Here is a 144,179-nt window from a genome sequence, read left to right as displayed (position 1 = left end):
AGAGTTGTATATTTCAGAATACCACAAATAAGTTGCTCCGTAGTATAAGCCACATCTTATTTTGCATCTTTGCACTCAACCCAAATACTTACATGTACACCCAACGCTGGCGTAGCGAAGATTTCATAAATGGTTCAATGTTCCCTGGGGCTGCGGTCAACTGATGGTTGAGTAAGCGTCAGTGGCATACAGGCTTCAGTAAAATCAGAGTTTTTTTGCAGATTCAGAGAACAAGGCAATTTTTTTTCGCAAGCAATTAATTTATAGCCTTTCAATTCTCCTTCATGAACTGAGAGCTTGTTATGGAAAACACTCTTCCTTGTTTTTTAGTCTGTTTCTACTGTTTACTTCTTTACAAGTTTATTTTTTTACTTGCAAACCTCTTTTAAATAAGTGAGCATATCGTGATGGCATTAGGAACTTTATGTTTTATCACTTCAACACAAATCACTGAACTAGGCGCAGATTTTATTCTTTGAGGTTTGCAAACCGACCTACGCACCGCACCGGAAAATTATCCGCAGCGACATTTTGGGTTCTTAAAATCAGGATGCAAGCCGCTGCATTATTTCCCCAAAATATGGTAATCCGAACATATAATTGGGTTGGTAATTTGTTTTCTCTGTGTTTCTTTGTGTTCGGTTGTAGATTGGCAGAGTGACCAAGATAATCACATCCGTACAACAGTTCTACATGAACAATAGTTAACAATGATAAGCAAAAACAGATCGCAATTTGTTTGTGTAATTATTTATTGATGTGGCTCCGCCAACACAAATACTTCCACTACTGTGACTGGACCGTTGCCAAGCAACACATAAACATTATCTTGCACACAAGCTTTGTATTTGGTCAAGGTCTACATGTTACCGGGGGCAAGCTACTTTGGACCATGTACATCATGTTTCCATTTATTGCACAGCGTGTGAAATCATAGGCTGTCTACCATTGCTTTGGTGGCATGTGTATTTCTGATGAGTGAACAGTTTTTGATTTTTAATGTAGGCTAATTAACGGTTATTAGGAACACCTGTAAAGTAAAGGCGAGTGATGCATGAATAAAAGTCCCAGTTCTTTTATACTGTGTCAGCACTCATGGAATGCCCCCAGAACCCCCCCCCCAGACAATTTAACTGTCATCTGAAAATGGTGTTGCTATAACTATGGCAACCACTCCAGCCACTAGAGGTTGCTAATGAGTAAACTACCATAGTGCAGGTTTAAAACCACATTATGTGGGACAACGGCTAGGGGGCAGAGGAAAGCTACTACAACAATTACGTTTCTAGACCGGTACACACAAGTTTTAATAAAAAGAGAGGGAAAAATATTGTAGGTATTCATTATCAACTTTATTCACACCATATTTGTGTTAACTTCTTTCTGCTTATTATATTTGCTGTGTAATCTGAATACGAGAATTGTATATATATACTATATATATATTATTTATATTTTAACCCAATCAATGTTTGCATTGTCTGCATTAATATATTGAATCAAACCAATAAAATGCCCTTGCAAAGAATTTCCCTTAAAATATATATTACTACTTGTATACCTTCATGCTTAGCTCGGTGTATCTCTCATCTCATTACAAGCACACCAAAAAGCATGCATAACACACTTCACAGATATCACCGAATTAAACGCTTTGAAAACACATCTTTTGTGCGGCGTCTATATGAAGCATGTCGAGGGGCCCAATCTCAATTTGCAATTACCTGCTTAGCCATTCCTCAGTGACACAACACCATTTAAAATTAATCCATCCAGCCCCCTTCTGCCACCCTCACCCCCATCCAGCTGTACAGCCTCCTCTCTTTAATTAGTATTCAATGGGTTTTCATCACACGCCTAATAAGTAGTTATTATGTCTGGGCGACGTGCATCGGGTCTGGCCCGGTATAGCATGCGACACCTGTTCCAGGATTGCGTTTTCTCTCACGCATGGAAGAAGAGAAGGAAGTGCTTCTCTTGGGGGATCTGGGACAGGTTTTCCTTTTATGAGTGCGTTTGATATTCGGGACATGCCTCGGCCTTAAGAGCTCCATGATTCATTGCAGGAGTCGACATTGCCTGTAGCAGAGATCCACAGCAGCGACTAATAATAGTCTAGCCTGACTTAGTATCCCGCGTGGCTCGCCTAATGCAACACCTCACATCAGAAACGAGTCAAAGTTGGTTTAGGGGATAAAACACGGCACTCAATCCTTCCTCCCGAGTCTTTTAAAAGACAAATATGAACCGCGTCCCCCAACCGGTGTTATTGTTTAATTGCCTGAAAGGACCCTTTTGTGTTTTTATGAATCGTAACAGGGGCTCTGTTCCAACAAGCGAAAGGCAAGTATGCACCCAGAAAGTGCAGGACACCAGCCGGCCTATGACGTTTATTTTCATCCTGTATTGATTTATCTCTTTCCCGGTATCGGTGATGTCCCTCCTTTTTAATTAAAGTTCAAACAGCCAATACTGAGCCAGACAGCCGACTCTAACCCTCTGTGCCTTTTAGTCATATTTATGTCCTCGTCTCTCTCGCAGTCTGTCGCTTTCTCTCTGATCTGTCCCTTTCTGTCTCTATCACTCTTTCTATCTATCCATCTATCGATCGGTCTGCATCTTTTGACCTATATATCTATATCTATAAATCAACCTATATCTCTCGACCTATCTAATCATCTATTGATCGATCTGTCTATCTTTGGATCTATATCTCCCTATCGATATCCCTCAAGCTGTCTCTATTGATGATCTGGATTGTTCTATCCACCTATCTCTATGCTTATCGATCGATCCATCTCCCTATCTCCCTATCTATATCTCACAATAATTCTCTAAATCTGACGATCCATCCATCTATCTACCTCTATCCATCTCTATCTTGATCTATGTATGTTAATCTATCCGTCTTGAGCTTTCTCTCTGTCTCTCTGCCTTTCTCCTTCTTTCTCTATTTCTCAATGTCTCTTATCCATTGATCTGCTCTAAATGGTAGTGCTGATGGCTCCTGATGACTGCTCTTTATTAATGTTCCTTTACATAGCAACCACTTCACACCTTATCCGTCCCTTCCATTACGTATTCATACATTTATGTTTTTCACAGCGTAGGGGGTATTACTGTCACACGGGGGCACTGTTAAGCTGTGAATTAACAGCAGGGTCATAGTGGCTAATGTCATCACCAAACGCTTGCTACGCATTTAACAATAAATTATATTAGATTTGCAAATTCATGTAAAAAAATAAATATATATTTTTTCTACAGACCAATGACTTTTAAATATGGCCTGCTCGGTGAGGGCTCGTTAGGAGTCTGTGTGTAGACGTTTCCCTTCATTAAACCGTTGCTCTGCGTTACGCCTTACGTGCAGTGGGCCTGTCATCAAGCAGGGCCGACTCCGCGGGGGTGGATGCACGTGTAATCAAACGTATGTTTCATCTCAACACAGAGACATAACATGGGGACTTAATAGAGGTCTCTCTCTCTCTCTCTCTCTCTCTCTCTCTCTCTCTCTCTCTGTAGGCCTACGGTATGTCGGTGCTGCCTCTGAATCTGATCAAGGGAACCAGGAGTGTGGCCTACGAACTCCTCGAGAACACAGACGAGATCGAAGACGTCGAGCAGCAGATTGAGAAACTCAAAGCCAAGGTTTGTTGTTTTTTTACTGAAAATCCTATAAAGCACATCACAAGAGTTAACATGTGCCCCCTATGAGTATATTATAACCGGGTTGCATCGACCATGGCCACAAAAAGACAGGAACAGCCACCTACACTCATTCAGCTCAGCGCATCTCCTTTATGATCGTCTTACAGCATATGGATCCATGGCTCCACTTAGCCATCAAGAACGAGAGCAAAAACATGAATAAATGGGGTATAATTATAGTAATCCATTAGTTGCCAGTGGCAACTTCTCAAGCGCTAGTGCTGTGAAATCTCACCTAGTCCCTAAATCAGCAAATGGACGAGGTGAAACCAGGTAACGCAAGACTTTGTGTCTCTCTTTCCTAACAAAGAGGGAAATTGTAGGTTGGTTTCATCACTACACACCGACATAGTCCAGTGTACACAAATTAGACAATTCCTTAGGCATTGAAGCTGCTACACCATATGATCCTTTACTAAGTGATGATAAGTGATGCTAGTGCCTGTTACGAAAGAACCATCATTTAAATATCTGTGTATGTATTGTATTCATTGGATACATAATAACCTACAAAGGACAAATGTGACGTGAAGATTGTGAACAGCAGCCTTCTGTAGCATTCACTCGAGTTGTTCTACATTGTAAAGAACTGCGTACGTGATATCAGCAACAACAACCGCCACACACAATTTGTCTTTGAAACATCCTACTCGTACTTTCTACACGTCCACCCTTGAAAAGGTGAAAAGCACCCCTCATTGTGGTGCCGCCTCGCGGAACATCCTATCCACAATGATCTATTAAAACCCCTTTCTAACCATGATATGTTTTCACCCGTGGCCAGTGTAAGGACGGACGGCCCCTCTCGTCCAGGGACAGACGGAGCCTGCAGACACTCGAGGGCAAACTGCAGGTTCTCCAGAGGCGGGGCCGCCATCTGGAGATAGCCGAGAGAAACTGCTGTACCAAAGTGGGGAGTGCGCTCAGACCTTTTAAGGTGAGCATGGATTAAGGAATAAGTACCTCCGCCACACGCCTCTATACTTAGACCTGGTTCTCTGTTCCTTGGCCTTTTCTTCTCACATCAGCCGTTTCTGGTCCACAGCGGGGGGCAGTGGTTAAGTATCCCGCTGGTGTTTTTGGAACAGCTTGATACCTTTTGCAGAACGTTTTGAATGTACATGTTAATAATTGAGCTTTTTTTTTTTTACGTGATTTGGGCATTATGGATTCACCTTGTTCCACAATCTGCACTTCTAATATGCTAAAATAGTAGGTGATGGACCGCAGAAGTGGTTAAAGGACTGAGTGGTTTAGAAAGCTTTATAGTGGATGCATATTCACCTTTTACTTGTTTTAAACCTACTTTTAACTGATCGCATTTATTTTTTAACTTAATTTTATCAATTTTTTTAAGACAGATCATATATAAGTGATGCAGTATTTTACCTGATTTTCTTTAACAAACCCAACGCCATCCCATTTCAGATCTTAACCCCCCCCCCTCCGCGACCCTGGAAGACCAAATATACATGCCCCACACGCAATGTAAATGGCTCAAGGAGAAACCAAACAAAATAATAAAAACTATATGTGTAAGAAATTTAAAATATATATCATTGAAATAAAATACTGTTAATAATTCCAATGCCAGCATAAAATAGAAACGTTGACGGCCTTCAAAATTTGGGTTAGATATTATTCAATATTATATACTTTATGTGTTCAGGTGCATGGGCTTTCAAACTGGGCGTGATCTTTCTCGCAGGCAGCTGCCCATTTGTCAAATAGGGGTTGCCATGTTTTCAGGAAGATGATTCCTCTGTGGTAGACTTATAGCAAAGTCTTTCCATGTGGAGCAACTTCCCCAGGCTCTAAGCCACTGCTGGAATCGTGGGCGCCGACTTCCACAGTTGTAAGAAGAGGCGTCTGGCCAACAGTGTACGGGGGGAGGGAGATGGCTTGCCCTTCATATTTATTAAGGGAAGGATTAACCACCACTGATCCAAAAATACCAAGTAATGGGCCTGGATCAATCGTTTTATTCAACGCCTTTTGATATGTCAACATATGAGTGCAAGAAGAATTTAGCTTCGGGCAAGACCCGACTGGGTGGGTGAGAGTTCCATACTCTTGTTTATACTTGTCACACATGGGGGAGACATGGCTTGAAGCCTGGACTTTGAATAATGGAGGCTGTGAACTACCTTGAATTGTACCAAGCAGTGTCTGGCATTTCTAGAGCGATGGTGTGTTCTATCAAGAATTGCCTCCCAGGCATCTTCAGAGATTTCTGTGTTGAGTTCCTGTTCCCCGTCAGTTTTGTTGAACGTCCGAGATTACTGCGCTGGTCTGTAGAGTATCATGCAGAAACGAGACGGATCCCTTTATGCCAGGTGCATGACGAAGGATGCCGTCTAGTGTGGGGCTTATGTTCGACACGTGGAATATGAATCGCTTCCTAACTGAAAGTACCTATAGAAATGTGCTGTGGGTAGATCAAAGGTCAGTTTCCGTTGTTGGAAAGAAGCATGGAAGCGGTTGTGAAGAGTGAGAAGTGAAGAGTACTTGGTGGTTTATATGGGTTAGAATCTTTGTATTGACTGGGTTATAAAGTAGTGCAGTAAGTAACTGATGGCTTTTAACTAACTATCTGGTATAACAGAGATAGACAGTTGCAACAGTGGGGTAGGCTGTTAGACTGATCTTTTATGCACACATCTACATGGACATTACCATTTGTGATGTCACTAAGTCATAGGGAAAGGGAGATTTCGAAACTGCTTTCAATGGCTATTCCCACTCCAAATGGTGGTAAAGTTGGTGCCCTTTAATGCTGTTTTAAATTCATCTAAACTATTTAAACTCCGGTACTTGTTCTTTGACCAAACTTGCCAGAGCATCCCTGAAACTAAAAGTGTGCCCACTGCAGACGCACAGGGGATTCTAATAGGAACCTGAATTCTGAAAAAGTAAGGAACAACGCAGTGAAAGGACGACAGGTTTTGAAGGCCATTTGAATGAGAGCAGATGTAAAGGCATGCTTGCCTTCCTCCCTGTCACCTAATTTGCTCTGTCTGAACTGTGCCTTTGCTTCCTACTGTCACCCTGAGCAGTGGCGCCAGACTGCACTGTGCCAAGCCAAATGGTCTCGCCTTAACAACATGTCCCAAATATGAGTTATGCAGGTCCACTTTAGAAGCCTGCTGTCCTATTATGGAGTGAACTCAGAGAGCAAGGAATTGTCCCTTCTATTTATTGATATTCCTCATTTCACCCAGTGTTTCTTTGTGCTTATTTTCTCCTCGTTCTCCTGCTGCAGATAATGTTGGGTGTTTTCTTCATCATCGTCGCTCTGGTGTTCATCGTCTCGTTGTTTATTTCCAAGTAAGTGGAGCACGGTACAAGTTACAGTACGCTGGTTGAATCCAAAACGAGTCAAATCTAATTCATCTCAACATGCAGTGTCTTCTCATTGAAACTGAAATTCTTTCTCTCTGTGTGTGTGTGTGTGTGTGTGCGTGTGCGTGCGTGTGTCCGTGCGCGTGTGTCAGTTTGGACAAAGCGCTGCACTCCGCTGGCATCAGCTCTGGATTCATCATCTTTGGCACCAATCTCACCAATCCCCTGAATGAGCTGCTTCTGGTTCTCCAGCCCGTGAGTAAACATCCTCCGCTCTGACCTTCAGGACCCAGTGACATCCACCTGCCTCCCGCCTGTCATACCTCCGCCATCTGCAATCCAAACAAACAGGATATTAAGGCGTGATCACCCGATCGGGCAGGGAAGAAGTTTGTTGAATTTTATTTGCCATAGCAACGCGGCACTTTGATGCCCCAAGGCCGGCATTGGTATTATGTGTGGCTCGAATGATACGCACGCCCACACAGACCTTTATGTCACCGTCACAAAACCCTGTCAGTTTCTTTTGTTGACGCAGTGAGCTGTCAACGTACAACGCAATTCCCTTTCATGCTATCTTGGAATTTTACCTTGGTAGGCCAGCACTGCGCTCACGTTGCACATCTATGTATCACATTTTCGAAAAAATAAATGCTTTGGATTTTATGTTGACAAATGACACATTCTATTTTAATATATGGTCGCTTTTTTGTTACCAAATCCAAGTGGATGGGCCTTACATTCCCACCAAACCTAACACTTGTTGTGACTTCCACATTGGCATATGAATCCTGACCTTTCACTAATTAAATGCCAAATGATACAATGGAATACTTAAGTCTTTAAGTACATCGTGACCTCTGTGTGCTGTCGTTTTAGCTCTATTCTTATTTATACAACAAACGGTGGGCAGCCGAAACCCGATGAATAAGCGTCATCCTTTTAATTGACTTGTCAGAGTAGTTAAAGTTGTAGGTATGACTTAATCATGACGGTGAGCCATCTGTTATTCAGCTGTCAGAAGTGCATATTTTAACCTTGCAGTATACTACTGGGGTAACAATGTTTAATACCCACTTCAAATCAACACCGAAATGGCGTTCTAATGTTTAAAATAACGGGTGAATTCCCGACACTATAGGGTACCATAAATCATTGATGTGCAGTGTAGGGGACGGATATAATCATCTTCATCCTATAATGCATATATTTATTTGCATCATCAACATCATGAATATGGTACTTGCACTCGTCTACATACTGCTATTAATCCGAAGAAGCACTTAGTTTCCACGTTTAGAACTGCAGCATTCGCCACTACTACAATTACCAATAAAAAGTAAAACAGTGACTGTTATCGATCGATTTAACGCCAGTGCTTTTAAGTCGCCCTGCAGTCGTGGTCTAGGTCACAGTCGCATGTCTAGGAGCTGAACATAACAACTACTGTTGAAGCCTTCATTCCACACAAGCATACAGACAGTGGAATGACAGACAGAATGAACAATTTGGGCACTCTTCAGGCTGGATAGTGGAATTGATTACATGTCTGAGGCCAATATTTAGAAATATGAACCTCAGCCATTAGTGTGCTCATCGACGATATATTCTCATTGTAGATATAGATTTATTTAACGGTGCGATGTGTGTAGTATAGTTTCATCCAGAGGCACTGACCTGGTAGAAATAAATTATAATATGCCTAAGTATATTTAAATTTTTGTGTAATCCCATCACAATATAAATTGCTATGATTTTGTTGCCTTAAAATAGGATTTTTTTGTCCCGAATATAGCCCGGAATGAAAAGGACGCGTTTATATAGAATTTTTTTTACTTGTAGGCCATGACCCATAGGGCCCTATTTTAACGGTCTGAAACGCAAGTGGGAAAGCGCAAAGCGCAAGTAGCTTTGTGGGCGGTTCTACGGCGCTATCGCTATTTTACAGGCGGATAAATGACGCTTGCGCCGCGGCGCAAGTGTCAAAAGGGTTGGTCTGAAGCAGCCTAATTACCCGTAGGTGTGGTTTGGGCGTAACGTGCAACAAACCAATGAGAGTGCCAGCTCCCATCCCCTTTAAGAGCCATGAGCGCATTTGAATCGGACGAGTTGATATTTTGACAGCGCGTCTGCAGTCTCCGAGAATTTCAAACTGCAAATGGCTTAGTTTATTGCCAAATAATATGGCCTAATTCACACATGGAATATACTGAGTCCTCAAATAAATTTCGGCAAAGAAAACGTATGATAGGCTATAACATATGATATGCGGTAACTGTGGTTCTATTTAATGATATACGCAATACATTATAAACATTGTTTCTTATCAGTATTGTATGCTATCCTAATATGCATGTGTCCCCGCGGTAATAGACATTGCCATTGATTGTATTATGCGTTACGTGTTTAGTTTGCCCAAGTGAAGGAGTTCAAGTACCTCGGGGTCTTGTTCGCGAGTGAGGGTACTATGGAGCGTGAGATTGGCCGGAGAATCGGAGCAGCGGGGGCGGTATTGCGTTCGCTTTACCGCACCGTTTTTACGAAAAGAGAGCTGAGCCGCAAGGCAAAGCTCTCGATCTACCGGTCGATCTTCGTTCCTATCCTCACCTATGGTCATGAGGGTTGGGTGATGACCGATAGGACGAGATCGCGGGTACAAGCGGCCGAGATGAGTTTTCTCAGAAGGGTGGCTGGCGTCTCCCTTAGGGATAGGGTGAGAAGCTCAGCCATCCGTGAGGAACTCGGATTAGAGCCGCTGCTCCTTTACTTAGAAAGGAGTCAGCTGAGGTGGTTCGGGCATCTGGTAAGGATAACAAATACGATGCAAATTAAATTTAAATGAAGTGAAATTTCGAGGTTGGAAACTGGGCGCCTTACAGAGATCACACGCGCGCCCGCATTCATTCATTTATTCTTTTTATTCTTTTCTCACTCGCGGTAAAACAATGTTTTCACGATCAAATAGGCCTACTCATCAATCCTAAAAGTTATGGGCATGTAGGCCTAAACGATGTCTGTGTCAAGAAAATATGTGTTTGCTGTACGGTGTTTGCAGATGCATTGATTTAAAAGTAGCCTACAACTTATTACCGCTGCATCAGCTGTTCTTTCCCAAATAATTTACCAAGAATGTGCGGCTAGGTAGATGAGAGAAGCAAAGTGTATGCGCGAGGTGCACAAGCAATCCGTATGCATCGCATGCGCATGTATGCATGCGCCCTTAAAATACCGTCTGAACAACGCGCCACTGACTTTAAACCAGGTATTTCCTGGTCAGTAGCGCAATGGTTTTCAGAAACGTCAAAATACCGTTTGCGCCAGAACACGCCTCCTCCTTCCGCCGAACCGCCCCTTGGGGCGCAAGATCATTCCCTAATTTACCGGCGAGTGGCGCAGGTGGCAAAAGAGCGCTCTGCGCCAGTTGTAAACTAGCAACGACACATGCGCCAGTGACTAAGTCACTTGCGCCGGATGCAAGATAGGGCCCATAGTGTTACAGACTAAATAACAAAATACTAGTTATAAATATTTTAAGGAACCTCAACGCATGATTACTTGATGCTGTCGTAGACAATGACATTTACAATTTAAGGGATTTTGTTGACGCTTTTATCCAAAGCGACTTACAACCATTCATTCACTCACACATTCACACACCCAGAGCAGAGTAAACCATGCTGGGCGACAGCCAGCTTGTCGACAGCAGTCAGGGTGAGGGGTCTTGCTCAGACATACCTCGACACAACTTGAAGCCTTGCAGCTGTATCTCAGGAGGTAGTCAACTGAGATACAGCTTCTCTACTTCTTGAATAACATAATTTAAGAAGTACCTACTGGCACCTTACAGGCCAGTACAGGACACCGTAGCTTCTGCTAAGTCATTGGAAGGGGAGAGGTGATTGGTTGTTTTCAGTTGGTTGTGATCTGTAACTACACCACTAGATGGCGCTTATCCTACATACTGTAGCTTTAACAGGCTTACTTTGTTTAAAAAAGAAATGCATTCAGTATATTATGGAGTTTAGTTTAGTTTAGTTTATTTAGATCCCCATTAGCTTTTGCCACGCAGCAGCTATTCTTCCTGGGGTCATTTCATCATAATAAATGACAAATACAAACCATTAACACACCACACATTAATACATAAAACAGAAAATACATACAGAAAACACATACTCAATGCAACAACATCCAAGACAAACACTTAACATATGTTACCCGCTCCTACATTGAATCACTACACAACAAGGATACCAGGACCCAATTTACAAATAGGCTACTAATGGTCAAAATTGCGATCAAAATAATAATCTCTTAATTTCATTTTAAAACTAACCATGTTTCTTTGTTGTATGACATAATTGGGAAGGGCATTCCACTCCTTCATAGCTCGATATAACACTGTACCTTGAGAGAGTGCCCTGGGTATGCCCTGGCCCATGTCGAGTTGAATAATTATGTATGTTTGAACTAAAAGACAATTTTCTATACAAAATGTATGGCATTTTAGTTATTATATTTTTAAGAAAAACCATTAACAGGTATGACAATCTGTGCTTAACATCCAGCCAGAGTTGTAGGCCTAATATACTGAGGTATCAGATGGTTTGGATCAAGGGGCCTAATCCCCTTGTATCTACCTTCTGCTAGTAAACAACTTAATTATTTAAGTGATATCTAACTAGCAACTACGATTAGCAACCATCGTACTTTTTAGAGCTAGGTTGACAGGGTCGATAGTCCTCTGTGGCCTATCCATCTAGTTCGTCAATTATAAATCAAGGCATTTGATGGGCTATCTCTGGACATTTGTTTGTAAGACTCCCAACACCAAGAAGATGCTGACTTGTATGTAGCCTCGGACCGCAACACTGATCTCCTCTCTGGACTAATTGACCTGGACAGATTTTGCGCTGTGGTCTTAATAATTGTTCATTCTCTCACACACACACACACACACACACACACACACACACACACACACACACACACACACACACACACACAGACACACACACACACAGACACACACACACCAGAAAGAGGTGTAGAAAGTCGGCGGGTTCGCCGTTATCTTCATGGGTTCGTCTGCCCCCCAGGATGTAATTATAACCTTGTATCTGATGACTAAGCCTCGGAGAGAGTCGGAGCTCAACCTTCTCCTTTGCCCCCCCCCCTCAGGTTTTCCCTCTGGACTACATCCTGATCACCGTCATCACTGTCTACTTTGTGCTCACCTCGATGGCGGGCATCCGCAATATGGGCATCTGGTTCTTCTGGATACGGGTATGAAGTGACGGCACACACCAGCACATAGCTATTAGGATTGTTTTTTTTTGTATTATAATTTTGTGAAGGCTCGTTGGCCGGCCAGGGTGTTTGACTTTCATCGAAAAGGGACTGGGTTCGATCTCCAATGTTTGCAACCTACATAGCAGTCTACCTACCTACCCGCCTACCTAACCTCTACCTGCTACTTAATGACATTTTTCCGAAGTCAGTCTGGATACTAGAAGTTGAAAGTAAATATAGTCAATGAGCACAATTAATCAATTATTACATAGTCATAAAGGCAATTTTTAGCTTTCTATGAGTCGCCTTTCAGTTTAGTTTTTCTTTCCATTATTTCATCTACCTCTTTTTCTTCTTTACTACTTTGTCGTCGTCGTCGTCTTCTTCTTCTTCATATGCGTCTTCTTCTGATTCTTCTTCTTCTACTTCTTCTTCTTCTTCTCCTCCTCTATCTTCCTCTTCTTCCTCCTCTATCTTCTCTCTCTTTTTCTTCTTCTTCTTCTTCTCCATCTTCCCTCTTCTCTTCTTCTTTTACTTCTCCTTCTTCCCTCTCTTTTTTCTTACTACTTCTTCTTCTTCTTCTTCTTCTTCTTCTTCTTCTTCTTCTTCTTCTTCTTCTTCTTCTTCTTCTTCTTCTTCTTCTTCTTCTTCTTCTTCTTCTTCTCCATCTTCTCCATCTTCCCTCTCTTTTTCTTCTCCTCCTTCTCCAGCTGTACAAGATCCGGCCCAAGAAGACGCGTCCCCAGGCGCTGCTCTTCCTGTGCATGATCCTGCTGCTGATCGTCCTCCACACCAGCTACGTGATCTACAGCCTGGCGCCGCAGTACGTCATGTACGGCAGTCAGAAGTACCTGGCCGAGGTACGACCACCACTGGAACCGCCCTGATTAATGCTCTGTTTACATTCACCCTGAGGGGAAGTGTCTGGAAGACTCACTTTCTCTGGTTTGCTGAATCACTCAATTGGTGGTCAATCGAATGTGTTAAGAGCGGTGTTGCATCAAAAGCGTGCGTGTCTGCGGTGTGTTTGGAACAGAGCCATACGCCCCAACAAGGAGAGACCACGGGGAACTTTACCACCAGGGTCTGTGATGCTGACGCCCCCCAAGGTAAGGTTGTCTCCTCCCAAGTAAGACATGCTTGCACACGTTATCGCCGAGAATCCCCCCCAAAACCAGAGAAATTATTAAAGGGTGAAAATGGTGGGCTCGTCCCGTTCGTGTCCGTGGAAGAACTCACACTGTGAGTTTGTTTCAGTAATTTATATGATCATTTAATATTTAACAGTTGAATTAATACCAAGGGTAAATATTTACTAATGCATTCGGCCGCCTCTTGCTACCCCATCGGCAACAAACATTATGCTTAATATACCATGAAGACACAAATGTCCATGCATCGCGCCTATTCCATTCATCAGAAAGTAAATGACGCAAGTCCTGCAAAGGCTTATCTTGGAAATTACTTATTAGTTAGAAATGCTTACGCAATCGCATCATTTGTGTGCGTCATTCCCTGGCATAAAGTTGACGTGTTATATCTATCACATATCTAACCCTGTCTCTGTCATGTGGTTATGTTCAGAGATGAGTGAGCCACATAACAAACTGGCTTTTGAAATATATAAAAGAATAGAAAGACTTGAATCGGCATCAAAAGCTGGCGTTTCTTTCTAAACAAATTCCCAGCCTTGCTCCTGCATCGACTTCTTTTACTATTTGTTCCTTTGGCAGACACTTTTATCTGACGCAACTGGAGGGGTTAGGGCATTGTGCTCAAGGAGGCGCGTAGGTATTCTGTGGGCCATGGGCATCAAACCCGGAGCCCTTCAGCAGGGAATGGAGCACCCTCACCTCGACACTATTCGCCCTTAAGGTGGCTGCTTTGCAGAATTTGCGCCTTTTGTGATAACGACAGTTATTTGCTTCTATAGCTGGGACTCTGAGCGGAGCCTTGCGGTATGGAGCGCATTTTGTGTCACCAAACAGGGGAGAGAGATCATACAGTCAGTGGGGAGGATCACATTAGATCAGGCCGCTCGCTGGTGGCTCAGTGCCGCGTGAGGATAGGACGCCATGGCATACTGAGCCTTTCTGAAAGCAAAAGGCTCTGTAAAGGTGGGACATTGTTGATTAGCGCAGTCTTTACCAGTCTCTCTTTTTCTGATTCCCTCTCTCTCTCTGTCTCCGTCTTTCTCCCTCTGATTCTCTCTCCCTCTTTGTCCCTGTCTCTCTCTGTCTCTCTCTCTCTCTCTCTGTCTGTCTCTCTCTGTCTCAGTCTTTCTGTCTTTGTCTCGCTCTCTCTCTCTCTCTCTCTCTCTCTCTCTCTCTCTCTCTCTCTCTCTCTCTCTCTCTCTCTCTCTCTCTCTCTCTCTCTCTCTCTCTCTCTTCTGTCCTTCTCTCTGTCTCTCTGTCTCTCTCTCTCTCTCTCTGTCCATCTCTGTGTCTCTCTCCCTATCAATCTGCCTCTATCCCTTCCTCTCTCTCTCGATCTCTACCCCTCCCTCTCCCCTTTCACTCTATCAATTTTGGTGTCAATATAAAAATAAATAATATCGTCTTCATAATAATCTTCTTTTTTTTTTCATGGACATTCTTGCCAGCTGTCTAATTATTAAATAATTAGGCAATTCATCGATCATTAGGGAACAAGGCGGCCCGATTCTTTACGAAAGGTAGTCTGAATCCGGCTATTTTAACACAGTTCTGAAGACGGTTATTATACAGAAGCTATTAGACACTTGTTGCCGGATCACAAAGGCTCATGGAACTGGGTCATTGAGGATGATAATTGCAGACGGTATTTAAACGAAGCAAAGCTCCTAGAGGTCAACAAGCGTCACACTTTCTTCTGTGTCCTCATGTGAACGTTGGCGAGAGTCCATGTTATTTTTCCTGCCTTGCAATATTAAATACAGCTGTATATATCACAAGCTCTGAATCTCCCTATTGAAAGTAACGTTTAATGCTACAGCTGCACTTTGACTCTAATCAACTAGAAAAGTGCAGCAAAGAATGGATATTTTTAGGTCGATAAATAATCCAACTTATACTATAATGCTGCATATTACAACACCTGCTCTGAAGCCAGATAACATCACTGTGAGGTTAAAAACCACACAGTGGATTTTTTCTTCACTTATCTTTTCTTTTTTTTTTAATTATATCGACGTGGTTATATTTAGATAAGACAAAATAAATGCTTTTCCTTTTGGTCTCGTGGAAATGCCATCTTGGGGTCAGGGTGTAAACCTCCAACTGGCGGACGTTGAATTAGATAATTACGAGATTGAACGAGGACCGGTGCTCTAATGTGGGTTCTAAAGTGGGTTCAAGAGTCAAGCATTGCAACAAATAACGGTTTTGCCATTAGCAAGGGAGTAGAGGTGCTCACTTCTCTGTTTGCGCTAAAGATGCTCACCCTTTTATAAGTGATTTTCGTCTTGTCTCGTACACGATGGCGTAATGAGTCATTAACATGCTTTGGCCAAGTAAGTCGTTTTTAGAAGCGATAGAGTTGGAGTGTAAAAACAAAAGACGTTCATAGATTAGTTTTGAATATTGGTGTCATTTATTTAGTAATGTTGATGTTGATGGACCGGTCTTAGTCTTATTCTCTGACACTTTTAATATAATGACCCGCATTGGGGCCGTTGCATAGACATCATTACTCGTTATACTGTCATACACAACGACGGTACAAACTTTAAAAACAAGGGTTGAAAGGTTGTGTGTTGTGGGCCGTAACCATGGTGATAACACATTCCCCCCTCATTCCTCGAACAATCAGGCCAAAACACATTTTTCTAAGTCTTATTCTCTCCAAACCCAGGGAAATGGGGGTTCACTTACACTTTCATACCATGCTGAGACAGTTTTTCCGTCTGCTGTTTTTAGTCCTATTTCTCTGAAAAAGGAGCCGGCTTTGCCGACCCCTTTATATTCCTAGAACTGATCTCAGGGTAATTTAGACCATCAAAAGGTGTGTTTTTTCCCGATAATGGCTTGATGAGTGGTTTTTACTGGTGTTGCTCTGTGGTACTGCATGTGGTTTCTTTATTCTTGCAATGGACAAAAATCATAACAGACAAAAAAATTTAGATCATTGAAAATTTATATATTATAAATAATTGTCCGTAAATAAAGCATTATAGCTTGTTATTATTACAAAAATAGTGCCGCTTTGTGTTTTCTACCCTTTCGTGGTTCACCGTTTTCCATTGTAATGTGTTCCATTGATGTTTTGTGTTCATTTGTGTTTGCATAATAAACACAGCTGGGAAGCCTCGGTGGCTCAGCCTCTCCTTCCCAGCGTCTCCCAGTGGCCATGGTCCCCTTGTAATATGAACCGCGTATAAAGGGGGTGCTGGCACTCTTTGCTCAGCCACTGTGAGTGTTTACTTATCCTTTACCGTTCACATACGAGGTGCGCGAAAGATCTCGACGACAAAGACAATGTCGTGGTACAACCGACCTCAAAGGGACGGAACACACTGATCTAGATGTCTGGCGATGGGGAAGGAAGAAAAACAAGAAAAACAATGGTGTGTGTTACCATGGCTGCCACACAGCCTGCACTCCAAGCCTCTCCATGCTTGTCCTGTTTAAACCTGTCTTGATAACACAACACCAGGCAGTTTAAAAACTCAAGTCTCAACCCTCACATAGAGGAGGGCAGCGTCCCTAGAAGAACAGGCGGGATCCATAGATATGATATGATGTGAAAACTTTACTTCAGACTCCAGGTCCACATAGAGCACAAGACAAATACAATACAAATATACAAAAAAACCTGTTTATATACAAACATGTCCGCCAGTGCATCCTCAGGCTTGAGGTATAGCGAGCACAGCTCAGAGTGGGCTTTACCACAATGGTGCCATTCCGAGATTCCTCCAATCATAGACAGTCAGGGGGCAATCGGTGGGGACCGATTGGTCAGTGCTACCGAGGTGCGTCTGCGCTCGCGTCTTGGTGAGCAGGTGCTCTGTGCCAAGCTCCCCATTATCTGTGCGGAGGTCATTATCCATCCATTAGTCACTTACTCAACATAATGGAGATGAATCCGCTGGAATGCGTTGCCATGGTCCCTCCTCCCCAAACACACACATATGCACGCACACACACAAAAATGCACGCACACACACACACACACACACCACACACACACACACACACACACACACACACACACACACACACACACACACACACACACACACGCGCGCGCCAAATTACTTTTAAGTTGTCTGTTGCCAGGGACTGCAGAGACGAGGTGTACGGAAAAGGTTTTCTGATGAAGAAACATGTAGATAGTTTGAGACTGGCTGCTCTATGCTTTCCCCTTTGAGGAGCAACAGGTAGTTCTGTCTACGGTAGGCGGTGTGTGCCCCTTCTCATGAGATTCTTTCGGTAATTTGTTAATAAATCTACACACACAGCCGTCCAGCCGTCCATTGAGTGGCTGTTATACAACTTGTGAAAGCCAACGGTGTGTGGCCGATGGCGTATGACGCGTGGTTTAGTGTGTTTGGTTTAGTAGGTCACATTGTTATAATCCGCCAGCACGCATTTAAAGGATTTTAATAGTTTAGTTTGTTTGGCCTTCACAGTGCTGCTGATTTGTATGGATTTCTTCAAGCAAACGCAAATCAAAAGCGAGTTGGCCCACTCGTTTCCCTCGCAGCAAAAACATATATAAACACACACACACACACACACACACACACACACACACACACACACACACACACACACACACACACACAATTATTTTTTCTTTTTTTTTCCGGCATGACTTCTTTAGTTTTGGTTCTGTATTAAATTAAATGTTTGACTTTCCTCCCTGTGTCAACAGACTCACTGGTCGGACTTTACTTACTCGTGTCGTGTTGTAAACATAAAGCCTTGTTTTATACATGGGTGTGTGACACTATTTTGTCCTCTAATGTCGTGGCGGGAAAAAAATGTTGTAAATATGGGAATGTTTTGACACCACGGACTGCAGCCAGTCACCGTCAGTTTCCTAGCAACGGGCTCTTCTTTGAAATACATAGAGAGACGAGATAGTTGTGATTTCCTTGGCTGCCACTGAGGGGGGGAGAGAGACACAATTTACAACAGCAGACGGTATCAATACAAACTGGAGTTAATTGTCCTTTTCCCACCACGGGTGCAGTGTTTGGACCGTTTTTCAATAAATCTCCTTTCTTCCGATGTTGATGGAAGCATCGTGTCGCCTGTAGTTTATCGTTGATTCAGAGTAGAGTGTTGTGATATCGTGTATCTGTAAGCCTGAGCACACTCACGGTTTCTGACGTTATGACAGGTTGTAGCCGACAGCTAGTGGATAGTCTTCTCCTCGTCGTCTTGAGAATGTCCTTATCAACAGGGAGATTTAGGCCTACGTTTTCCTCTCTTGTGGTATAATTATGCACAACATAGCAGTCGTATTTCTTATTGTGGCATATTCTCATCTTCAAATGCTCCAACCCACAGTCGGTGGATATTATTTTTGCGTTACAGTGGCTTCTGGCATCGTGCCATCTCTCCCCAGCTCCATAATACACCCACTCAAATTATTAGGCTTTTCATTTTTATGCTGCACCCGGCTGAAATCCCTTTTTTTTTTTTGTGAATAAGAGAAATGCGTCTTATATACTCCTGGCTGGAAATAACCAATATTTTTTCTGCTTAACCGTGCAGCTTGTCACCGCATCCACAGAGTACAAGGTGATTATGTTGACAAAAGCAATTGGTCACTCAAACCTTGCAATGACATTCCGCCATTATAAAGCCTGTGTATTCGCAACAAATTAAATATTAAATAATGACAATCGCAGAGCTCCATTGAGGTCATTTTCTGTTCTGTGACTAAAGGTAGCCCGTAAGCACACCCTCAAAATGTTTTGTGGGCTTACTCGTGCGGGTCTCGTTGGGGCTCGAAGCAAATCGCATCCATCTCAAATCCAACAGCTTTGGACAGAAGGAAAATCAAAGCCTCCTGGCTGTGTTTTAGATTGAGAGGTATTGAAAAGGAGGGAGGGGGAAGAAAGGATCTCCGGAGTGCTCTGATGAAAAGTTGTCCGTAAATGTGGCACGCTTCGGGCAAAAGGGCATCCTTCTTAGTCCAGCATCATAACCCAAGGTGAGATTACCTCCACACTCCTGAGCCGCCCTCCTCGCAGCGGGCGGGGCGGGGTGCGAGTGTGGGTTTCAAGGTGAAGCGGGGTCACTGGTGTGTACATGGTAATATGTTTAGGCAGGCCACTGTTGCGAACCATCTGTGGGTCCCGTCCTGAGCCCTGTAATTCAGGGGAGCAGCTGGAGCGCTACAGATGGCTGAGGTGCCGGAGGAGGATACGTCGGGATGCCGGGTAGGAGGGGGGGTTGGAGAAGGCCGAGACGGGGGTTCCTTCTTTTAATGCCTGATGGTCTTTCAGAAGATGACCTTTTGGCTGGGCTTTAGAGCTCATCTGGTACCCTGCTTAATTAACCTTCTCACAAAGAACCCCTCCTTAACCCAGAGCCCCATTTTCCTCTCTTTCAACATCCAAACTACAAGAATCGGGGAAATGGAGTAAAACTGAAGATGAAAAAAACATAAACGTGTGTACTATTGAGTCCACCATAAGCTCTGTGTTGGTGGTTTTGGATGGGCTTAGTCTGCCTAGAGACCGGGACCAATAAGAGGGTCAATGTGGTCAGAGCGGAGAGCTGTGTGTGAAACAGTGTGATAGGAGCAACACAGCAGGGATAGTCCTAATACTCCAGATGGCTCCCTCACATCGCCAGACAAACCCAGGACATCCTCTCTCCTTCATGCCTCTCCTCACGTTTACGCACTGGGGTCGGCTTTATTTCAATCGCATCGGGTTCATCGTTCCAGTTACGCCTTGGTTAAAACCATTAGCATATAATACGTTGAATACACTGCAATGTATTCATACATATTCAGAAAAAACATTTTTTAACAAGCAATTCTGACCTTACCGACCAGCATAGCAACGGTGAGGTGACCTTACAACGAGAATGCACGCGTGGCGACGGCCACGGTGTATTTTTGGGGGCATATTCATGCAACGAATCCCAGGGAAAGTCAACATATGCCGGTGCCAGTTTGGAACGAAATATGTCCGCCGCGGTGCCAGCGTTGGCTGAGGCCAGTATCCCAAGGACAGGCCTTGGCAAGGGGAAGATAACACGCTGTACAGTCTTGGAGACGGTCTATTGGCCCTCAGTCCACAGCCATAGGGAGAGGGCTGAGCGTAGCCAAGACCTCAACCAGCTCCGGTGCCTTTTCGTGTGTTTACAGTGACACTTATGCATTGGCACACCGTTTCTGAGCCAACTTTTATAAAAGGCTTGTAGTAGAACAACAGGGGAAGGCACAACATCTCGCACTATGCCGTGGAAGCTACTCGCGTCTAGCTGTTTGACTCGGTATCCTGGGCTAAAAATGGATGCATCCCTTTTTGAAACGGTTTGATACGCACACATAAAAGGGTTGAAGTAGTATGGGAAATCAATAAACGTATTTTAAGAGTGACCAGGACACACATGACTAGATCATTGAAATAGTTTAGTTACAGCACACAAAAAGTAAAAAAAAACATTCATTAACCAAGCCTTAGAACGTGAAATTGTCGCTGCTCAGGTTCTACTTCCTGATCAAGGACTATCCCGCCAGGTCCGGCGCGCCGGTGACTAACGCCCCCACTTGAAGAACGTTTCTAAGGACGACTGTCTGGCAGTGCAGCGCTCGAATGGTAATCGTATTCAGGGACGAGGCACATTGCATCACGCCACGACACATTCAGTTTATGCAAATTCAAAAGATGTGTCTCTTCATTTGGAGACAAACATTAAGGAAGAAACATTAACAAGTGGCAACTATTCATCCGACAACATGATGAAATAGTTTGTTTTAATTTATCAAGGATTCTTTTTTTAAAGACACGATATCATGCACTGGTTTTGGGAACTCGAGTACTTCACAGTCAAGGCCCCAAGTGGATTTCTGTACTTAAACGCCAATGGTGGGTTGCTATCAGTCTTTCTTAGCTGATATGTGCAAACGTTACGCTGGTAGAACTCTGAAGAGAGACTGACTGCAGTATCGGAGGCGTACGATGTTGAGTTAATAAGTTATGGCTGTGTGACTGCATTCATTTGAGGAGTGAGATGGTATTTCATTAGCCTGGAAACCAGAAGAATCGTCAAGCTCATGTATAGTTGCCCTGGCTCCCTCTGGTTCCAGCAGACCTGTTCCGATCACGATCCTCTAATAGGGGGCGGGTTGAATTTGATGGAACAGAGGAGCGGCCTATGGGAGTGCCTTATAGGAATTCTTGTCGACAACCAAGGTGGCTGCCGCTGATGTGTCCCAGTGTTCCGTTGCTCTGATTGGTTGTAGGTCTGTCAAAGTGCGTCGTTTTATTGCAGCGGACATTCATCGCGCTGACAGATTGGACAAACTTTGAGCATAAGCAATGCAAATCATATAGTAAATATATATTTAACTAAAAAGATATAGTGAGTGTGGAAAAAAGGCCCATCTGAATGACGTATTTATAGTAAAGTCCATTCCTAACTACTCCGGGTGGGAATATACCTTCTCAAGCCAGTCTTTTATAAGCCTGGTCCCAATACTTGTTCTTTGATGGCGATGACGAGATGAAGAGCATGTGCAACCTTCATGTGTCGTTTACTAACACGTTGCTATGCCCTGTATGTAGGGCTAATACATCACAATGCATCATGGTGTTCTTCATTGCCGACCCTCCGCCATATTGAGAGGGTCTCTTCTCCAGAGAGCTGCAGTACTGTAAAGTCGTTAACCAACATGCATATACCGTGAACTTGGCTTATGGCTTATGTTTTGCAATGTCTCACATGAAAAAAAACTGTGGCATTTTCACACACAATTATGATTATTCTGTTTGATTTTTAAATATTACGTCATATCATTTTATGATTAATCACTAAACAATTACCCAAAAAACATGACTACCAAAACAATAATTACCATTCATTGCGAGCTGATTGCACGATGTACAAGCGCTATGGGGAAGTAGAATTCTGAATGTTAAGAGGTGGGCGGGACTACGGGAGAGGTGAACCACAGTAGAAAATGCCGTTAGACTAAATTACTCCGGAGGAGGGTCATCTGATTGGCCTTAGTTGATTAGTAAATAATGGCACAGCTGAATCTAAATGGTTGCTGGAAATCAAGGCGCAATGGCACGGCACCACATGACAGCTAGTGCTCAGAAGGACTTGGTCACGTTGCAATACGTAACATGGCAACTAGCTCGTAGCTTAAAATGACCTGGACATACCGGTGGTCAAAGCTGATCAATCGGGAATTCACTGATGTCATCCATTAATTGACATCCTATAACTGATATATTCTAGACATAAAACGCCCTCCCACAGACGTCGGACAGATCTCTGTTACTGAGTATACTGAAAGTATACCGGTTACTATCTGGGAGGGGATAAATCTCACACATTGCAACTTTAACTTTGATTCTGATAATAAAGATGTTATTTACATTTTGGCAGCATTGCACAGATTAGTTGTGAAGAACGGGCTGAGCTTATCATTGAAGGAAGGGATTCAAATGAACCATGAGAATACGAAGTACAACATATAGCTGGATTTAGAAATGCCTGTAGTAGTGCATGTTCTCCATATATCAAACCCCTGGCGGCAAGGAGTTGATCCAGATGGATATTTAAATGTGCCACTATTTCTTTGTTCATCTCCAAATAGTCAACGGTATTTAGATATTTTAGCACTTGACTAATGCGCCGCCATCTCGCTTCCAAAACGGTGGTTAAGCTTTGAAAAAGATGATAATCTTTTGAGGAAAACCCCTCCCAGCTTCCCCATCTCCCTGCACTGGGTTTGCAGACAACAACAGTTTTGTAGCATTAGGTGTGTTTCTGGGTTCGTCAGCAGCCTCCACCTCTTAGACTCGTTGCACAGCTGCAGTTGCCTGTGCTCTGCGACGCGTCGTTTCATCCGATCCTCTGGGCGGCCGGGAGAGGGTACTCGTGCTAATTACACAGCGCGGTGAATACCCATTGTGTGCTGTTGATAAAGGGAAAATGTATCTCGGAGATGCAAAAATGTAATTGGCTAATTATTTTTTCACGCGTGGAGGAATGTGTAAGAAGAAATGGCGCGACTGATTTCTAGACTGATGTCTAAAAAAGAAAACAAAAAATCATCATTAAGTAAAAACTTATAAGGGTGTGATGGAGTGCCTGATTTTCTTGATGACAGTCCAACATTTGTAGCAGCCTTGGTGGAACCTCAATTAAACCCATCTGGAACGCTGTTAATAATCATTTGAATTACTGTGAGTGAATGATGTTTCCAAAGGCAAATTGCAACAGAGGATACAAATCAGCGTCACACTCACATCATAGACGCAGACTTTATGCTACCTTGGACTTTCTGCTCCCAGAGCTCGTCGAAGCAGACAGCATGTTTGGTAAATCAGCCGCACCTCTGCAAAGTGTCGTATACAAGAGTCCTTTCATCGTCCTTTTATCCTATTGAAAAACATCCAAATTGATTTCCCTAAAGAAATCTAAAGGTGTAGGGGGAAACTTATCTAGCTGAGTGCTCTTTAATTATCCAAGCTCCGAAGGGTGTTGAATAATCACTGACATCATAAACTCGGGCTTCCCATCTCGTTTTCCGACGTGGGCTTTCTTGTTCTGCAAGAGCGAGAAGGTGTGCCTTTACCCGATGCTTCGACAACAGCTTGTTTTGAAGCTGTTAAGCAAGGGGCCAAACTATCACACACATATCCATGCTGTAGGCTGCACATGGCTTTCATGTAGCTGTTGTTCCCATTTGACTGTGACTGCAGTTAGGTCTAATATTTCTCCATAGAAAACGATTCCATTGAGCGATACATCTACACATTATGTTACGTGTGTGTGCGTGTGCGTGTGCGTGTGCGTGTCTGTGTTTACCTGTGTTCATCTATGGTTTTTCAATAGCATTCTGTTCACAAAGCATAACCCAGCCTTGCTCTGTGCAACCTAAGTAACGTATCGAACACCTTGTTCGACCTCTGAATGTAGCAGTATACCATCTTTACCGGCTGTGTGCTTTCTCCCCCTGTGTGTTCCAGACCAGTGTGTGGTGACGCGCTCCTATCTGTTCCTGCACAAGTTCTGGTTCTTCAGCACCATCTACTACTTTGGAAACTGGGTATTCATCGGGGTAAGTGATGCGAGCGCTGCGGTGTGTTGGAAGCCATGGCACGTGCACACTGACCTTAGGATCGATTGCTCCCTTTAGGATTGAGTGAGGGAGTGAAAGTCATTGAAAGTCATCGGTCTGAACCCGGTCCATACATGCTGTGAGCTGGTGCTGACACAAATCCGTTGCTTCGTCGATCTAGGTTAAATATGACAGGAGCAAGCTAATGCACAAACATTGGCTTTTTGTGTAAATAGTAAAGCTTGAGGAAAAACGCTTGTCGTGCTTTCCTCTGTTTACCGAGGAGATTTCACTCCATAACTTTTGTCAGTTTGGTAGGCGTTGTAAGCCAATGGAGATGCATAGACTAAATATAGATTCAGAAGTATTCATGTGAATGACGTTAATTATGTGATGGTTTGTGAATCCCATGCCGGCGGCATAACCCGTGTGTGTGTGTGTGTGTGTGTGTGTGTGTGTGTGTGTGTGTGTGTGTGTGTGTGTGTGTGTGTGTGTGTGTGTGTGTGTGTGTGTGTGTGTGTGTGTGTCGGACCTCAGGTGTTCCTCGTTGGCCTGGTGGTCTCCTGCTGCAGAGGGAAGAAGTCTGTGATCGAGGGAGAGGTGGAGGCTGATGACTCAGACATGAGCGACGACGAATACGTGCATTAAAATGACCCTTGTCTGTCTCTCGGCCTGTCTGCCTGCCTCCCTGTCTGTCGGTTTGTCTCTGTCTGTCTGTCTGTCTGTCTGTCTGTCTGTCTCCCTCTCTTTCTGTCTGTCTCTCTTTCTGTCTGTCTGTCTCTCTGTCTGTCTGTCTGTCTCTCTCTGTCTCCCTCTCTGTCTGTCTGTCTGCCTCTCTGTTTGTCTCTGTCTCTCTGTCAGCCTATCTGTCCCTCTGTCCCCCTGCCGTCTTTCCGTCCGTCTGTCTGTCTGTCTGTCATGTTCTGTTGTCCTGGAGCGGCGGGTATTCCCGCCACGTCTCTCTACTCCGGGGCGTTCCGACCGGCTGTGGTCACACGCAGACCTCTGAATACGCCGTTGAACTCGGGACTCAGATCAGTCACTGTTTCTGTTGTTGTTCTTTAGACGCCATCGCAGCAGCGTCTCGCCCACTTTAGCCCAGCGCTTTTAGGCGACATGTCCCCTGGGATCTTTATGCAAGGACTCCCATTGATTGCCGCGTCTCCCCCGGCCCCGTATTCTAGATGGCTTTGGGATACTGGGAGCTGACAGCCATTGAATATATGACTCCATGTCACACGGATCCAAACGCTGCGCAGCAGAGCCAGAGCTGTTACTGCGGCTGCTGAGTCACTGGTGAAAGACGAGTCACTGGCCAAAAGAGTGTGATCATATATAACTTATGATTATGGTACATTCTTTATTATTGTGCAATACTGCTATTCCATTATTTAAAAGAAATTCCCACACACATTTTTGATAATACAGCTTTTTTGTTTTCGATTCGGTACGATGCTGGGGATAAAGATACCAGGATTGCAAACACGGCAGTATGATTAGTTTAATTTAAATTTGACACACTGAGCAATGATACACTGGACTCTAAAGGTTGCACACAGTTGGACAAGGGGACTGCTTATATTAAACTAGGAGGTATGCTAGTTTTCAAAATGATTTTTTTTTTTGTGTAAATAGCCTCTTTAAATGGTTGAAATGGTCTTCTGGACAGTATATACGTGTGTGAGCACATTTGGGAGAATAATTTAGAATGAAAACAGTTGACACTGTTCAATTGTGTATTTATGAAAAAGATATTGTATGAAATATGCTAATCAGTAATGCACATCCGACTGGATAAGCATATATCCAAGGTTGCTATTTCTGTCATTTAATAACGGTGAGAGTTGAAGATTCATTTTTTCACACCTTTCTCTGGTAAGCAATATTCATTTTTAATATGATTTCCTCAGACTAAACCCTTTCTTGTTCATGATTGATCTCATGTAGGATTTTGGTTCTTTGTTTAATATGAAAGAATGTGTTATTTTAATGGAGAGTAACCTTTACATTGATTTGTATTCTATTTTATTGATGTTCTAGCAGTTTCAGGGTGTTTTTTATCAACCATGTTGAGCATAAGATGGCATTACTCCAGAGTGAAACATGTGGAAGTTATAATATATTTAAATTTATCCTCATTTGGAATTGTAAAATGTCCGCCCCAATAAAAAGAAAAGTTACTACCAACTTTATCAACACTTTTATTTACCATTGATTTTCTAATAAGTTACAAGTAATTGGTCATTATAACTAACTTAATAACTGACTTAACTGAACGTCCTGTTTCTACTGTAAAGGACACTCACCCTAACACAAACACAATAGAAGCACTCGGGTGATCATTAATCCACCAGTTCATGAACTATTTGACCAATAATGAAATCCCATACTTGTGTTAGTCTGTATTGTGTTACTTAGGGGGACAGTCCCCAGTAATCATCCTCAAGATAGAGCAGCCTCTGAAACTAGAGACGGTGAATCAATGGCAGTTAGCGGAGAGCCACAGTTCCCCCCCCCCCCCCCACACACACACACACACACACACACACACACACACACACACACACACACCCGCTAGCAGGTTAACCTCCACACACTGTGGGGGCCCAAGGGACCCATCGCAGTCGTCGTCCTCCAGCCCCCAACCTAACTCCAATGACAAGCTTTTTGGCCGTGTCCACTTGTCAACATGTCCCAGTTCAGTTTCCCAACCACCGAGATGGGGCCAGGAGTGATAACAAGAGACACTCTGGAGCTGGGTAACACAGCCATGTCCATGGAGGAACCAAACTACATTGACAGAAAGACGCTCATGACCGTACGTTACAAAAATATAAAGGGATCGGTTAGGCTTTACTTTAGTGTCCTGTAGCTGGGGTAGGTGCATAATTAATGTAACAGGATGCACTTAATGTGTAATGAAGTTATGGAACAGCACGTAACACACTGTGGTTATGGAAAGGGGTAAGGGTAGGGTTAAGGTTAGGGCTAGGCTGTTCCATGATTTAATATCAAGTACATGCTGTACATGCTTATTACATGTGTATATAAGTACACTGGGACAAGGTTCCAGTGTACTGTAGGTATCTATTGGAAAATGTAGTAAAAAGAGCAAAAGGCCAAGCACAGAAAAATAAAAATGTAAGGCTAATATACATAAAAATTAGTTCAAATACAAATACAAAAAAAAAAGAAAGTTTGCTCCCTCCCAGTTAATATATACGCAAGTTTCGTCTGAAACTTGGAATAATTCATATCTGAGTTGGGTCGTTCCCCCTCAAAGAGCCCAGCAAAACACATTAGGGGAGTGTCAGCAAGGTGTCACGCAGGGCAGGGGAATGTTCTTCAAACCCTCCAGTAATGTATAGGAGGACCACGCTCCATGTACATTCACCCCGCTGTGAAGAGGAACAGGCAAACAAGCCCTTGGGACAGCGGCCGGAGCCTCGTTCCCTCCGTGACCCTCTGATTTCATACTTCACTGAAGTTAGGCAGGCGAAAAATTGAATTTGCCTTCAGTCGTCCCGTCGAGTAAGCCTTGTTCCAAAGTGAAGCAGATACAAGGAATCCATTGATACCGCTCAATTATATTAGACAAAGGTCAAGCATCTCTTTCACATTTGCATATCCGGAGATCATGATTGCTTTTTTGTTTAAACACTTATTCAGAAATACTTTGTGATTTTTCTAACTCAATGGATTCAGGGACAGTTGAAAGTGAGTCACCCGAGATTAGGCTGTTACCGTGCTGATGGCCGTCGGATGACTTATCTCGCGGTATCGTGACAGCGGTTAATAGGGAATTCACCACGTTCCATCAACTCTCGCGAGGCCTAGGAGCATACTAATTCCAAATGGAGGAGAATATTATCGGAACCAATCCGGTTTTGCCCATTAAAAAGAAACACAATTGATGTCTAGTGTTCATGGACGAAGAACTCATTCTCACTTCTGTAATGAGATGTCAAGAGTTTGTGTAATTTGCAAGATATTAAAAATACATTTTGTTGTCCCCCAGTGAAACGATTGCTGTTTCCATTTGGGCATTAGTAAGCAATCTTTATATGAGAGAACTCATTCAATGGTATGACGCATGATGCCAAAAACAATAAATGAGTAGCTGAGATGCCTTTTAAACAAGTTTTACACGCTTGACCGACTCATAATTTGTCTTTAGATTCTGATGAAGATGTAGCTGAAAGCGTTAAAATGGAGTTTGTTTCTGTCAAAGGCTTTAGGCAATAGCTTGAATTTGGTATTCAGGCTATTCAATCATAAACTGTATGGAGCCAAATTTACCACAGCTTAAGTCTCAAATGGTCAATAACACTGTTCATAGGCCTAGAAATTAAGACAGAAGGGATTAAACCGTTTTTAAATGCATTTGTTTTTATTTAAAGGCCTGGTGGAAACATTTCTTTGGTATGTTGAACATGCTGAATTACATTGTTAACTTTAAAGTGCTTTTAAGAGCCTAATGCGATTTTAATAAGACTATAAACTGCATTTCCGTACTCTATTTATGCCACCCTTGCGTGTATCATTGCACATTAAATATAATAAGCCCCGTTTGGTGAGCACCCATACTGTAATATCGACAGATTGTTGCTTTAAAGAGTGCTTACACCAGACAGTGTTTTTCTGGCTCTTTGCCACAGTATATATTTGCTGTTTGGTAGACTTCCTTAAAGGGCCCCTATCTATGGTGTGAGCTTCATTAGCCATTTCAAGCCGTTTGAAAGACTGCCTTTTGCTGTGCCTTAGTGACAACACCAGTGGGAGTTTCCACCTAGAAGTAAGATTTATTATATATGATGACTGTAGCCAACATTAGCTACAATCCACTGGAGATATTGGTAGACGGATTTATCAAGCATACATCTAGGTGGACACGCCCACTTGTGATGTCACGAAGGCACAGTGAGGGCCAGTTATTTAAACGGCTTGGAATGGCTAAGCACACTCACAGCTGGGGGTAAAATAGGGGACTTTAACCAAAGCGGCTTACAATAACATGAATGACTGCATAAGTGAATGCATGCATATTGAACTAATCCTGCTCCAAACCTACTCATAACCTGATCTTGAGTATTGGTTGAATGTGTGTTACCTGTGTTTAGTCTTACTGTTCACGTGTGGTCCATGTATTGAAATTCCCTAGTTCCTGCCCCAGTTTGTCGGTTTCTGGTTGGTTGTTAAGTTTCTGGCTGTCACATGTTTCCATGAAGTAAAACTTCCTTTCACACCTTCTCCGTCTCTGATCTCAGCATCTGCTTTCCCCATTCCCTGCACACACGGTGACACAAGTGCTGGAATGCTGGAGCGTCCCAGATGATGTCACACTTCCAATAATCAATAACCGAATTAATGCGACCAACAATACATTTTCACGTTCATGGTTTATCTATCGTGATCTTATACTGAGATGATAAGGAAACAATCAAAGGCAGCGGAGCAGCAGTTTGTCAAACGAAGTCCCCCATGTGCTTTCTGCAAAAAACGCTGCTAGGACAAAGCTCTTTACGAGGCAGTCAGCCATAATTCATTTAATTACGACTGGCTGTCGGCATTGTTATGCTCTGTCAATTGTCCCTGCGTCTGCCCGTACATCGGCAGCTCAAGATGTACATTATAATATGATAGTCTCCCGCCGTCCCTCCCACTACACACACACACACACACAGACAGACACACACACACACACCCGCGCCTGTGATACCATGGCGACCGCGCCGCAGCCGACATCATGTGGGCTGCGGGGAGAGGAGAAAGGAGAGTCATGCACAATTTCTGGCTGGCAGCCACGCCTCTTAACTGGCCGCTTTAAGCTGATGCAGTCACACCGCTCCCTCTATCTCCCTATCACTCTCTCTCGCTCTACGGACCTGGGACCGGCGTCCCCTCATCCTGAGGGCCGCGCATTGTGGTGCTCACACACACTACACACACACACACACACACACACACACACACACACACACACACACACACACACACACACACACACACACACACACAGAAACACAGACACACACACAGACAGACACACCTCCACTGCTATCTCCTGCCGCTCCCAAATCTTGACTGATCTTATCCAGTCAAACTTTTGCAGAAACACACACACACACACACAGATGCACAGACACACACACACACACACACACACACACACACAGATGCACAGACACACACACACACAGACACACCAAAAGCTCGAAAACCCATTAGAGAGCGAAAGTTCTTCCCCAGCAAAGTATAGAAATCTGATATGGAGGTTGGTGTGTGTTTGTGTGTGTGTGTGTCCGTGTGTGTGTGTGTGTGGGGTGTAGATGTGTGAAAGGGAGTCTGGCAGTGCACTAGCTTTCAGAGTTCAGCTTTGCCTTAAATGATAGCAGAGATGGCTCCTTCTTCACCTGAAGCTGACATTTATCAGAGCCCAGGGGTGGTTGTTGAGGTGCTGGATAAATGGAACCAACTATTCTCTCTCCGTCTCTCATAATTGACTTAAAACAGTCCAGCGCATTTTATACCAAGAAGACCGAGGGACATTTCTGGGCAGCTATCTCCGAGATAGGGCAGTTACTTCAGAGTGGCAGGAGTTGAAGTGAAGTGCAAGTAATTTGAAAAATAGATTCCTGGAAGGGTCATATGATGAGATGGAATTGATTTTGTAGGTGAGAAAAAAGTGAACCGGAACCACATAAACTTGACACAACCGCTGAAGCAGTACGAACATATTTCCTCTTTTATTTACATTCCTTTTCAAATGTTAACATTTTTCGCTAGAACTCTGATCAGGTTGGCATTTTTCTTTTCTCATTAAAATAAATTGGCACGAGTAAAACATATGTAGACAAAATTTTATTTACACCATACAACGTTTTGTTTTTAAATATTTTATACAGCTGCAGATGAGTGAGCCTGCCTGGGGGTCCTTGAAGCAGATTCTGCAGTATTAAAGTTGTGAAATATATTATTTATATAAAAGTGAGTATTATCTTTATTGCATTTAAAGCAATGAAGAATGTAGCTTGACAAACATTCATTTTTAATATGACGAAGAAAAAATCCCTCTTTGCCGTCCATGTTTTTTATATTATAAAGTAAAAAGTGTAGTAATGGCCAAACAGACTGTTATAAACTCTTTAAAAACCTGCATAAATATATACATTGTGCTTCCGGGTCGAGCGTTTTCGGAAATCAAAGCTGGACCCGACGAAGCTGGGACGACATGGCATGTCAGTTACTTTTTCGAGGTTGTTTCGTCGAACGCGAGATTTACCTTTTTTTTTTTTTTTGTTCCTTTTTTTTTGTTGCCAATTTTTTTCCTCAACAGATATTTTTGAAACACGTGATGGTAAATATTGTACACCAGGCTTCCCCCCACACTAAGTACACTAGTGAGAATACAAAAAGTAACACTGATGGAGTTCCCCCCCCCACATTCCCCCACCGTCTCCCATGTTGTTGTTCTTCGCTTCCTCGTCTCCTTCCTCCTCCTCCTCCTCCTCTTCCTCTCCACCGGTATTGGCACATAATGTCTCCGCCGCGCTCCTTATAATCCAGATATGTACGCCAAGGCTGTTTTCAAAAAGTCAGTTGCTTTTTTTTCAGTGCAAAATACATCCTCTCCCTGCCACCCCTCCCCCCCTCCCCCCCTCTCCCCCCCTCTCTCTCCCTGCCCCCCCCCCATCTCCCTCTCCCTCCACTAGACCTCCGTCTGGAAGTCCCCCTCTTGGACCTCCAGGGGCAGGTTCACACACTTCTCCCACTAGACCTCCGTCTGGAAGTCCCCCTCTTGGACCTCCAGGGGCAGGTTCACACACTTCTCCCACTCGGCCGCAGTCATCTCCAGGGAGGCCTTGGCGCCGGGCTCCAGGACACTCATGGTGGCGTAGTTCTGGTACTCGCAGGCCGGGTTGTAGCTCTCCCACGGGTTCTTGTTTGGCATTGTCTTGGTGTCCTGTAGACGAGACGGGGCGACGGGGACGGGGGACGGGGACGGGGACGGGGACGGGGGACGGGGGGGGTTAAGGGGGAGGTTAGTTGCGCTGCGTCTTGTGGAGCCTCCCTGGTGCCCAACATGAGTCCGGACATCGGGTACTATGTTAACATCCACGCCGGCGGCTGGGTGTGTGTGTGTTTGTGTGTGTGTGTGTGTGGGTGCGTATGTGTGGGTGGGGGCGGGGCAGGGATGTGTGTGTGTGTGCGTGAGGGGGGGATGTGTGTGTGTGTGGGTGGGGGGGAGGGATGTGTGTGTGTGTGTGTGTGTGTGTGTGTGTGTGTGTGTGTGTGTGTGTACTTCATGATGTGGGAAGCTTTCAGCACCATTTGCAAGAAAAGAGCTCATAGAAATGTATCGATGTGTTCTCTGTGAAAATGTACTTTACTGTATTGATTCTTACTATATGAGGCTCTTTTGCCAATAGTCACCACATTATATATATATATATATATATATATATATATATATATATATATATATATACACTGTATGATAGATCAAATGATGTATGGATACATGGCTCACATTAAACAGTTGGCCCTCGATCCCAGTCAAAGACACGGTGGGAAACAAAACAGATGATTGATACAGGAATCGAGAAACCCCAGGGGAAGGAATATAAAATAGTTACCATCGTCTGCAGTGGCCTCTGCAGTGGCGAACCGGTCGGGGAAGAAAGGAAAACGGGTGAGTGAGGATCTAGCTTTTCTAACCCTTTTTCTTTTTTTTTTGTGATAAAGAAAAAGAAAAAGTCCTGCCGGTGGTAACTAAGCAACAAGCAACAAATTACACTGTGCTGTGGGGGTGATTGAAATGTGAGCAAAGGCTTGGTGCGTTGTGTCAAAAGGGGTCGATGGGGGGTGGTGGTGGTGGTGGTGGTGGTGTACTGGTAATACTAGTATACTGGTCTCGTACTGGTCCTGGAGGGCTTCGGCTAACAACGGGGGGGTTACGCGTCAAACAGAGAGAAAACGCTTCTATCTATGACAGCCCCCCCAACGGGACAGCTGGTACAGCCCCCCCCCCCCCCCCCCCCACCAACGCTCTCGCTCGCCTACCGCAGATCAGTGAAACAGACCCAAAACCCCCCAAAAGAATAGAAGAACAAATGACATCAACATCCAACTTTCAACCTTTTTAGTCTCGTCCACTGAAGACCCCCCCCCCCCCCCCCCTGGGCGTGTTTGTGCGGAGGTGGGTCGATTTGGAGAATCGTTTCGCCATGCATTCGTGGATTAATGACGGGGAAGCTGGGGGAGAAGGGGGATAAGCATGGAAATAAAAGTGCATTCATGGCCTTGCGTTGAGGGGGGGGGGGGGGGGGGTTTGGGGGGGAATGGATGCACTGGCAAGTGGATGGCCGAGAGACAGCCGCAGCCTTCTCTCTCGCTCCCTGACACCGGCCCTTGTGGAGAGGGAGGCGGGCGGGTGGGGGTGGGGGTGGGGGTGGGGTTAGGCCTGTCCCCAAAGTCCCTCCTGCCAGCTGCTGGCAAGGCCGCTAGATATAGGAGTCTTCTCTTCCACATGAATACATTAGCCGACTAACTGCTCATTTGCACAATCACACACTTGTGTCCCTGCGCCCCGGATATATATCTAAAAACAGGCTACTCGGTGATGCCGATCCGGGCTAATTGGCAGACAGCCGACCCGCCTTGGTTTCCTGTTACTCACCATGCTGCCCATATTTGGTATGTCTCGAAATCGGTCCAGGGTTTGAAATTTCTGATTCAGTTCCTGGAACAGCTCCATGTGTCTTTTCCTGGTGTGCATGACTTTCTGCAATAGCAGAAAGGGTGGGGGGTTTGTTTTGTATTGAAAGCCAATAATTTTTTACAAAACACAGTCACACACCAAACTCAATTTACTCGTGTGTTCAGTATGCTGGCGGGGCCGGTGAAAACAAATAAATATGCGCTGGCCTCTGCATATCTATAATCAAGTGGCGGTGTAAAGGAAAGCCCTCGCGTGGCCCTGTGCAAATACTGTAGGACAGCTCGCACAAGCGCTCTATCTCTGAAGGACACTACCTTATGAAGCAGCCCATCACAGGGGCTTTTACCAGAGAGGAATAAAACGCTGACAGTGGGGGGCGGCGTGCTCTGAGGAGGAGCAGGAGGGATGCATTCTGCGCTGCCAAGGAGGCGGCGCAATCACCCTCTGTCTGTTCCCTTTGGATTGCAAGTGTGCACGTTATTCTATATGCGGGAGATGTTGATTGGGGGGGGGTTTGCATCAGGAAGAAAACGCCGGAAACCTTCTCTCGGATTTTGGTTCCCGTTTATTTTTTTTATTTTTTATAGCGTTGACTTGATGTGGCAAACCGTTACAATCGAGGAAGAAATCAGTGGTAAAAAAATTAGAAGTGAAAAGTGCAAATGAATTGTTAAAGCATTCATTTTTTTTTTCTTTCAAAATAAAAAGTCCAGCGAATGCATGTATCAGATGGGAGAAAGTGTGGATGAGGGCTGCAAGACCTTTTTGGTCACTTTACAGCGTTTGCCTTTCCTTTTTAACTACTCAGCACGTCGGTAAATCTGTCTGCGTTGGTGCAATGCGACTCTAATAAGCTTAAGTGCAACGAAAAAGTAATGGTAAATCAAACGGCAAACATAAAGGCAACACCAGGGCTCCCTACTGTGTGAACAGGGTGAACGCTTGGACACAAAGCCCTCGACCACCTACCTCAAAGTCCAGGTCCGAGTACCGAGACTTCCTTCTCTGTAAAGGAATAGGTACAGGAACATGATGCTAGTTGGATTCTGACTGGCTGATGCATGCACCAACACTCACACTCAAACAATGCACACTAAAGTGTGTATTGTAAATAACATGGTCCAAAAAGACAATATATCAACAATGAACCATCACACTTCTAAAAGTAGGCCTATAGACTAATGAAATAATTCATGCCCAACAGTAGGACTATAGTCCTACATTCATTCATTCACGTCTATCATTAAAGGCACCCAGTGCAACTTTCGAGGCTTAAAAATAAACATTCAATTTCTAGTCTCTTTTACACGTAGTAAGTTTCAATAACTCCATACCATTGCATACCGACATTCAAGCAGCAAAGATGAGACGTCGTTGTGTGGTGAGAACTGATAGAAAATCGATAACAACAACAATGCCGCCATTTTCTTTATTTTTTGTAACCTACAATAAATAAAGCAGGCTTCCAGTCAATGGAAAAATGGCTTCTCCCCACCGGCGATTGTTGTTGTTTACGATTTTCTATCAGTTCTCACCACACAGCGACGTCTCATCTTTGCTCCTTGAATGTCGATATGTAATGGTATGGAGTTATTGAAACTTACTACGTGTAAAAAAGACTAGAAATTGAATGTTTAATTTTCATTGAATGTTTACATAAAGTTGCACCGGGTGCCTTTAAGCTTATCGGCCTATATCCATTCATTCACATGCCTGTGTTATTGCATATCTTCCTATATTCATTCATTCAATAGCCGATGTAACAGAAAGCATATCGTACTAAGCATGTCGTGGTCAATTTTCGTCACGGTCAGCAAACAGTACTAACTCATAAGTCCAAGTCTAACACTGATCATACTGTTCTAAATGCAGGCATTCAAACAGACTCAAACAGTCACCGTACACTGCTAAATCCACTCACTCACATCTGCAACCCCTCAGCCCTAAATTCATCCACTCACAAACGCCAATCACCAGATCCCCCCCCCCCCCCCCCCCCCGCGTCCCCCTCACCTCCAGGGAGCTCATGGAGATGGTGGAGCCCGTCTCGCTGCGCGACAGCCCGCCGCTCTCCTCCATCTCCGCCAGGAAGTTCTTGACGGCGGTGCGCGGCTCGAAGGGCAGGGTCTGCATGTGCTCCGGGGGTCCGGGGTACTGCTGCTGCTGCTGCTGCTGCTCCAGCCCGAGGCCCAGGTGCTCCATGGCCGCCGCGCTCATGCCGCCAAAGTCGGGGCTCATCTTGTAGTGCATGAGCCGGTCGTGGGACAGTGTCTCCATGCCCATGCCCATCTTACAGTCGTCCTTCAGCAGCGTGGGCACGTTGCCCACCGAGGCTCCGCCCCCGCCCCCGCCGCCGCCGCCGCCGCCCCCCGCCCGCGGCATCACGATATAGTCCGTCTCCATCATCTGGCCGTCCATGTCGCGGCCGCTCATGTCCTGCTCGCCGTGGCGCATGGCGTCGTCCGTGCACAGGTAGACCGCGCGACGCATGTCTCCGCCAAGGCCGCCGCCGCCGTCGCCCAGCTCGCCGCCGGCCATGCCCACGCCCATGGGCATGTGCAGCGCCGAGGGCTGGATGATGACCTTGGACATGATGTTGCCCGGCAGCGTGGAGTAGTTGAGGCCCTCGGAGGCCTTCTGCTGCTGCTCCTCCTCCTCCTCGTCGTTCAGGGAGATGCGGGACAGCGTGCCTGTGATGGTGGCCGCGCGGCACGAGCCCATGTCTTTGTGGAGCGCTGTGAGGGGGGTGGGGGTGGGGGGGGGGGGTTAGAGGGGTGTTCTTGTACCCACAGTGGGGGTGCCCTGGTCGGGTCGAGCCGCGACGTGCGGGATCCGAACGGAGCCGGAATAGTTCCACGTTAAACTTGGGTTTGACTTTGCGCTTGTTTTTCCGGGTTTCTGTCTGGTTTCTTTAGTATTTTGTTATATTTTTATGGATTTGACAGTATAAATTATAAATATGCCCGGTGTGTGACTTTCCATGCTGCCCGGAAGGGACTCATTCTTTGTGACTTAAAGTTGCCGGGAACTGACACAGGTCACTTTGGGTGAACACGCAATACATTTCCCTGGGCTCATTACATCGCTCTCTCTCTCTCCCTCCCTCCCTCCCTCTCTCTCCCTCTCTCTCGCTCCCTCTCTCCCTCCCCCTCTGCCCAATAGTGACACCCTTATCTCGTAATGTGGTTATGGTCACCTTGCCACCGCCAACCAAAGAAAAATCCCATTAGAAAAAAAACCTTTTACCACAAGTAGGGACTGTACCCTACGTCCGTCCCTCTTAATGTCCACCTCCCGAGTTTGGAATGAAGGGATCTATCTGCTGACAAAAAGGTCAGCGTGTAATTAGAAAAGCGCCCAAATGTAATGTTAAGATAGTTATATCCTGCTGCGTGGCCACAGCCTGGTACAGTTAGCACAGCCTGGTCAGCGGCAGCGGGAACCAGCTACCGGCTCCGTTCTCTCCTCCGTAGGGCTGAACGATTTGGGGAAATAATCCAATTGCGATTATTTCAACCAATATTGCCATTGCGATTTATCACGCTATTATTTTTTACCTCATCGTTATCAATCATTCTGTAGTATAACCAACACAACTTTGGAAGCAGTCAACATATAAACGGCTCTTTCCTTTAGGCCAGGCCGATGTGTTGAGATGAATTGATGCATGAACTGATATTATAACATCTTTATTTAACTATTGATTTGTAAAAGGAAAATAGATGCAAATCTTACTGATCTCCAGTCAGTAACAGTAACAGTTAAAAAAAAGATATATATATATATTTTTTTATTTATTTTAATCGCACCCTTTGCGATCTGCATAACGCGTTCTATCACATGGTGGTGGTGTCGGTTTGAATTCGGTGAATCGTCCAGCCCTGTGTGTTCCCAGGCTGACGGGGCCTGCTGTAACACCCTCTGAAGAGGCTCCACAACACGCGCTCTCAAGTGTGTGACTGAGCACGCAAGCCTCTCTGAGCGGCGCAATCACATCACTGCAAAGTAAGTACTCCGTGATCACAGCCTCTTCCTATTAGGATGATTCCACCAAAACGATAACCGTCCGTCCGTCCGTCTGTCCGTCCTTTCGGTGGCCTCTCCATCTCCTTGCGCTGCAACTATCCTCACACACACACCCGGCTTCACGTCCACCACGGGGGGGGGGGGGGGGGCTATACCTGCGGGCCCTGGGGCCTTACCCGGGCTGTGGTTCTCAGACCTGAGAGCGAGTAATGAACGAGCCTGTTCAGCTCCTTGCCGGCCCCTGGCTTAAATAGGCCCTCGCAGCCCCTCGCTGGGGCCCTTACTTAAAAAAAAATAAAAAATCATATAAACGTCTCCACATCCTTAGCGTTAATTAAAACATGCGCTCGTTAATAAGTAATTGATGTGGCCCGAAGGGATGGAAGCCTAGGCGTCGCAGGGACCACCCAACGAAATACCTTCCTGCCGCTGAATAATTGAAGGAATACCAGAGAAAAATAAAAGATTGCTTCAAGTATTCTGCCCGCTTGGGTCACTCAGAAATGTATGTTTTAATAATAAAAAAAAAAAAGAAGAAAAATCACGATTCAAAAAGCGTCGCTGTTATACGGTGTGAAAAAAAAGACAAGGAAGCTATTTCTATTCAGACGTCCTCTGCTCGGCGTCCACAGGGCAGGTGAACCCCAGGCCCCGGCAGTCAATTCAATTTGCCGTTTCCAATTCCGCCCGGGCGCCACAGTGCGCGAGTTAAGTGCACACGCTAGCGCTGCTAGTGTACCCCGCTCGCTTTTTGGGAAAAACAAGAAAAAGTCTGTGGCTCTGACAACGGAGCAAAACCCAGCGGTGGTTACGCAACGGCTCCCTGGTCTGACGGGTGGCCCGGGGGGGTGTCTGCTGCAGCAGCACACACCCCCCCGGGCCACCCGTCAGACCAGGGGGGGACCGACGGAGGGAGGGCAGTCCTTACCTGATCGGCAGGCGATGTCCACGTCCTTCTCAAAGTCCGTCTGTAGGGGGGACAACGCAGACCGACCGTCAGCAGCCATTTAAATGACTAGACGTATAATCAAGTGCTAACTCCATTACATTGATATGAAACCATGAAATAAAGAGCGGGATTGATTTTACATTCCGTAAAAGGACAATATTCATCTTCTGCTCAGTTATCAATATGCAAACTCAATCCATTTTCATGCAAAATAATTCAGGGGTTCGGTATTGCTGACTGTCGACTGGGAGTATTTCTTTTGAAAAAAAAAAACAAACCACCTGTAGGAGGATGCTGCTAATGGCTGTATTAAACCAGGCGACCCCGACACTATTATGCAACACTGAAAACCATTTGCAATATATTGCAAATGGAGGAGCATTACAGATATTAAGGGCAGAGTAGCGTCGAAACGATGAGCCAGCGACATTGCGCTGGAGTTAGCCGGAGATCGTATTGCATTTTAAAGGTCAGGCCCAGCCCTGTTCTCCTATAAGGGCCGTAGTATACACGACAGGCACATGAAATCGGCACGACGCAGACACTAAACCTAATGAATGTACTTGTTGAGTTTTGAGCCCTTGTTAAACAATGTTTAAGCTGCGACTGGCGTTTCAGTCGAACCAAATCATACCAGCGAACGCTGAACCCAAATCAAATCCATACCATAAGGAAATGATACAACAAACAATAACAGAGCTGAAGCAGGTGTGGGCGTGTGTGTACATTAAGCACGGTACATATTCATGGAGCACGCCCACGCCTGTTGCAATTAAAAGATAAGAAGGGATAGCTCCGCCCACCATAATCTGAGCGTGCCCGTTGGGGAAGGTTCCGGTGGCGTCGGCGTTCATCGGATCCTGGCAGTTTCGAAGACGACACCTGAACGCATCTTGTACCTAGCGGCGAGGGAACAACGGCTCTTTAGTGTCACACATGCACACATAAACACACACACATATAACATATGCAATGGCGATTCACATTTATGTAATCAAGGTCGATCTTAGTGCAGTGGGATGTGCAGGTTGTTTAATTCCCTGCAGTCTTCCCGTTGTGCAGAGCGCAGACATGCCTCGCAACTGTGCGCCGTGGCAGCGTTACGCAACTAAAACGTAACAAATAAACCAAACTTTGCAGGCCAGCGACTCGACGGAGAGAGCGGCGGTTTATGGCGCGGCCGCGGACACATCCGTGACGCGCGGGCGCCTCGGGATACGCGAACGCAGGGACGGGTCACCTCTCTGCGCAGGATGCAGTGGACCATGACGATGACCAGGCCCTGCAGAGAGTCGAACACGGCGAAGAGGATCTGGAACAGGATGGAGCGCTTGTCCGTCATGGCGAGCACGGCCGACATCCAGGTGAGCGCCAGCAGGGGCAGCACCACGCAGGAGCTCCACAGAGACGCCCTGCCGAGGAGAGGACGCAGTCAGGGCGGAGGAGGAGGAGAGGGAGGAAGAGGAGGAGAGGACGCAGTCAGGGCGGAGGAGGAGGAGGAGGAGGAGAGGGAGGAGAGGACGCAGTCAAGGCGGGGGAGGTGGAGGAGGAGGAGAGGACGCAGTCAGGGTGGAGGAAGAGGAGGAGGAGGAGGAGAGGGAGGAAGAGGAGGAGAGGACGCAGTCAGGGCGGAGGAGAGGGAGGAGAGGACGCAGTCAGGGAGGAGGAGGAGGAGGAGGAGAGGGAGGAGAGGACGCAGTCAGGGCAGAGGAGGAGGAGGAGGAGGAAGAGAGGGAGGATGAGGAGGAGGAGGAAGAGAGGGAGGAGGAGGAGGAGGAGGAGGAGAGGACGCGGCGTCAGGGCGGAGGAGGAGGAGGAGGAGGAAGAGGAGGAGGAGTGGACGCAGCGTCAGGGCGGAGGAGGAGAGGGAGGAGGAGGAAGAGGAGGAGGAGGAAGAGGAGGAGGAGGAAGAGAGGGAGGGGAAAGAGGAGGAGGAAGAGGAGGAGGAAGAGGAAGAGAGGGAGGGGAAAGAGGGAAGTAAGGTCGCTCAGCTGGAACGGAGGACTGCTCAGAGGAAGTGAAGGGAGGAGGAAAAGGTGTGAAATGTTGTTTTTGTTCACGCTTTAAAAAAAACGGCATCAACAAAAGTGTGGATTAGTGAGAGGTTCAGGTTCTCCACGTGGACACGTGAACGAAACTCGAAAGGATATGTGCTTCGGAGCCGGAATCTTGGAAGGTTAGGGAAGGTTGCTATGGAGGGAGGGGGGAGGGGGGGAGGGGGGAGGGGGGGGGGATTCTCTGAGTCACTCTGACCCCGCCCTCACAAGCCCGGTGATGCATCGGACCACACCTCGCGGTGCGGTATCGATAGATGGCGCCCCCCTCCCCCTCCCCCCCCCCCCCCCCCCCCCCCCCCCCCTCCTCCGGGCTTATCCATCAACACCCATCCCCCCCCCCACTCACATGGCGTTGCTGGCGGTAGTGGCGGAGAGCGCCGTGGTCGACACCACACCGCACTTGGCGCACTTCAGCGTGAGGCCCGTGTGCGGCTCGCTCATCTGTCTGCGGAGACACAAGGGAGAGACACGCGCTGGAACAGAGAGCACTGTAGGACGGCGTGAACACAGCCCCCCCCCCCCACCCCCGTCCCCCCCCCCCCCCACCCCCGCCCCCGACGACCATTGGCCCGCTACGGCTACGCCCCCACGAGCAGCGGCGGTACCCCAGCGGAGGGCGCGGGGCGACCGTGTAAGACGTGCTCCTCCTCTCCGTCGTCCTTCTCGTCCTCCTATTCATCTTGGACTGATTCTGCCAAGAGGGAACCCGAACGCCACGCAGCTCCCCGGGGGGCCGCCGTGACCCCTTTATGTTTATACTTCTAATTTCCTCGCGTGCAAGCGCGGGGGCCCCGAGAGGACGGGGATGTGGGCGGGGCCGGATTTCCATCCGTTAGAGGAAATCAAAGGATGTGTGTGTTTTTACTCGTGGGGGTTAGACGTACAGAACATACATATGTATATATGTGTGAGACGGTGTGTGGGGAAGAAAAGGAAATGAAAGGAGTACTAACTGCAGGGTGCTGTCATACCCTGCCCGGTGCTTCAGTTTCTTGTCCAGGATGCCATCTCTGGACACCAGTTTATTAAACACCAGTATGCCGATCACCATGTTGACCTACGGGTAGGGGGGGGGGGGGGGGGGGGGGGGAGAGAGAGAGAGAGAGAGAGAGAGAGAGAGAGAGAGAGAGAGAGAGAGAGAGAGAGAGAGAGAGAGAGAGAGAGAGAGAGAGAGAGAGAGAGAGAGAGAGAGAGAGAGAGAGAGAGAGAGAGAGAGAGAGAGAGAGAGCAGGGGATCATCAAAGCATTACCCTTTACAGTGTAATATTTCTGCAGAGAGAAGGTGCTAGAACATTGATTTTATTAGCTCGCAGTTATCCCTCTTTTTCTCGGGCGCTTTTCCGGGTTTTTAATCTTCATTGAGATTTATCTCCAGGTCTATGTTGCATCTCCCTTCTCGCCGTTGAGGTTTATGGAATAGGTATTGCGAAGATCCTGACATCTTTCAATTGCGTCATGACAATTACACAGTGGAAGGGCCCCCGGGGGCCGTATGTGAAGATATTAACCACGTCCATAAAAGCTGATGGGGAGAATCAATCCGGGGGCTAAAAGGATTTCAGCAAAACAACGCAGGAATAGACAGAAAGGAATTCTCGGATCGACTCGTCCTAATTGGAGCCGCGTCATCCGTTTGGCTTGGAAGGGTGTTTTCTTTTGTTTTTGTTTATTCCCCCGACAACAAACAAACACGAGCATTCATTCATTTCGCGTCGTCTCTTGGTTTTGATTAAAAAAAAAAAAAAAAAAGATAAAAAAGGGGCATTTCACAATGAAGGTAAATACACGGCTATAATTACCAGAACCACGGCCGCCGCGGGCCCCACGAAGGCGTACAAGAGACCCCCTTCCAGAGACAGCCAGCAGCTGCAGAGCGGCACACAGGAACAGCAGAAAACAGTAGAAATCAGCATTTCCGTCCAGCGCGCAGGGCTGGGCGGTGCGCGCCTACAGCTGCATTCTGTCCCCCAGTACCAGGGGAGTGCTAGCATATGCTGTGGTTTAATTTCAACAAAGTTTCAACAAAATGAATGTTTTGCTACAGCAAAAAAATAAAAATACATTCAAAAAAGGTAGCGCTAAAGAGAGTTTTAAAGCATTGTTCACTCGTTTACCGTCCAGCTGTGATGCACTTCGAAATAGAGGACTGGGAGCCACCTCGCAGAGGCTGAATTTTAATTCGATGAGGCATGTGTTGATTTTTGAGGCCATTTTAAACGAGGTAGTCGTTTGCTAAAAAAAAAGGAGCTGATAAAGGCCCAATCCCATTCCTAACCCTTACCCCTTCCCCTTACCCCTCCCCCTTGTTTTGAAGGGGTAAGGGGAAGGCGTGAGGGGTAGGAATGGGATTGGGCCTAAGCATTCCTTGCGTCCCATCGTTTCTCCTTTATCTTGGGCTCCTTATTCCTGACACGGTTCAGGGTTAGCCCCAAACACACTGGAGATATTTAAGCTTTCACAGCCTGGGTTCATGAAATAAAATAGAGTGCTGGCATCCAGGGGGAGGGTAGAGACGGAACAGAACGACTCACTATTTGGGGAGGGAAAAGAGACGGAACAGACAGACTCACTATTGGGGGGTCCCATAGCCCTTCGCTTTAGTGAATCCCATCGAGACTGCGACAACCAAGGCCGGTAATCCTTTAAAAAAGAAAAAAAGCAAACAAAGACAGACAAATAAATCAACAGCCGCATTAGCCTTTCAAGATGCTTGCAAAATGGCGGATCTTCCTAAAAAGCTTAACTCGACGCAGAGTCACTACCCCTGTGTGTGATTTCGGGGAGATTGCCCGAGCGGGAGCCGCCCAGAGCCCCACAAAACCACGGTGCTAACAACGGCACACTACGACGTACCCACGCATTTCCATAACACCGGCGTCCCCGTGTTCCATCGCACAAGACGGCATTAAGGGACACCTCGCCAGAGAACGGCGACGCGATAACAAAAACAGAGAAAAAGCATAAATGCATTCGCAAAGAATACCAATAAGGGACCCCACTGTCCCGCCTTCCTACTCCCTCAGCCTTATCTATAAGACAGGGGGGGGGGGGGATTCCACTCTTTGCCCCCTCGATATGGATTTGTGCAATGGATTGTTGCGTTTCCATCCCGGCTGCCCGTGTGCCCGGAATATTAACACGTCCTCGGGCCGCTGGGGCAGGTGTCGCAGATGCAATCAGTTCCTGGAGACTCATGGCAAGGGGCCCCCCTTTGGTCATTCAGGGCCTGTCAGCTGTGTGTGTGTGTGTAGGGGGGGGGGGGGGTTGTGTAAGGGGGGTGGGGGGGGCAGCTAAAGAGAGCCTAGTGTACCCACGCAGCTCATAAATCACCATGCGGTAAACAGCCAAGGTTAACCCACTGCATCGCAGCGAGACGCGATTAGGAACACACGTATGTTCGGAAAAGGCGACGCGCCACTCTGAATGTCGGAGGCTAGCAGAAAAAGACTGCATGTTCCGACGTTAACAGCAAACACGCTCGCTAAATGCTCTGCCTCATCGTCATCCGAGCGAAAAAAACGGTTAACTCTTGATGTTCGACAGATACAGATTAGATTCTTGATCTTCCAATGATGGTTTTAATGATATTTTATCAAACGGCCTCGCCATCTGAAATTCAGGCTTTGTCTTTTTTTTCTGTTCCTTCCTCTCCAGCAAGCAGTGGCACTGCAATGAAGTGGGGAGCCTTGTTTGTTGCTAGGTAACAAGAAGAATGAGTGTGGGCTCCCTCCTAATCAAATAGATTATTTTCTATTTATTTTCTCACATATTTCTAAAATCTATAAGTCAGCCCTGTGGATAGGGTTCTCAGAGTGCATTTGAGCCACCCATTATAGGCAACTATAGAAGTTATTCGAAAGACGGTATGTTCTCCCCTGATGTGTTCCTTCCACAGATAGGAGGAGGGCGAGGAGAGAGACAGCAGGCTGGCTTCTCATTATTCTCGGTGCGAATGCTTGCTTACAGGAACATGGGATATTCATAACCCAAGGACGCTCAGACGTGTTGCACACAGAAGGAAGGTGACTCTGTGAGGTTGGTGCAGAAGGAGATAATATTGAATAAGAAGAGTAAACTAAATATGAAGCAACACTATTTACAACCCAGGACATTGCCAACTATAAATGATGCAAGTTGTGAAAGGCTAAGAGGCAATGAGAGGGCTCGAGGCTATGAAATGGGTAAGAGGCATTTTTACGTTAATCAGGATAAGTACTAACAAATAAACAATTACGTGTGTGCGTTCGTATACACGCTTTAGTGACGTGGCCGTGTACCAGATTATATTATGTTCTAACGGTGAGCTAAGAATCTGCTCTCCCTCTCTCTTTACTGGGACACACTCTGTGGTGGATCTACGACTCCCAGGCATTTCACACCATGCTTGTACATCCCACAGTTACACCCCACACTACAGATCCGAGCCGTGTCCCGCCTTGCACGGGATTCTCACCAACACGAGTGCAGCCTCCCACCATTTTAGAGCCGGCGGCCCAGACGGTTTCTCCACCTCACCCAATCGGACATCGAGTGTGGAACGCCCTGGCCTTCACCACCGACCCAAACAAGCCATCGTCACGCCACAACTTTTCAACAACCCCAATAATGAGTTTCAGACAAAGACAACAACCTGGGGTTGAAGGACGTCTTTCGCCACCGGAACAAACTCACGCCGCATAGAAAAACATAGAGAACCGGGCGCCACTGAGTCACCACTTACCCCAGCCCAGGCAGAGGAAGCGCTTGCGTATGAGCCGGGTCCGGACCTTGCCCGTCACGGCCATGTAGGACTGCCACGCCTCGGTCAGAACCCAGCAGAACGACGCCAGGAAGAAGAAGTGCAGGAAGGCCGTGGTCATCGTGCACACGCCCTGGTGGTGTCAAAAGTAACCAACACACATACACACGCACGCACGCACGCACACACACACACACACACACACACACACACACACACACACACACACACACACACACACACACACACACACACACACACACACACACACACACACACACACACACACACACACACACAGGGCAGAACAGATGAGCATCAGGGTTGGGTGTGAGTTTTCAATCAAACCTCATCCCAGTGAAGCACGGCCCTTTCCTGCATCCACCTGGTGGACAAACATCGGGACGGGCAAGAGCGTGTAATCGATACACGAGGATATTATGGCAGGCCGGTAACTATTGTAACGGGCCCGTCTAATAGCGGCCTGTGCTGTGATTCACAGACGGAGACGATAAGGTCCGTCATTAGAGACTCCCGAGGCGGAAGCGCCCCTGCTGTCATGAGTCAATCCCACCACCACAACAACAACAACAACAAATCGATGAGTCCTATCAATAGACCCCGTTAACATACTATGATTCTGCGAATAGCACAAGATTACGAATCAAACAGCAGAACGAACGCACCGCCAAGCGAAAGTAATGCGACCCAAAAGATGGCGCCGGTGGCAGAGATCTGCGCCAGCTCAGGCCGGCCCACACACACACACACACACACACACACACACACAACACCACACAGACACACGCGCCGCACGCGCGCACATACGAGACGTGGCAGTGGCGTGGCGCCCCCCCCTCCCCCCTCCCCTTCTACGGCCCTCTCTCATTAGTATGCTAGAGCGCGCACCTGGAGGCATGTGAGCCAAGGTCAATCTCTTTGCACCGGGAGGAGGCTGGCTAACCACTAGCGCCGCGCCGCTGAATCACACCACCGGGAAGCGGCAGTAGAGGCGTTTAGCCCTCCACAGCGGGGCGGGCATCTTCTTGCCTCATTAGCCGGGGTACATCACTGTTGTCCCTTCCCCGCCGCCCCCCCCTGCCACCACCTTCATTACCCCCCTCCCCTGGATAAGCGATAAGCGCCTCCCTCGAAATGGTGAACACAATTAAATAACAAAGAAGAAGACTTTTGTGAACGCGCTCCTGACGTTTGCCGTGGTTGAGAGATTAACCATTCTACTGCTGCTTCTCCTTCGTCTCATTCTCACTCTTCTTCTCATTCTCATTCTTCTTCTTCTTCTTCTTCTCCTTCTTCTTCTTCTTCTTCTTCTTCTTCTTCTTCTTCTCCTTCTTCTAATTTTCCTTCTCCTTCTCCTTCTCCTTCTTCTCCTTCTCATTTGGTTAGACTCCGAGCCTGGGTTTACAGTATGTGCAGTGTGTGTGTGAGTGGGGGGCCCCGGTGGTAATCTGAAGCGAGACTTCGCACCAGAAGAGCCGGCCATGGACCATGGAGAGTCTCTGGGCTGATCCCTGGGGCCTGTGAAGCGTGAGGCTCCTCTGTAGTACAAGCTGTGGCCCCCCGCTGGGAGACACAGCGTAAACCCTCCCCTCACCCGGCGCCCCTCACTGGGGCTGCACGTGGTCTGGTAATCCCACCCACCCGTGTCGGCTTCAGAAGGCATATCAAACGCCACCGATGCCTAAAGCGCAGAGACTTCATCGTGGCGACGTGTGGGGTTCGACGGGAGGGGGGCATAAATATATGTATTTGGATGCAGTGAAGTTTGTGTGCTTTTTCAGGTCGACTCATAATACTATGCGACCGACTTTGGGGGCAGTAGAATCGTGGTCAGGCATGAGAAGCAGTCCCCACTGCGTGGTATCACTGCAGCATGTGCATTAGTAAAATCGATGTAGAAATTATGATCTATCTGGTTGTTATAGAATGTGCTTCATGAATATTGATAACAACTCTGCTCGCTTGTGATTACAATGTGTTCCCATCGTTCGGGAATAGTTCCTATATGCTCCTCCATGCCTTCAGAGTCAGCTCTGTTATGTATGGCTACGGTGTGATAGGAAAACCATTCGGTCACGATTCCAGCGCACTGCTTCTTTTATTCATGCCAGATGCATACCACAACTTCAAATAAGTTAGCGTCGCAAAATTGAATCAAGGGCTGCGAGAAAAAATATCCTCGAACGAAGGCCTGACAATCCAAACAACTTCGAAAGACTTGTCTTATGAATTGTTTGCTCGAACACGGGTGAACGGAACCTCGACAAACCATCCTTTGCTATAAAGATCTCTGTTTTGAGGTGGAAGCTGCAGGTCCGATCTTATTACCCTGTTGCCACGACGCCGGGTGTCACTTTGGACCGCCGCCGCCCGCGGCTACACTGTCCCGAGCAACCGACAAACGCACACGCCGGTTGGGAGGTAAGCGTGGGGCGTGGCCGACGCCGCCGCCGCCGCCGCCGCAACACGGCGCTGATGTTCAGGGGGGCCGGCGTCCACCGAGGCCCGTTTGAAGCCCGCCGTGCACATTGCCCTTTTAGAATCGCAAACGCCGTAGAGATGTTAAGCTCACTGTGTCCGTATCCATGGAAACAGAGGAGCCTTGGAAAAGAGGGCCCCTTTAAGGCGTAGCGAGGTTGACACAGATAGATGCGAAAGGTAGGTTAGGTGGTTGGTTGGCACGGAAAAAAAAAAACCTTTGTAATGTGTGCTAGCCTAATAAGGGGACTACGGCATCACATTAGGGCCATAAAGTTTTTTTTTTTTATCATCCGTGGTCGTGACCCAGGAGTAGACATCTTAAATCAGATTTGGTTTTTGTTACCCCGCTGGTATAAGCTCTGCCTGCAGGGAGCTCAAACTGTGACATTGTCTAGAATATTCTCAAAGGCTTCCTTCACTTTCTTTTCCTAAATGACTGTTTAAGATGTAAAATGATGTACAAAGCAGCAGCAGCGAGCGACAGAGAGAGAGCTCAGGGGGGAGTCAAGAGAGAGAAAGTGGGTGATTTCCTGACGGTGTTATTTTAATGGTAATTTAATCAGTTAACTTTTTCATGAGGCTGATAATCACACAACCACACCATCTGTATTTTCAGAAAAAAAACATCCAGTCATAGAAATAGGGTGCATGGGGAAACAAATGTGTGAATCAAACTCCCGTCGAATAAAGATTAGACTTTGCTGTTTCGGAGCTAACATTAGTCGTGCATGGAAGATGCCATCTCATCTCATCAGAGAGGCTAGTTCTTTTTGTACGCGACAAGGTTGAGTTGTCCTTATTGCATAAACCTCCCCGGCAGATTCATCTCATTTTTTTGCATTTATTCTTGTATGCTGTGAAGTTTCCGAGATGTGGTGTGAAAACTACTTCTATCTTCTCATTACTTCTCAAGGAGGCTTGTTAGAGCTCGGGCTTCTTCACATGAATAACTAACAAACGCTCCAGCCAAGAAGGCGGTGGTCATCACAACCCCCCCAGAGACAGAGGGAGAGAGAGCGAGAGAGAGAGGAAGAGGGTAAAGCACTCTGTGAAGTGTCTATCCTCTGCACAAATTGATTTCCCTGCTACAGTTTCAATGATGGTCTCTTCTGCATTGTGTGCAACAGGTTCTTACTGTACTTTAAAGCATTGATTCTTTTTTTGGAACATAAAACACTTTTTCGTAATGGCAAACGGTGTATTTTCTTTGATTTATTATAATAGTTACCTATTATATTCATGTGTATTGCACTTTGACTATAACAACGTCATATTATATTAATGGAGGGGTATCACTAAAGGTATTATAGGATATATTCAATGCAGCAATGGGGACTTGAACTCAAGAGATGTAAGCATCTATTTTCAGGTCCATTCTTGTTGACAGTTAACTGTGGTTCTGCCAACACATCTAAGCGCACAAATATCCCACAGTGGCTTAATCAAGCGTTTCCTTTCTTACCTCCCAAAGGGAATTATATTAGGGTTCCTACCATGTACCACATCATTCCTGTCGTTAATCGCCTAAACATCAAACTGTTAATTTGAAGAAGCCTTCTGAACGGCTGTCTCTGGGAGTTAGCGTCACTGTCAGCAATCGTCCTTGGCAACACAACAAAATATTGTACTTTGGGGCATGTGTGGAGCTAGCACTTAGCATTTCATACAAAAACGAATTGAACAATAGGCAATAGGGTTCAAGCCATTATCTCTGGAAGAAGGAATTCAGTGAGAGTTATTATTTATAATAATCGTTCATTGTCTGTCTTTCCAGTTTGGCTGTACTTCTTCATGTTGCCGGTCATAAACATTAACCCCGCGAGCATCTCTTTAGGTAAGATAATGGCTTTTCTCTCCCCTACTAACAAGCCAAACCTCTGCCTCCCTTCCCATCTGTCTTGTTCTTCCGTTCCCTATAAACCAGGGTGACAGAGGACGAAGCATAACCGACGACGTGGACCGGCAGAGGTGACTCACTGCTTCACTTCCTGCTCGTAAAACGGCCTCTGCTGTCCTCGCGAGACACGGTGCAACAACACGATGCACCAGTCAACCGTTTGCATCCGCCACGGAGCCCAACGCAAGGATAAAGAACAGAGCCAATTATACAGCGCTTGTGTCAGGGAGGAAACATATGGGAACAGCGTGAAGCGCCATAGCAATTAAACCCTGGCGGGCTGGTGGATGTAGGGGGACAGTACCCGTGTGCTTCACCCCCCCCCCCCCCACGGTGACTTATACGTCACGCTATACCATCAAACGGGAATAGCACAGCATCATTGGCATGTCAGACATGGTTGGAGCGCAGGAACACAGGTAACTCATGTGTTGTGCGGTGACTAATGCGCTACTCCTACGACAGACGAGTGCCGTTTAGTAGGGAACTAGTGGAACGGGGGGGGGTTAGGTGGTGTTTGGGCGCTGATGGAACAAGCCGAGGCTAGCTTGTTTCTCACCAATCAGGGCATGCTTAAGTGCATGCAGTTTAAAAGAGGAGAGGGGAGGAAAACAAGGTGTCACAGTGATATACTACAAGCACAATTCATTATTCCTTTATTTTTTTTTACCAAGTGATGAATTGCATGGTCCCATGAATCTCATTTGAACGAATCTTGGCCACTCTTAAAAATAGCATCTCTCCTCTTCCTTTTCGCCGGCTTGTGGAACATTTTGGAAATGTTTGCCGAAAGCTTCTAGTTCTTCCTCCACATGTCCAGGGACACATATTGTGTTGGGGAGTGTTGACAAATGTCTGGTCCATGTACAGAAGGGGTCCTTATAATGAATAGAGACGATGTCAAGGGCCCCATCGAAACCTGACAAGCCTCAGCACAAGTGCTGGCCCCCAGTCTTGTTTCAGCTATGTTTCAGATACTGTGTCAGATCCCTGGTGCTACCAACAAAACACAGATCCCAGAGTGCAGGTTTCCTTGCGATAGACCGTGGATGCTTCAGTCCCTATGTGCCCTTAGCAAGAAGAACGCAGATAAGACCTAAACAACTGATAGTTTAACGCTGCCTCGCCGCGGAATTCCTTACTACCTTTTAGAAGCAATGATTTTAAGTTTGGATCACACAGAGGTTTTGTTTTATGTTATCGCAAAAATGGCATAAGGACATTTAACAAAGGTTTGCTAATGTATTTCTAACAAACATGCAGGTAGAGGTAAATTCAAAGTCAATATTTAGAGACTTACTTCAGGAGAGTAAAGTCAGATCAAACTGTACAATTACAAGACAAAAAAAACAAAGAAAGCATAACGATTTGAGATAAGCCACAATAGCCAATAGCCACACATGACCAGTGTAAAAAACCAACAAAAACATCAAGAAAGCTTCCCATGACCACACTAAAACCCACAAAGGAGTGAAAGGGAAAAAGGTTAAAACCTGTGAGAGATGTCAATGAAACCGCCAAAACAGACAATTTAGTTCAAAGCCCTCTCTCCCAGTAAAGGTGAAGGTATGTTGGGAATATGGCGGTTAAATGAAATGTCTGTGTAATAGGCCGATGTGTCATCCCATAATACTGCCAGCCCACCGAGATGGGATTCTGTGTGGGCAGCTTGTAAATCCCCAGCACTGTTTGCCAAACAATCTCTTACATGAGCCTCTTGTTTATTGGCCAGTTAAAAAAAGCAAAAAGCAAAAAAAAAAGGAAAAAGCTTGATACATATTTCCTGGAAGAGTTTGCTGGAGAAATGTGGTAATACATTTTGGCTTTCAGCGCACACAATGTGGATAGTCTGGACGAGATTGTATTTAGGCTTAATTTGTTTTATGGGCATCACAGATATAGTCATCATATGCTTCGGTGATTCTTAAGATTTCAAAGATATATCGGCTAAGCATGGCGAGACAAAGTAAGCTAGTGTGGTCTGTCTGTTAGGCGGGACACATTATTTTTTACATCGGGGCTCATCATCACCATTAGCAGACATTTAGAGACGGCTCCACGATGGCTAAATTGGATTTAAGTTCATCTTTGCATCATGACCCTCGATTGAGATTCGACTCTGTATTCACGCACATACCAGAAGTTATTCAGACCCGATGCAGAGTCACGCAACAGGCTAGCGGAGGATGATATGCTAACTGGTGCCCCTGCCATTCATTTCATGAATTGCAATAAAACATGCATCAGTATTTCCCTTCAAAGGGATCTGCCCTTCCCTTTTTTCTCTTCCAGCCCATTTGTAGTCTTCTACTGTGGCCTCTCATATCTAATTGCCATTCAAGATCACCGCTGTCTCAATGCCAACACCTTGGGGTGGTTTTCACGTTCAGAGGACAATGACGCATGTTTCTGGGGACTAATGGTTCCCAGCTAAAATAAAGTCCAGCCACATCTTATAAAGGCATTACAAACTCTTGATATCTCATTTAGATTCATTGTGTAGATTTGTAGATTTGAATTGTGTATCAGTGCAAGATTAGCACTGGGCTTGAAAATAGGTTCTAACGATGCACGGCTCTAATCGTTACCCCATGGAGTTTCAACTAAGAGCCCCGTTTTGGGGAAAAGTAACAATTGTGTTTGTTGTTTTTCCACCAAGCTTCTCGCAGCCAGCAGCCATCTTGGTTTCATTTCCTCAGCACACGTCTCCCAGTGAAGTAGGATGAATAGACACACTTACCGCATTGTGAGTCTGTGTTTGTCCAACGAGGATCAATATGTTTGAGCAGATTATGGACAGGCAGAAGTTGATAAGGATGATAGATCGTTCAGAACGAATATATCTGAGGAGAGGAGGAGGAGGAGGAAAACATACAAGATAAATGTATTTCATACATTGCATTGCTCTTTTATTTACCCTAAACCATCATCGTATTGGATACAGGTTTCAGGCTGATTTCTCATACGCACATTAAGGACCAACAAGTAGAAGTCATAAGTGGACTTGTCGATCGAGATGTTTGAATCTATCTCACAACAAATACATCTCACATTATGGTGTCACGGTTTCTCTTCTATTGGCTTCAGTTTCGTTTCTCATTGAAAAGGGTGCCGTTAAGTGTGGCGGATTTTCTTTGTCGGTCACGACATATGGATTCTTAATCCATCTCACAACGAAACACATCTTTCTTTCAGGAATAATATAATAACCGTAACCATGTTTCACTAAATAAAACAACCTATCGGCGGTGGTCAAACGGGTTGTGGAATTACCTCCAAAGGACGGCATAGATCACTGCCAGTGTGATCAAGGCAAGGCAGGACAGACCGCAGCCAACTATCAGTGTTACAGATGGGACCCCCGAGTACTCCATGGCCTGTGGGGAAGACCGACAGACAGACAGACAGACAGACAGACAGACGGAGTGAGACATGGCAGTCAGCAGGAGTCGGTCGCAGAGCAACACATAAGTCTCACACAGCACAGCACTGCACTCCAATCAAAAAACAGCCCCAGACATTTCAAATGGACCTAAAGTGGATTGCCTGTTATGTTGCAGGGGCTTTAGTCAATATATCGGCTCATCAGTATGCAAGCGAGTCTAGGTACGGCCACCCAGACCACCTCCACTGAGCTCTGGTTTATTGTATGTTGCTGATACTGTAGGCTACTCGTGCGTTTCTTTAAATCACTATTTGACCAGAACAGGTTATAATCCATTATTGTTGACGAGAAAAAAATTGGTCCGACTCACACCGACAGGCAGCAGGCCTGTGCACACACCCACGCGTGGAAACGTGCACTCAAAGAACCAGCGCGAGGGAACATCTGTGCGCACGCGCTCACGCACACCACAGAGTTACCTCAGTCTCTGTGCAAACTAGTTATGAAACGTCCCCTTTATTAATGACAATAACAACGCATTTAACTTGATTATTTATTAAATAACACATCCAATATCCATCTCTGAGCTGAAGGTAAGCTCCAGTGCTGCTTTACGATTTTCAGCAAGTTGCTATACATAACAAATCGATAGCCGACTTACTATTTCTCTTGGTTGCTGAGCCAAAATGGCGAAGGTAGATACACGATCACATAAGCATTTCGTATGGGATGCATCTGTGAGCACCGTTTTACATCCTTTTGAGGACCAGGTTCCCCAAGAGTCGTTCCTGCGGGAAGAAAGCAAAGGTAATTAGGCTAATTCCAGGTGTAGCACGACTTCAACGCGTGTTTTCGACATCGGCTCTCTCGCTTTAATCAACTACTCGACCGCCCTAATAAACTCGGCACCACAGAAAAGGCGAATAAAGATATCGACGCGGCTTTTTAGTGGGCAACAACCAGCGTTTAGCTCCGGCAGGGAATAGAGAAGGCAGGGACGGCGAGGAGGAGGAGGACAGCAGCTCGGAGCTGTCCGATGACGACTGGTGCTGATTGATTATGGGAAACACAGCTAAAATAGCAACACTCTGCCATCAAACGCAACACTGTCATGCCTTATATCGCAGGGTATGAGTGATAATGTCATATTTACCCGGTGTCGATTGCGTGAAAATATTTCCAATCGAGCGGTGTTTTTCCTATGCTTTTTTTTTTTTATCCACGCACTCTCGTTTACCCGCTTTTGATTTTCTTATTTTAATAATCCTTTCATTGAATGGTTTTAATTAGCGGCGTTTGAAAGCTTCCTAAGGGGAATTTTCACCCTGGAAACGGCGGACAGCATCAGATTGATACTCTGTTCCCCTCTCCCGGTGTGCGAGGGGGAGGCTGATGCGATACAGAAAACAAGCGGTGCTTTGACAAAGACTGTATGTTTATTTAAAGGTGGTAATATATTTCAAGAGTTAAATCCTTTGCTTAATCGAAACATTGAAACTGAAAAGCAGCCGCAATGCCTCCGGAAAACTATTAGCAAAAGATAGTGGCAGGAACTACAAAATCCAACACCCCTCAGAGGCAGCGCGAATGGTTTCAACCGGTCCCCGCTTCTCACTAATTAGTGAAATGAAATGAAAGGAGCGTGTATCTTCCATGTATCATCCGTTCCAACAAATGTGTGGCGTTCCTTATAAATAATATCTCCTAAACATAATTACAAATTGACCCTTTTAGCTCAATTAGAGACACACACGCACGCGCACACACACACACACACACACACACACACACACACACACACACACACACACACACACACACACACACACACACACACACTGTTAAATGTTTTGCAGTTATGACTGCAAAAGATGACATGACAAAGGTTATCCATCCAATAGCCACCACCCATGGCTACACAGACAGATACACCACATCTTGTGACTGATACTTCGTACCTGGAGTGGCATCACATCAAAACAACACAGTAAGGAAGCACCCCCCTCAAACAAGTATCCAACAACATGAAACAACCATATGAAACAAGTGTTGTTTTCATTTGTCTCTCCACACCTTGTAATTTAGTATCTTGGTTATTTGTTCAACAATAGATGCTTATAAGTAGGTACTGCAAGAATCTGAGCAAAATAGGACAGCTCAAACCTACTTGGTTTGTCACCCCACTTATCATTTCAGCCGCATCCAAAAATAAACACAAATAAACGTGAAGCCTACAGTCCACAGAACCATTAGGTTTTATCAGATCCTTTTTACAATATGCATCTGATTAGATAAATCACAGATTAAGTTGAGCCGAGATAGAATTTCAAAGCTTAGCCTGTCATGCTAATTGAAAAACGCCCAGGCTGCTCCTCACATGTGATCTATATAAAGGAGACAGCTCCTATAGCCTATATAGCGCGTTATCCTCTGAAGGCTTGCCTACCGCAGCCCTGAATCACGCTCCACAGCCAGTGCTCATTAAGTGCTTGAGTCTGCTGTTTAATTTGAGTGATTACATTGATAATTAATTCTTCAATGGTTAATAAATGAAGGCTGAGGAACTCCTGGCTAAACGATTTTTGAGGGGATGAAAGAAAGTCTGTTCGGTATTGATTGTTCGGGGCTTATGAAGGTTTTGGAGGTGGCAGAATGGTGAAGGCAGAAGGTTTGAAAACAGAGTAGACCTCTGTTAAGCCTCTAGCCAACAGGTAAGGGACTGAGCAACTGACAAAGACCCGATGGGAACGAAGGATGGGAACATACAAAGGAACACGCACGAAAATTAGAAAAAACATCACGCATACAACTCCAACTGCACACAACCCCAATCACATACACTCAAGCTAAACTAAAGCGCTGTGAATGGGCCTTCGAAGAGAGAAAAGGGGCCATTCCAGGAATATGGGGCTGTGTGGGGGGAAACATAATACACTGTTTGTGTGTCACCCTTTCAAGGGGACACACATAGCTTATTCAAGTCGCAGATATTGTTCCTCGGGTGAAGGACTCCTCAATAATGACCAAAGATGGGGAAACAAATGAGCAGTCAATGAGTGTCAGTTCGATGTGTGACGCGGAAAGGAGAATGCCTTCACGGTGCTGCTGAGTTTCTCTTCACAACAACACTTGACAGCACAATGCAAACTGCCACCACCACCACCACCACCATGGTTTTAGAGCTATGTCTCTCGGATAACAGATCTGTATCACCAACCTCTGCCCTGTTTGTACATATGTAACCTGATGCTCACCGCTATACCAAATCATATATCTACTTGCTTGCTTGTGTGTGTGTGTGTGCCAGGAAAACAAGTTGACAGGCTTGCGTCCTCCCTCCCTCTCTCTATGTCTCTCTTTGGGGGCTTCGCAGGAGCTCCCCACGTTTGACTTGTTGTCTGACCTTATCAGGGCAGGGAGGCGGTGGATTGTGGACAGAAATGGCTGAGAGGAGGTGACACCGTGTAACAGTGCTCCCACCCGCCCCCCCTTACGCCCACCTGCCCGTGGCCTCAGTGAGGCTGAACACAATGCCGCCACAGTGGCGTCGGTACCCTCCACTGGCCACTTCCCCACCCTGGGTGAAGATGCACAAGAGAGTGTGTGCGTGTGTGTGTGTGTGTGTGTGTGTGTGCGTGTGCGCGTGTGTGTGTGTGCGTGTGCTTGTGCGTGTGTGTCTGTGTGTGTGAGTTCGCCCCCGGTTGTCATTAGGCCTGAGCAAATGTGTACACATGCTGTTTACACGGGGCATCAGGGGAGCCATGAACAGGATCACCGCAAACACTGACCCTGTCCTCTGGAGGTGGCCCTGGAGGGAGGCTAGCCCCTTCATTAGAGGACGTTACTATACCGGGGGCAGGGGCTACCCAGGTAAAGGGGAAGACCGTAACCTGCTGCCAAAACGTTCCGCAGAGTGAGATAGGAGAAGGAATAGGAGACGTATGACTTTTAATGTAATGTAATGTTTCAGGAAATTTCTTTCAGCGCCAATCGTGCGGGGCCACACAATTTAAAATGTAGTCATTTATAGTATGTTATCTGTAGATATTTCTCGATTTGAACACACTTATCTTTAAAGAATACCAATATTGTTTTGTTGGGTATAGGCGATTGATGCATTTTTTATAAGAAACATCTCAGCAAGGCTGCATGTTAATAATATAGTATATATATATATATATACTATAAGTTGCTGCTGGTCCCCTTGAGCTGCCTCTTCTCTCTCCCAGGGCTGTGCTTCATGGATACCGCTGGCACAGAATGCAATTGAACATCCAACAGTTAATCATCCTCCGAGAGGCCAGAGTTGGACTCAACCGACATTTAATTTAGTAAACAGGCTTCCTCTATATTCTTGTCTGTCAGCCAGCAGGGCGAATCCGTACTCTTATGTCGCCGGCCTGAGAAAAGAGTGGTCTTAATATCCTATAATATAGGCTCTGAATGATTTCAAATCTCTCAGCAATCCCATGCTAAGTGATGGTGCCGGTGAAGAGATCTTTTTCTTTTGTAAAGGGAAACGTGTTCAGGGATGTGCGCAACGAGCACGCTCACAGAGGGGCTGTTGCCTAGGAGCGCTGTGTGCATTCAAATGCACCGATAGAAAGCACAGAGGACCTCATTAAAACGTCATTATACTGTCAAGTCATACAGCTCAAGAGGTGTTTAAGCATTGTATCATGATATCAGTATGCAATACACCATTGTTTCATGAATATTTGATTACCCAAGACCAAATAGTAAACACACCTCTACCGCCCATATCCATGACAAATGTGTGGTAGGGGACAGATCATTGCCCTGTGGTCAATACGCAGTTTTTAATGCTGAACAGGCACACACACAAACACACACACACACACACACACACACCAACAACAGCCAAAACTGCAGCTCAATGTGAAAACAATCACACAAACAGTTTGTAAAGAGCGGGCACCACACTTATAGTATGATCAACATTTTTCATTAAACAAATGATTTCATTGAGCATTCCCTCATCCGCCTGGATAGTACTGTGGACACTGTTGGGCAGATGGCCTTTTCCTCTGCCAACGAGTCTTCAGAGCAGTGGGTGCTTTATAATAAGGGTGAGCCAAGTATTCGCACCATGGAAACCACAATCACCATAGCATGGCGTAGAACGGCAATATCATGATTGATTGGACTTCAGATATGGCGTATGAGGGAATGGCCGCCTGTCACCCGTACTGCACATCATTCACGGCGGACACATTATGTGCGATGATTGTCCTTGAACGCCGTGAAACAGAGATAGGGGAGTCCCGACCTCCGCAGCTGCTTTAAAGCCTTGTGTAAATACATATAGAACCATTTACCAATTGCTTTTCAAAGTAGGGATGCAACGATATGTTTGCTGCTTATGATTATTGGCCGATGCCCAACAAAATATGTATCCTCATGTGCCAAAAAGCATTGGATAGGCTTGATAAAGAGAAGTCACATCCTTTAGCGGGTTAGGTTTTTAACATTTGTACCTTAAAGATGCAATGTGTAGGATTTAGTAGCATCTAGTGGAGAGGTTGAAGATTGCAACCAACTGAATACCCCCCTCCTCTCCTCAAGTGATGAGGTTCCTTGACATATTTATACATTGTATTTAGTTATTTAGTCTGTGCAACTATAGGTCACAGCTTACATGTAAAATAGCAATTATGATAAAACATTGACAACGTGTCCTCTCTGGAAACATGGTGGTGCAACATGGCAGGTTCCATGGAAGAGGACCCACTGCTTATGTAGATATTAAGGGCTCATTCACGATTCATGGGATTATACATTAATAAAAACATAATTTTCTATGATATCCATTTCTGCCAAGTCTGTTCCGCTCGATGCCAGTAAATTCTACACACAGCACCTTTAAATCACACATTTTGTGTGTGATGACCATATTGATTATATGAATATAAATGTCATCCTACAAATCATAATTGATGCATGGAGAGCGATCCACTAGGCTGTCTATGGTTAGTGTTACGATTAGGTATAGAGCTGATGGTCAGGGTGAGTACTGATATCACACAGAGGGGGCGGTGTTGCGGTACTCATCAGCTGTAAATGGTAACAGCTGGCACTGCAGGGGAGTCAGGAAGTGAGACTCAGGGTAGAGAGTCTCTGCAGGTGGTTCTGCAGGTGAGACTCGGATTGATTGAACCTAACCCGAGGGACACACGTTGCTCTTGGAGACACCTCTATGGGAGAACCTTTGGGTTGTAAATACACGGGAGAACTGAACGACTGGAATCAAGGCGCAGGCTGGTCAACCGGACTGTGGATTCAACCCCAACCCGGACGAGGTGCCAGTGATGAGTGTCACTGAGAGAGAGCTGTTTGCGTACGTTGGCTGTGGACCTGTGGTGAGTACCTCTCACCTAACACCCCCCAGGAAAAGCTAAGGGACATACTTCTAGTTTATCACACCACATGTGGACAGACTTTAGGTTTAGGTACGGGTTGACTACCCGGAGGAATAACAAGTGCGGTAGGTTAGGGTTAGGGTGAGTAGTGAGCGAGTTGTGTGCGAGTTGAAGAGACTAAAGCAAAAAAGTTGTTGCTATACTATGACAAATGACAAAAACAATGACAATGACGAAACAATTGTCATTGATACAGCTGCTGTTTCTGAGCCCAATGAACTCATACATCTGGACAATTAAACATGTAATAAGACAAGCTGCGATCAGACAAGCTTGAATGTCACTACTGTGTCTGATCTCTACCAGCTACAACAACAGGTGTTCCACTCACCTGCTGAAATCCTTCCACTGTTCTGCTTTAAGACGTCCCGCGGTTAACCTTCATCTAGAACACTACCTTAGTATTCATCTGATTTGATTCAAAGTATGCTGATACAACGACGCAACACTTTGTCACAACTCAAAGAGAGATTACCATTAGATCTATGTTATTTTTTGTGTGGCTAATTACAATCAACGATATCCAATATCAAACCGTAAGCCCCACAGCTTGGGTCTACCATTGCTACTGCATGATTGTAGCTTGTTTCCTTTGTTTATTTTTTTATTTTATAAATATGGGGTTATCCAGAGTATAGCAATACAAGAGCAGCTATATTGATACTTATACCGCTTTCTACAATAATGATTCACAAACGTGGTGGTGAATCACTCAGCCAATCATCATGTACAAATTCAGCAGGAGCCAATCCACAAGAGGCGATCATAACACTTTGCAGTAATGGATTGGATCGGCACATTGACAACATCAAACCTTGCATTAAAACGTTTTTGAACAGTTCCACAACAAAGTAGAAACGGCGGTGGTCACTTTGCGTTTGTTGAAAGATGAGAAAATCACTAACCAAAACAACATTTATCGGTAGTAATAAATACGGACGGGAAAATGTTTCCCTCTGTATTGAACAGCTGAGCACCGGATGCACTTAGTGTCATCTCAACAGGTCGACAACACAGAGGAAATTGGCGAGGAAGATGAATCGTCTGATTTCCCGGAAAAAAAATATATTTGAAAGCACTTAATAAAAGCTTATGATTCATGAAAATGATACAGCTTTTAGTTGGCAGAACATGTTCACACCTGAAATGCCGAACACACAGTGAGACACAACGCAAGAGTGAATGCTGTGGTTTTTCATAAGCCAAACTCCATGCTCACTTACATGATGCTGCTATCCCATAATGCACAGTACGGATTGAAGGTCCCCTGAAATATACCAAAAAATACATGTTAGACAATCCATTGATCATAACCATCATCCTCATCATCTTCACCTTTCTCATCGTCCTCGTCATTAAATCACCATCTTCACTATCATCCTCATCGTCATCACTGTCATCTTTATTATTATTATTATTATTATTATTATTATTATTATTATTATAACAGACAGAATTATAATCCTTGATTACCACTTACATGATGTAAGTAAGCCCTTTATAAATAGCCAAATGTATAAAAAAGGCATGTAGGATTTATGGCAGCAGTTCTGTTTGATGCTGTGTTGCCTTATGCATATTTACTGCCTGCAATGCACATGCATGAAGAGGGGGAGAGAAAGATAGAGAGTGAGATACGCCCACACACTTTTTAAAAAAAAAAGCACTGAACAAGATCTGCACCTTAATTTCGTTGTGTAAATACACTGTATTTAACCCAATGACAAATAAAGATTCTATTCTATTCACTTCTAAACTAAATGTGCATCGCAACACCGACCGCCTGTGCACAAGTTCCAGAGAGCCCTGGTCATAAATTGGCTGTCCCTCTAATTATCCGCCGATATTGCGTTGTTGCCCCCCCCGACATAGGGTGCCTGCAATTTAATTATCAAGCTAATTAACTGCCATTGTGTTGTTGACAAATGGAAGATTAACTCTCACTTGAGTCATTTGTCAAACCTTTACCCAGTGGTAACAAGGCACTTGGAGACGAGAACGTAAGGACCTAAGATGGCACCCCTCTGATTGTCTGTCGGGGTCGGAGAGCTCTTACGTTTGCCAGATGTGCGAGCTCGATTTCCAAGTGAGTGCTTGTGACTCTGGGCTCCGGCCTCACGGTCACCGCAATTATCTTGGAGTTCACAACCGTGTGGTTCCTGCGTCACAGAGAGAGAGGGAGAGGGGGAGATGGAGGGAAAGATGTGGTGAGAATGCAAAGGCCAGACAGCAGGTGGAACAGGCCAAAGAGCTGGCATATGGAATTAACTACAAAAAAGGTATACTACGATATAAAGTTAAAACAAGAGAAAGCTTAAGACGTGAAATAAGAAATCGACCTAAACTGAAAGGTTTGTTTTGCTTTTCAAAAAATATCTTTGTAGAATATTGAATCAATACTTTGCAACATAAAAAGTGAACATCACAGTCATCTTACTAAATAAATAAGGGTTCCCTCCAAGTGAACAATTTAACTAGAGGAGTAATTTGTGGAGCTCACATATGCAATTAAATCGTGTCCAATAAAGGAAGGGATGTCAATGAGAAAAAGGGTCAGCCGAATATGCTTTGAGACTGTCTTATAAATTGCTGTTGTGGTTGTTACAGATGATTATTTTATCTTCTAGATTTCATCTCCACTTTCCTATCATATCTGCGGCATATTAGCACTGCTCTAACCTCTTAGTGTTAGTCTCTGTACAAGCACTTTGATATCTACAGATATTCTCCACTAATATCAGGTTGATTGGAGTCTGAAACCTTCTTGGGCCACTAATGTCCCAGTCGCTTCAATATTGATCGTAAGCTTTGAATGTTCTCCAATTCACTTCCAAGTTGCTCCGGACAAAATCGTTGGCTAAAGAAGTGCAGTGCTGACATCTTGTCATTTTTCTAACTCTTTGCTATAAACGCTCTACCACAGTACTTCCAAGAGTAAACCATTTCTAGTAGATAATAGAGACATGGCACAATATAAAATGGAAAAGAACGTACTTTGGTGAAGGCAGCATGAGTCCGAGGGTCTTGTAAAGGACTGTTCCTAAAATAAAGACTGGGGATCCATCCATGTCTCCTAGGAACACAAAGGAATACATTGTTCTTTTTGTATCTGTGATGCCTCCACATTTGGTCTAATAATCACGCTATAGGCGTGGTTGTTTTGTATTGCAGTACATATCATTTGAGTGCCTTTTGGAACAGCTGCCACATTATTGAATTAATTGTCACATAATTGATTATCATTACACTGCGTTAGTGGAATTTACATTCACGTGCAATATCGCAAACTTGTAATTACACGTTATGTTAGTTAATTAAGTGTGAAAGGAAATATTTAACTGAGGACCATATCACACAGTCTCAATTTTCCACCGATAACCTAATGAAAGTTAACCAAGGTTTTCCGAAACATTCCAGGAAAATGGTTCCACTGCAATTAGATTTTAGTCCACTGCTCTTGCAGAAGTGCTGATCTCCCCCTTCGAATATGTTGCTCTTGATGTGTAAAATAATGTGTAGGATCCAGGCGGCAGGAGTCCCGCGCAAATCAATGCCTCATTCCGTTATCTTAATGAACCAAATTGTCTGGAATTAGAATGGCAGTATCCTCTGCTGAACGGCGTTTTTTAAAAATAACTCAGGAAGCGCGGAGTCAATCGAAAACTGCGACGATCGAAACAGGCAAACTCGAGCCACCACAGGGGTCCTGTACAAACAGGGGGCCTCACTGTGGTGACTACTAATTTTAAAGTCTTTAAATAATTTGTATTCTATTTTACACTATCTTACCTTGTGGTCTTTCTGACATGTTTTTGACTTCATGTAGAAATCTGGTTAGATACTCATTACTTTATTCCCTGTATTTTATGTTTCGCAATGTTCTCTAACAGGACAATACATATAGAACTTGCAAGACAGCAATGTTAGCAATAATAACATAAAAAGGCCTTATTTTCCCTCCTTCCTAAATACACAAACAACCGTGTGTCCTATATCACATCCAATTGGTCAGCCGTGATAGATTTCTACATCTCTGTGATGCTTCGCTCAGAAGGATGTGTCTGAGCACGCCTTGGAATTATCTGGTGGTGGGCAGTATCGAGACACATTACCTGCTGACGGCGAAACAAAGAGGCCCTTTGGGATCACCACTTTATCTTCAGAGTTCCTGGCCCAGTCGACCATGCCTTTACGACCCTTCATGGGGAAGTTGATGTCGGTCATCACCGATACCGCAGGAAGTCTCTGGATGCTGGCGACTGCGTACGCAAAGAGAGAGAGAAATTAGCGCCACCGTGACGTGAATGAGCAACTTCTTCTTTTGACATCTCTCTTTCGACGAGTGTCATGCCTCAATGGACCAACATATACACACGTCGTGTATCATACGTGTGTATTCTGTCAATCAAGAACAACTGTAAGAGGTTTAGATACACTGGTGGTGTCGAGTCTTTCCCAAATCCGACCACATTCCCAGTCTGTCGCCTGTCTGAAAGGTGTGTGTGTGTGTGTGCACCTAAGCCCTCTGTGATCTGCTAGCAGTCATCACAACGTCAAGGAGACGCTAAGCGACCGGTAGTGTGCAGCCCCGTAACATCCCTAATCACCGCTCCATGCTTTTTGCCTCCCTGTGTCATGCGGCCATAAAGAGACGATCCATGAGGCAATGGTGTGGAAAATTCCGGGATCAATTGAAAGGGAGCACTCTGCGATACAATAGGGGGCTAAGTGTTGGGTAGGGGGATAAAGCTATCCTGAAATGTTCTCTAACGTGTCTCGCGTCAAATCCCCGTCAGGTGGATCTGCTGTGAGGGGGAGGACAGGGGGCTAATCCTACCCTTGATTCCAAAGTAGGGTTGGTCCTCCTGCTCTTCCATTAATACAATCCGAAACCTGGCAAGACACCGCGTGGAAGGCTGTTAACAATGGACAAGGCGAGCTCCTCTGCGCGTGTGTGTGTGTGTGTGTGTGTGTGTGTGTGTGTGTGTGTGTGTGTGTGTGTGTGTGTGTGTGTGTGTGTGTGTGTGTGTGTGTGTGTGTGTGTGTGTGTGTGTGTGTGTGTGTGTGTGTGTGTGTGTGTGCGTGCCTGCAGCAGTGCGCCCTTGTGGGAGTGTGTGTGTGTCTGTGTGTGTGTGTGTGTGTGTGAGCATGCATATACATGTGTGTTTGTGTGTGTGTGTATGGGTGTTGGTTTGGGCTGATAACAACAGCAGGCATGAAGTCCCAATGCAATATGACTCCCGCCAGTTGCTGAGACAGTCGGTGGCGGAGCCAGATGTTGGTAACCGGGGTCGGGGAAAGGCTATCAGCCGAGTGGCACTCTGTGAAACGCGAAGGGGGACTGTGAAGTCGTTCTGTCAGGACACGCGCTAAATCTGCAGGTAAACCGGGATTTACCTTCCACAGAGCGGCGGCGAAAGCTCACGTTAAGTCACAACAAAGGTTCCAACGCCACCGGGAAAGCAAAGGTTTTCCTAACTCTTAACATGAGTTAAGAGTTAGCGTAGCTTGTATTTTAGCAGTTGTTTCCAGGGGAAATGACTTGCATTGTTTGCAACCGAAACCTGCAGGTGGACTGTGGGTTTGAAAGGAACACCCTAACCACGTTACTTTTTTAACTGCCCTCTACGTGGGCGGGCTAAGACAGTATGTGTATCAGCATCCGTGGCCGGGGATAGCCTTTGATACTCGGTCTACTCCAATGACAAACCGCACACAGCCTTACATTCACCTCTTCCACACATTACAAGCCTGCCCTGCTGTTTACCCGACGTTGGCGCGTAACGAGAAGGCCAAAGTTGCTGGAGCGGACGGCTTTTTCAATCAAGGTTATTTGACTAAAATGCAGGAGGACAGGAGACGATTCTTTGGTGACAGCCGGTATTTATGTGCGCGTGTGTCAAGGGTTGGCCATAAATTTGTGACAAAATGATGCTGCAATATCTTACTCAGCCAGACGCCTTCCACTTGGCTCTGGCCAGAGTATTCTCACACTACTCTCCATTCCTCTAATCAAAGTGGGAACACCAGCCCCTGTGTTCTACGGTGGAATTTCTCCTTATCGACCAACACTTTTACAGATTTAAACGACTTGTATTTATAATACTATAAAACAGAGAAAAGTCGGGGTTAAGGAGCATGTGCTTTTAACGTAATAACCAAATATTATGATTTAGCTCCTTGAGGTTTTACGGTTGGTGTTTTGTGGTATCTACGTGACTGCCGTGATTTCAGGCGTAAATCTTTCTTTTACTGCGGGACGTTCTAAGGAAACTAGTGAAAAGGGAGGAGGTTTTTCTCCCGCTTGACGCTATCATCACATCATCACGTTGCCGTGAGCAGATTCCCTCTCTATATTTCATTTGGACATCACCTTGTGTTCCGGAAACATCTGTGTTCAGTGACAGTGAAGCGGGATTTGTATGCACAGAAGGCACTGGGCAGGAGATTGTATTCTGTCTCTTTCTGTCATAATACTTATTGAGCAGGAGAACTGTTTATCGTGCGATCGTTTTACCGAGCACCCCGGGGATAAAGGAAAACAGATGTGTTCTCCCCATGTCCTTCATGTTTAATGGAAGGGAGATTCTTCCTTAGAGTGCATCTGTGTCATTGACTACAACAAAAAAACGTTTACCCGTCGCTGAAACAGTGAGACGGCGCTTCAAAAATGTCAATGACATTTTGGTTCCAAAAAATACGAAAACCTTGCAACCGCAGTTGAGATCAACCCAACTCAATCAATTGCACTCATTGTAGAAATAAAACAAAAATCATCCGCAGGGAATGAGCACCGGAATGAATTTGGGTGTTCTTTGCAAAGAAAATGGGTCAAGGGGTTGGCTCTCGTATCTCTGAGAGGGACGGTTGGAAGAGCTGATCCTCGGGGGAGATGGCCTACTGTCCCCTCAGCACAGGCTCCTGCATGAATAAGTACAGTACAAGGGCTGGTTTATTACACGGCAGCCAGGCCCACTTTGTGGATGAGTAAGGAATGAAATGCCACCGAGACCACGGCTCATCCAAGGGGCCTGCCGAACGAAAACTAAAAGGCCCCTCGAGAACATTAGAAAGAAGAAATATGTCGGGAAAAACCTATACTTGGACACATTCTAGAAGAAGGACAGCCGTAATGCCGGGGCCTGAACAGCGGTCAGCATCTATGTTGGCAGGATCGTTCTGTGTGCAGAGTGTAAAGTTAACCGACGCTCATGAATTCCAATTAAAAAGCCAATTTATTTCGTTTGATTGATCTTCTTTCGACTGACAAACAATATTTCTAATGGCTGCCCTTTTGCTGAATGTGCTTTCAGATATATATTGCCAATCAAAACTTGGCAGAGGCGATGGGACATTTTTAAAACCGCACAAACATGTATTACTGCATTCTTATCACAATTACTCAACCTTAAAATTTGACATTACATCAAGAGATGGAATTCCACCAGGATATGCTAGGCTTGTCCCGATGGCCGGCAAATATTGACACATACACTAGTTCTAATATGAACTAATATAAGCATTAATATAAAGTACAACTCTTATCCAACCGAGGAAATTGTCCTTCATACCTCTTCTTTCCCTGTTTTTGGTTCATTCTTCTTTTCTTCGTAGATGGGAATTAAAATGTGACGTTGGGTTGCTTAATAACTCTCTTCTCTTGAAACTAGACTTCATGCTTCGAGTTTTATACCATCACTCGACTATAATGTGTAATGGAGGACACATTTAAAGTTAACTGAGCTGAGTTTTAACCAGGGGTATTTATACTTCTGTATATGCCTACATCGGCCGTTCCACAAACCAATCCTAGAATTTGTTTTCTTGTATCAGTTCGGGACAATCCTCCTGCATGGCTAATTATGCCCCACACACACACACACACACACACACACACACACACACACACACACACACACACACACACACACACACACACACACACACACACACACACACACACACACACACTGATATTGGAATGGAGGTGGGCTCCTTTGGTGGGATTAACACATTTAGAGCACAAGCTCCATTTTAATTGCCATCATTGATCTACAGCCATTCCACTCCCTTACACTGCAGCGTTTACCCTAATTCACCGATGTCGGAGGTAATAGAGGCGAGAGTGGGGGGGCCCAGCATGCTGAGATTACGTGTCTGTGTGAGTGAGCGAGACAAAAATGACAAACAGCCATGCCCCCGAGGGCTGAGAGATGGGAGGAGAGGAGGGCGTAGAAGTAGTACAGTTTCTTACCCAAGTTCCCCGTCATCAAATAGGCGTTGTGGAAATCCTTCATTCCCAGTCCGACGATGTGGATGAATTCCTCTATGACCTGCATTAGCTCCACCGCGCCCGGGTAAATCTAGAGACAAGACAGGCAGGCCGGGGGGGGAAAATGGAGTTATTCGCCATCTCGGTGCGATGATTGCACAAACACACAAACCACCGGCTCCTCGAGGAGTGCAAACTCCAGCGCGTGTGCACACTTCACGAAATGTAATAGCAGAGTACAGACCGGCCTCGCGGACACGGGGTAACACCTCGGAGTGATTTACGCTGATAAAGCCGTCGGCCGGCAATCAACGCGACATTTCACCGTTCTAAGACTGAGATGTGACCATGAAGCCGACCCACGGCAGGTATGGCTGTGCGCGGCCATTCCTCTGTCCTTATTAACGCCAGCGGGGCTGTCGCAGACCGGTCCGCAGCGGGCCCGGGTTACTGTTCCCCGGGAACAGTAATTGTGTCAGCGTCTGTGCAGGGGAGGGGACCCTTAACGCCGCGGAGTGGGCTTTGTCTCGGGCCAAGCGCCATGCCCGTTAGCGGTGAGCTCGCCTCCAAGTCAATATGCCAAAGGCACTTTAATCTGATAATTGACCTTCGAGAGATTGGACGGCGCTCCTGGCGCCGTGTCTTTGGGCGATGGGTCAGATGTGATCACTGGGCTCCGGGGGGGGGCCCCAGTTGTGTCCTTTTAACTCGGACACGGCACACTGAGCCCGCCGTGGCGCGGCCCCCCTCTCTAGAGCCAGAGGATCAGGGAGGCTTTTTATTTTTTTTGGGGGGATGCCGACACAAAAAGGCAAGCGGGGTTCAGCATGCCATGGAAATGAGACGTGTTCCCCAAAGCGGGCGTCGGTTCTGCAGGGGGCCTCGACGGAGCGAAAGGATGGGATTGGAGACCGATGTCGACGAGCCAGCCCGAATAGTCGGTGTAACATTTGTGCTGCTGTCATGCCAAATTTGTACCGGCTGCCAAATTTGTACCGGGCGCGTCATCTATACGTAATCCATTCCAAACCTGCCTGGCAACAGATGATCGCGTCGTCGCGTCGAATGACGTGAAAGGTTCACGAACATTCGCGAACCTTCTATCTAGCGATCCGTTAACTGTATTGTGCTATTTCGTCCTTGACCTGCTTTAAACACTCAGTTTACCTGCTAAATGTGATTAAACAATTCAATACAATACAAATATAAAGTAAAAACAAGTGTTATCTAGCGATCCGTTTTCTGTATTATGTTATTTCGTCTTTGGCAACATGAGCGCGAATGTTTTTTGAAACCTGCCCGGCAACGGACGACGCGATCATCTGCTGCCATGCAGGTTTGGAATTGATTACGTATGGATGACGCGCCCGGCACAAATTTGGCAGCCGGTACAAATTTGGCATGACACTGCCACCCCGGTGCGTGCTGAACTTTGTCAGCGCACGCGTTGACATAGTCAACACGTGTCTCCGCTCGCTCGCTGGTTATACATCCACTCCAGGTTTTATTATATCTCCATTTAAACCGGCGGGAGTTATATTGCATAACCTTAACGTTTCCATTAGGATATGATAGAGTAGAAGGGCACGTCGTATTTATGTTAAAAACCTGCATGCCCTCTATCATTTTTCAGATCTTATTACGGTAACACTTTATCTATGTCATGTATAAGCCGTTGGTAATGATGAAGTGCTGTGGATAGATCGGCCCCCCCCCCCGGCCCACCCAGTGGACGGTACCATCTGGCCCGCTGGTCCATCCATCATGCATTTGGGTGGACACTCCCACTTGTGATGTCACTAGAGGGTCGGCTTGGATTGCAGTCAACATCACGCCTGGTAGTGAAATAGGTCCTCCATAACTTATTATCATCTACAAATGTATATCAATGTTTTTTTTAATAGTCAGTTCATTATTAATTAACTACATTCTAATTCATTAATGTGTTGTGAATGATGATCTAATCATTAACTAAATGCTTCAAAATGAGTTATGCCTGAACGTTGAACGCTATTCTTATGTCACGTACATTGACCAGGCGAGTCTATTGCTGCGGCATGTTGCTAGGGCAACAAGGCATCAGAAAGCCTGCAAGATACAAACTGCTTGTGCTGGGCAGTAGCGTGCATGCCATCAGTGACATCGGTGACTCTTAACGCTCAGACCATCCATGACCCTTCCTGAACTGTCAAATTGGGCCAATTCACACCTTTTTGTTATTTCACCATCACACAGAACCAAAAGCAGGTCGATATTCCTTCAGATTCTCTCAGCGACACCTGTGTGTGTGTGTGTGTGTGTGTGTGTGTGTGTGTGTGTGTGTGTGTGTGTGTGTGTGTGTGTGTGTGTGTGTGTGTGTGTGTGTGTGTGTGTGTGTGTGTGTGTGTGTGTGTGTGTGTGCGCATGCCTGCACATGAGACGGGACTAAGCGGATCAGCAGGGGCTGAAGTTAAGAGTCTCTGACACAGCAGAGCGAGAGCTGTAGTCGGGGAGGGGAGGTGAGAGGGGGAGAGAGGGAGAGAGCGAGGGAGAGGGAGAGAGAGAGGGAGCGGGTGAGAGAGACAGAGAGAGCGTGAGAGAGAGAGGGAGAAAGAAAGAGGGAGAGAGAGAGAGAGAGAGAGAGGGAAAAGCACATCAGTTCATCCCTTCCGGCATGTCTGACGCACTCAGCGCAGTCACGCTGGCTCACTCTGCTGGTATCCATGGCAACCCCGGGATGTGCAGGCAGGCAGGCAGGCAGGCGGCGCGGGGGAAATGGCCGCAGTGACGGTACCGGAGCTAAACACGTTTTCTCCTCCTTCGTCCGTAACGACGAGAGAGAGGGCGAGAGAGAGGGAGAGAGGGAGAGAGAGAGAGAGAGAGAGAGAGAGAGAGAGGGAGAGAGGGAGAGAGAGAGAGAGAGAGAGAGTGAGAGAGAGAGAGAGAGAGAGAGAGGGAGAGAGGGAGAGAGAGAGAGAGAGAGAGAGAGAGAGTGAGAGAGTGAGAGAGAGAGAGAGAGAGAGGGGGAGAGAGAGAGAGAGAGAGAGAGAGAGAGAGAGAGAGAGAGAGAGAGAGAGAGAGAGAGAGGGAGAGAGGGAGAGAGAGAGGGAGAGAGGGAGAGAGGGAGAGAGGGAGAGAGAGAGAGAGAGAGAGAGAGAGGGAGGGAGAGAGGGAGAGAGGGCGAGAGAGAGAGAGAGAGAGAGAGAGGGAGAGAGGGAGAGAGAGAGCGCCGAGGAGGACCAAATGCGTTCCCCTCCATCGCCCATTAGCCCCCTCAGAAAGATAAATAAACAGGCGCGCCGCGTGTTTAGCCGGCGCCCGCGCGTTGTTCGAGTGACCACTTCAGGCGTGCGAGAGTGCATTTGCTTGTGAGGGGGGCCAAACGGGGCTGCGATAGCCCATTACCGCGCCGTAGGACAATTAGCGGGCGAGATTAATAAAATGTCACGTCTGCCCTGGGCTCCGCCAGAGGGCGGCTGAAGTGGCGTCTCTAATTCAGCGTGTCTGCGAGCGGCCCCGGGCGCCGCCGCCGCCGCCGCCGCCGCCGCCGCCGCCGCCGCCGCCGCCGACAGCCACGCTGGCTGACTGCGACCGAGCTGCACATCACAGCACACGCTGGCGCCCGTCAGTCCGCGGTCCGTCCGTACGTCCACCCCTCGCGTCTGTGCGTCCGTTCGTCCGTCCCGACCTCCGTCCGTCCATGCGTTCATCCGTTCATTCATCCATCTATCCATTGATCCATCCATGCATGCGTACATACATCCATTCATTCATCCATTTGTCCATCATCGGCCCATGCATACATCAATCCATCCATGCATACATCCCTTCATCCAGCCATTCATGCATCCATCCAGACTTCCATACATCCATCCATGTCTGCCTGTCTGGCTGGATGCTACCTGGCCACTTCCCTCAAAGAAACCCACAACTGTGTCCTCTTGTTTAGACATTAGCTATGTCAGTGAGACGGCCTCCATCTCAGACACACAGCAAACCCCCCCCACACCCACCAGCCCCCACATAGACCCCCCCGACTGTCACCCATCTCCACTGGCTCCCAGTCGAGTGCGGTGTCACCTTCAAAGGCTGTGTCCACCTCTTCAGTTACAAGGCTCTCCGTGTCTGACTGACATCCTTCAAAGCCAAGAAGAACACGCGCACGCACGCACACACACACACACACGCTGGCGCACGCACGCACGCACGCACGCACGCACACACGCTGGCACACACACACGCACGCACGCACGCACGCACGCACGCACACACACACACACGGGGGTACCTGTTTGTTTTTTTCCTTGCTTCTCTTTAGCTTTCCTTGCCCTTTTCCTGCCATTTTTTTGTCCATTGTTCCCATTAATTAACTTGGATCGGCAGAAAGGTTACTTTTCAGATCCCAGCTCAGATAGTTTTTCTGCTCTCTGTGACAGCAGACTGCCGGGGCTCTGAAATGCATCCTTATTAGCAGGTCGCCGAGCCGGCGGATCGATAAGCAGCCCAACGCGGGTTTGTGCAACAACACGGCTAATTGTGGCCCGCAGAGCATGTAGCCACACTCCCGGCACAGCTTGGGAGGCCTGGCTAATGGCTCGTTTGAAGGGCATCGCACAGAGGTGCAACGTAAACAGGACTGATGAATGTTACGCTCTTACGGCTATCTGTCTCATTTGAAAAATAAACCATCCGACCGTTTGCAAAAGAATGGCGTTAAGTGCTTTATTTTAGAGGATTAATCATGAAACTTTCTTTACAATACAACAAAAAAGGAATCTTTCTTTTCATGAATAAAAGCTGCTGGCTTCCTTGAGGGGTTTGGCCCTGTGTATTATTTTTACTTTTGGGTGAGATATTAAAATGATCATGTAGGCCTATTGTATACTAATTTGCATTATAACCTTGTGTGTTTAGGACTAAAGGACTGCTAAAACTGGTTGTATATCTTAAAAGCAAAGGGGGTGATGTGTGTGCTGTAATAGTAATGGCAAACAAATGTCTTAGCCTGCAATTGAAACCACACTGTGCTCACATAACCTAAAGGGTTTCGTTCCATAAAATTTAAGCAATTTAAAAAACATGCAGCCGTCCAAACTACCTTCTTTGCCTCGGTCCGTGAGTCAGCTGGATACAAGCATGTAATTGCTGGAGCAATAGGAGCAATGACAACGCGTGGACATAATTATGTGCGGCATTGCTGTTGCCACCCTGTGGTCAGTCGAGGTACTGCACCTCCCGGATCACAGAGACGTCACAGACCCTCTCAGAGCAATTGCTCTCTGAGCGCCGCTGCACCTGAGCCCTAATGTGATGAGATGTGACTAATAGCATTTCTTTAGATGTGGGACACACAACGCTCACTTGACCAGAGTCGCTTGACCGGGAGACTGTGCTTACCTGTTGGGCGTCCTCCCATTTCTCCTTGTTCTCCTCCTCCAGAAGGTTGCTGATGATTTGAAAGAAATTCTGTGGGGACGAGAAGAAAAGAGAGGATGTTTAACCAACCGCATGACGCACGTGTACGGTGTTAAAACACTAGAATCGCAGAGAGTCCCCGCTCATCTTTCGGCCCTGTATAAAAACTTCCAGCAGCACATCCTCCTAACTAGGACTGTGCAATTGATCAAATATGTTATCATGACATCGATTCTTTGTTCAAATCTCCAAACTAATATAATCGCTGGACACATATTTGTACTTTTTTTTCTATTTGAACATTTTCTATTTTGAACATTTGGTGTATTTTCTTAAGGGGAAACTTCAAAGTTCTCAGTGACAAAGTGTAACCAGATATTTCTTTGGAGAGAAATGCTGAATAACTGCATCATGTTTTCAAACTCAAAAAAATAATTGCTTGAATAATCTTGATTTCATTATTGACCAAAATAATTGTGATTACGATTTCTTCCGTGATCGGTCAGCCCTAAACCTCGCCCCAAAACTTCGCTCAGCATAGTGATTAAACATGACTTTTATTACAGTACACACCCCATGCACCCCACCACGGACTAAACATGTGTCCGCTGCAAAACCGTAGTGTCGGCAAAAACATAAAACATGATGAAATCCTTCACTACGACACACTTTCCCTACCCCACACACACACACACACACACACACACACACACACACACACACACACACACACACACACACACACATTGCATCTTGTACCCCTGAGGCTTGCAGTGAACACCTAATGCCAACACCCCGCAACACTGCAATCAGAGAGGCGGAGGGTGGTGTGTGTGTGTGTGTGTGTGTGTGTGTGTGTGTGTGTGTGTGTGTGTGTGTGTGTGTGTGTGTGTGTGTGTGTGTGTGTGTGTGTGTGTGTGTGTGTGTGTGTGTGTGTGTGTGTGTGTGGTGGAAACAGGTACATGAAAGGGAATGGTCGAGCAGCTGTGTGGATTGTCTGTTGCAGCAACAGGGGGCTATAGGGGGACTGAGTGGGGGGGGGGGGGGGATTAGTGGATGAGGATGAGTGGGTGGAGGGCCGGAGGGGGGGGGGGGGGGGTGGGGGCTGGGGGTGGAGGCTGGAGGTGTACGCCTGCAGCAGTAATAGAAGACTGTCTGATCTTTGGCCTTGTTATTTCATCTGGTCTACTGCTGGGTGCCTGGGGGGGGGGGGCCTGGGCAGTGGTGGTGGGGGAGGCGGTGGTGGCGTTGGTGGTGGGAGGTCTCTCGCGCTTTCTCCGTCTCGCTCTCTCCATCCATCCCTCTCTCCAATCTCATTCTCTCTCACCACACGTTTTCTCTCTATCTCTCGCTCCATCCATCTCTCTCTCTCTCCATAAGTATCTCTCTCTCTCCATCCATCACTCTCTCCATTTCTTTCTTTGACCATCACCCTCTCTCCAATCCTCTTTCTCTCTCTCTCTTCATCGTCCTATCTCTCCTTCCCTCTCCTTCTCTCTCTATCTCTATCGCTCTCTCATTCTCTCTCTGTCTCTGCATCTCTCCCTCTCTCTATCTTGACACAGGCGCTCTTGTTTTCTACTTGAATGCTGATGCTCCCTCTGGTGGTAATGTGCCCACTTTAACACTGCATTAGCGCAGAGACCCACACAGGGGGAGGGAGGGAGGGAGGGAGGAAAAAGAGGGGGAGAAAGGGGGTTGGGATGGAGGAAAGGAGAGAGAGAGACGGAGAGACGAGAGGGAGACAGAGAGAGAGAGTCAGACAGACGAGAGGGAGATAGAGAAGGAGACAGAGAGGGAGAGAGGGAGACAAGAGGGAGACAGAGACGAGAGGTAGACAGAGAGGGAGCGAGAGAGACGTGAGGGAGACAGAGAGACGAGAGAGACAGAGAGGGAGACAGAGACAGAGAGGTAGACAGAGAGGGAGACGGAGTGAGAGAGGAACCGAGATCCAAATAGAGGGAGGGAAAGAGAGAGAAAAGGGCAGGAAAGTTGGACAGAGAAATGTAAGGAGGTAGCGAGGGAGACATAAAGGGAGGGAGAGGGAGGGAGGGAGGGAAGCACGAAGGGGGAGGGATCGACAGCATGAGGGAGCGAGAGAAAGGGTGGGAGGGAGAGAGAGAGGGAGCAAAGGAGGGAGGGACAGAGAGTGGGGGCTGTGTGACGCTGGGCTGCAGCTGTCTGCCCAATCACGCCATTGCGACCGCTATGCTACGCTAGCTGCAGACGCTTCCTTCATCCTCACCTCACCCCTCGCCGCTCCCGCCGGTGGAAGCACAGGAAGATGAGAGAGATTGTGTGAAGAGTTGTTGCGTCTGACATTTTTTTGTCGATTTCGCTTGCATCGAAAAGAAACGCGTGTCTACCGATCCGTTCCATATGTGCGCACATTCACACTTCCCTGCACGCAGACACACGCACACAATACACACACACACACACATTCAGGCAGTCTCACACCCACAAACACACAGACACACACACGTGCGCGTATACTTCTATACATGTACATTCGTTCTACTGAACGTTTCTGTAGATATTGACATATATGTGTCTATATAGCTGTACACTCGGCCGCAACACTCGTTTAAATATGAAGCAGCCTCCGAAGACGCGAGTGATCTCGTTGGGAGACGGAGGCGGGGCCCGGACATAATCTCCCTCATCCTATTGACATAAAGAGGATCAGAAAACCGCAGAGGAACGCAACGCGCGGGGAGACAGGACAGCTTAGGTTGAGGGGGCCGGAGACAGCCCTGTGACTCAACCGAGCCGGGCCGCTGCCGGCGACAGCCTGCATCCAGGCGCACGCTGCCATGGCTGCTTCTAATGCTAGAAATATAAAAAACACTGTGACTGTAACTTTAAGCGTATGACCTTATGGTATACAGTGGAAAATCCATCCAGTGTACCTGGCCACGCTCAAACGGTCGGTTGATTCTGGGATGGGTTCAGTCGAGGATGGAATTGGTGTCTGGTGGTCGAGGTGTTTGATTACAGCTCTAAAGGGACAGGGTTCGTGCCTGCGTCACCTGTGCGCATTCGTTGATCCAGATGGATCTGAATTCACTGTACGTCACTGTACAGATAATTAAATAGTAGCCCAAACTCAAGCATCGACTCAGGACAACCTGTGTCTATGTCAGTGTCTGATCCCGGACTGGATTGGTTGTTGGGGAAGAATGTGATGTCTGAACCACGGTGTTCAGGAGCATGACAGTGGTGCAGTATGTTATGACATTCTGCATATTATTCATAATCCTGTTTTAATATATAAAAACTCTACTGTATATATATGGTACAGTATATAGAAGGGCAATACAGTACTGCAGTACAGCGTGATCATACAATAATACAACCCTACAGTGAATGAGTACAGTACTACATCCCAGTACAGAAGTACTACAGTAAAGTAGGTGGGCAGTACTACGGTGCAGTAGTACATTACAGTAAACTATAGTACAGTAGTTGTGTTCTACGGTACAGATAGTACAGTACAGTAGTTGTGTAGTACTACGGTACAGTACAGTACACTAGAGTACAGTAGTTTTGTAGTACATTACAGTACAGTAAACTAGTTGTGGAGTAGTACATTACAGTAGTACATTACAGTACAGTAGTGTAGTACTACGGTACAGTAGTACATTACAGTACAGTTGTGTAGTACTACGGTACAGTAGTACATTACAGTACAGTAGTTGTGTAGAACTACGGTACAGTAGTACATTACAGTACAGTAGTTGTGTAGTACTACGGTACAGTAGTACATTAAAGTACAGTAGTGTAGTACTACGGTACAGTAGTACATTACAGTACAGTAGTTGTGTAGTACTACGGTACAGTAGTACATTACAGTACAGTAGTTGTGTAGAACCACGGTACAGTAGTACATTACAGTACAGTAGTTGTGTAGTACTACGGTACAGTAGTACATTACAGTACAGTAGTGTAGAACTATGGTACAGTAGTACATTACAGTACAGTAGTTGTGTAGTACTACGGTACAGTAGTACATTACAGTACAGTAGTGTAGTACTACGGTACAGTAGTACATTACAGTACAGTAGTTGTGTAGAACTACGGTACAGTAGTACATTACAGTACAGTAGTGTAGTACTACGGTACAGTAGTACATTACAGTACAGTAGTTGTGTAGAACTACGGTACAGTAGTACATTACAGTACAGTAGTGTAGAACTACGGTACAGTAGTACATTACAGTACAGTAGCGTAGTACTACGGTACAGTAGTACATTACAGTACAGTAGTGTAGTACTACGGTACAGTAGTACATTACAGTACAGTAGTTGTGTAGAACCACGGTACAGTAGTACATTACAGTACAGTAGTTGTGTAGTACTACGGTACAGTAGTACATTACAGTACAGTAGTGTAGAACTATGGTACAGTAGTACATTACAGTACAGTAGTTGTGTAGTACTACGGTACAGTAGTACATTACAGTACAGTAGTGTAGTACTACGGTACAGTAGTACATTACAGTACAGTAGTTGTGTAGTACTACGGTACAGTAGTACATTACAGTACAGTAGTGTAGTACTACGGTACAGTAGTACATTACAGTACAGTAGTTGTGTAGAACTACGGTACAGTAGTACATTACAGTACAGTAGTTGTGTAGTACTACGGTACAGTAGTACATTACAGTACAGTAGTTGTGTAGAACTACGGTACAGTAGTACATTACAGTACAGTAGTTGTGTAGAACTACGGTACAGTAGTACATTACAGTACAGTAGCGTAGTACTACGGTACAGTAGTACATTACAGTACAGTAGTGTAGTACTACGGTACAGTAGTACATTACAGTACAGTAGTGTAGTACTACGGTACAGTACCCAGGGTTCCGCGATGAGGGCAGCCCGGTGGTTCGGGGCAGCAGAGCGTGGAGCCCGCCGCCCCGATCGGGCCGGCAGCTTCTCTCTGCACACAATCTAACAGATAGCGTTGCGCCGGGACGGCTCCCAGCAGGCGAACGAGTTTGTTGGTGTTTAAATAGATGATTAGACAACCCCCGAAAAGGTTATGTTCCAGCGCTGATAATCACAACGTTTGAGCTAGGGCCAGTAAAATAAAAATTATCTTGGGGGTGCCAGTGTGTGTCTCCGGGAAACATCCACGTTGAACCTTGGTGCAGTAAAAGCAGCCTGGTAGGGGGGAGGGAGGGAGGGAGGGAGGGAGGGAGGGCGGAGATGGGGGGCTGACCTGCACGTCGTCGGAGGAGGGCTCGTAGTGGGCCCTCCTGAAGGTCTCGGTGACGTTGCGCAGGATCTCCACGGAGGAGAGTAGGTCGCCGGCGTAGAAGCTGCGCCGCTGGGTGAGGTCCAGCAGGTTCTTGGTGACCTGGGACATGCCGTCCCCGGCCAGCATCCTCTGGCCCTTGGCAAGGTGCCCCTGAACCTCCAGAAGAGGGGGGGGGGGGGGGAGACAGCAGAGACTTGGGGCATGGGTGCACTCTCTCTCGGTCGCTCCCGCTCTCGCTCTCTCTCGCCCTCTCACTCGTCCTCTCTCTCCCCCAGTCTCTCTCTCTCTCTCTCTCTCTGTCTCTGTCTCTGTCGCTGTCTCTCGCTGTCTCTCGCTGTCTCTCTCTCTCGCTGTCTCTCTCTCTCTGACTCCCCGCTCTCTCTCGCCCTGACTCCCCGCTCTCTCTCGCCCTCTCTCTCCCCCAATCTCTCGCCCTCTCTTTCTCACTCTGTTCTCTCTCTCTCTCCATCCCTCTCTTTCTCTGTCGCAGTCCGCTCTCTCTCTCTCTCTCTCTCTCTCTCTCTCTCTCTCTCTCTCTCTCTCTCTCTCTCTCTCTCTCTCTCTCTCTCTCTCTCTCTCTCCATAGGTTTCACTCAGTGTGAGTGAGAGTATAGTGAGAATAAATGAAAATGAAGTGCAAAGCAAGGCGTACCCCCCCGCCCCTCCACCTTGCATATCATGACATTTGCATATGAGCCCTGACTGAAATAATATGTCCCGCATGCAGATGTTTTGGTGGCCGAAAAATGTTAAGCTGATGGGTGGAGAAAATGTAATTGTGGTGGTGAAATCTGGCTTCTATGAAATGGAGACATGATTGGGGATTATGCATAAACTATGTTTTATTGTAGTCTATAACAGTGCCAGTGTCCAGACTCTGCACTACAGGAACTACTTTGATATGAAGCCAACAGAAAACCAAAACCACACACGAAAACACACACGGGAAAACGCGTGAAATATGTTAAGTCTAACAAAACATAAGCAGTCAAATTTGCATCCCCTCGTTTGAAAACAGTTCATCTTCGGCTCCTGTGAGATGAAAACACTGGGTGGTCCGAGGGGGGGGTTGTTGGTAGGGGGTGGTGGTAGGCGGTGGTGGTGGCGGTTGATGTTGTTGGGGTAGGGGGTGGGGTGCACCCAGGGCGGTACTTTATGGCACACGGGGGAAACGGGAGGTGGAGACAGGTGGAGCTGACGTTGCACCTACTGATTGCTGCAAGGACCTGAATTCATTGGTGATGCAGCGAGCGTAGCTGGGCGGCTCCCAGTAGGCCACGCCCCGGTGGTCCAGGGAGCAGCGTCGACTGGTGGTGCCTGGAGAGGAGCGCCGGGAAACACGGGAGGAGAGACATGTTTAGAGAGAGAGAGGGAGAGGGAGCGCCAGGGGGTCGGGATGAGAGGGAGAGGGAGAGGGATGGAAGAGAGGGGGATAGAAGACAATGAGAGAGGGAGGGAGGTAGGGAGAGGGAGAGAGGGAGAGGGATGGAAGAGAGGGGGATAGAAGACAATGAGAGAGGGAGGGAGGTAGGGAGAGGGAGAGAGAGGGAGAGAGAGAGAGAGAGAGAGAGGGAGAGGGGGGGAGAGGGGGAGCGGGGGAGAGAGGGAGAGAGACTGAGAAAAAGATAGAGATTGAGAGAGAGAGAGGGGGAGAGAGACTGAACGATAGAGATTGAGAGAGAGAGAGAGAGAGAGAGGGGGAGAGAGAGAGGGGGGGGAGAGAGATCGAGAGAGAGAGGGGGAGAGTGAGAGGGGGAGAGAGAGAGACAGAGACTGAGAAAAAGATAGAGATTGAGAGAGAGAGAGAGAGAGAGAGAGAGAGAGAGAGAGAGGGGGGGGGGAGAGAGGGGGAGAGTGAGAGGGGGAGAGAGACAGAGACTGAGAAAAAGATAGAGATTGAGAGAGAGAGAGAGAGAGAGAGAGAGAGAGAGGGGGGGAGAGAGATCGAGAGAGAGAGGGGAGAGAGAGAGGGGGAGAGAGAGAGAGAGAGAGAGAGAGCGCGCGCCAGTCGGGATGATAAGGAGAGGGAGGTGGATGGAAGAGAGAGGGGGAGCGAGAGAGAGAGGATTAGAGGGAGGGAGAGAGATAGAGGATGATAGGGAGAGAGATAGGATTGTGAGAGGCTGCAAGAGAGATGAGGAGGAGTTAGAAAAAGAGAGCGAGGCGGATAGAAAGAGGGAGAGATGAAAAGAGATAGGAAGAGAGACAGGACTATAGGGAAGGAGGAAGGAAGCGAGAGAGATGAAGATAGAGAGGAGAAGAGAGCGGGGGGAACTGGAGGAGAGAGAGGATGATAGGGATGAGGGGGGGGGGGCTCCACATTGAGGCCATGGTGGATGGGGGAGGGGGCAACAGTGGGATAAGGATCAAGAGGAAGGCTGTTGAAAGCCGTGTGGAGAGAAATTCATTTTTTTCCTTCAACCAATGCTATCATCAACCGTACTGGCCTCCTTCACCCACACATTCGTCTTCCCTCGCCGACAGCATTCACTGCGTTGTGGTTGGAGAACACACTGGCACTCTCCAGCCGATTCCCGCACGGTACTTATCAGACATACGTTGTACACACATCAAACCGTGTTCCTAGCCGTCTGTGGCTTTCGCCTTATTCAATCCAACATTCAGCCGGTGTTTAACACCTCATAGCACCCCCGAAGACATAATCACATAAACACACGTCTGCTCCCAAAAAAAAGAGAGGAAGAGGAGAGAAACTGCAGAACTAATCTCGGTACATCCACCAATTTCTCTGTACAGGCTCTTAGAGGTGGGTGGTGGTGGTGGTGGGGGTGGGGATGGGGGCAGTGAGTGGTTGCACCTTCCCAGGCGTCAGTGTGGGGCTGCTCTTCACACATGGCTCCACCGCTCCAGAACACAGGTGCTTGACATCCCAGGAAAAGCTCCCACCGCATGGAGCCTTCCCCCCCGGCCCGCGAGACCACCTACCCCCCCTCCCTCTCCTCCTCCCCGACCCCACCCCCCTCCTCTCTGTTCCTTCGACACATCCCAGAGATGCTCTATCTCCCCTCCCTCTCTATCTCTCTCCGTCTGTCTTACTCTCTCGCTCTGTCTGTGTCTAACACTCCCGTCTCTCATTCTCTGTCTCACTTTCTCTTGGTCTAGCCCAGTTTCTCTTAATCACTCTCTGTCTGGCTCTCTCTCCCGCGATCTCTCACTGTGTCTGTTTCTATCCCTCTCTCTATCTCTATTTTGCTCTGTCTCCCCCTATCTCTCGCTATGTTTCTATCCCCCTCTATCCCTCTGTCTCGTTGACTCGTCTGTTTCTATCACTCTCTCTCTCTTTCTTGCACTCTCTCTCTATCTCTTACTATATCTGTTTCTGTCCTCTCTCTCTGTCTCTCTGTCTCTCTGTCTCTCTGTCTCTCTCTATCTCTTACTATATCTGTTTATATCCCTCTCACTCTCTGTCTGGCTCCATCTATTCTATCTCTCTGTCTCTCTCTCTGTCTAATTCTCTCTTGGTCCATTGACCATCCACTCTCTCTTGGATCTTTAATCTCACTCTCTCTCTGTCTGGTTCTCTCTCTCTCTCTGTCTGGTTCTCTCTCTCTCTCTCTCTCAAGGTCTCTGTCTCTCTCTCTCTCTCTTGGGCTTTCTCTTTCTCGTTCTCTCTAGGTCTATCTCTGACTCTGTGTGTTTCTATCCCCCTGTGTCTCTCTCACTCTGTCTCCAACATTGTTTATTTACCGCTCACTCTATTTCTGTCACTCTCTCTCTCTATTGATATATACATACATATCTATCTATCTATCTCTCCCTCTCCAGCTCTTGCTCCCTGTGAATGTCTCTCTCTCTCTCTCTCTCTCTCTCTCTCTCTCTCTCTCTCTCTCTCTCTCTCTCTCTCTCTCTCTCTCTCTCTCTCTCTCTCTCTCTCTCTCTCTCTCCCCCCCCCCCCCCCCCCCCCCCCACTCCCACTCTTTCTTTGTCCCTCTCACACACACACCAGCGCAACAAAAAGGACAGGACAGGCATGGATCAGAACCACACCTCCCACACTGCCTTGCTCCTTAAATACCACCAGGCAGTTTGCTCAAAGGAAGGTCATCTGTGCACCAACACCCCCATGGTGGTGGTGAGGCAGTCATGCAACAGCACCAGACTAAACTACCCAGAGGGCATAGGGGAGGGGGGGGGGGGGGGGGGGGGGGGGTAGGGCTGTACTACTCCACCTCCGCCTGCACCCACAGCCATCCACCTACCCGCCCACCCACTGCTTACCCCCCCTCCCCCAATCCGGGGGAGATGAAACCTGGGATATTTCCGTCATATTGTATACAGCCGATTCATTACATTGTTTCAAAAATGGTTGTGGTTGTGTCTGGTTGTGTGGGGAGAGCAGGACCCCACCCAGGGGTGAGACATTTATTCACAGATAGTATTTATTGACTCTGACGGCCCTAAAGGTCACTGTGAATGGAGGAGGCCTGTGTGTGTGTGTGTGTGTGTGTGTGTGTGTGTGTGTGTGTGTGTGTGTGTGTGTGTGTGTGTGTGTGTGTGTGTGTGTGTGTGTGTGTGTGTGTGTGTGTGTGTGTGTGTGTGTGTGTGTAGCCTGGAGGGGCGCGAGAACACAGAGATACCGAGGTGGTGATGGACGCTACAGCAGGTTACCAGCCCAGGAAAACACACACACACACACACACACACACACACACACACACACACACACACACACACACACAACCACACACACACACACACACACACACACACACACACACACACACACACACACACACACACACACACACAGATAAACACACACACACACACACACACACACACACACACACACACACACACACACACACACACACACACACACCGCTTTCAAAGCCTGGCAAGCATGACGGAAGAAATAGAAAGCAAAATAAAGGCTTATTTCTCAGAAGATGAGAAAGGTTTATCCTTCCACTTCCACTCTCCCAACGGTTTCGCAGAGCGCTAGGAAGCTAAGCAGCTGAATCAATGTTGAACCTTGGCAGATAAAATATACATTATGGATGAATCAGCGGAACGGTATTTTAAATGGAGGGAAACAAACAAACAAATCAAATGTATACGTGTGGTTGTTATAAGTCAAAGTACAATCTCAGAGGGGGTTTTAGCAGAACATGCATTGGATGCATATAATTACTGTATGTAGAAGGTAAACTAATAGTTTTACTGTTTATTTCAGAAGGAGAAATGGCACCATTAAAATAATTTCCCCATTGTTAGCTTTGAGCTAACAGCCAATTTACATCTGCCGCATTGCAAATGCATTCCTGGAAAGCCTCGGTCCTACCCTACAAGAATTCTCCTCACACATTACGTACACTTTAAACGGTAAAGAGTACTGAGAATCTATACGGGTTGATTGATTCTGAAACATTGTGTATTCCAAGAACAAATGTTGATGATTAGTGCCAGAGGTAGCCATTAGTAATAGGACGCACCCACGCGCGTGCGAACACACACACACACACACACACACACGCACGCACGCACGCACACACACACACACACACACGCACTCGCATGAGTATCTCACGGAACAAAGTATAAATGGCTTTACTGATTTAATTTCAAACATAAAATGCCCTTAAAAAAAGAAACCCTCTTCCGCAAAGGATTCAAGGCTCACTTGTTCAGATTTCCTCCAGACACTGCATAGGCCCCTTGCCCCCACAACACACACATGCATTTATGGTATGTTGTACGTCCTGGCACTTGATGTACGCACCTATTGTATGTTGCACGTCCTTGCACTTAGTACTGAGTACTTAGCATCATGTAGCCTCTCATCCTAGTTAGCTTTGTTGTATACGGGGAATGGGTTTACCTACAGTCGTTAGTGAGTGCACTTAGTTCTATAAACATCCTTAATGTGCCAACAGCAGATATAGCTTCTCTTTCTTCAGTCGTTTTGGATAAAAGCATCTTCTAAATGCCAGAAATGTAAATGCTGATCAGCCTATAGCAGCACAATAGCAGCTCCGTCTATAGGGTTATGCGTCGCGTGGGCCTGGAGCTTCTCTCTCTCACCTGTGGCGTTGGGGGGGCATCTGTTGAAGGCCAGCTCCCCCGAAGGCGTTCGTCTCCACACCATGGAGACTGCATAGTCCTCAGGGCAGATCTCGTAGGGCGCTGGGAAAGTACAGACACAGGCACGTGCACACGCGCACACACACGCACGTACACACACACACACACACGCACACGCACACACACCCAAAGAGAGAGAGACAGGTGTCAGGTATGGCAGGATCCAAAGCCCATGTCAATGCTCTGGAGGCCGTCCTGCGGTGCGGATAAAGCGTTGCCACCATGCTGCAACAGTTGCCGCGCGTTGCGCTCTCAGGATGTGTGGATGGCTGCAGGGCGTCATGTGATATCAGAAGAGGCGGTCGCGTTCTCATCAATGTGTGATGAGGCTCTGCTGATAGATTCCCCGCGCAGGTGGCGAGCGGTGGGGGGATCAGGGTAGACGACCATAGATCTTTTTTTGGGGGGGATTTCTTTAGCGAGATGGTGGGAGTCTGAGCTTCTTGCTCAAGGATCAGGGGCAGAAGGCGAGGACTCCAACGCCCGCCTCACCACAAGACTACCCGGCTCCCTGATAACATTCACTTGGATCCTTTCCCACTCTCAGAAGCTCCCCGTCGGATCGAGGATTTCTTTATTTTTCTCCCCCCTCTGTCGTCTAAACCCTTCGTAGAAACCCTCCCCCTCAAAAAAGAAAACAATAATCCCGCGACTCAATTACTATCTACAGCATACAGCGATAATTGCTTTCCCCCTCCTCCTCAACCCCCCTCTCCTCCAACCTCCTCCTTTTCTTACAATTTTTCCCGTGATCCGAATCTCCCGGAGACCAATCGCGGGGGTCTATCAATTCCGCGGCGACGCGATGAGGCTTCAATTACCTGGGCACCGCTGGTCGCTGCACTTGCGGACCTCCTCTCCCGAGCCGTCGCACTGCTGGCCCGTGGTGGCGGCCCCCTGGCACACACGGGCCCTCCGCTGCCAGCCGCCGTCACACGACTTGGAACAGCCGCTCCACGGACCCCAGAGGTTCCACTGACCGTTGGCTGAGGGGAAGCCAAGCGACGGAGAGATTGAGAGCGAGGGGGGGAGGGAGAGGGAGGGAGGGAGGGAGGGAGGAGAGAGAGGGAGGGGGAGAGGGAGGGAGGGAGAGAGAGTGAGGGAGGGAGGGAGGGTGGGAGAGAGAGGGAGGGTGGGAGAGAGAGGGAGGGAGGGAGGGAGAGGGAGGGAGGGAGGGAGGGAGAGAGGGAGGGTGGAGAGAGAGGGGGAGAGGGAGGGAGGGGGAGAGAGAGAGGGAAAGTGGAGAGAGAGGGGGAGGGGGAGAGGGGGGGAAGAGAGGGAGGGAGGGAGGGAGAGGGGGGAGGGAGGGGGGGAAAGAGAGGGAGGGAGGGGGAGAGAGGGGAGGGGGAAAGAGAGGGAGAGAGAGAGAGAGAGAGCAGAAGAGAGAGAGAGAGAGAGAGGGAGCAGGAGAGAGAGGGGTAGGGGGTGGGGGGAAAGAGAGGGAGGGAGAGGGAGAGGGAGGGGGGGAGAGGGAGAGGGATAGGGAGAGAGAGAGAGGGAGAGAGAGAGAGAGAGAGAGAGGGCGGGAGAGACAGAGAGAGGTAAAGAGAGAGGGAATCAGAGAGAGAGATAGAGAGAAGTCCAACCATAGGATCATCATTATTCATTGGGTATCTGTGAGAGAAACGACATGGCTGTGTGTGGAATCTAATTCACTCCATCTCGCCTTTCAATATAACGTCTTGTGACCCTCCCCACTCCCGGGACTCAGCAGCCCCTACCATTCCATCGCTACTTTGGCCTCTCCGGGGAGGCGGTTAGCAATTATGTTGAGGACATGTGGAAATCTGCACATTTGTCATGAAATGCTAAATGGCCGTAGTTTTAGGACGCGTCTGAAGGCACCGGGGGACGATGGAAGAGGCTGTTGGCATTTAGCCCATTGTTTTGAATAAAAAGGAATTTGTCTCTTTTTTTTTAATGAATAAGAAACCTGCTTGTGTAATGATTATTTATATTCATTTGCAAATAATGAAATGCAATTATGCTCAGGTCAAGACCAAGGGGGTGGCTTTATATGGCCCTTTTTTTAAAAATTAGATATTAGAAAATAATATAAGAAAAACAGATGCTGGCCCTGAGCAGTGCAGTAAATCAAGCGCCCTTGCCAGAGAGAACGCTGTGACACCCGTGTAAGCATGAAACACAGAGCGCGCTCGTTTCGACCTCCAATTACCCCTCGTCCACACGTACGGGGCATTCCCATGTCCTACCGCTCACCTCTGTCAGACCCGGTTCCACTTGGACAAGGAAATATAGGAAAAGAGGGAGAAGGGATTGGGGTGCCTGGCGAGAGAGCTCTTTGAAGGGCATCAAACTCCTGTGGTCCATTTCTATATTCCAGAATAACAAGTCGCTCTCTTAGTCAGTAACTCTGGTGTTAGTTTTTATTCCATTAGATGTTTTCTTTTACTTGATGGCCTCATAGGGCTAATTTATTGGAAAATAAATCGGAAAATATATGAATAAAGCAAAAGCCCCACTTGATATTGACAACGGGATGATATGATGATAATATAAAAACACTATATTTAATCGATAAAAACGTTGATAAAATTCTGATGACCTTGAGAATGTCACTATCGAGAGTATTTGAATATTGCGTGGCGGTTCCATTGACCAATCACTAGCAGAGGACAAAAAGTAACTCAGAGTGAACTAACATCATGCACGCCATATGCCTTTTGATAAGAAAAACGAGTATGGCACATTTCCACCCAAATGAGAAGCTAGCGAGCTAAGTCTCGCACTGCATATCAATAGGAGAAATTCAGTTTTTTCATAATCGAGCAGGAGATCTGTGAAGAGTCGTGACCAAATTTGTATTTCCCCTCATGGAGCAGAGGAGTGTGTGCCCCCCCCCCCCCCCCCCCCCCCCCCCCCCCCCCCCCCCCCCCCCCCCCCCCCCCACAGCAAGATCGCTTCACGTGTGATCTGAGAAATCCACGCACTGAACGATGCTGACTGATCTCCCCTGTTCACACGTAAAACAATATCACTGCTTGTACAAAGCATGAATGTGCAGCAGTAATGCGATCAGGGTGGATTGGTGGAAAATGGCACGTTTGTTTTGCCTCCAATTCCGCCCATTCTGCTTTAAACGCAGACTGCGTCGCCCTGCTCTGGGGTGGAGATGCTCCTGGAATACAGAGACACTAATGCCACAACCCACATCTATTAGTGTGAATTAGGCAATTGCGCTAGCGCCAGGACGCTGCTTCATATTAAACATTTCAAAAGGGCTGCCGGGTGCTCGCTAAGCTGACATCTTAGTAGCTGTAATACATCCGTGGTGCTAACAGTCAGTTTGGACAGCTAACTGTGAATTATGTGGCTGACATTGGAATTATATGATTAGTGTAAATTTAACCAGGTTTTTACAAATCAATTTCATAGTGCACGGGCTTTCACTTTATGCTTCCATACAAAGCTAGCTCAAGGTGAATGGCACCAAGGCAAGGGATAATGAGTATAAAACAGTGGATCTCAACATGGGAAGGTTATCGTGCCGTCGCACTGCTAGAAATAAAGGCCCCGCTAATACCCTTTCTACCAGTAGCTAAGGATTTGGACATGGTTGTCCGCTCCAAAACATGCGTTCCGGGGGAGGATTTTTTTTAATTTCCAGCCCCAGACATCAAAGGCGTCGGAAGGCTCAGAAAAGTGTGTGTGTGTGTGTGTGTGGAAAAAAGGCTCAGGATTTATATTTGTGGTGTTATTTCTTTTTTTTTTTTACCTGTGCAATCAGGATTATAGCACTCCCTGCTCTCTGCCCAGTGACCCCGGCACTCGGATCCCCCGTGGGCCGCTGCCGAACACTGCCTGGTCCTCTGCTGAGTGCCGTTGGCACAGGTCACGGAGCAATCGCTCCAAGTGCTCCACTCCTGCCACTGCCCGTCCACTGGGGCGCCCACCCAGAACCAGGCCAGGGTTTGGTCCCGGACGGAGGGGATGGTGGAGGGAGGAGGCGTGGGGTGAGAGGGCGGGGGGGAGAAAAGACGACAGGCAGAAATATTCAGAACGCAGCTCTCCGGATGGATGCTCTTTTAGCATCTTTGGAAACAGCGGGGTTGCTTATCATTATTTCTTTTTTTTATGGATACAATACATATAATGGATGCAGATGTTTTGGTAGGTTTATGAGTGCTTTTTACTGGGGGAAGACTTCATAGGATGTGAAATCTTTTTTTTTTATGCCGGCAGAACAAACCTCATAATTAAGCTTTGAAACTAAATAGTCTTCTCTACGTATATTTTAAGAATTCAATGTAATATCAATGGTTTAATTGTGTTAAATAAACAGGAACTGCTAAATCACATGCATTCAAGTCTCCGTGGTAACATAATAAAAGCTCAGAGTTGCAGAAATAATCATCATCACAAATCTGCTCCATCATTGTCAAAAGAATTGGGAGCAGGCATTTTGAGGAATCCAGAATTACTGCATTGAGTCTTTCTCGGGTTTCATAACCCAGTGTATTATACATCGAAGGCTCCATACTGCGCGTCGTATACATAACACCAGACCTCCATTCAAAAGTGTCTTCCACTCTTTCAAAATCTTCTGAATAGATCCCGACAAAAGCTGCACACAAAAAAAGAAAAACGTAAGCCGCTCCCAAACTAGAAACTTTTGTGACACTAGTTCTCCTTCGAGGTAATTTCTAAAATGGTAATATCCCCTCTCGTACACCTCACTCTCCCAATCTTCCTATTCCCTTCCTCCATCTTCTAGCTTCAGCAGCAAACAGCGAGGGCGTTTCTGGGCGCGGCCATGTTGGGTTTACCTGGGCACAGAGCGATGTTACAGAGCTTGCTCTGGGTCTCGGGTCCGTCGCACGCGCGTCCGCCGTGCAACGGGGGAGCACACATCCTAGTGCGGGTACGATGGCCCCGCCCGCACGTGAACGAACACAAGCTCCAGGGGGACCATTCCTCCCACACACCGTGTACTGCAGAACAACAAGACAGGGGTCAGGGGGGCGGGGGGTCGAGAGCCGAGGCCAGGCTCGACCGCTGAACAGGGGGGGGGGGGGCACACTCTTAAAGGAGGGGCCGCAGTTTGTGTTGAGGAATAAATCAAAAACAAGCATGAGAGGAAATGAGTCACGTGGTATGAGCGTCGATGCTCTGGATGTTGGACGACCTCGGACCAACGGCAGCGTTGAAGTATAAATATACTAGAACGTTGGGTACTGCCCTGTACTTACCAGGCTGGGATGCAAGACACGGGGTACGACAAGCTCCCCGAGACGAAAGACTTTTGAATTATTAATGGTCAGTGCTCGATGAGACAGTGAGACAGGTTTGCCAAAGAAAAACAAAATAATGTATTTGGCCTGCAGGATATTGTTCTGAATATTTATTACTGGTGCTGGCCTTCAAGTTAAAGTTGCTCTGGAAGGCCAAAGGTGATACACATGAATGTGTGGCAAGCAGATTGTTGTGTTTGATAACAAACTTTACATTGTGAAATTAACCCAGGAGTCAGCTGTAGCAATTACAGATGCGATTTTCTTGCGGGCAATTTTTTCCAGTGCTGCTTTTGTTGTTTGTCTCGCCTTTTGGATAATGAAACAAAATTAAATGTTTACTCAATCCAAAAATGCCAGTTGTATCATACCATTAACTGAGGCTGGTAACTCAGTGGGTGTATGACCTTTAAAAGAAAATACAAAGAAAAAGTGGGCTTAGCAATTGAAGCTTATTGCGGTCAAGAAAAAATAAAGGCGGTTTAAAGACGAAAGGTTTACGATAGATTAGTGGTAAAGGACTGCTGCAAATGTGAGTTTTTCTAATAAAAATACACATCATGCATCAAATCTTTGGATTGGATTAAATATGTAGTATCGCCATCCCCTGCCTATTATAACCGGCTGTGGTCTGTGTCATTTGGAAATGAAGGAAAAACAAATAAAAGCCCTCGACAAATTAAATCCATTCATCATTTATCATGGGTAAAAAAATATTTATAAATCTTTTAAAAAGTACCAAGTGGAATATTTACTAAGTTAAATATTTTACCAACAATCTCTTTTATAATTAACTAGCGTAGCATATGCTTATGTTAATAATGCTCAGAAGACAAGGATAGAATAATCTACCAATATTCTAAACAATGCCAATCTATGATTTCTTTTTTCTAAAAATCCTTTTGGATTTAAAAATAAATCATAAAAAATAAAGAGGTTGTTAAACTATTAAGGGAGGTATTTGTTCCCTTCTAACCGAATGATACATCCGCACTGTGCGTTGTGATCTGTTTATGTCTTTCTCAATGGAGGCGTCTTCACGCTAGCTTATTGATGATGCTAATTTATTAATTTGACCAGGTTCCTTTGGGAATTTTAAGAACCAACTGCAGTTGCTTCACCAGCTGGCTCCATTCCAAATATGATTTGTTTACCTCGCTTGGCAACTATAATTGATGGTGGGGAACAGGGGGCGGCTGATTGGTAGCCACAGCGAAGTCACTCTTTTCCTTTCCTATTGGTTCTCAACAGCCGTTCCCTAAATAGGTCCAAATGGACAGATAGTTAAATTTATGATTTGTTTTCATTTAGAGTTTTTCACAAGAACAAGAATATTGAGCTATTGTGATTTCATGCCTAAGTTTCAGTATTAGTAGGCTATTTTGATACTCTAATTTCTGAAAAATTCAGGATTATTGTGAAAAAACACAGTTTAACTTGGAATGCGGTGATACACACCTGGAACCGCTCTCAGTTAATCACAAGCTATTTCCCATGGTTAGATTTGGGTTTTACACATGAATAAATGTGATTTAAAGGTCTGTGTGTGCAGACCTGAAGACATTAACAGCAACAACAACCAACAATAATTAGCTCGGCTAGCTCAGTACCTTCGGGCTACCAATTAAAAATAATAATCCCCTATTTGTGTGAATAAATATCCGAAATACGGTGGCACATGTGTTTGTCTCCTGGATGAGGAGAAACCCAGCCTTGCTCCCTGGGCGACATAATAATGGCACTGAGATCGGGGTCATTTTGAGGAAAATGTTCCTTAAAATTACTCATTCACTTTCCAGCTATTACTGCCCGAGCGGGGTAAAACGCTGACCCCCTAGTAGCCTACGTCTGGAATGTCAGTGCCTTCCGCAGGATTTCGCAAACAGCCGTAAGTGGGAGGGGTTGGGGCAAATATTTCCCCCACTGTGATGCAATCACAAAAGCACTCTCTTTAATGGCAAAGGGGGCTTTAAATACGTAAGGAAGGACATCCGCTTTGCCCCGAGTCTCCGTTCGACTTCAGGCACAACCAATTCCTCAAAAACAAGTGATTAGGTAGCCCAAACGCGACACGTTTATTTAAATCCTGCTTTCCTTTCCCTCGCGCCTCGTCAAGACCCCAACCTTCCACCGGTCGGTGGGGGTGTGTTGTCAGACGTCCGGCTAGCCAGCGGTACCTGGGTGGTGGAGGCGGGGGGTGGTGTTGGTGGTGGTGGAGGTGACTCATACACAACATGCCGGTATGCGTCGAGCGAGACATGTCACAGAGCACGCCTCGCGGCGCGGAGGTCACGTGACCCGCGCGTTAACGCACGGCTGACCTGCGATCGCGTAGCGAGGCGGGATGACACATCGTTGTCTGTGTGTCTGCCCGGTCGATGCACGACTTCCATGCAAAAAATAAATATACAAAGTCATCCATTGGGATGAGTGCGATGGACATGGCGTCGACTTTTGAAATAAAATGGAAAACGTAACAGTCTCGTGTTTTACGAAAAAAAAAGAAAAAAAAAAGGGCATTTCTAACCAGAGATAACCAAAAGAAGGAGGAGGAATCATATGAGTGATCAAATAACAAATAATAACACCAATTAAAAAAAACAATCAATCAAATCCATGTCAAGTGCGGTAACATTTCCTCTCGCCCGGTAAGGCGTCGAGGTGGTGAATGACATTTCATACTCATAATAATCATACAATCTGCGGGCTAACACTACCTGGGCAGGGGGCCGTGCTATTGCAAACCCTTGACTCTCTTAAAGGGCCGGTGCAGTGCGTTCCGTACGGTGTCACACACGTTCTGGTTCGCACCTGCGACCCCTGACTGCAAGATACAGAGCATGAGCTCCACTGGGACCACTCCTCTGCACCTGATTCACCTGTGTGGGAGAAGGGTGACACTAGTTAAATGCAGCAGAACGGTCCTGGTATACAGGAGGCGTGTTGGGGGCGGGGCAAGGGGGAGGCTATGGGGGGGGGCAGTGGGGGGGGAAAGGCCAATGCAAGGCAACAATTTGGAGGGGAGAGAGGAATATCTGGAGCAAAGTTCAGTAAAGGTTTGGGACGGAAAATCAGGAGAGGTTAGGGGGGGGGCTCCATTCTATAAACTATGGGACACTGTTCTTCTTTTATGTGATATTTGATACATACAACATAAGCAGTTTTAATGGGTTTAACTCGATCACATACAGTGCTATAGTGTTCTTAGATTGCAATCAAAGTGAGTGCACTCCTCTCTATGAGCTAATAATGATCTTAATGGCAAGGGAGGCAGGAGTGGCCTGGGTACATTCCAAAGAAACAACGAATTTGAGTGCATGTATACAAAGATTACATAAAAGGCATTAGTATTTTATCTTAGGAATTTAAAACAGTAGACATAGCAGCTGTAATTCATTCACTATACATTAGTTTTCATACAGTTATAAAACAATAACTATGCATGCAGTTAACTTAAAACACAACTAGAATCGACCAAGTAAACAATCCAAAAAAAATAATACTTGATAGGAATATAGTCACCATGCAAGAACAAAACAACTCAGTGAAACGTAACTGAAAGTAAATCAAAGTAAAATGGAGGTTGAATGGGTGTTAGTTGTGAATGTCTGAGGTATGAAGTCCCTCGCTAGGCAGAAGTTTTGTTTCTTTGGCAACAGCAGGAAACTATCTCCGGTTTAGGCCATGATCATTTGAAAAAAAATAATATATTTTTTCAAATTAAAAAAGGATTAATTTAATTTCACAAAGAAAAAAACGGAGGACGATTTTAATCAGCAGATCACATCTGTTTTGGTTATTAACATATGACTGAATTAGTTCTAATTTTTTCAAGTCAGTTTCGTTTATGTGTATTTTTTTTTTTTAATCTGGAAGGATTTTTCATGCAGCCCAATAAAACCTGGATCTAATCAAAAGTAATACTTCTTACTGTACAATATAACAAGCTAATAACTAGCCAGCTTTAGGGTATTTTGATGCCCTTTAAAGGGCAGTATGATTGTGCACAAAACGAAAGGTTTTATTTTGTTATTCTTCAATTACATTGCAGAATACCAAAATGTGTGTTTGATTAAAAAATGACACAAATCATGTTGGCCTTGTCAAATATGGGCATGACAGCCAAATACCAGAGGGTCACAAAAAGGCTAATTAAAAAGATATGTGGCTGTGAAGCAGTGGTGGGAAAGCTATCAGCCATGGTGGCCTACTTAAGGAAACAATACATTTGGTCGCTAGAAAGAGGACGATTGGTTTAAAAAAGAAGGGCAAAAATCTCCATCCATTAATATTGAAACAATAAAAAAATTATATGTATTTTATTTGAGAGCATTTTATGGAATCGTTTTTTGGTCAATTTCAGCTCTGAATACATTTATGTCTTCAATCGTTGGGTTTACTTTGGATTCAAAACAACCGATGAACATGTACTTTCAAGGTTGTATGCTAAAGATCCAATCAGGGATAGTAACTCCTATGCCTCTAAAGTGAGAGTTAAGAGTAGGTCCATGTTCACCCTTACTTTCCGCTGACGTCAGTTGTTGATTGATAGGTGCTTTGTGCACGTGATTAAGCCTTCACAGGGTATGAATTGCGGCATTGTAGTAGTGTGGTGATCCCACAACCTCTATCAACTAGGCTATTTACCAAACCATTCAGCTTCAAGAGCACTTACACATGATGCACCGTGTATCTAAATCACACACTATGCCATTGAGGTGTTCATAATAGCGACAAACGCTGGCAGTGATTTCTCTACCGAGAACAGACAATGTTATATTTCTGCATTGCTGCGGCACACCTGTAGTTTATCATTAAGCCCATCAGTTTCATGGTGGCCATCAATAATTACAATTATACTGCACCTGGCAAAACAGCACAAGCTTCACTCCGCTGCCAGCGAGTGCTATGTTAAACAGGAAATACAATTGAAGCAACAAGTTGAGTTGCTTTAAGATTTTTTGCGTTTGTGATTTGGTTAACATACCAACAGTTAACAGTATGTTTTAACACACTTGCCGCTGAACAAAGTTTGACCATCTCACGTTATAATTGAATATATATTAACGTGCGATATTGGGACCGCGTACCCAGTGAAGGCTGGCTCATCAATCAACGACAGAACACGAGGACGATAAGGACGGCTAAATATAGACACACCTTAACCATCACTTTGAGGTCTAAATATTATTTAATCAAAAAACACTGAAAGGTGGATCAATCCGTTTAATGAGGCAGTGCGGGGAGAGTATATTAAACACTGAGGATGAGGAAACAGAAAAAGCCCAGCGATGAGACTTGGAACAAGGGAGGAACGGACCTACAGCTCATGTGGATGGAGAGATGCTGGTTAGGGGTTAGTCGATGAAGGGCAGTGAGATAACTGTGTTGGGTGGGTGGGGGGGTGGATGGGGTGATGGAAGGATTGACTCAACCAAATGAGGGGGGTTTGGATGAAACACATGAGGAAATAAAAAGGGGGGTGGAGGGGGGGGAAGAAGAAAATAACCGTAATAGCCACTATGTATAAACCAGCCCACCCAGAAGAGTATAAATCTGGCTAGAATCAAGTAAAACTAACTGAAGCCTTCCGTCCACTGTTAATGTGATGATTCATTATTGATATGGTCAACAGACCTCATGTAATCTATAGTTTCTAAATTGCTAAATTAAGCATGTGAGGGTTTAGTACAGCCGTCCCCTTAGCTTAATTTAGTGTTTTGTTTCTGGCTGAATGGGGTCGAATCCTCTCACTGAGTGACTCTATCACGTCCGTCGGTGAATGACTCACTGCATAGCCAGCCTAAGTTTTACCTTCTATTTAATTCATGATCCTTGAGTATATATGAGCTGTGCACTTCAGCCCACTCACTGTGTAACAATAAAACAAACTGACAACCCTATGCTTATGCATTCAGAGTAAATATTCCAAGAGGAAAGGGGATACATCTGCCCTGCTAGTTTATACGTAGCGACGGAAGGGGAGGAGTAGAAACAAATAATAATAATAATAATAATGCAAAACAGTGTCACTTAAAAAAAGGGGCAGGTAAAGGAGAGAGAGGGAGAGAGAGAGAGAGAGAGGGAGAGAGAGAGAGCATGCATGTGACTCAAAATGAAATTAAGTTGTTTCGGCAACAAAATAAATAAAGTAAAGAAACAGAACTATTATATTACCAGTTTGTGCCATAAATTTAGCAGACTCAGCTTGCTCCTGCAGGGCCTTTGTGTCATGAACTGACCGCGGCCGCTGACTTTTTACAGTATGCTCTCCCATCATTCCATACTCTAGGGATAGAATAGAGGTTCAAATGAAAGCTAGGCTTAAACATGATCTTTCTGAGCACAAAAACGTATGTATAGATATATAGATATATATAGATGTGTAAGGATAAATATTAATATAAAATATTGCATTCTGTTTGTCGCAAAACGTGTCAAAGCAACTGTAATGCATGTCTAGAAACAAAGAGCACACAGGTGTACGTGGTTTAGCTTGTCACTTTTTTTCCCTTCTTCTTACTTTAAGGCAGAGAACAATGCAACGGATTTATAAGGGTGAGTTGGAAGTATTAATTAAGCTTGGTTTGAAAAAGCACAGCGTAGACACATAGCAAACATGCAAATAAACTCGACATCCGATTTAACAAGCTAATACCTCAATGGGGGCGTCTCCCTCCCTCCACCCGACCCATCCCTCCCTCCCTCCCTCCCTCCCTCCCACCCAGGAAAAAGAAAACACAAAACAAAAAGTGAAAGTAAAAAATGTGTAAGCCGTCGGAAAGCCACAGAGGAGGAGGGGGGGGGGGGTCATGGACATAACATGCTATTGATCCACAGTTCCTAGCTCATAATTCATAGTGATCGATGTTGTTGGGGTTTTCTCCTGTTGGTGGCCCGGTTCACTACAAAGTGAACCTTTAGTGAAATTAGACAGTTAGACAAATGTATTCTGAGCTGGGTTTTTTTAAGTTTGATTTATTGCCCTCATTGTTGCCCAATGGATTTACAATATGAAATCTGAATGCATTGTGACTTTGTGAATTATTTTGACACTGTATTATTGATATCCAGCCTTGAACTGTAATTCACACTTTGTGTTACATTTGGTAAAGCACAATGAATTTTTGGATTGACCTTAACACAAAGTCCTATATGTTTGTGGATAGTTTTAGTAACAAGGTATACCGTACATAGTGACGGTTTTTTTTGCGACACACAAGTGGTTGCATGTTTGTAGTTTTCAGATGGACATACATAGGTGACGGACAAATAACAAGACACACACAACGCTTTTGTTAGATTGATTCACAACACAATGTATAATCCATTGTCGTCAATTAAGTCACACAATTAGGATGCTTGACATGGCTTAGGGGTGCCCTCTTGGCGTGGATAGGAATTATCGTTGGTTTAGCATTGAGGTATTCAACCCTCGGCATCATATAGCTGCAGAATGAACTGTTGGCTGGATGGAAGCAGCGTTCTGGCTTAAGCACTGGGTGCGATGCAGCAGGCGTTTGAGATTCTGCAAGTCATACCAACAGGCAAAAAACGAAAACCAAAAATAAACCTGACTTTTGACATTTCAGAACCCATCTAAAAAGAAAAAAAAAATATATATACATGGCAAATAAAAGACTCATTTTTCTGTCATAAATAAGACGTGGGTTGGTTCGGGAGGTTTTGAAAAACACAAAGGGGGAAAACAAGCCCGGTTTGGTGTAACCCGATTTCCAAAAAGGTATTTCCCCCTGCGTCACTTGATCTCATCCTCATGTTTGGGTCAAATTAAGGCAGCCAGGGCAGCGCTGTGTTGTACCTCCTGCTGGAAGAAAAACAGCCCCCCCCCCCCCCCCCCACCGCCCCCACACACACACACACACAGGTACACTGTGTGGTGGCAGTTGCTCTGAAGCAGCGGGGAGGTCGGGCTCATATGCCGCCGGCCCATGCCCGGTTGGTGCTATTACATGCACTCTCTGCTGCAGCAGTCTGAGTGTCTGAGTGTGACTGAGCGTATATGCTTCATGCCCTGACGTGCCGTCTCTTGTATCACGAACCCGTTCCCAAAGTGATTATTCTGTACGGTTGACACAACAAAAAACCAAAGAGGTGTGTGTGTGTGTGTGTGTGTGTGTGTGTGTGTGTGTGTGTGTGTGTGTGTGTGTGTGTGTGTGTGTGTGTGTGTGTGTGTGTGTGTGGGAGATAAGCAGACAGATCTCGAGGATTGTTCTGCAGGAGATATGATATGAATGCACGAGGCCCAGGAGCCTTCACCGGAGGGATAGAGCATTTGCGCCCGGCCTCCTCGTTGGTTAATTGGGGTTTGAAAATAACTGGAATACACAACCACTTCACAAGTGGATTTGAGCTCAAACCCCATGACAGTGCGCTAAAAGTCAAACTAGGGGCAAAGTCATTTCGTAACAAGCAACGTCAAACTGTGAAATCACAATGGGCAATATCAAGGTTGGCTTTTCTTTGTGTTTGAACTCGAGCATAACAAATCCTTCCCTGGCTGCACCATCGTTCCTGCCCGTTTGTTATCATTTTTCAAGTAGAAGGTAGTTCTCTCAAAATAAACTCTATATAAAGAGGTGGTACGATTGAACACTGAATGCAGGCTCACAGTGGCCCTCTAGCAGTTCTTACTATCATCAAAGCGGAAATTAACAGAAGGAGCAAAGTGAAGGGAAGCGTTCGGGGTCCCTGATATGTCAAGTTGAACATTATTTCAGGACAAATGGTCTAAGTGAGCGCGGAACAAAGCCTGAGCCAGAACAAATGTGGGACCTATCGATGCAGGGTGCCTCTGTGAGCTTGCGTCCGCATCACATTGGGTGTTTTATCGCACTGCGTTTCCCCTCGTAAAGAGGCAATATGGCAGCTTTAGTGTACGAATCATCTTCGGTTGGACTAGTCTGACATTAATTAAGAAAGATTCTCCCAAAAAATGATGTGAGCACAGAAGACTGTCTTTGCGAGATTGACCGAAACACTTTCAAATATATATATTTTTTGCTAATTATCAATCTCACCATTCTTGTTGTTTCTAGCTCAACCAATAATTACATTATGCCGGGACCCTAAATAATAGGGGGAGAAAAATCATTTATTCCTTTAATATTCACGAAACGTTGGGAGTGACCTTAAGAAACTGCCATCTATAAATCCAGCCGGCCATGCCAGAGCAAAAAAAAAAAAAGGCTAATATTTTCAGACGACAATTCATTCACCTTTAAATCTCCTTTCATTTGTTATTGTGGTCAGTTCATCACTTCAATTCCCCCGCATCTGACATCAGCACAGGGGTAACTAGGATAACATACATACGCTGCAAAGCATGAATTACAGGCTAAAGGTTGTACAATCGCAAGTTCCACACTTTTTACGCTGTTGGGGTTTGAACAGGTTTGAAAGATAAAACTCAAAATCGTTATTTCACATAGATATGGAGGTGAATTAATTGGGCTGACTGGAGGGGGGTAAATTTGCAATAATCTTTTTCATGTTGCTGATAAACTACGTTATAATGTCTGAGCTGTGCGGCTTGTTCTAGCAATCATGTCTGGATCAAATGGATCATGCTATCAGCTCCACTGGGAAAGAGCATGTATTTCGGACCTTTAAGCCTTTTCTTATGATTCTCTACAGGATTTGGGACTGACATTTGGCCTAGTTTTGAGTTTTTTTGTTATTCTATGTAGTTCTCGACTTGGGTGGTTAAAGTCACAAGCTTCGATGCACTTTGTAGCCTTTTTCCTAAATCTCAAGTGTTGCGGTTTATGGCCAGCATGTATTGGAAGGACTATTGTTAGATGGGTTCATATTTTCAGTATGTTTCTGAAGTCGTACAGTAGTGTTACAAAGTACAATGTTGTGAGAAGCTGAAGCATGGATGTGGTTGGAGGCAGCTTGATGGTTGTTGTACTCAGTCTGACAGCTACTAAGCTGCATCCAATAACATAACCTTAAACAACGTATTTGTACAATTAAACCAGAAATATGGATTATTCCTCTATGTCTCCGTGGGGTCCTTTTGTTTCATGTCCAAACCAATTCCACATTTCACAGTGTATTCTTGAAACAGTATCCGCCCCTTCGTGTTTACCCATGGTGTCATTGACTTAATGTTGCATACGATGACCATATGGCCGAAAAGACCCATCTGTAAATATCGCTGCCACTTCCCTAGGTCGAGGACGCCCGAGTCCATTGGCTGTCCTCCCTCATCACATTTCATTGAACAGCGTTTGACAGCGTTGGACAGGGGCTTGTTAGTGAGGTGGCAGACATCTCTGTGAAACATACTGAAACATGGCGTCTCAGGGAGAGCCCAGTTCTTTGTAGGAGTGTGAGACGATAAAGGGGCTTCGGCTGGGACCCACACAGGATTAGCTTTTAGCAAATGGAGAGCTAGCTCCTGGGGACCACAGGGAACCAACACGAACAGAGTGGATTCCTCCTTCTTTATTTGGGTGGGAAAAAAATAAGTTTCTTATTAACGTAATGCCCACTTTTGTACATTTTGTGGCTATTTGGAGGGGTCTTACCGAGCTGAACTCAATTCCCCACGTCAAAAATAAGAGCGCTGAAGGGAAATCCCGCTCACTATGGGAAACTCAGTTCCCATTTTGTACCACTTACAACATCAAAGGAAGGGTTACTAGGTTGTATGCGTGCGTTATGTTTTTTCAGATGAATGCCGCTACATTGAAAAACCTTCATTAATAAGGTTGGTAGCCGGAAAGCGAAAAGTGACGGTACGATATCACCTGACTAATGGATGTCATTAGCAGACAGTCACGGCCGTCACATACAGACACAGGCCTTATTCGAGGGACTGATATGAATTGCTTCGGAGCAGACAAACCGGAGACCGGCCGCGATGCCTGCCAATGTCTCGGAATCTGCGTCGCTTATCCTATCGAGCTTTAAGCAGTGCTTGAGTTGGCCGCAGAAGACCACCTTGGACGGCGCTCAATTCCTCTCCGGCGCGCGGACAAGTTCTGCTGCGTGTCATTTCATTGAGAGGCGTGTCGAATCCAGGAGCCTCGTCAATCAGCGCTACGGCGAACCTCGCATGGAATGAGCACCGGCCCAGAGTCCGAGCGTGAGAGTCTACCGGCGGCTGTGGGGTCGTCCACCCGCTGGCCCCGCCCCTACGGACGGACCGGCTGTGCTTTTTATATATTAAATATTTGTCGGGTCATCGTAAACTTGATGGAATGTAGGAGTTCAAAAAGTAACAAATTGCTATCTGCCATCTGGAATATAATTCTGTGTTTTTGTTTAATGCTCATCCTGTTTGGTGAGTTTGATGACATACTAACACTATTACTATATAACTAGTACTTCTAGCAATGCTCCTAGTACTGCTATACAACTTCGAATGCCGCTACTTTACTAGTACCACTTCGGTAATACACAAGTAATTTTTACATACCAATACGATTATTAGTAGTACTACTACTACTACTACTAGTAGTAATACCACTATTTCTACTACTACAGCTTCCACCACCACTACAATGCTAGGACTACTACTTAGGATTCGTATAATAATTATCAATAGGCTGTATAAAGTTCTAATCAAGATTAACTACTCTGTGAATCCCCTAATAAGAACACGGATAATGACATTAAAGGTATCCATGTACGGTTATCACGTGAACTTCACTATGAGCAGTACCATATGCCAAAACTAATTAAAAAAAAACTCAATTAGGCTTTCATTAGGAAAATGAAGGGGTTGCAAGGAATCAGATACAAATTATGAATTGTCCTTTGAGACACACAATTATCCATCATCTTCCTTCTACCATCTGTTTACTTTCCTAATGACTTAGATTGGAGCCAAATTAAAATTCAGAGCGACTGCAACTGCACCGCGTTCTGAAAAGTCATGTGAACCGGGCACCAAATGACATAATGAACAGAGCTCGACGAGCAGTTAAGAAGGTACGCAGCATCTCCTTGAGAACACCCTGTCAGAGATAATTTACTGTAGATGAGAGACCGAGAGAGAATCGGAGATCGAGAGAAAGAGAGAGAAGGAGGGTGAGAGAGAGACCGAGATTGAGAGAGAGAGGGTGAGAGAGAGCGAGAGAGGGACCGAGGGAGAGGCAGAGAGAGAGAAACCGAGACAGAGTGAGAGACAGAGCGAGAGAGAGAGAGAGGGTGAGCGAGTGAGAGACCGAGAGGGGGACCGAGATTGTGAGAGAGAGGGTGAGAGAGGGCGAGAGAGAGACCGAGAGAGAGACAGAGAGATAGACAGAGAGAGAGAGAGAGAGAGAGAGAGAGAGGGAGAGAGAGTGAGAGAAAGAAAGATGGGCAAAGATGGTTAAATTGCTTTTGGAAATTAAAAGGATAATTTACAACGCTAAAGGAGGTAGCCGGGGCTGAGCAGTACCGCGCAGAGCAACCTAGATGGAGCTCTGCTGTTATCAAATCACTTCATCCACGCGCGCTGTTGCCGGGTGCCCTGAGCAGACTACCTCCCTTTTTTTCCCCTCCTTATTTTTCCTTCTTTTTCTCCCCCTCACATCCATGGGAAATTTACGGCTTGTGTTCATTCGACTCAGCCGAAACATCCCTAACACTTTATATCTCCTAAATGTGTTGATACACACTTTCCCCCCCTGAATATTACTCATTAAACAGTATCAACAACGCTCTCCGTATAAAGAACTCACCGGGAAGATTATGGACTGCGTTTGGTTTTCTGGGGAGAAGGGGGGACGGTGGGGGTTTGTAAGGGGGGGGAGATGATGAAGGGATTTATTTTTGTGTCCTTTCTCCAGGCTAATGCTTGGAAACCAACGTAGCCCATGCATGCTAATACGGCGGCGGGCTGATGATACGTCCTGCCACTGGCCCAGCATGGGCCATGCTATCAGGGAATATAGGCGCCGCGGTGGCCGCTGCATAGCCCACACTCTGCTTTAAAGCCAACGCTGGGATTAAAGTCACCGAGCAGAATCAACAGCCTTCTAAAACAGAGGCGCTGTTCAACCACCCATGAGGCAAACTGGGGACCGCTGCAGACGCACACATAAAAGGAGTAGTGTGTGTGCGCCGACAGAGACGCGGACGGAAGCAGAATCCCTAATGAAACCGGTTCAGACAGGAGAGGCTGTTTACATGAGGAGTCCGCCCAGCTCAACCGCGCTCGCACTGTATCGACTTTTACGGTTTGATTCAGGACGTACGCGCTTCGACGTATAGATCGTATGGTGAGGTTTAACGGCCGGTACGACAGCGCTTTTGACGCTATGTTACACAGCTCGGTAAGATCCAGAGAACTAAAGGTGAATTTATACCTTTGTAACCTTTTCATCGTCCATCACTGTTTGAGAGCATGGGTGTCACATTTATGCCAAGGGAACCCCTGCTCCATACTATATTTTGAGTTTGTATGGAAACGACGGAACTTGGCGTCGTCCCAGGGAGGCATAACCTCAGAAGACAACCTGGCAATCAGGGAGCCCGCCCAACGCCAAGCCACCATGCCAAGCACTGCATCTGTCAACCGAGAAATATGACACAATTTTTAGCTCTTTTGCAACGGCAGCCAATTCCCAAAAGGGCCGACCATGTCCTTTTAACAGAATTTTACTCGGCGTAATGCAATGTAACTTTTGATTTAATGGAGTCCAAGACATGGCATTAATGGTTATTCCATCTCCCTATGCTAGGCAAACAGTACAACTAAGAGAACAGTGCCTTTGTTTTCATCGCGGCGCAAACCGTGCCAATTCCCCTCCTTGATGAAGTCATCCCTTCTCGTCTCTGATGAGTCTTCCATAATTCATGATGTCATGAATTTAATTTTATTATTTTCCTTCCCTTTCCCTCCCTTGCACCCACCCAACGTCTGAGCCCCCTTCGCACTGCGCGGCTTGCGGCGGTGGAACCCAACCGCTGTTCGGGGGCCTGCCAGCCCGCATCGCTTCAGGCCGCGTCGGCGCGTCGCGTCACGACACGCGGCGGAGCTAGCGATGGGGAAAACAACGCTCACAACGTCCGCTTGTCGTGGCTCATTTGGGGCGCAGCTCATGTTAAAAACAAACACGCCGCTCCCGTGTAATTAGCGGCGCCGGCGCTCCCACCGTGACGTGCGTCATCGGAGCGCCGCGTGACCCTAACCAATGTTTGTCGTGGGATGGAGGCCGGCATCGGGCAGCGGTGGCTTGTAGGGCTGTCACTCCGCGTTCGCTGCTCGTAGCAACGGCTCTGAGGACCCCTGTCGCGCCGTGTTTGTTTGTTCGTAGCGCTGGACTTTTGCTTTCGTCGTCGTCCGACTGAATTTACGATGAATGTGGAGGTGGGTGTATAGTGTGAGTTACATCACATAGCGTATCAAAACACCCGGCTGTATTTAAGCTGAATGTAGAGTTTGGGTGTATAGTGTGAGTTACATCACATAGCGTATCAAAACACCCAGCTGTATTTAAGCTGAATGTAGAGCTGCTGCTTGGTGCATAGTGTGAATTATATCACCAAACGTAGCAAAACACCCAGCTGTGAGTTGAATGTGGAGGTGCTGCAGACAGTGGGTGTATAGTGTGAGTATGTTATATCACAAAGCGTAGAAAACCACCCGGCTGTATTCAAGTTGAATGTGGAGTTGCTGCAGACAGTGGATGTATAGTGCGAGTGTGTTACATCACAAAGCCTATCAAAACACCCGGCTGTATTTAAGTTGATTGTAGAGCTGCTGCAGACAGTGGATGTAAAGTGTGAGTATGTTATATCACAAATCACCACCCAGCTAATTATTTATTTTTTTCGGGGGAGGATTTAGGTGTTCACTGCCTTCGGATGCTTGAAATATTATTTTGTCACCTTGGAGATGAAAGGGATACGTGATAAATTAGATAAAATCATACTTCACTTCTTTTTTTTTTACCACTTAGTCATCATTACATGAAGGAGGAAAAGAGGTCTTCATTCAACACAGCCGTCTAAAAAGGATACCTTAATATTTTGTACCCGTGACCAACAGAGCAATTTCATGGTCATGGAAGATTGTTTAATTTAATTTCCATTGTGTTACGAGGTGGATGTCTTCATTGAACATTTTCCTTTTTTTACATATTCTGAGCATACATTCGTATCATCCAAAAAGAAAAAGAAACCAACAATTCTGGTAAATAAAGCAATCAATCGAGACATTATTTCAAACCCCACATTCAATTGAAACCTACAATTTACTAAACAAACGTTACCAATTCAACAGACCTTTCGTTCTTGAATGAAAATTAAAAAGCTATATGAAAAGCACCACTAGCTTCGACGCATAGCCGTTTCAAAAGACTGAGATACGGGTGAATCGGAGACGATTCTCTGAAGCATCAAGTAACCTTGATGCTATTTTGGTATCCTGAGAGAAATAGGCTATTGCCCCTCTGATTTCATAAGAGCCACCAAACCGCTGCACTCAGGGGCCCCGGGAAAAAACAGATAGGCCTAGGACTTATACATAATATATAAATATGAATAAAATATTGGGACAACATAGTGGGCGGATGGTTCACTTTCTATGTTTAAATTATGGATAACTATTATTATTATCTATTACTTAAAAATTATGAATAAAACCATTGTTGTCTTTTGGTTTTAGTTTTTTGTTTTCACATATTTGGACTTTTGAGGTCATTTCCTTCCAGCCGCCATGCTGTTGTTATATAATAGTTAAGAGACTCTACAACCGACTGTTGAACAACACTAGTGTTCTCTTGTATCTCATGTGGTTCTCCCTATCTAGGCCCTTTACCTCTTACGGTCGTGGAGGTGAATCCCCTCCAGCGAATCAAATACGTGCATTACATTCCTACAACATGTCCACCGTTAAAACAGCTCAAACCACGAGAGGATCTGATAATGAAAAGGCTGCACACTGATATCAGACCCAGGATGGGTTGACGCCGTGGCGTTCACACGGGAAGGCGAAGCGCCCGAGATCAGGTCCACAAAACGGCGGATATTCAACCGTGATCAACCGCACCAGACTCCAGGAGAAACGATGCTGAGCGGTTCGCAGCAGTGGATGCACAGCGCTGGGCGGTCGGGATTAAACCGCGGGCCGAGTATGAAGTGATGGATCCTCGCTCCACCCAGCTGCCGAGGCGGCCGCGAGAGGTGCGAGCGTCGGAAATTAATCGTTTTTTAATGTGCGCGTGGTGAGCGTCCGGCGCCTCAGAGCTATGCACCATTAATGTGGTCAATTAGCTGTTCGACAACTCACCGATGGCCGATGCATGGAATTGATTAACGCCCCACCAGCTTCAGCCTGCAGGTGGCCACGTTCAGAATATTAAGTATTTGGTCAGAATTCCTCATGTGCGCGAGCTCAATTAAGCCTCTCCTTCAACATGGCCGCTTGATTATTGGATGCCCCCAGGCCTTGTTAGGGGCGGGATGGAGGGACACAGGGACGCCTCTCCTAACCCATACGCACGCGCGCACACGCAAACACGCAAAAGACAGACAATCACGCACAGGTAATTATACACACACACACACACACACACACACAGACTCACAGGCATACACACACGCACACAGACAGGCAATCATTCAGGAACATATACACACACATACACAGGCATATACACACGCACACTGGCACACACGGCATAGGCATACAAACGTACACACACACCCACACACAGACACATGCACACACACGCACACAGAGACATGCACACACACACACACACACACACACACACACACACAAACTCTCTCCCTATCCCCCTCCCCCATTTTTTAATCGCACCAAAAAACACGACCGCGACCGCTAATCTTAATGATTGGTTTTATTCCTGAGACCTAAAGTTAAAAAGAAGCAGAACAACCCAAACCCCGAGTCCGAAGCACCTTGATCCACCCTCTGCTCCGCGCGGCCATTACGACATTAGGGAGGATCGAAGAGCATTATCCCGCCACACAATGGCTCCGGCGGTCCATGCAGCCGCGAGGTGGACTGGACTGGAATGGGGAGCAGGAGGAGGAGGAGGAGGAGGAAGAGGGAGAGGAGGAGGAGGAGGAGGAGGAGGAAAAGGGAAAGGAGGAGGAAGAGGGGCAGGAGGAGGAGGAGGAGGAAGAGGGAGAGGAGGAGGAGGAGGAAGAGGGGGGGGAGGAGGAGGAGTAGGAGGGGGAGGAGGAGGAGGAGGAGTAGGAGGGGGAGGTGAGGAGGAGGAGAAGTAGGAGGGGGGGTGAGGAGGGGGGGGGGGGGGAGGGTTTCTGCACAGGTCGGCGGTGGCGGCAGTCGGGGGGTGGATCTCGAGCCCCCCCACCTCACGGGATAGCTACGCCTGAACGGTCAGTCCAACCTATTGTCCGTCAGCCCGTATCACGGTCGGCTATACCCGTCTGCCAGGCGGGGCAGTAAAAGCCGGTGTGTGCGCGTTTGCCTGTTCTGTGTGTGTGTGTGTGTGTGTGTGTGTGTGTGTGTGTGTGTGTGTGTGTGTGTGTGTGTGTGTGTGTGTGTGTGTGTGTGTGTGCGCGTGTGTGTGTGTGTGCACCCGAGCGGGCCGGGGGTCGCGTCAGATCAGGGGAGGAGGAGGAGGAGGAGGGGATTTCGAACCTGGTTTCACCCCGGAAAATAAATCAAGAAAGAAAAACTCAATCGCTGGTGTCGCGACGCATGCCCGCCGGTGACGGATGAGGGGTTGTTTAAGTGTGCGCCGTGACCGCGCCGCGTGTCCGGAACACGCGGACGGGATCAAACATCCTTGAAGGACCCCGTATCACGCACTGCATCAAAACAAGGCGGCCTTGCCCTCCCCGCGGTCGCCCCCGCCGCCCCGGTCTGCTTGCGTCATCGGTACACACACGCCGGTCTGCCAGGCCTGGCCTTCGATGCTGGCCCGTATGGTTGTTAAAGCTCTGAGTAATTCCTAAGAAGGAGTAAAAAAAAAATAAAAAGCTTCTCCCGAGGCTCGCTGTTCCACACAGTTTACAGTGCAAAGGATTATCTGTTGGGAGTGTGAATGACAAAACCATTACCTTCCGGTCTCCCGCGTTCGACGAAGGAGAAGAAGGGTCTTAATGGGCTTTTCAATGCAAAATAACCGAGCGGAAGGATGCATATATATTTTCCACTCTAATCAGCATAAGGAAGGGGGGGGGTAAAAAAAAAGCTGTCTTTTCATGCGTTGTCCTTTCGCCTAATCTAATTAGAATGTATTATACCACGCAGAAGTTCAAGGACATCAATAGATTCATTTCCCCTCCCTTACACACACTGCAGTTGTTCGGCAGGCCCCTAAAAGGGGTGCTGTTCCAAATGGAGAGAAAGTAACCATTTATAGCCAAACAATCAGGCCTCCTTTGTCCAGGCCACCCGGAGCATCAGTCAATGTGCATTGGCTCTAGCATTTGACCCATTCTTCTGCTGAATCGGTCGGCATATGAGCACTCAGACAGGCCCAATGAATCGCTCCCCGTTCCGGGATGCCACAGAATAATTTGTGTAATTTTACCTTCACTACAACAAAGGCAATGTGGACTACTCATCAGTGGACTTCACAAAATCAAATCAGTCCCAAATGGAGAAGTATGTGGTACTTGGACAATAGTTGTGCGGTGTGTGGGTTTGTGTGTGCATTGTGTGTTGTGTGTGGGTGTGTTGTGCGTGTGTATTGTATTGTGTGTGGGTGGGTGTATTGTAAGTGTGTGCATTGGGTTGTGTGTGTGTGTGTATTGTGTGTATCTGTGTTGTGTGTTGAGTGTGTGTATTTGTCTTTGTTTGTGTGTATATGTGTATGTGTGGCCCAGCAGTGTTAAATATAAAGTAATGAATTTGTCTTGGAGAAATGCAATATCGCCACAGTGCTGTATAGTTTGGAGGTCATAGTGATAATAACTTATAAACAGAGTTGTTTTGTATGCCACAGAAAAGCACCAGGGAAACTGCTCCCAATGGGCGTAATGGAACTCCATAGAAATGCTGTGTTATTACAAGACAGTGTGAATTATAAATGAACACAACACCACCAACGTTGCAGATGCATATTAAGTATCATTGGTGAACATCTTAACACAATTGCAGGTGAGGTTATTTCGTGCTCACAAGCAATTTAAAATACCACCCAGCACTATTAAATGGGACAGCAATCGGCAGGGTGGACTATGAAATTTGCTCTATTTTGCCTGCAAGTTTTTATTTCTTGGGGTAGATTCGCGGAAGAAAATAAGTATTTCCACTGTGTTACCGTAGCGATTTTCCCCGGCTTTGCGACTATAACTCCGGTTGGTGAATCCCCCACAGGGGTTGGGGGAGCTAGGCTGACATTCAGCCACTCAGATGCATCCCCTTCTCTAACTCCTACTTTTGATCGTGTCTCCCTAACACTCAGTGAAAGTTGTGATTGAATTTCACAAGGTTCACGGATAAAACAACTCCTTTCAAACCACTGCACTCACGATGATTATTGCTTGTGTATAGCACAGACGCCCTCTCACACACACACTCTCACGCACACACACACATACACTCACTTCACACATCACACACAAACACACACACACATCACACACACATACAGACACACTCAGTCAGACACTGTGGGTCCGTTAAGTAGGTCAGCGTTGCTCACATTTCATCAAGGTAAACACAGCAAGGTATCAAAGCAGTGATCACAAGGGGGATATGCAGGCGAGGGTATACCAGTGAAGAAGAGCAGAGCGAAACACACACACACACACACACACACACACACACACACACACACACACACACACACACACACACACACACACACCTTTTGTGTGCATCTCGTGAAGTATTCCTTATCAAAGACGTGCGTCGGCACCATAGTTGTTGAAATAAAGAAGATAACAGAGGCAGAGAGTGGAATGGAAAGGAACCAAAAAAAATAAAACAGGTACTTTCTTAAGCTCTGGGGAACAGACGAGAACACTAAGTGAAATTAAATACGGTAATTTGAACAAATGGATAAATAACGCACAAAATACAGATTACTTTTTTACACTAACCATAAATGTGGTGAGTCACACACAGTGGAAAAAGCGACGTTGTGAACTGAACTCTCGCACTCGTTGAATAATGCCCCCTACATATGTATGGTGCATCGGCTGAACCCCTGATGGAATGCAAAAAGCTCAAGTTAATCAGGGCAGACGGCACTCACCATAACTATATTCACACATGAATGGGAAAGCACACTATTTTCATTTGCAGTTAGGGCAATCAGAGTCTGCTGTTGTCCGAGACAGACCTAGCATGGAGACAGCAGACAGAACTCATTATATTATATGATACCCTCAATAATTCATTATAAAACCAGCCCCCCCCCCCCCCCCCCCCCCCCCCCATTTTAATATGTTGTAGCCGAAGCTCAATGGCCCCTTCAAGATCAGCTTCTGATTAGCTTATGCCCCCTACTTCTCCGCAAAACCCTTTCTCAACATCCACTCCAGGCTTCCCACTTTCTCCACGCTATTAGGGAAATGACAGCCGCAACTTCCTGGGGGAGGCTCTCACAAAGAGACGAATCAATTGGAGATTTTCTCTCATTATCTGCCCGCTGTCGGTCGCCAAGTTGTACATTTATCCACGGCCTCCCCTCCCCCCCTATCCCCATCTTTTTCGCCCCCTTTTATTTTATTTTGTTCCAGTCGGCTGGAAACTTTCCCTCTCTCGGCGTACCAAAGGACAATCTTAAAATCTTCTCACACTCCGATTAAGTGGACCGTGGAATACTCAAGGCGATGAAAAAATGATTCCTTTCAAGCCCATCGCTCGTCTGGAGTCCTCCCCGAGGTTCACTCTCGCCAGCCCGTTTCCAGGCTAACGCAATAGTGCTGGAATTAGGTCACTGTTTCGCTAAGTGTAATGCACATATTAATACTGTTGTCCACGGGATTATGAGGACGTACATGTAGAACTGTTATTAAAGACATATCAGGGAGGCCATGACGCACCCACGACTACACTGAGGAGACCGAGAGGAACGTTTCCTTGCCGTCCACAAGACGTTTGGCCTATTTCTTGTTGAATAATGCTTATTAGGCGTTAACAATCCCTGATTCATACACAGTTGGAATCAGGGATTCCAACTGTACCACGACTCTGCACCATTTTTACTTCTCCTACAATTCGATTCCTCCCTGTCGTAATTACAAGTCAATATTACAAAAAAAACAGACATGAATGTATTTTCTTCTGTTACCACAGAGGGTGGTCCCGTAGTGATTAATCCTGCTGCCTCACGGCGAAACAAGACCCAGGATTCAAACCCGGGACTTTCTATCCGGCTTTCCCGTGTTCCGGATTCCAACTACCTCAAAGTAAGAGGCTCTTACAGAGGAAGTGCTTAAGACACGGAGGACCCGATGCTGAGTAAGCCATCGCTGGGTAAACACAGGTTAAGAATATAACTGCTAAACTGCCTGTGCGTCTTTAAGAGTTCCACCGTCAGGGTGATAGCGACGTTTCAACCGGTTTATTTTCCATCTGTGTGCTTTATTTGCATAATATAAAGCTTGATTGAATCAAAGTCTCTCCGATGTGTGTGGTTCCAAAAATAACCAACCCGCATATCTCGCACTAAGGAGTATTCATAATTGAATCTTAAACTACGAAAAAGTTTTGCTGTTGCCTGGCAACCAAGTTAATCACTGCTCTCTGTGTACCCTTCTTGCTGTTACAGGAGCGACAGGTACTTTTTTCATTTTGTCAACGAATATGGAAAGGGTCGGTGATGGGGGTAACAGTAATAGAGCACTTTATTCATTCAAGAAGGGGGATTTTAAGTGTTGCAAATTCAGGCGTTGAACTTCACTGTGGGGTTCAACGCCTGAGTGAAGTGAATATCAAAGAAAAGAGGATAAAATAAGGTTTGTGTGATGGAAAATGTGTGGTGTACCCAGGTTCAACCGAATGGAACAAATGAGGGTAACAATAAAATATGTATTGACCTTTTTTTAAAACGGTTGCTTACTATTCTTGAAAAGAATACATTTCCAAATGTGTTCCGTGTGCGTCTGGTATAAACCCACGCTGTATGGAGTGAGCAATGAGCAGCAGGCCAGTGACGATGGCCTGGGGTCATACCACGTGAAGTAAAACAGGGGGCGGGATCTTATAGAGGTTTAGAGGTGTGTTCGACTCCAAGCCTGGATGTGCTGGGTAAGATCCTAGCTGTACGTATGTACCCTGAGCAAGGCATCGCTAGCCGCTACCTACTGAGTGAAACGTATCCAAAACAATGCACATCTAAATGTCTGTCGCAGGCCTGCAATAAAGCGGCCTGAATAATGCTGCCCAAATGAAATGATTGGAGGGCGTGTCTGATGTCTCCTACTTGCCTGCACCCTCGGCCAGTGCACTTATTGCGCACGAACGGAGTCTTCCACAACACTGGGCAGAGCTAATGCTAACGCTAGCGAGCTAGTCAGGTGTTTTGGGGGAGTGGATTTGGAAGGAGGAGGGAGTGGCTTTGGAAGGAGGAGGGAGTGGCTTTGGAAGGAGGAGGGAGTGGCTTTGTAAGGAGGAGGGAGTGGCTTTGGAAGGTGGAGGGAGTGGCTTTGTAAGGAGGAGGGAGTGGCTTTGGAAGGAGGAGGGAGTGGCTTTGTAAGGAGGAGGGAGTGGCTTTGTAAGGAGGAGGGAGTGGCTTTGTAAGGAGGAGGGAGTGGCTTTGGAAGGAGGAGGGAGTGGCTTTGTAAGGAGGAGGGAGTGGCTTTGTAAGGAGGAGGGAGTGGCTTTGTAAGGAGGAGGGAGTGGCTTTGTAAGGAGGAGGGAGTGGCTTTGTAAGGAGGAGGGAGTGGCTTTGGCTAGTTCCTCCAAATTGCCTACCCTCGATTAAAACCGTACGGCAAAAATATCTTTGACAATACTTCTATTTTTAGATATGGTCATTATTCCTGAACAGCCCAGATACATGTAATCAGACTCCCTGCTGTACTGGTGTGAATCCAGTGATACTGTCATACATATACTGTACATACAGCGTCCCCACACTGACACGATGGACTTTAGCAGCCCTGCGTCCGCCTGCGTGCCGTGAGTAAGAAACTCTGCGGTACACAGCTGTCTCGTTAGGGCCATAAAAGAAAAGAGTGGGCCGGGGAAGTAAATGTCCAGAAAGCATCTGCCCGTACCCAGCGATGTGCACGCACAACAAATATTAAATCAGTGAGTCTGTGTGTGTGCGTGTGCGTGTGTGTGTGTGTGTGTGTGTGTGTGTGTGTGTGTGTGTGTGTGTGTGTGTACATGTATGTGTGTGTTTGTGTATGTGCGTGCGAATGTGTGTGTGGATGCCTGCGAGTTTAAGCATGTTGGTACATGCGTGTGTACATATGTGCGTGCATGCGTGTGTGTGTGTGTGTGTGTGTACATGTATGTGTGTGTTTGTGTGTGTGCGTGCGCCTGTGTGTCCATCCCAGCTCAGCGGCGGTAGGAAGACGCACAACAGTACCACCCACCTTCTATGGGCCTTGACAGCGCCTCTGCATGACAGATAACCCAGACACAGAATGCACCTGAATAATGCAGGCAGGCACATCCTCCCGTGGTGCCCAGGCACACACTAGGGCTTTGTGTGTATGCTTATGGGTGCGCGCGTGTGTGTGTGTGTGTGTGTGTGTGTGTGTGTGTGTGTGTGTGTGTGTGTGTGTGTGTGTGTGTGTGTGTGTGTGTGTGTGTGTGTTTGTGTGTGTGTGTGTGCTTATGTATATTTGTGCACGATGGTGTGTATGTGTCTATGTGTGAGCGTGTGTATAAATTAGTGCATGATGGTGTGTAAGTGTGCGCAACTTTGTGCACAAGGATGTGTGTGTGTGTGTGTGTGTGTGTGTGTGTGTGGGTGTGTGCAGGACGGTGTGTCCTGCAACAATGTTGTGTGCGTGTTTATAAATAAGTGCCTTATGCGGTGTATGTGTGTGCACATTTGTGCACAAAGATGTGTGAGTGTGTGTGTTTGTCAGTGAGTGCAGGATGGTGTGCATGATGCGGTGTTTGCGTGTGTGCATAATTTCGCATGTGTGTGTGTGTGTGTGTGTGTGTGTGTGTGTGTGTGTGTGTGTGGTTGTTGGTGTGTGTGTGTGTGCGTGCATGTATATCTAGATACGCCAATTCTCGGTTCCCTGCATGGTCGCTCTCTAGACCAACTACCCTTCCGTGTGTAGTGTATCTACCGACGGCCACGACATCTCTGGACATCTTCCACCTGGCCCCACCGGGCTCCTGAACTTAACATGCAGCCCGGTGTCAACGTGGGCAGAAACACTGAGGCCGCGGCGTGGGCATCGACCTCTCTGCCTCGACCGCTCTGCAGATCCCCACAGCGTATTTCTGCTTATTATCACCAAATGTTGTGTTTGGGAGCACTGTGCCCTTTAACCCCTCTTCCGGACAGAGCACCTGCCAGATGCATGTTCCCTCCATGAGCTAGCTACACCTCCTTTTAACCGAGATTCAGCACTTTGCCTTTTGTGTTTTGTTTTTTTTTTGTTCTTCAACGGAGCATGTATTTTTTCAGCTCACGGGCAGGAACAATGAGGCGTTTTGCAAGGCGGAGCGTTTCCACATGTTCCCCGCTCACAACGCGGATCACCTTCAGCGTTCTTCAAACTCTGAAGTGATGTGCTGTCAGATCAGTCCCTAACCCTCCCCACGCCATTAATCTAAATTAATGCTCTGACAAATATGTCATAACACCGAGTGTAAAATATGATAAATGCTTGGGCTGGCCCATCAATAACTAAGCACCATTACACAGAAAAGTATTAGGGCAGAGAGCAGAAACACGATTTCACATCACACTTGAATATCCCCCAGGCAACAATATGTTCTCAACGCATCCACGAGCCATTGAGGTGTTTTACATCACAACAATATCAATATAAAGATGCGTCTAAATGCTGACAAGAGACAACCATTTTTTTTGTATGTGTGATGATCCGTCAATGGATAATTAATTTAGAGAGCCAAGATAATGTTTTAATGTTGTTTACCCTCAAACACGAACTGAAGTCAAATAGCTATTTACAATTGCACAGTGTTTGGGTCCTGGAATCACATGTAAAGATAAGAATCTATAATATCATAATTAATGTTTTCCCCTGAGTTGCCCTTCTCGGGTTTTGTATAAATTGCAAATGCAGAGAGAGAATAACAAATGGCAACTACCGGGCACATTGTGCAGTTTTAACTTCATTTAGCTGTCACGAATTGAGCATCAGCTGTCTCTTTGCAAAGCATCGGTTACACATTGTGACTTTTCATAAAATAATAACTGAGTCACTGATGGCGCTATTGTGCTGGCATACTGCTGACACCAGATCCCAGGCAGTAAACAAACAAACACATAAACAGACCAACACATTGTGCAGCCGCATTTGTCCCTCATGTTGCAGACATCTCCAAAGGGCTCAGATGATCAGATCAGAGAGGGTAGGATTCAGGGCTTCGATGAAGTCACGTGTTCAACATGGCCGCTTATCCATCCCATAATGCAGCCGAGGACTATTTGAAGGATGCACAGCCTGGGACTACTTTAACACTCAATGGATTACTCATTTTACTTTTGAAGTTTAGTGTTTAAGTTACAATCCCAATGTGCATATAATGGTTCAATTGTCTTTATATGGGTATAAAAACGGCACTGTGTGTGTGTGTGTGTGTGTGTGTGTGTGTGTGTGTGTGTGTGTGTGTGTGTGTGTGTGTGTGTGTGTGTGTGTGTGTGTGTGTGTGTCTGGCTAACCAACCAGCGAGTGAATGCAGAGTGAGTACGAGGGTTAAGCCTTCCCCAGAGACACACTCTGAATTCAGTATCCAGAAAGGTTATTTTAACTTTAAACAAGGTGACCGTAGAAACAAACGACGATGAAACAAGGATTAGGGAAGAACAGTTCAAACACGAATGCAGAAAACGCAGAGCCTGCATGACAACTCAAACCCAGGGTTTGAGTCTCTCCACCCTCTTCACGTGGCTGGGTATGGTACAGCCATACGTACTAGAGCCCGACCGATATATCGGTGGGCCGATATTAGGGTATGGTATGCCTTGAATCATTAGGCATATCGATATATATATATTTTTTATTTATTGTTATTGTGTTTGTTGTTCAAAGGACTTTGAGTTTCATATCTTAAGTTTGTATTTTACATTTTATTTATCAGAACTTTAATACATTTTGATTTAGACTTTTCTGTTATGACAATAAAACGATAAAATAAAGGTAAAACACACACATACACGCACGCATACAGTTTATTTTTAAACTGCATTACCTTATTATTTGAGTGAGGACTCATAAATAACTACAAATAACCAATGTTAGCGAAATCTGTTTATGTTTTACCCGTTTCTGGAATTTCTTTTCAAAATATATATATCGGAATATCAGAGTTTTTAAATCACCAAATATTTGTATCGGTATCGGCCTTAAAAGTTCTTTATCGGTCGGGCTCTAATACATACCGTACCACAGGCTTTGCAGTGTATAAAACCCCCATCTGATACGTGGTACACCGCTGGGCACCGCCACGGGGCCCCTTAAACACTCCTCCCGGCCCTCACCCTGTCTCTCTTCATTAGCCACGCGCCTTCCGAGAGCTTTAACGACATCAGGCGGCCTGGGCCCCCCCCCAGGTACCCCCCAGACAGGCTCCCCTGGAGGGGCGAGCTGCCTCCAACCAGACCAGGAGGGGGGCAGCTCCAGTCACCAGGCCTCCCCGGGTAATGAGGTCGAGAGAGAGGGAGAGATGGGGGGGGGGGGAGGAAGAGAGAGAGAGAGAGAGAGAGAGAGAGAGAGAGAGAGAGAGAGAGAGAGAGAGGGGGAGAGAAAGAGAGAGAGAGAGAGAGAGAGAGAGAGAGAGAGAGAGAGAGAGAGAGAGAGAGAGAGAGAGAGAGAGAGAGAGAGAGAGAGAGAGAGAGAGAGAGAGAGAGAGAGAGAGAGGCAGGCCTCCTGGCCTGCTGGGAGCCATGAACCACTGGTGACTCAGAAGGCAGCATAATGGGGCAACAGCCAAGACAAGAGAGAGGGAAGAGGAACGGCCGCAGTCAGAAGCATGTCACAAGCGCTGGGGGCCGGGCCAATAATAGGACATGTTTATGAAAATATCAAAATAAAACATGCCATCGGGGAACCCACTTTTGTTCCGCAGGGGAAGAGCACATGCCCGGTGTTGAGCGAGCTGATCTTCTATCAGGACACACAACCTCTGTCTTTGTTCTTCGTCTCCCTTTTCTTTTGGCGTGTCATTCAACACACTTCCTGCTTCTCATTTCACTTTCACTCGTTTCATGTCACTTGCATAACGCTTAACCGACTTGAAAATAACCCTGATAAAATAGGTTATTGCCTTCCTCCTAAGACACACACAGGATCTCATCCACCAGGAAATGGATGCTGCATTTATAATCATATTATTGGCTGGAATAAAATAGTTTTTCCAGATTTATAGGCAGAGGCCAGTGTTTGACAATATAAGGCTAAGGTCAGTGTTTAGCGAACCAACACATGCCCACACACTGATGTGTGCCAACGTTAGAGCCGACAATAGCAATAAGACCAAAGAACTACGGAAAGTTCATGACGCTGTGTTGGACCAGTATGCATGTTTACATATATATTATATACACATGTACATCGCAGAGGGTAAAGGTTGGTGAATCATTGCAGGGATATGGAACAAATGTGATCTCTATTGCTGCTTATGAGGATTGGAGTAAAATTTAAATAACAGTGGACAAAGAAAAACAAACAAGCCTCATTCACTTTACCGTTCAAACAATACATTTCATTCCGAAGGCATTTAGCAAAGCTGAATGGCAACGTGAACAAGATGATGTTTCCGTGCTCGTGATTGTGGTTAAAGCTGTAGTAGTCGTCATATTATTATCACATAATATATTTTATTTTATATTATTTTAAGTCGGCGTTGATACCTTTTTTGGCTGAACCAGCATCTATGTGGATTACTTTCGTATGCGCCAATGGAGTCTGTACGGCTTTAATAGTCCTCAAATAAGCGTTGTGTGTATACAAACTTCAGTTACATGGTTTGGCGGAGTTAATTGGTGAACACACATGTATGCACAAAAATGCATGCGTGAATATTCATGAGCCTAAATTAGCATAGGGGTTGAAACGGCTGATGCATTGGTCTTCCTCATTGGCCCAGTCTTGTGGGCAAATGATAGACAAAATATACATATTGACTCACACACAATTTAACTCACGAAAGCAGTTCAATTGAGGTCACTTCTTTGCATATTTACAATGTTTATTAATAATTTTGAAATGGCCCAGCGCGCTTCAATGGACCGACTAGAGAGATTACTCTGCGTGTGTTAAAACATTTGCGAGGCTATAAACACGTTATACTGTATGTTTGAATTAGGCATGCGACGTGGTGTGGGGTTTCAGCAGAGCCACTTCCTATCAACATGTGAAGCCTAAACTTCCATTGGAGAAGTGTTTTAATACAATGATTAAAACAAGTGTGGACACATTTTCAGGCACTATTATTCAAATGATCGCTCAAATGCTGTTCGCTGGAAATTATAACATTGACAAAGAAGAGTCCAACAGGGGAAGTAACACATCAACAGAGTAGGTGGCAGATCTCCACATGTTTGCTCTTTCAAAGACAGCGCAGACATTATCTAATGGATGTCTTTTTTTTTGTCTTCTCCCCAGCTCTGTCTCCTTGAATAATTAACAGGGGAATCTGCATGCTCCATTTTTCGCTAAAGACACAAGCTATTCCGACAGGCTTTGCTTGACAGGCTTTGCCTTAGCCCCCAGAACGTGAGGGGCCTTCCAAACAAACCCCCTCCCTCTGCTTGTGTCCATTAAGAGCGGGGGAGGTATGGAGGGAGGGGGGGGATGGGCAAGGGGGGAGAGGGATGGCTGTCTGTAGCCCCAGTAGCTGAGTTCGCTAAAGCGTTGCTTGCCATGCTGAAAGGGGGGGGGGGGGGGTTCGGGCAGAAATCATATTGCTCGTGCGAGATTCATCATGTCTGCTGTTGCGTCTGATGGCTCCACTTCATCTGGGAACCACTCCGGACCTCCACGCACACGCACGCCCACACACGCACACACACACGCCCACACGCCCACACACGCACACACACACGCCCACACGCATGCACAGACACACACGCACGCGTACAAACGCACGCACCCCGCGGTCGAGCACCTGCTGCTCATTCGCAATAGACCCACTTTCGACTATCCCTGGAAGATTGCATTTGTATATGCAGACCACTGCCCCCCCCCACACCCATCCCCCAACGCCCCCATAAATGTTAATTTCCATACACGCTGTAAGGCCTATCTATCAGCCAATCAGAGAGGAGAAGATTGTTCTCTTTTCTGATATTGCAGCCAAAACATCTCAATATTTCCTCCCCCTTCAGGAGGTCTACATCGCGTGGCTCGGTGTAAATTAGTTTCTGGACAAGTGTGACCTCGGGGCTCAATGCCCAAAAGAAAAAGAAAAACATTGTTTTTTCTTGGTTGAACAGCCGCACAATATAGCAGATCTATATCAACGGTTTTTATGAAAAGAAGCAGTTGGAATCGGAAAACAACAAATATGATTGTTTGGCAAGGAAGAACAAAATGTGCTTGTCTCTAATATGTTGGTAAAGTACTGAGGCGTATTCACTCAATGGGGTCTCAGTTAAAAGACGATAAGCAGCAGGCTTATTTTGGTTCGCCCTGAGTCTGAAATCCAATTTATGTAATATGCAGTAAATGTAGATTATTAGCACTTTGCATTAGGCCCTATATGATGATAAACTTGTGGGAAGAATCGGCCCCCTAGCTATACATCATTCCATTTTCTATTCTTGCATCAGTCTATGAGTATTATTATAGGATTATTATATAAATGTTAAATTATTGTATAGTATGTAATTCATGAGAATACAATAAAGCACTTTATTTCCAGTCAAAGTTTCCATGGCAACCTCACCAAAAGGTAAATTCTGCGCTTTTATTTTGTCTCACAAAGTTGGGCCTTTAATGGGATTTATTTCTGTGTGTTGCGTGTCCTCTGCCTCGACTGGGTTTTTAAGTGAATACCAAAGGCCCCTTCTCCGTCACGTAATTCCTTCCTTCTCCCTCTTTTTCGCCCTGCGGTGATGCCTCGGGAAAAACAGACTTCGATAATCTGCAACTCATTAACCTCTCCTGCCCACCGTTTTACTGCTGTGTCGGCAACATATGTCACGGCAGAGTACAGCAAAGGCACTTTCTAAACAGCGCGCGTGTGTGTGTGTGTGTGTGTGTAAAGCCACGCAAATGACAAAGAAACCACAGACACACTGGAGGCTGTATGGAATATCAAGGCAAATGAAGGGTGAAATTCACCTGACGCACCCGACGGGCAAAGCCTTTTCCACTAGGCCCAGAGTCGTGGAATAATGTGGGCAGGCAGCTGCAGACACTCTGAGCGACCTGCCTGCGATAAGTGCTGACATTAGAGAAGAGCAATCTCTACGTCTGCCCACTAACCCTGACCCCTACGTTGGGCGGAGGGGCTTTCTGTAAGGCCCGGGCGGGAACTTTGGCCCTCAGATGCGATGATTGAAGTGTACTGCTTATGTGTTGTTCGCAGGGGATAGCACCAGAATGAAATTGATAAAACAGATAAACAAACTGAGGACATCATTGGGAGCACTGGGGCAGTCGGAGACCCTGTACGAGGTGTTTCAACCACGCGTTGCTTGTAAGTGTGAATTCAGGCTTTAAACAATTGCTAATTAATCTATCAATCGTTTGATTTTGCCAAACCAAACTTCCAAACACATACTGTTTATCCCTCCTCGCAGCATGCACATTTACATTTTGCCAATTCAAATGCACTCATTTTGCCAAATGGCTTCTAAGCGCATTCCTTGTCGCCTCGCGCCATTAATCAGTTTTCATAAGAACCTCTCGGCTTTTTTCTTTTTTTTTTTTCTATTACTTGTCACCTCGCCATCAATGAGGAAAGCTGCAATTATTGCACTTGGGTAAGTGTTGAGACAATAACTCAACAGCCAGGCTCGGGCCGCTGCTAAGCCAATGCTTCGGTGTGAGGATCACAGTTTTTACTGCAGGAAGTATGGGCTCCCGAATGGCCCACGCCGCGCGGAAACTTCAGGGGATCTGCATGGGAACGCCGTACATCCTGCTCCCCGCGGAGAGACATATTTATAGGCTCTCACTCGCGGCCGCTGAGATAATCAATAGTAACATTAAAATCCAGTTGTTATCCAGTTCTCTAAAGGAGGTTCCATTACATTTGGGGCTTGCGTATTGAAAGTCATGGGGCCGGCTATCAGGTAAAATGTCACTTAAAGTTTAAGTAATCACAAAGTATGGATTTGCAATAATGCTAACAGCGGCGGTATGGCGCGCTGTGGCGCTCGTTGATATTTACAGTTGGTACAAGTCAACAGTAGAATCTAGAATCCACACGCGTTTCATTTCCCACACTGTTTTTATGACCGGGTTGCTAAGTATCGACGTGATTTAACGCGCGTATGCTTTCACTCCCATGTTCCTTCGAGGACAGTTAGTCAGGATAGTCCAACGGTTGACTGTTCAACTCCCAGATAGCAGTTTCTCGGGTCAACCCCCCGGGTGTCCGCAGCCTAACTGTAGGCCTGCTTGAGCCAGTCGCCCGATCCCTTGACCGTCTTCACCAAAGCATCTACCTTGAAGTGGCTTTCAGATGAAAGCCACCGCTCACTGTAAGACTAAGTTCGGTGTGATCTAATACTTCCGCTGTTGTCTTGAATTCGCCCGGTCTCTCTCCTATATAAAGATCAGCCCGTGGGCGGCTGCCGAACGACTCCGAGGGACAGCCAGCTGGTATGGGCCCTCTGAGGAATAGCAGCCACGGTAACAACATGAGTGTTATGGGTATTAACGGGGCGAGCTGTTCTCACTCGCATACATTACGGCTGGGGAAATCAGACCCACCGCATGAGGCGACCTATATGACCACAGGTTAATACAGCCGGGACGGTTTCAATTCCAAACTCTGTTTAGAGGTGACTTTGTTTTTGCGTCATAGCTGCTCATCTTCGTTCATATATTCGGTTGGGGTTATAGGCTGTCTCCGACACATTATTCAGTTCAGAGCTGTGCCCTGGTTAAGGGAGCTAACGATGGCTAGCGCATCGAGATGATGAACATGAACGCATGTCTGAGTTATCCGCAGCAATCATCTCCATGGCAACCCAGACTATCCAGCCTCGCACCAAAATTCTGCATCTCCCTTAAGTCCTAATCCTTCGATTAAGATATTGGATTTTCTTTATACATTTTTTACTTAATGATAATGTAGTCATTTGCAGAAAGGTTTACTTCCCAGGCATTTTTTTACGATAACAAACATACCTGAATGGCCTGTCCAATGGACTTCCACTATTGATTAGTAATTCTAAGAGGTAAAATATTGAACGTTGACAGTTAAGCTTATTGACTTTATGCTTGCCATACAGCTTTTTTTTCTTTATGAATGCTGCTACAACATAATGAATGTAAAATGGTTGAGAAATCAGAATAGATTACTATATTCCTGTTTTTCTATATCCAGAAGTCTTATGTATGCATCTCGCACACACAAAGACATACACACATATGCACTCACACATACACACACACACACACAGAAACACGCTGATGGGATTAAAGGCTTAAATATTCACCCAACTAGACAAATTTTCTATTGATGTTTCTATTGAAAACAAAGCGATTGCTGAATGGTCCAAAGACCTAACAGAACTAGCAGACCCGCACAAAAGATCTACATTTGATTTGAATAGCTCAAGGTTAGAAACAAGGTCATTTCAAGTTCCGCAATTTAGATAAAGTTGCATTCTAGGTCTTGATTCCGCACGCTATTTACCTTTTCATGCATTTTCCAAAGCATAAATTTGTATTTGTAAGTAAATTTGTAAGTGTTGAGTTCATGTTGACCTCGTAGCTCGCTGCTCCCTGCAGACTGGATGGACCCATTGCAGCTTTGAACACATTAAGCTTGTTATTGTTCATGATGACTCAACAGAGCTTTTGTTGCATTGAACTGCGTTGCATTGAACGTGACCTCCATATTATACTCGTATACGGTATCAGCTTTGACAAAAAGTAATCGAATTGCCTCACACTAAGCTTGTCAAGCTTTTTCACCGTTTTGTTTGTGAAATTACAGCCATTGTTTTAATTAAAAGAATCGACTCCTTATCTGATAAGCAGTTCCAATATTTTCAATTAGCCGACTTTCTTTGCAACTGTACACCAGAAGCTTAAGAGATACAATTTGAATTGCAGTGCTGCACCAAAACCTTAATTAAGCCCTTAATTTTATTTATTCTGCAAAGTATAACTAATTTTTTTACATCCCCTCAAAAAAAAATAACGGCACAAAGTAGATATCCTATTGTGAAGAAGAAAAAAAGAATCCTCAGCCTTCTTTTCATCTCACACTTGCAATGACTCACAGGAAGAAAAACATCGATATGGCCACACGGGTCTGGACGAAGTGGTTAACGTCTCGGAGAGAAAATAACCCAGGGAGGAGCAGAAGGGGCCACAGAACTGAAGACCCCCCCCCCCCTCTGTACCCTCCAACTCATCTGCAGCAAACGTCTCCCGAGACCTGGCCCAGGGAGGAGAGGATGAGGAGGAGACAGGGAGAGAGGGGGGGAGAGAGGGGGGGAGATGGTGGGGAGGGCCGGTGCACCCCTGTGGTCTCCTTCCTAATCCAATCATTAGGTTGATATCACACAGGACTCGGCGTGGGACGCAATGCCTTTTGTCGCTCTTATGGGAATACGGCGGCAGCCTCACAGAGAGCCCTTTTCCTCGCGCCCTCTAACCCTTCACTCGTGCCGTAATTGGATCCTTTTTGATTTTGTGAGGCTCCATTTGATCACCTGAATAAAGCGGTCTCAAGAGCTGTGTGTGTGTGTGTGTGTGTGTGTGTGTGTGTGTGTGTGTGCGTGTGTGTGTGTGGCGTAGCACTGCATTCTGTTATCAATACCATATCTACGTATTAATCAGGCCTTTGGTTCCTAGAGTGTGTTGTGGAGAGTTTGACTCTTAATCAAACGATGTCCAGGGTGAGTTATTTTGAGTTTCTCCGACTCAGACTACTTACCTCTGAATCTCCTCAGGCCTCGTAGGGACCGACTCATCTCTTGACCCGGAAAGATAAAGCCGTTTGGATCTTTTTGACTTTTGCTCTGCGTTAGGCCGTCTTCTGCCGGATTATTAAGACCACTCAGTGAGCAGAGACTCTGTTTCTGGATTTTCTATGGAGTTGTTCAGCTCAATTTCTACCCTTTGAAGGGATTATATTTTTCCATTGTGATGGCTATTTTCGTCTCGACTAGCACTAGAGCTGAAATGAACGGTGCTATTTCATTGGGGACCGGTAAATAAAACCGTGTAATTCACCAATTTGGAAGGTTTGAAGCCGAATCCTGCAATTATCATGTTTGCCCTGAACTCTTATTATTGGTAACATAAGTTTTACACTCAAATGCATTGTGAGAATAGTTGTGAGTATTGTCACAGGCCAATAACTATGACTTCATGGATGTTCAACACATGAATTGGAAAGGATACATATACTTCAAATATATGACTTTCTTAACCCAAATATATGATTTATTTGGGTAAGGAACATGTTAATATATCGAATATATATTCCATATGACTGACAGAAGAAGCCATATGCATTAATAAGACTAATAGATAATAACAGGGGCTATTGGTGACTGGTAGGCCTATATATAATTCATATATTTATAAGACGTCCATCCTCATGAACCTGTGTGTGTGGATTATTTCCACAGTTTATGAATCTGTTTTAATCAGCCTAATAGCTTCACATAGCGCTGTACAAGACCAAGGAGTGTATTAAAATGTTGAATTGATTTGCGCTGACTCACGAGTGTATTTAATTCATGATGAAAAGTTTAACAAGACACAGCTAAAAAACATCACAACATGATATATACACATACGGTTATTTTTGCCACCAACTATGCTGTTATTGACAGGAATCTAGTACCGAGGGCTAGATAACTCAGACGCAGCTGCAAATAGCATGATGATGATATTTAGTACCTTGCCTCGTAATAACTTTCACTGAAGTGTAGACAGCTGTCAAATCACCCTCACCATGAGATGTTGCGTTATTTTTTGCTATATTTCCATACTAGTTTGGATGATGTAAATAGCAAGCAAATATCAGCAGCAAATGATAAATGTTTGCACAAGGGATTGAGACATCTGAACAAGCTAAATGCAGATTAAACGCTAGCCAAGTTGGTGCACAGTGGCCGTTTTTTATGAACTATGAATATTGATATTTGATAAGCCTTCAGCAGGGTTGATCCCCTCGAATCTACTTTATACCTGGATGGCTAATTTCCTGCGAAACTACCGCACACTTTTTCTTCTTTTGTGAGTGACGCCTAATCTAAGAGGGTGCGTCCCATTCCAAACACAAATAACACCGATAGCCATGGATCTCCTGTTATCGCAAATCAATCCCTGAGCGATCAATAACCTGTCCCTCCCTCATCCCTCCCTCGCCCGACGTACAATCGCTTAATATCCCCTTTTACGCGCGAGCGTCCCCGAGTGACGGAAGCACTTTGACGTGTTGTCTTTGGCTTTGTATGAGTCTTTAAGGTTATCCAACTGATTAAAAAATCGTCAGGCGCAATATACTGTGCTCCATGGCAGACAAGCTTGTCTGAGGTCTACCCCATGCTTTCACAAGCGTGCGTTTCACACTCATGTTGTCATTTTGTCATTTTGAAAGTCTCTGATTTCAAGCTATACCATACCTATGGATAGATATGGTATGACATCTTTTCTCTTGTCTGCACAATCTCTTTGCAATAGAGTATAAATACATATAAAGTATGAACTGTACAATAGATAGGGTTAAAACGATTCTAGATTCTCCCTCTAGGCAAATACCAGTTCATAAATAAGATGATTTCTCAACACAACTTTTCGTCACTGGTGTTGTGGTTTTGTACAGCAGACAGCTGTTCAAGCCACTGATTATAATTGAGCTGAATAGATGAACAGAAATAAACTAGACGAGGGGGCTTCAAGAGGATGTTGGCAGATTTCCTTACTTTCTGCGATTTCAATTTGGTATGAAATGCTGGCTATGGCATAATTACATAAGGAATAAATAAACAGCAAATCTTTGAATAGTGATCTTCTCAATTAGATCCTCACACTTAAATGACATATTAATCTATGCTATTCAAAGATCCGTACTCAATCTATTCTATTTGACGTCATGAATGCATACATTTCTGCTCAATTTCTGAACAACTTCATTTATCATTTTAAATCTAAATTAGATTTTGCTTTCAGTTGCAGATGGTCATAAAACATCCACTTCCAGCGCTGTTGCCTGGTGTTATGAAAGAAAGAGCTACAGATTAATTGTCAATTTGGCACCAAAGGGTGTTGCAGAATAAGCCTTGATTTCTGGATCCCATCAGTGTGTTATGTAATAGACAACGAGATTGTGAGGCTCACCCAAGAAATACACAGCAGAAGCAACTGGCATGGTTTCCGTAGTAGCACCGCCCATACATCCAATAATACAACTAGTCCAACCGCAATGCCTGGCCATTTCATTTGATATAGAGGCCAACGTTCCCCTTAATGTGGTTGAAAATGTAGCTGCAACAGTAATCATCCATATTAGTGAATTTGCATGAGAAACAATATCCATATCGCCATGAAGGCAAAGTGGTCCTTTATGGCCTAATAATGGCTGCTATTGCACACACGTTTCGGAGCAAACGCGCATAAACATTTTCTTACATTCTGTCGAGTTAATTTAATGATCTCATTAGGCTGAACCTCAAGCAGACCAAAAGCAGCACAAGAACTCAAGGGTTCAAAGTTTGCCACGGTTTGATAAACAGAGTTACCAGCCACCTCGCTTATCTCGCTTATATAATCCAGAGATACGATCTAAATAGCTACACAGCCAACACATGAATCTCTCTTTATCTCCGGGGAATCAAGTGTGCATGCAGTATTCAAAAACAGCCATTGAGTCCAGAAGGGTTTGTTCAAGTGGAGCTATCTAAAGTGCTGTGCGTTCTCCGATGGTTACTATAGCTCTCGTTGGAGCTGATCAAGCCATGTTTTTGCTGTTTTATCCAACACTGACTAACTAGTTACCTTGAAAGCACAAACAGCAAAGGTGAAACGAGGTCACTCCTTAGCAACTGGTGTCAGACTGATGTATGGCTTCGATTGCAACGATACATGTAAGGATGGGAGAGAAAAATGTGAGCTTCTTGTGGGAATGTGGTTGCCCTTTTTTTTATTCATTGCCACCGTTACCATATGTTGTATAGAGCTCGCTCATGTGTAAACGCTCAAATGAATGAATCCATATCGCCGGGTCCTTCCACTTACAGTCAATGGAGCAGAATAATACCGAACGTCCTGTTGACATTAAGCAATCCGCTGACAATACGGACCCGCCCTTCTGCTCCTCGCATGAATCTTTCATGAATACGTATCAGTTTAGTCATTTGCTATATGCTATGATCCCCTTAATGAAATATGTCGGTGTGTATTTTTGACGAGGTAAAAAAAGGGCACGTCACGAAAATGGTCATATACAAGGTGTGATTTCTAGCAAAACAAAAGACCCACCAGTAGTTAATCTCTTGATTGCTAGCATTATCTGGCTAGCAGCAGCAGCTTTATACCCCATCCCAAATGACAATTACGTCTTTTGTTGCTTAGCTCGACACAATCCTCGCAGAATACAGCGTCTGTTTACTTGTACTTGACAGATGCTGAAGCGAAACGATGTTGGCCCCCTTATGAGCCGTTCGGTGTAGTGTGTGTGTGTGTGTGTGTGTGTGTGTTTGTGTGTTTGTGTTTGTGTGTGTGTGTGCGCGTGTGTGTATGTATGTGTGTACGTGTGCGTGTATATGTGTACGCGTATGTGTGTGTTTGGTGTAGTGTGTGTGTGTCTGTGTGTGTGGATGTGTATGAGTATGTGTATATGTGTGTGTGTGTGTGCGTGTATAGGTGTACTCGTATGTGTGTGCGTGTATGAATGTGTATGAGTATGTGTATATGTGTGTGTGTTGGATATACGGCACAAGGTGACCGCATGGCCTTGTGCGGGGTTTTAATATGCCTTCGGTCATCAGCGGGTTCCTACCGCCACGCTGAAGGAAGGCATCTATCTGCCAGTCGCCAGCCAGACAGCCATTACCGGCAAACACATGGCTCTTCATTCGGCCAGGCAGGATGGCGGTAATAAGGAAAATCCATAGAATCGCCTCGCCTTTACCTTCTCCTTCTCCAAGTGTCTATTTCGCTAGTTGCCAGCTAAAAACTCAGCTTACCAAAGGGTTTGGCTTTTTAAAAACCACATGAATCTGCATCCGTGAGATACCTGCCAACGGTGGGGGATAGGTGTGAACAGTTCCAGCAGTCCCCTGGGCAATTAGATTTTGCATCCAATTCCCTCCATAAACATTTATTTTGATTGACAGATTCATTTGCCAGGTTTCGTGGGCGGATGTTCATGCAAATGTCCCCTTGCCAAGGCAGTAGCCACCTTCTGACGGACCAGAACTAAGTGTTTTGAAACGCAGAGACAAGCCTGGTGTGAGAGAGTTATAAAGCCTGATTCAGGTATAGCTTTATGTGGAGGGAAAACAGGTTAGGTTAGGTTGAAGTGCTTGGAAGAGAAATAAAACCCACACCAAAGAAAGTAGAAATCGATCAAAAGTATATCCTATTTATGTGTTTGTGCGTGTGTGTGTGTGTGTATATTTGTGTGTGTGTGTGTGTGTGTGTGTGTGTGTGTGTGTGTGTGTGTGGGTGTGTGTGTGCGTGAAATGAAAACTCACACACAGACACGTACACACACACACACCCATAACGTAATGCAATGTATCCAACATATACCCATAAAGGGATGATGGAATAAAAAAGCACGTGGCGTACAATGCAATCCCACCGTCCCCGTCTTGATCCAAAGCGTGATTGCGAAGAGAAGCTACACAATTTCAGTCAAGGCAGTTGGAAGCTGTCCCACCTTATGCGTACTCATCTGCAGAACACAAACATGCCCAGCTCTTCGTAGGGCCTTGCCCGCGATGTGTAATGGCACCACCTCCGTATTATGCAACGGACACACCTCTGCCGGGTCTGCAACAACACCACCGGTTTGCACACACACACACACACACAAACACGCATGAAACGTACGTTGGCCTCCGTGCAATTATGCCCCCGGTGTTCTCTCTTCAGCCCCCCCCCCCCCCCCCCCCCCCCCCCCCCCCCCCCCCCCCCCCCCCTCCCTCCTGAATGAGGGTGGGGTGACGGGGAAGTCTGCCCCTTTGATGACAACAGGAAATGTGAAATGATGTGGGGCATTGAATAATGCATACGCTGGCAATAAAAAAAATCTAATTTGTATAATCAGAAGATGAAGCAATCTTTCTCATCTACATAGGCTCATTACTTGCAATGTCCGCATTCATATAGGATCCTTTTTAAGTCAGGGGAAAACAAGAGCATGACAACAGTGGCCCCGTCCTTTGATTTTGGGAGGTCTACTTATCTTTAACTCATAAATTGCAAAATAGAGACTCGATGTCAGAGGGAGGCACGCAATTACCAATGGAAATTCTTTCTGTTAATATTGCAACGGTACACTTGTGTGTCAAGCCTTTGAAAAAAGAAAGGACAACATTAGTTTAAACTATGCACATGTTTTCACTCAATATTAGCCAAGCCTTTGTGCACTGAGATGGGATGGTCCGTATCCTTCTGGGTCAGCATTGGTTATTACTACGTTAAATATACATTTGTGATGCAAGCAAAGGCAACACATATTATTGGGATGCAATATATAAAGACCAGACTTGCCGTTTACATGGGGATATTAATAACCACCATTGAACTACATAAGACCTGCTGATAAACATATTCATAAATTGTTAATTGATCTTATTAAACGCCAATGAACTACTTATGACCTTTCTTAGCTGATACATATATTCATAAGTTGTTTATTGGTATTATTAACTACCAATTAACTACTTGGTGAACTACTATGAATATTGGTGACAGCTAAGAAAGGTCATATTGGGGCAACCTACTTATACTCTACTGACTTGCAATAGGTTTACTGTAAGGGCTTACTACGGCCACAGTCGTAGACAGTCCTATAGAAACAAGCTATGTTTATCCATCCATATGTTCCTCTGCCCCTTCCTATACTACTAGTTTGCACCACTTTTATCATTTTCACAAAAACAATGAACCATTATCCATTAACCATTATTATGGCTTGATGATTTTGTTTTAGTTTCAATATGTAAGCATGGATAACGACCCTGGTATATTTATTTTACTTGAAAATGAGTGTTAACAGCCTGAAGTACTGAAGCATGATTGCATAAACAGTCATTAATAGATAGAAGGAATATCAGTAAAATTGATTCAGAACTGCTCCATGTGTTATGCTTGTTGATGCTTATTAATACAGCTCATGGTTTAAAAAATATTTACAGATATTTTGGTTGCCAATAGCAATGCAGAACTAGGCCTACGTTTGTCTTAGGAAAAGAGTACAGAATGCACATACTTTAAGGGCGTTAAATATAAAAATACCAGGGGAAATAATCTCATCTTTATCCCTCATTGATAGGTACCCCTTTTGGCTGAATCGAAAATAATAGACACCATAGCGTGGCATCGACGTTGTTGATTGATGAGGATGGAAGACACAACTTATTGCTGTAATTAATATTAATAGTCTGTTATGAATAATTATAGTCTTTGTCCTTATTTGAATAATTATTAATTAAGTTTTTGTACAAATTTGAAGGCGACGCATAAAATAGTACAACAAAACATTTATAAGTGCAATAATAGACCTGCAATTTGTGCCAGGAGGTAGTTTCGATGCATTGTCTCAGAGGATGCAAACAGGCCAGACTGTAGAGACTGTAAGACGGACGGCATGTAGGATGCAGAGGATGAAGGATGGAGGATTGAGGATGTAGCGCTATCGGTAAAAGCTATGCCTTTGCCTGTAGTTCCTCTTAAATGACAATGCATTGGCATTGTTCTGGCAACGCTCTCTCACCAAATTACAAATGCAACAGAAATGTAATTTGGTGGATGGAACGCCCAGTCTTGGTCGGACTGAAGAGCTGTCTGTGTAACGTATTGTGGACGTGGTGTATATATTAGCATTAGAAATGCTGAAACTCGCTTTGGGGACCTTTTCTTTGCCATTACAGTGCGTTGTTTGAGACCAGGTGTCTCATACCGACAAAAACAACAAAATAATAATTAGAATGCCTTCCTCGCGGTTCTTCTTCCAAATTACACTTTGCTAATTGGGTCAGATTGTAATGCACCAAGCACCTGGCTTATTGGTTATCCCCTTTCCTTTCAAATGATTTTTCTCCTCCAAAACAATTATGATGTTTACTCTATAAACAAAGTCAAATAAGCCCTACACTTTTGGTGCTCAAAGTTTCTGTCTCAGATATAACATTATAACTGAAATCCATCAAACAAAACCAAGATGACCCAATAGTTAAATATTCCCTCTTCCTGTCGAGCATGATATAATCTGAGCAGTCGTCTGTATGTATGTTAACTCCTAAGTGTCCCATCCAAACACAACTCGGATAGATTCAAAACAAACAAGCACTACACACAAACCAAAATGCCACAGCTGATTAAATATTAAACAACAGACATAAGGGAAAACTAGAGTACTGGAGAGTGGTTTTCTAAAAACCCAAACTCAAACAAAGTCAAATTAAATGAAAAGAATTTGAAGAATAAAATGAGATTGAGAAGAGAGATCCAAAGACTTAACAACACAATATTTGTGATCTTAATTGGAACTCGTTAAATCCCTGCCCGGGGCAAGCTCTCTGCTAGCATGATGCGTGTAGCTAGCATGGCTTCATGGATTCTGGTGGATTGCCTCCTGATGCTCATCGGGAAGCCTACCAGGAACCCAGACGCAGCACGCGTGCCAAGTGACAAATCAGGTCACGACAACCCTAAATGGAATGCTCAACAAGCTCAACATGTTTGTGCGTTTCATCTGCTGTGTTCCCCGTTGCAAGTGGATTCAACCATTTACAATCGACCGTGCGTACAAAGCCTTTTAAACTAAATGGCCCTACGCAATACAAGCAGCACCAGATACGGCTTATGAAAAGAGGGCACAGGGTTGACAATCTTTTGTTCACTTCCCCCGGCTGATGATGTGAACGATCTTAGCAGCCCTCTGAAACACACTCTTGTGGATTAGCATCACTGTCGAAAGTTGCTTAGAGTGACTCATTGTTTCACAGAATTCATCAGAAGACATCAACTTCAACTTTGCTCCTCACATATCACAATATACACGGAGCTATTCCTCCCTTTACAGAAAATAACTTACCAGAAAAGCCTTTCAGAGAAGGGACTTTATGTAAAGCGTTGTTATAGTTCATAATGCCCTGGTGTTTTGCTTCATTGACATGACCTCCGCCTCTTATGCAAATACATCCATTGCTGGATATAGACTTGTATAATTAAAAACATTAACTAACACATCGCTAACGAGGCCACTGGTCGTCAGTGCAGTGATACAAATATACACAAACGGTAACACTAAAGACAGCCTTGCCGCTGGAAACCTTTAGAAGCAAGGGCTAGAGGGGGAAGGGGGCCAGGGGGGGGGGGCGTGTACGAGATTAGTATAACAAAAAGTCCCTAATCCACCTCATCCTCAAGATAAAACAAATAGATTCCGTAGTAGTGTTGAGCCCCTGCTTTCTCTTCTACTGCACTGGAGCTAAAATGGCCTCCAAGTGTAGAGAACAATGGGGGTGAGCATAATGCTGTGTGACTACTGAGTGATTTGACTGAGATCCAAAGTGAATAAAAGGCCTTACTATGTGAGCCGGCGGAGGGGCTGAGCTGCTGCAGCGCTCGGGACTTTGGCGAGTGCCGGTGTATTAAGACGCCGCGCGCACACGCGCTCCCGGTTGCCAATAAAGTCCGGTTGCCATTTCGCACATGGCACAGCACACAGCGTTTGAGTACACAGAAACTATAATGAGAATGTTGCCACTCGCTATGGATTTTTATCCTCTTTTCCGTACTCAAAGCGACCTACCTTAGCTATTTTTTGCCCCATAAATATTTAAGAATAAAGAGATAGATCTTGTTTAGTGGTAATAACGGGAGAAAGCACAACCTCAATCCTTTTCGTTCTTAAGAACAAGAGGCTGATTTTGCACAAAACTTTGCCTATACATCTATTTAACATATATTATATGAAAGTGCAATTTCATGTATTAATGTCGAATTGTATATATGGAGGTATTTCTTATTCATACATAAAGCCTTAAATTATGTATGAATGTGAACACTATAGCACTATAGCAGGGATTCACGCTGGCTTTTTTCCAATGGCCATCCAATAACATATCGAAAGACCAGCAAAAGTGGGACAGTAAGGAAAGCTCAGCAAGTCTGTTCTCCCTCCCTGTGACAGTCCTTAGCGCATGCCTCCGAAGAAGCAGGAAGCTGAATTTGCCGCAAAGAAAAAAGAAAAAAAGACACGGAATGACCTTCTCACTCGACGCCTCGAACACAGAGCCGCACCGCCGAGACAATGGCCCAAGATGGTGTTCGTTGGCGAGGGCCCGACTCATTTGTGTTTCATTTGAATGGCACCGTCTCAAATACAAGGGCTTCCTGCCTGGAAAGGAGAGCTCTGGACATCCTTTACACAAGCCTCCTGGAAAAGGAGGAGAACCCGGGATGGGAAAACTATTCCAGCGGCCCTGTATCCACCACGATACATTTCCAGTTGGATCGGTATCGTCCACAAATCAAAGCAATAGGGGGATGATAAAGCTCTGAGTCAATGCAACTGTTTTGTTGTCCAATTAAGCCAATGTATGTGTGTTTAGAACCCTGATCAACGAACCAGTTTCAGGGCAGGTTAAGATGGATGGATGGAAGCCTATTATACAAGCTGCATTCTCTCCTTGTGTAGCGTTACTTGACATGAGACAAAAGAGGGGGCTTTCCAGCAGCATGGCCACGGTATATATATATCCTTCGCCCCAGGAACCAAGGAGCCCAGAGAGGTGGGTGTCTCTCTCTCTCTGTCTCTCGCTCTCTGTCTCTATCTTTCTCTCTCTCTCTTTCTCTGTCTCTGTCTCTGTCTTTCTCTCTCTCTCTGTCTCTGTCTCTATCTTTCTCTCTCTCTCTCTCTCTCTCTCTCTCTCTCTCTCTCTCTCTCTCTCTCTCTCTCTCTCTCTCTCTCTCTGTCTCTGTCTCTGTCTCTGTCTCTCTGTCTCTCTGTCTCTCTGTCTCTCTCTGCTTTTTCTGTCTCAAACCGAGCTATTGTTGACTTTATTTACAGTTGAAATCCTCGGTAAGCAGGCCCACTCAGCCACCCGGATACGAAGCACGGTGCTCTTTTAAAGCTAGTGGTGGAGTGACCCCCCCCCCACCACCACAGCCCCCGTTATCCAGATGAAAACGGATTTATTCTAACCGCCTCGTCCACCGCACTATAAATAGAAGCTTGGGAGCAAATCTTTCGAGGGGGAGAGAGAAAAAAAAAATAGATAAGCTTCTCTCTTAAGCTGTTATTAACATGATGATGAGAAATATCACATGTTGTTTTGAGGGGGCGAAGACTGCCTATGGAATACAACAAGCCCAAGAAAACACACCTGACCTTCACTCAATTTCCCTGAATGACCCTTATAGTCGCAGGGAGATGGGGATTACTGATTATAGGATGTTCGGCAAAAAAATGCATAGGATGTGTATTTTTCAATCTATTGGGTATTTTTATCTATCAATTAGGTAAAGCCGTTGTGGCCGGTCCCGTGGGTCCTGTGTAGTCACAAGTGCGCTGTAATAACTACGGTTGCGTGCGATGTATGCATCGTGACCTCAGCATTGTGTTTAAATGATGGTGATGCACCCAACAAGAGCCAGTATAAGAGTAACCTTCATCAAAATAACTAATAAAGAAAGAAAGGTCAGAGGGTTGAATATTACAAACGCACTTCTGCTGCGAGGCAATGTGATGACACACCGGGCCCAGGATGGATCTGAACTCCAACAATAAATAAGGTTCATCTTTAGCGCCTTGATTTCAAAGAGGTGAATTCAACCGGAGGTCACAGCTTTAAATTTACAATACGACGATGGTGTAGGCGTGTGAAGACTTCTAGAAGACCCCTCTCTCAATATAAGGTTTGTTTTTTAGTGATCATTTGCCTTAAGGGTAGTAGTATGTACATAGGACGTATGTGCTGTGCTCCCTCCAGCATACACCAATTAAGTAGTAAATAGCACAATGGGTCAGGAATGGTGGTAATCGACTATGACCATTTGTTATTGCATTATTGAGGGTGTATGTGTGCATATCTGTAACATGAGATTGGGTGCTGAACTCTGTCAGCCATTTAACCTCCTCTGCATCGGTCTGTAATTACTGATGCTGATGTAAAAACACAATGGAGCTCTAGTTGATTAGCATTTACCCAACGTCTCTGCGTGTGTGTTTGTGTGTGTTGGCCATTTTGTAGACTGGAACATTACCTATTGTGACAGTTACTGTATTTAATTCTTTCTAAACCTTGGTTATTCATTGGATGTAACAGTGTTCACTTAATTCTCATGCTAATGTATTAACCCTTAAGTGTGGACTGAATATGATATTTTTAAATATCTAGAAGCATCACAGTAGTCTATTGCAGGTTTTATTGTGGGAAGCTTGGCATTAAGGTGGACTACAGAAATAAACATGTGGGGGTTTGGTGGGAGGGGGGGGGGGGGGGGGGGGGGGGGGGGCAGTAACAGCCACTGTCCTTGAAGTGAAGTAGTCATATTAAATCTCACTATTCTCCCATGGATCTTGGAATACAATGAAATACCCTTTTTTGGTGGTTTGGTTTGTGAAGTTGTTGGTGAAAGAATCCTTTCTTATACATGAACCCACTCCTCTGGTAGCTTTTTTTTTGTGTTTCGTATGCTTTAATATCCCAACAAACCAAAAAAAACGTGACACATTTCTCATTCTGTACCGGGCCTGTGTGTTCTTTGTTTCATGGGCCTATTGTTGCGTAAAACGCGCGACGCAACGCCGGCGGTGGTGGCTGATCGACCGGGCAGAGTTAACCGACAACGTGCAACCACCACACATAACGCCACCGATGCATAACGCAGCGTTCCCCTCCTATTGGCTTCTCGTTTTTGTTTTTTTTAAAGTGTTAAGAAAAGCCAAAAAGCATAGCGCCACGAAAAAAAAAAAAAAAAAAAAGCCCGGAGAATACTCACCTTCTTTCGGTGGACGCTTCACCTCCGCACTGAGATTGCACACCTGCCCGGCCTGCAGTTGCGGCGACAGGCAGCCCTCAGTCTGGGAGTTCAGGGGTAATACCACGTTGTTGAGCATGAGCATGCTCTCCGACTCCCCGTCCCCCAAGTGCTGGGGGCAGGTGCACTTGGAGTACTCGATCCCGCATGTCTCCACGCTGCCCTTGTCCGACTTGAGGCAGTTCTCCAGCCACGTGCAGAGCACCTGACACCCGAACTGGCTGGGGCTGGCCTTGTTCACAACCAGGAACTCTACCACTGACTTCTCCTCCTCCAACTTCTGCGGCGTCAGCCCGTTGTAGTCGTAGGGGAAGACCCGGCGGAGTTGGACGAAGTTTTTGTCGTACAGCAAAAAAACGTAGCTGTTCTTGGAGTCGCACAGGTACACGATGGACTCGTTGACTTTCAGCAGCTCGTTGATCTTCTCGTGGGAGTAGTGGTCAAACTGGTAGGTGAGCAGGGAGAACTCTGAGCAGCTCAGGTCCCTCTTGTACAGTTTCAGGTAGATGCTGTATTTGGTAGGGTCCGGGTTTTCCAGGGTCCAAGTACAGTTTGTGTAGTTCTTGGGAAACATCTCAGTCACCGAGTAGGATCCATATATGACCCCCTTGATCAGAGTGGAACACCAATAATCTTGGGCACCAGTTAATCCAAACATAACCAGAAGATAGGTGGAAAATATGTAAATCAACAGGTTACGAACAGCCTTCATCCTATGTCATTTGGCCTGCAAGGAATGGATGGACATGGTTACACTAGGAGGTGTTCAACGGTAAACACAAACACAAGGGTTATGGGTTATTATTAATCACTAATCATTTCAAATAATCTCCTGTCTAGCATGAAAAAGAGCATTCATTTTAGCAACGTTGGGGCCTACATATGCATGCGCAACTCATTTATTATCCTACCATATATTGGGCAAACATTGCCATCTTGTGGTTAGTGAGGTTATTTATATATTTATATAGCCTACGTCTCTTTGTGGAGGGAAGTAAAATTTAATTTTGTTCAAAGAAACATACTGAAATAGAAAAACAGCTCGATTTGAGCAAATTATATTTGATAGAGCGATAGGCATATCAATCTGGAATCAAAACCAAGCAGGTGTTAATATAAGACGATTATATATAATATATAATATATTGAAAACCGACAAAACCACATAAAGTGCCCTTTCAGATCTAAAAGCCCAAAACCATAAAGGCCAGTCTACGTAGTGATCTTTTAAATCAGTTTGTTTGATAAAATATTTATTCGATCATAGACTAACATGAGAACATGTGCATTTCTCAGTAGCATGTGCCTTTTGGCACACAGCGTGTGGCATTACACGACCTGGATGCATCGGAAACATGAAATAATAACATGATATATCTAACAATGCTATAACACCAGGTGTGTGTGTGTGTGTGTGTGTGTGTGTGTGTGTGTGTGTGTGTGTGTGTGTGTGTGTGTGTGTGTGTGTGTGTGTGTGTGTGTGTGTGTGTGTGTGTGTGTGTTCCTGACTGTGCGTGTGTGTGCGTGTGTGTGTGTGTGTGTGTGTGTGTGTGTGTGTGTGTGTGTGTGTGTGTGTGTGTGTGTGTGTGTGTGTGTGTGTGTGTGTGGTGTGTGTGTGTGTGTGCGTGTGAGGTGGGGAGAGACAGAATAAACGAGAGGGAATGCAATGCGATGTCCTGATTGCTTTAATCCTACAGGCAATGCAGCTGTGAGCAGTGTCACAACTGTGTGTGTGTGTGTGTGTGTGTGTGTGTGTGTGTGTGTGTGTGTGTGTGTGTGTGTGTGTGTGTGTGTGTGTGTGTGTGTGTGTGGTGTGTGTGTGTGTGTGTGTGTGTGTGTGTGTGTGCGTATGTATGTGTGTATGTACGTATACGCGTGCGTGCTTGTGTGTGTGTGTGTGTGTGTGTGTGTGTGTGTGTGTGTGTGTGTGTGTGTGTGTGTGTGTGTGTGTGTGTGTGTGTAGGCGTTGAAACACTAAGTAGAATATAGATGCATCTAATCATACTGTCTATAATCATACAATTTAGGCTTCTAAACTATAATCATGACGAGGCGCACTATATTACAATGGAATCATTGTTACGTTGATTACATATGCGAATAGTTTTGAGGGAAATCTGATTTCGGTCGGGGAAGGCATTCGTATGATTCAACATCGCCCCGCTTGATCCTTAGCTCAGACAAAAATCGGCATTTTAGAGATGCAGACTTCAAAAGAGCGTGTTTTCCTAGGCGGGTAGGACATTTTCCATTTGAAGATGCGTTAAAAATGGAGATATGTATGTACCAAACATCGGTGCGATTTCAGGCGTCCGTCTCCACGAGCGAGCTGGGCTCGTAAAACGGAGTGTTAAATAACCTGGATTTATCCTAAGCCGATGCCTCAGAAGCATTCTTTGTATGCACAGGGCAGACGTTTATCACGAGAAACTTTACCGATGCATCACGGTCGGCTATCGACGACCCTTTCACTTGTTTGCTTTGCAAATCTTACATTTGGTTCAACAATACTGATTGTGATACAGGATTGTGCATTGCAGTTAAAAGCTGCCAAATTCATAATGCACTGAATCATAATAATCATATTCATAATCACAATAAAATCATCTTACCTTACACTGCGGAAGCTATGGCTATTTTTCCAACATACTTGGCCACATCCTTTATAGATAAATTCTGCAGCCCTCCAGTGAATCAATACTCCCCATTCCCAACAAAAGAAGTCCAGCGCAACAAGACGGTCAATGGATGAAAAATGCGTTAGGCTCCGGTCTGGCTCATTCCCCCTTCTGCCTTCTCCATCCAACACTGACCTGCTGCTGCTGAGAGAACGGCGAGCGCAACATACGACAGCTATCGACGGAGGGCGAGATTCTTGAGTGATGGTGGGGTAGAAAGGCGATCTGCAAGGAACCAACTCAAATCAATTCGACAGACTATACTCCACAGTTTGTTCCCTCTGTCATATGTTCTCCAGAGATCCTAGGCTAGCGCACACACGAGACGGTCAGCACCCCCAAAAAAGTCGCCCCTCCAAAAAAAACGGTAGTGTGGGTGGATGTGAGATGTTGGGAACACTGAGTAAGAGAACAGAGCGAAATAGACACGCTTTGCTCCCCTCGCAGAGCTCCAGGAGGAGTAGGCTGCAATATCACGTCACACACACACACACACCGCCACTCGGGTAAAGCACGTACGTACGTTTTCTCGCTGCGTCTGGCACCGCCACATACCTCCCTCACCCTTCCTCGTGTATTATAGCCCGTTCGTTATTCGATTGTAAAGTGTTTACCTCCGCCTAGAAGTGGACCCTCGCTCACCGAGGGAGAGAAGGGGAAAGCAAGCCCACATGAAAGCACAGAGTTGGGGCTTTTCGAGATCTGGGATTTGTTGGGTTTTTGCGTGTAGTTGCGTTTAGGGTGTGCGCACAAGACCATGAAACGTGCTGCTCCGTCGTCCTTGGTCTCTCACCCCCAGCAGGATAACCGTTTGGGATCTCTCTCTAGCCGCTTTGGCACAAGGAGCGTTTTATGTCTGGCAATATCCTGCTACGTTTTTGATGTATTCCATCTTCAGTGTGCGCTGTTGTAAAGGGGCTGGTGAATACTAGCGACATGGCTTTTTTTATAGTTGGCTTCAGGACGACCCTTGGCAAGTTAAGTTGTCTCTGCAAAGTTCCTGCTGATGACAGACTTACCTCTGCAAAAAAAATGGACTTCACAGGTGGGCCGATATAACCTCCAAAGCTGACCTTTATGCCAACTCGTCCCTTTGAGAGATTTCCTAGTGCATTTCTAAGGGGATACTAAGATGACTGCATCATTGAGATGCTATATCCACTAGGCTTAAGCTATACCTTGGGCATTTCCTCTTTATTCTTGTTTTCACAATAATTGTCATTCCTTGGTCAGTAACACATTAAAAGTCATTACACGTAGCCACCGAGAGAGTCATTGTTTCGGAGCCATTTGTGCTCTGCGGTTGCTGACTGTCTAGTGTTATCAATTTTGAATACAAATGGACAATTGATGGACAATCAACCACTATGGAGGAGGAGGAAGAAGGAGAAGGAGGGGAGAAAGGGACACTGCATAATGTCAAGGCATCACTAGTGATCTATCGATCCAACGGCTGCTTAGGACGCTGATTACACATTTGATGTGTAATGTCTTTCAGGATAGCCTACACACCTTTTTCTAATCTTATTCTGCGTAGCCTATATATACTTAATGATGCCAGTGAGGCAGTGAGTCACTGCCTCTTGCGAGGATAAGGGATGACATGAGAAACTGGAGCATTTCGCCTTGATGACAATCAGGTTTTAATCTGTAACCATGTCTCTCGTTGTTGATTACGCCCACATCCAAGCTGGTTCTCCTTTAAGTCCATATGGATTTCACATTGTCCTTGCAAAGGATGTTATTTTGATCCCTTTGTTAGCCTATCCCTCGCTACATTATTACTAATCCATCTTGGTAATCGGTGTTGTGGAGAAGGCGGTCCGTCTTACGGCCAGCGGCGTCGGCCGTGTGTTAGACTGCGGTGGACCCCCCGGTGTCTTCCACACACACTGGGTGTGACCTCCACCAACGCCCCATCCCACCGCAATAATGACAACTTGGGGCATTTGGGAATTCGAGCCTCGGTATGTTGGTGGGTCGGGGTCCATGGGGGGGGGGGGGGGTTGGCCAAATACCAAATACCAAACTATAGGAACGCTGTCATAACCCTTGTGTTCAGATGCTCCTCAGGACAAGAATTGCCATCAAGCACTTTTTATTAGTCTTCTCTCTGTCTCCTGACATCCTGACATAAAGTATATATGTATATACATTTACATTTAGGGCATTTAGCAGACGATTTTATCCAAAGCGACTTACAATAAGTACATTTGTCATAAGAAGTGCATCAATATATCGCTGTCGGTACAGAAAGGATGTGCATAGAACCAAGTGCAAGTACCACAATCGCTCTATATACTATATAGATAAAAAGGCTTTGCAGGTTAATCAAAGATGGGAAATTTATTATTTATTATACACACACACACACACCCACAAACAGATACGAAACATGAATGACAGAATGCACCAACGCACATGCACCCTGGGTGCATTCCCATGGCTCCAGTGGGTGATGTATATGGTGTATATTGTGTGTATGGCGATGGAGTTTCAGAGCTACTCCTTCACCACCCAGGCATTGCGTCCGCCTGTGTGTACCATTCGTCTCACCTTCCTAATTGTGTCCTCCCGGCAGTCCTTCTCCGCTGGGCGACGGTCGTGAACCCCCAAATGAGCAGGGTTGAGAGACATTTCTCTGGGAGGTAATCTTATTTTTCTTCCTTTTGTTTCTTTTTTCCGTTGGTGACTTTTCCTCATCTCGAGATCCATTGCATTTCTTTTCAACAATGCGATCCGGGTACAACTCCAATGCTTCGGATTTCTCTTCAACTAATTGCATGTTATGTGGCAACCTTAATCTAACCCTATGATTGCGTCGTCAACTCGCTATTAATCGACCATTATGTCTCCCTGGGAGACCTGATTGCAAAACGGAAATTCACGCTCCTCTGTTCTTTATAAATTTAATGACTGATCTTAATTCTGCAATAAATCCTTTCTAATGTTATATGGCCCTCATTTCCGCCTTCGCTTTTAACCTTCATTTGCGCTTTTGACTCGATTCTGCAATGTTTCCCATCGTATTATGGAAGCTATCTCAGTCAGCCCAGCCATCAGCACCCATTGCACTACAACTCCCAACAATCCCAGCAAGGAGGGGTCTCTTTCTGTTACAACTCAAGATTTCTTTCCTATTCGGACCAGGCATTAGGGATTGATTTTTTTTCCTTGGTTCAAGGGTGAATACGGTCAGAGGGTGTCTACAAACATTGGCCCCGTAAGGCCCTTTGAGACCGTAGCGGGGATGAAGGTCTGTACAAATACACTTGACCTGCTTTGACCCCTTTCCTCCTCAAACATGACCTCCTGTACACTGAGGCGGTTGCACCTTCTGGGTTTTTGGAAGCGTGTACGGACAGTTGTTTTTCATATTTCACACCTGGACGTTGGGGACTAGTTTTTTGTAGAGCTCCACCCACACTGACGCAGTTACAACACTGTTGTTATTAATCACCAAAACACACTCTCTCTTCCCCGACTGTATTTCACCGAATGTGATCGAGAAGTGCATTTTCTCGGCAACATGATTAAATAATAAACCGGAAAATTACCTAGGGACTTGAATTCAACTGAATAATGCATACCGCATGACGGACTTAACAAGTCTCTTTTAAACCGCAAGGCCTGCTTTTGACAGTTATATCCACAAACAGTATTGTAAGTAGATTGTGTGTTGCACCAGCCCTAACTTATTTAAACATTGTCGGCCACATTATATTTTGTATCACCAGGAACATTTCACCCGAGTGCCAATCGGTGTTAATGCTAGTCCCCAGGTGTTAACCCATCAACATTTAATGTCACTATTTTATCTTCATCTTTAAGTATTGGCTGCAAAATAAAATCGTTAGTTATAGGTGAATGTAGTTAAGTGTAGTTATGGGTCTCAGTGTATGCAGGTTTTTGTTTTTACGTGTCACCATCAATGTCAAGATCATAGTTTATCGACTTGTGCCTTCTGCATTCGTGAGATTAGTAGAATGCTTGCTCTTCACAATAAATAAGTCAGAGCAGTTATTATGCATCTCTTCAAATGCAATTTGAAGTTATATTTGTTATCTAACAAGGTTTGCAGTAACCAAGGAAGAGCTTAAATGTAAGTCATCGTTCCTGTATTGCTCACAGAGCACGTAAACACTTCAAGTATATACAAAGTGAAATGTATGTTAACCCTGTGAGATAATCAATGTCTGTCTAAAAGATGCATGGTTTAAGATCTTTGAAGAGTTACTGGGCATGCGATCAATGGATGGCCATAATTCACGATGCACCCAGCATGAAATTCCTTTTATCCTACGATGGATTTGATGCTTGTCAATCAGTGCCCACAGAGTTTATTTTACATGAACCATATCTTGTAAAAATAACTTATTCTAACCATGTGATACATGCATGTATCTGTTGAAAAACGTGTATGACCTCATGCAGGCATAAAGCATACCTCATATTAATGAGATG

At 45.8% G+C, this 144,179-nt stretch overlaps 2 protein-coding genes across 5 annotated transcripts in view; one reads left to right on the top strand and one right to left on the bottom strand.

Moving 5' to 3' along the window:
* The window catches only part of lmbrd1 (LMBR1 domain containing 1), a 54,186-nt gene extending 27,403 nt beyond the window's left edge, over positions 1–26,783 (top strand). Inside the window, exons 8-16 of the mRNA XM_030378564.1 lie at positions 3,526–3,651; positions 4,496–4,648; positions 6,974–7,038; positions 7,206–7,308; positions 12,235–12,339; positions 13,056–13,205; positions 13,382–13,454; positions 24,500–24,591; positions 25,129–26,783. Coding sequence (XP_030234424.1) covers positions 3,526–3,651; positions 4,496–4,648; positions 6,974–7,038; positions 7,206–7,308; positions 12,235–12,339; positions 13,056–13,205; positions 13,382–13,454; positions 24,500–24,591; positions 25,129–25,239 — 978 coding nt within the window. The 3' untranslated portion in view covers positions 25,240–26,783. The remainder of the gene's footprint in view (positions 1–3,525; positions 3,652–4,495; positions 4,649–6,973; positions 7,039–7,205; positions 7,309–12,234; positions 12,340–13,055; positions 13,206–13,381; positions 13,455–24,499; positions 24,592–25,128) is intronic.
* A 4,532-nt stretch (positions 26,784–31,315) lies between these two features.
* On the bottom strand, positions 31,316–140,521 carry adgrb3 (adhesion G protein-coupled receptor B3). Of its 4 annotated transcripts, none has more exons than XM_030378511.1 (32): positions 139,650–140,519; positions 136,999–137,764; positions 96,772–96,882; positions 93,312–93,473; positions 90,130–90,294; positions 89,079–89,243; positions 86,164–86,328; positions 85,283–85,384; positions 80,448–80,554; positions 79,199–79,393; positions 73,955–74,023; positions 68,561–68,669; positions 64,419–64,565; positions 63,301–63,379; positions 62,363–62,465; positions 61,530–61,573; positions 54,528–54,654; positions 53,755–53,858; positions 53,222–53,324; positions 46,065–46,215; positions 43,915–43,984; positions 43,144–43,210; positions 42,298–42,401; positions 41,691–41,789; positions 40,528–40,699; positions 40,091–40,186; positions 39,267–39,306; positions 36,326–37,047; positions 35,282–35,317; positions 34,271–34,375; positions 33,228–33,245; positions 31,316–32,554 (listed from the first exon to the last, which is right to left on the bottom strand). In XM_030378511.1, the coding sequence occupies exons 2-32, from the start codon at positions 137,747–137,749 to the stop codon at positions 32,363–32,365; spliced, it is 4,680 nt and encodes a 1,559-aa protein (XP_030234371.1). In that variant the 5' UTR covers positions 137,750–137,764; positions 139,650–140,519; the 3' UTR covers positions 31,316–32,362. The 4 variants fall into 4 exon arrangements, with proteins under 4 accessions (XP_030234371.1, XP_030234373.1, XP_030234372.1 ...); XM_030378513.1 differs by having other exon boundaries at positions 42,316–42,401; XM_030378512.1 differs by having other exon boundaries at positions 79,199–79,387; positions 139,650–140,518.
* Between the last annotated feature and the right edge of the window lie 3,658 nt (positions 140,522–144,179).

The sequence above is a fragment of the Gadus morhua genome, chromosome 15, assembly GCF_902167405.1.
Source record: "Gadus morhua chromosome 15, gadMor3.0, whole genome shotgun sequence".
Lineage (NCBI taxonomy): Eukaryota > Metazoa > Chordata > Actinopteri > Gadiformes > Gadidae > Gadus > Gadus morhua.
The sequence above is the reverse complement of the archived record's forward strand: the minus strand, read 5'-3'. Positions and strand labels throughout refer to the sequence as shown.

What these genes read in the sequence shown, in the direction of transcription:
- adgrb3 (XM_030378511.1), bottom strand. Translation starts at nt 137,749, where the DNA reads ATGAAGGCTGTTCGTAACCTGTTGATTTACATATTTTCCACCTATCTT. An exon ending in CTCATGCTGCCTTCACCAAA is followed by an intron (nt 62,466 to 63,300) that starts GTACGTTCTTTT and finishes TCTGTGACGCAG; the next exon opens with GAACCACACGGTTGTGAACT. An exon ending in TTATGGGATAGCAGCATCAT is followed by an intron (nt 54,655 to 61,529) that starts GTAAGTGAGCAT and finishes TTCTTCCCGCAG; the next exon opens with GAACGACTCTTGGGGAACCT.